This window comes from Melozone crissalis, unplaced genomic scaffold, assembly GCF_028551555.1.
Source record: "Melozone crissalis strain CALT ecotype California unplaced genomic scaffold, PUWL_Pcris_2 ptg000016l_1, whole genome shotgun sequence".
Taxonomy (NCBI): domain Eukaryota; kingdom Metazoa; phylum Chordata; class Aves; order Passeriformes; family Passerellidae; genus Melozone; species Melozone crissalis.
Window position 1 is genome coordinate 48,889,164 of NW_026535794.1, and position 144,179 is coordinate 49,033,342.

Genomic DNA, 144,179 nt, shown 5'->3' on the forward strand with positions numbered 1-144,179 from the left:
GATCTTGTGTAATATAGAGGGATTGACCCTCTATCAAACTCTTGTTCAAAAATATTTCCATGTGGCCCAAGGAAGGGATTGAGAATGGGGATAGTCCCAGTTTGTTCCTAGATCTTTGAGAAGGGGAAATCGGACAAACTCATTTGATGTTTTCATGCCTCTGCAAAATGGGGAAAGATACATTATTTAGAATGAATAAAGATAATTTGTTAATATATGAAAGCAGTTTAAGTTCTCTACATGCAAAGAGTGGTAGGACATGTAAGAAAAGTAGAAAAGAAACACTATTGCGCTTCAGTAAAATCTTTCTTTCACCCCTTCAATCAACTAACTTTGCTCTAAAATGCCTCTAACAACCTGAGTGAAATCTTTAAGTGGGCTAAGTCACCCTTGCAAATTGACCTGTGTTCTTTGGAACAGAATGGCCAGTGACAGACAGTGATGTGTGGTATGGAGTAATGGGTGCTTGGTGCCCTTGGGGAAAGGAAAGTTTCTTAGAATAGTCAAAAATGTTTTCTGGCTCATGGTTTCTCAGCTGGAAAGAATGGAAGTGAAACAGTGACAGGACTAGCACAGTACATCCCTGAACACATTCCTGCTTCCTAGCGTTATTCCTGGTCAGTTTTCACAGGCTTGACTAAATACTGAAAGATCCTGAGGAAAAAAGGGAAATGAATAAAGTCTCACTTCCCTCACATGCTCACAGCAGATGCTGAGTGTGTCTCTGTGCCTTGCAGAAGGGTGACAGATACAGCTCTCTCCCAACAGCTCTGCATGCACAAGTGCAGTGTATGTGCTTGGATACTCCCTGTCAGCAGCTCTGTAAATCATCCATGGGAGCATCACAGGGGCTGTGAACTGCCTTGCTGCTGCTGGAGGAAACAAGCAGGAACAGCACCTGGACAGTGCCCTGATTTACAAATATTTCCTCTCTAGGCCAAGGACACGTCCACCTCTACCTCTACCAGGAGCTGATTTCTCTTCTGTCTACCCCCTCTTGCCTGTACAAGTTCCAGTCATTGGTAGCTCTCATTGTTCAGCTCCTGAAATTTGTTGCCATCGCTGTGTTGATGCTGTGGACCTTTTCTACATATTCATGTCCTGAGCAAAGACAGAATGCACTGACACTTTCAGCTCAAGTTGTTCCTGCATCTGTACATGCTCACAGTGTTCTCTGTGACTCCTCACTCACATCTGTTCCAAAGCTAACAGGAATCACTGTGAAGTTATTCTTCAGTGAAGGGAAAGAATGGACTCGGTTTTCTCAATCTCGTCTTACTCAGCAGTGCAAAGAATAGAGCCCCAAACCTGCAAAATTATGGTATTAAGGGCACATCCCTACTAGGAGTGGCAGGTCCAGTGAAGGCAGGAAGTTATTCCTCCAAAGAGGATATTCCTGATGGCACAAACTTCTCTCCTTTGTGTCTTATGGTTTACATTTTTTCTTCATTTTCTCTAATGTGAGCCCATCTGACACACTGACACAGTGAGCATCTTTGCTTCTGAGTACATTTGCTCCCAGCCAAGGTCCAATGCAGGATAGTTGCATTTTTGAGTGTTTTCCATCAGGAATGGTTTCCCATTTTCACACTGGTGATTATATTGTGTGTATGGTCATGATATACCCTGTAGTCTGGTATGCAGGGAGTCTTTTTAATCTTTGCTTTGTGTCGGAAATGCAAATGAATGAAGTCATCTTCCATAAAAAAAAAGACTTTTGGAAAAATCCTCACACCATTTAAATCTACCTGAATGTGCAAATGCACTGCTAATCTGGTGCACACTGCCTGTATAGACAAGAAATTGTACTTTTGATGAGTTAGCTATACAGAGAATCTGCACATGCTCTGAGTAAAATGTCTCTTTTAATTCTGGTGAAATAAAGGGTACATAAAGAAGTAAGATTGTGCTGAGGATAAAATGATGCTAGATGGTGGCTAGATAAATCAGTGAAATATCAAACTTTGTGATCCTGTATTTCTTTTTTAAATGTGACCCTGACCATCTCCTGAGGGAATTTTTAGATTCAGGATATTGTGTTAGCTAGACTTTTGGTCTGACCCACTATCCTCACTCTTCTGTATTTAACAGCTTCAGCATAATTGTTTGCACTTCTTGTTTGAAGAAGACTTGCAGAGTGTGAGCAGTCTCAGGCAAACAAAACGTGTCTATTGCTCAAGAGCACAGTTGCATTGTTATGTTAAATCATCTCAAACAGGGTGGGTGAATTTTCTTCCTTCCCAAAGGTAAAAGGGAGGCACTTTTGAAGAACACTCTGGCAGAAATACATAAAAGGAGTGGCATGAATTCCATTATGGAGATGATTCTTTGTCAGCTATGGAGGGCAAGCAGACAGCTGCCTCAAAATAGCTGCCTAAATTTTAAATCATAAGACTTAGGAGAGAAGATTCTTTTTTTTTTTTTTTTTTTTTTTTTTTAGTGACATTTGTCAGCTACTCACTTTTAATGGCAGGGAAAGATCCAACACAGTTCCAAGATCTAAGCTGTACCATGTTATGGATACAAGATGAAGAGTATGCCACTCAAATCATGCTCATCCTGTGTGTATCTGGGAAGCATTTCTGGTTAGTTCTTGTGTTATGTCAAGTATTGCTCTTGCCCCAGTGCTGAAATTTGCTGAACTGGAGTAAAGTGTCCTTGGATATATCTCATCTGTAATGCCATCCAGTGAATGCCAGGGAGAGGCTGATGGTTGTTTATTACCCCCTGGGAAATTGCTCTGGCTAATTTATGTGTGGAGCTCTGCTAGATGGGTAAGAATGCAATCCCATCAGTCTCGGTGCGGAGGGGGAGGATTAAAAGACAGCCTCATCTGCCATGAGAAAACTTCTCTCTGACATCTGGGCCATTAAAGCAAATGACAGGTTTTACTGCAGTGTCCATCTCTTGGAGGGACATTGACAACTTGCTGTTTAAAACCCAAGTCACAGCAGAGCACTTAGGTGACAACTGAGACCTTGGCATCAACAGCCAATATTGATAATATACAGCACAAACTCAACAGGAAAGGTGCAAAATGGCACAAAGATGTGCCTTCTTGGAGTAGGTCAACAAATAATGCCTCCTGCTCTGTTGTGCTCAAGGGAGAGAACCTTTTTGCTCTGTGAGAGCTAAAGACAAGGAGGTAGAAGCCTTGCTTCTGTTTTTATTTATTCCTGACAAACAAGATTTATGAATTAGAACACTTGCTTCATTACTGAAAGGATCTATCTGCTCAGTGCCCTGACACAATGATTTCCTTCTAAGATTTTCTGCCCATGCATTTCCTAGCCCCATTTGTACACTGTCTTGTCAGACCAATAAATCATTACAGATAAGTAAATCCTTCTCTTAACCTTCTGGGTTGATAGCATTGCTAACATTTTCTGAACATATATTAGTCCCAGCCTTTCTAAAAGGAAAGACATGTTGCTTTGTTGTGCAGCACAATAAATACAAAAGCATACTTGTTCCCCTTTTGGGTCAAATTGGTAGTTTTTAACCCTTTGCATTGGTTGCACTCAAAGTCTTTTAAGTGCTCCATCAAAGCTTTGAAACTACTTCTGAAGTGCATGTGTGCATCATCATATCTGAGTGTTTTATCACTGAATACAAATATTGAACAGTGCATTAAGCTTCTTAGCAATTTCACAAACTGTAAAAAAAGAAAAGAAAAAGAAGTCTGTATTTTTAAAGCCTTTGAACTCCTCTTTCTACTAGCAGAGTAATTTGGTGTACAGTAACTTGACATTTGAATTGCTTTAGTTTTATCACAGTTCTTTTGCAAAAAAGCTACAGGTCTGCAACATGATTAAATTAATTTGACTTAGAACAAGAAAATAAAGCCTGGAGGTTAATGCAGTTTCATTCATATGGAATGAAAATGGAAGTCAAACTCAACTGCAGAAAAATTTCAGCAGAGACAAAAACATTCTGTTTGGGAAAAAAACCCCATGAAGCATCACATTGCCTAAATAACCTTTTCAATATTTCTCAAAAAAAATTTTTTGGGAGTTTCAAAGGATTTCTTCTCTTCCATAATGCTTGAGTGCTCAAACAGTGATAGGATTCTATTTTTCTAGCTCACTGAAAGGTAGGCACAACTTTCCTCCTCTGTCCAGAGAAAAGATAACTTGTTTTAATTTCTTTCCTATGACCTTTTAACAAATATGCAAGACAAATCTCCCTTGCCCACCTTTCACAGTGGTATCTCAGCCCCTCCCTTTGAAGTTTCATGTCTCCTTTGATGTCTGTGAGTAGCCAGCTAACCAAGCTGTGACATGAGTCTGTGACATGAATTTATTCATGGAGACAGGAAGAAGTCAGGAATACAGACATTCCCTTAAGCATTAGTGCTTTATCAGAAAGCCAACCATGAGTTTATCCCTGACAGTAAGTTGAAGTGAGGCCTTAGGTATGTTGATTACCTCTTCCTTTTTGCCAGGTATTCTTTTGCAGCTTCCTAGGCTCAGATGGCCCACACAGAGATGAGCTGCTGCAACAGTTTGCCTTTACAGCAGTTAGTGATTTCTACTGAAAATTTGGGGGGACAGAATGGCTGCATAGCTAACCAGGGGCCAGATTCTGAGACGCTTTGAAGGTGTGAGGACTTAGGCTGAGGTGATTTAATTAATTTCCCTGGCTTGCTCCAGTAACAAGGTACCACACACTGTGAGCACAGGTCACCCATAACGAGAGCAGTTGCTATAATTAGCTGTCATCATTCTGAAATACAAGCACTAAAAAAAGGTCTCCAGGCAGGATTTTTTTCCCCCTCTTTTCTCCCTTTTTTTGGCCTCACCCTTTCAGATGAATAGGTCTTCTCTGAAATACATCAAAAGACTGTCAAGCTATGTTCCACAAGGTAATGCAGCAGGTTTCTGATCATACTGGACTTTCCTAGCAGTGAATCTTTCAACCCAGTGCATTTTTTAAGGCTGAGACACATGACCTTATCTTTCCTCTTTCAAGGTATCTCATCCATATTTAATGTTTCCTGGGACTTCATCTGTATCCAATTTCCTCTGCACGTCTTGGCCTAAATAGTTGTCAGATAGCTGCCATTCACAGGACTTTTATTCTATTTTCTGGATTTTCCAGTGTGGGGTGTGCCAATGCTTACACTTTTGGAGCAAAACTTGTCCAATGGTGTCCACAGAGGTTGTAGAAATGATATTTGATATACTCCATCTATCTTAATCTAATTGGCTAGTGATGAGTGATGAACGTAAAACATGCAATGTTCACATCTTAGAGATAATTTGTAACGGAGGATGAGTATGCTTCAAAAAAAAAAAATAAAAAAGAAGTAAAAAGGTAGATACGTGATACCTCACTGCACAGGCATCAACATGTTCCAGAGCTTGTTGAACTCTGGGCAAGGAGCCTTAACAAGTGAAAGCTGCTCAGACTGTGGTGTTGCTCTTGCCTGTGATCTGTCTACAGGGAGGAAATAAGCATTGGGTGTTTGAGAGAAGTGTTAGTCTCCTGTGGGATGCTGTGGCTCCTGATTGTCAGACAGCTAGCTAGAGCAAAGAAGGTGCTTGACTCTGTGACCTGTAGCTTTGAGCAGTAAGCATGCATTTAACTTTCTGGCGGCAGAGGAGTGAACCTCCATTGAAAACACAGCTATTTACAAACCTTATTGAAATTGCAGCAGCCAAAATTCTGAAAGTAGAGTAAAAAGTGCTCTTTACAGGGAACAGCAATCCATTCTACCATTACCCATAGCTAATTATTGCTTGTATTTTTCCCTTTGAAAAGGAAAGATGAAATTAATGGCAAAGGGATCAGATTTTGTAAGCTCTAACGCATGAAAATATCTGCATGTGAGTCCTGCTGAATTTTACTGGAAAAAACCCAGAAGTTATATAAGGCAGAAGTAAATCTGGAGAAGCGTTAAATCAATGACATCCAATGAAAGTCACTGCATGCTACTTTCACCGCTCAAGGACAAATAAGAAATCGAGATCGGTTCTGCACTATCTGGGAAGGTCAAAGATGCACAAGACAGCAGTTGTGCCAGCCACAGCTGCAGACATTGCTTGCCAGTGATGTACAGGCATCTGGCAGGTGCCAGCAGAGTTAGAGAAGGGAATAGAGCTGCTCTGTGGAGGTAGGTACCCAGATGTTAGCCAGTGAGGCCTGGGTTGCCATCACAGCTAGAAGGAGAGAGGGTGAGAGGATGAGCTGGCAGAGCAAAATTCCTGGTGTACAATGTGCCTGACACTTGTGTGTTTTGGAATGTGGACTGTTTAACTGCCTGCTAGACACTCCACATCATTCCTCTGGATACCAAATGAGGTTAAGGTCTGGTTTGTACTGTCAAAGACTGGAGTAAGAAAATTTGATATTGGTACCAAGAAAAAGAAGGTTAAAAACATCTACCATTTAACATACAGTGATGTTTTTAGCTGGCATATTTTTTTGATGGTGGTAACTCAGATGTCTATCAAAAAGTGGAATATAATGCTCTCTAAAAATATGAAATACTCAACATTATCATACTCTCAGAATTGCATTACTAGTAGCACTCCACAGTAACATAATAATTGCCATGAAGCTGATCATACATGCACTTTAATAATTGTTATTGTGTCTGCTACTGCATCTATAGGCACACTAGGCTTATATTGGAGTTTTTAAATAAATTTGAAGAATATTTGAGTCATTCAATGCAGACATGTTGCACTAGCTGAGGAGGAATTTCTAATGAACTGTTTTGTGATGAAACTTGAAAGGTTCTAACAAGCAGAACATGACATTCACACTCTCTGACATAATTTTATAACTCCTCAAAACTTTTCTGTCATCTAGGCAATGCAGAGCACTGCTCTGTTAGTGTTTGTGTTCTTTATTCCTCTCCTAAGTGAATCTTCTTGTAGTCATTTAATTTTATTCCAATCTTTTTTTTTTTTAGTATTTGAACAGAACAGTCCAGTAAAGCCCCAGTGGTACCATCAGTAGTATTGTGAACTCCTTATGCTTTTCCATTAATGCATCCTAATTTACTGCTTGACTGACTTAAACTCCTCCTCTCCACCCTCTGTTGAGGTTGTCTGTAGGACTCTTCTTTAGAACTGTTTTATTATTATTAGTGGGCAAGGTCTAAAGTTGAAGATTCCCCTTTTTGTTTTGTAACAATAGTGAAAACCACTTGGGCTGTGGAATTAGAGGAGTATGTGACAGTGTGCAACAATCCAGAACCACCGAAGACATTGGTTGTTGCTCTAAGAACATATGAGACTGTCTTTCACCCTTCCAACCTGTGTGGTTTTACCAGAATTTCTATTTCACTTATTCCTACCAGAGACCCAAAGAATTTCTCTCAAATGCAAAACACTCAAAACCCTTGGAAGACCAAATCAGGGATGTAATTTGGACATTGATCAAAGGTCATCCAGAAGAACCGTCAAGTAACTATCTCCACAGAACTCCATGGAACAGATTCTCCACATTTCCTTTGTATGAGACCTAACTCAATGTCTTTCTACTTTTGTTAGCAAATTCTAGGTAAAGACAGAAAAAGAAAAAGTAATATGGGCATGGAAAAACTCCAAATTTCCCTCTGTTCCAATGGGTACTCAAGCCTATTTAAGACAAGGTTGTTTCCACAAATCCCTTATTTTACACTCCAATAATGGAGCAAATACAGCTGCATTAGGGCTGTCCTTTGCCGGGGTGAAATAGTTCCATCAAGATTAGTTTGGGATCATATAATTTCAGTTTTACTGAGCCTGGGATGAAGGTAGGAGATTGTTTCCATGCTGCTTCATTGCACTGTATGGCCTTTGAGTAGTGCTCTGTCCCTCAAGCTGTAGCAGCTTTAGTCTCTAATTTCCTTTTCTGCCCTTGCTTGACTAAAGCTTGGCCCTGATTTAAGGAAGGCCAAGTGCTGTCATTAATGCAGCTGCCTATTGATGTCCATGACATGGGTAGTTTATTCTGCAGATGGTATTCAGAGTGGCATTGACTTTTGGGTTGCTCTCAGCACCCCATCCATCAGCTGAGCACTGCATCAGCAATGCTCTGACACTTATTAAATTTAGAGGGTTTGGGATTTTTTAGACAGCTTTATCTGTCTTGGTAGCTTACAGAGAACATGTGTTTTTGTCCTACCAACAAAACAACTACTCTGTTTTTCTCTGCTTGGATGTCTTTGGGGAAGGAAAGGGCAGGAAAGGATTGCATTGTTAGGCAGAAGGACACAGGCCAGGTGAGTGAGACACAAATCAGATTAGTGGACCCTGTAGGACCCCTCTTTGTCTGTGCTGAGGCAACAGAATTGTGGGGTAAAACTTTTAGAAGGTCTGGTTATGTCTCTTGATGACTTGACTTCAAGGTGCAGAGATTTTTCTAAAACCTGAGGAATGGAAATATTTGGAACCAGGCTGTAGAGCTGTACTTTGCTAAGCAAGGAGCAGAGCAGGAGAGCCTTTCCTGTGATTTGAGAGGGAGCTGAGCTGGATCCTCTGTCTTAGGACAGAGCCTCCCAAGTTACTCAGTGACAGCTTTGCTCCAGAGATGCTTTTCTTTCCCTGCCTCTTTCCTCATGTGCTTCCCTTATTTCATTCAGAAATGACCAGAAGAACAACAGGAGGTCCAAGGCAAGTAAACCCTTGCACACATCTTTGTGCAGGGCAGTCCCGGCCCCCCAGCCTCGTGTGCTGCTCCAGGAGCTGCATCCACGCTGCTCCATCTGTTCAGCTGCCCTCTGACAGCCCATCTCTCTCATGCTCACCCTCCCTGCTGCTCAGTGGCCTCACAGCTGTGCTGTGCTGGTCCCACTCTCATCACCAGTCCCCCAACAGATGTTCCCTTTCCAGTTTGCTGTCTGAGGTGGGGAAAGGCCACTGGCACAGCAAAGCAGAGAGGGAGCCAAGTGATGTCATCTAAGACAGCCATTCCTGCCCCTCTTCTCTATGGGCTCTGGCCAGTGAGGACAACAGGGACACCTATGCCTATGGGATCAGGAAGCCAATCCATCTGACCCTTTTTCTGCCTTGAACATGGGTTGGCTGAGGTCTAGGAGGCAAATTGCTTTTGATGCAAGCACTGGGATTGCTGTGAACAAGGAGGATTGTGGATTTCCTTGCATGTGTCAAAGCAAATAACAGAATCATTGCTCATCCAGATTTCTCATCTTTTTTTCTGCCCCTTTATTCTATATTTTGTGGGTTCCCCAAGTGGCCAAGCTTTTTCAGGTGTCTAGGTTGATGGGGTGGCATCACAGTCTGGCTGCAAGTGCCTCCTGTCACAATTGCCCTCTTCAATTTAGTCTCTATGGAAATGAGCTGGTGTGAGCCTGCTCTCAGAGGATGTGTCCACCTACCTAAAAATTCTTTGCCAGCATCAGTCATATCTGACAGAGGTGTATTTGTCTCAAAGTGTCCTACAAGGCTTATGAAAGTGTCTTGAGCAGGAGAGGGGTGCATTCACAGAGGAGAGGCTTGTGCTACACTGGCACCAGAGGGTCACAAAAGTAAAGAGACACTGGAAACACTGTTCATGAGTTTTATTTCTAGTATTTCTAGAGTGGAATCATTGCCATTTAGGCAAGAGGGGAAATTTCCTAATGACTTGCCTACTTTTTTCTGCATCTATTCATAATATTGTTTACAGTAGTTATTTTTGTTTAGGTGTTACAGACTGGCAAAGATGAAAGCACATATTTTCAGTGCTGTTCAAAAACAAACACTAAAAGCAAAGCACTCACAGGCTAAAGTAATACAGGCCTTGCACAGCTCCCTGCAAAGGTGAGCTTGGTTTAATGGAGCACTCAAGCAGTGTTGGCTGTGTTTTATCTAAATGCAGGAGTTCTGCAAAGGAACCCACAGACTAAGGGATGTGTATCACTGGGATCTGCTTGAATTCAGAAGCTTGTGAATAGTCCCCTCTTGCATCTGTCATCTGACCATTCACAACTTTTATTTTTTTAACATTTAAGTTGATCTACTGCATTGTGGGTTAGTATCTCTTCTACCTTTCAGGTCATCAAAGACCTCTACCATCATCTTTGGATTCTGTAGATGAGCCAGGGAGCACATGAGGCTCCAGATGGCTGGTGCCACAGAGCAGTCTTGAATTAAATGGGAGATCAGTGGGGTTCCCATAATCTGTAACAACATGCAAGAATGTAAAACTGGCTTTCTCTGAGTGTTTTGTGCATTATGATCTGTTATCAATTTTTCCATCTGCCTGAGCTACCCTCATGGGACCTCCAGCTCCCCAGCTCCCCTCCCTGCTGTACTGCTCTCACTGACTGTCAGGGTGGGCCACGTGGGATCATGTCCACCATGAAATTCCAAGTGTTTGGGCCAGCAGCAGGGCAGGAAGGTGAGGACAGAGCAGGAGAGCAGGACAGAAGGTTGCATTTCACTCCTGGCACTAGTGCAGATGTGCTGTGCCTCCAATGACACATTTTCTCCCTTGCCTTGCTGGCACATGCTCAGCAGGGTCTCTGGGAAGGAAGATGTGGCTCTGGGGATGTCTGATCCAGCTGGGGCCCAGGATCCATGGGGAAAATGGGAGCAATGGGGAAATGAACTCCAACTCCAGCAGTGCTCAGAGAGCTCAAAAGCAGCAGATTTTCCTTTTCATGTGGCTGCAGATACAATGTGTGTCTTTCCTTTTGCTAATTGTAAAACAAACAGAGAAATAAACAAACATTGGGGATTTTCCTGATTCTCAGTTCAACAATTTACCATTTTCCAGCGGAAGCATATATAATTCCCAGAATTTGTAACCAGCTGTACCTATCTCTGCTATTTTCAATTTCCTTCCCATGATGTGGAGGTGCACCCTGCAGATGGGCTTTCATCTACTCCTTAAAGTAGGTGAGTATATCTCACTGTAAATTAGCCAGACTTTTTGCAATTTGTCTTTTGGAAATGATCTGTAGTCTTTTTATATGTGGCCCTTAGCTGCAAAACCCTCTTAAATCTCTGTCAAATAGGTAATAATGAAGAGAATACATTTTTATGCAGCATGGACCTTCTGGCTGCAGCACACAGTTATCTCTTACCCTCCAATGTTCCTGCAGTACAGTGAGCTGTCAATCATCAAATGACCTGATGAGAAAAAGGGAGACAAAGAAGCTGAGGAAAATTCCGGTACTTGAGTGAAAGTACATTTTGCCAAGAGAGATCTAATAAAGATTGCCACAAAATGTGCTTAATGGCAAACTAAATTAGCAGTATATGCTTAATTTGGATCTGCTAAAACTGATGTCTTCCAAAGATGCAGCCCTGCATGGAAAAATTCACATGCTGCAGAATGTCCCTTTTTTTAGCTGTCTGTGGAGGTGCACAGCTACACCCTTATCCATCTCACAACCTTGGTGTCCCCTTGGACATTATGGAGCCTGTGGAGAGCAGCCAGAGCACACGTGCTGTGCACATCTGCAGGGAGTCTGGGCACCTGTGTTGCCTTCACCCAAAGATGTTGCAGGTGGGAGAGGCTCCAAAGGGGATGTGCAGAAGTCAACAGCAATGAGAGCATTCACTGGTGTTGGCCAGCTGAGCTGGTGGCTGCTGAGGACTGCAGCTGCCAAAGTCAGCTGAGGGCTGCTACGGGTGGGTGGGTACTGGCAAAAGCATGAGGCACACAGATGCTGACAGAGATGATGAGAGCAAGCATAGATGTGCCTGTTCCTGATAGAACACAGATTTTTAGAGGTATTGCAACTGGGCTGAATCTCCAAGCACCAGACTCAAGACAGTCTTATCTCCAAGTTTTCCAAGAATGACTTTTGCAGGACTGATTTTGGCCAGTGAGTGAGGCAAGTGAGGGGTGTTGAAACCAGATCAGGCTGTTTGTTTTGGCTCAAGTTAAGGTGTCTTACTCTTAGTATGAAGGATCACCCCACACCTTTCAAATCCTATTGGGAATTTCACTGGAGAAGCTGTGTTTCTATGAAGATGAGCTGAGCACAGAGCACTTCAGACACTGTCTTGTGATGGATGCTCATTTTCTGAGTATCCTCAGGAGTCAAAGAAACTCTTCATGCCCCACACAAGTCCTGTGTTGGAATTGCCCTCTGTCATCCAAACCAGCCTGATTCTCTCTTGACAGGCTCCAGAAATAACTTGCAGTCCACATCTGGTCAGTGAAAAGGAAGATCAGTAGTTTCAGCTTCCAGATGTCTCAGCATCAGTGGGGCTTATTTTGCTGTTCTTAAAGTGTCATATAAAATGTTTCTCACTCACATGCAATATTTAATACATAACTCACTGCTTGTACATATGCCAGTAACCCTTTAGATTCCCAGAAATGAAATACATATTGTTTTTCTGACAATGTGTGCTGTTGTCAGTACTCTATTTTAGTATTGTAGGATCATTCTGAAGTCTCAGGTCTGTGGAAAATCTGATTTCTGTGCTTAAGAAATCACTGAAGCAAGTGATGAGAAAGTGCCCACAATATTTCATGGGCATGAAAACAGGGAGGGAAAATATTAGCTCACACTTTGAGCCTTGTAGAGCAGTCTGCCTGTGGTTTCCTTCTCTCTGCTCACCAACCTGACTCATCTGTAAGTACAAAGTTAATTACTGTCTTTATATGGACAAGCCTCAGATCAATCTCTCTGTTCCAGACCCATCTGCTTGTGTCCAAATGGAATTTCAGCCTGTCTGTCTGGCATTTCCTCTCAATGTGTCACCCCCGGCTCCAGTTCAAGAAAGCTAAAACTCAGCTGTTCATCTTTCATCACAACTCTTAGCTGTTATCAACAATCCCTTTTGGGGCAGCTCTGCTGTTTGGTAGGTTGCCCATGTCTTGTATTTTTCCAAATATTTTCAGTTTTCTGCTTGGTCTTTCCATCTTCACATTTAGAAGATACTTCTTAAGCATCCAGAAGAGTGATATTTAATCTTTTTGTTGAATCTCCCAATAAAACTCTCTTTTATTAGGACACCAAAAAGCCCTCAAAAAACCAAAAAAACAACAACAAAAAAAGTCAAGAACCTTATGAATAATTAAAATGACTTGTGTTTGTTTTCTTAAGCTGAGGCTCAAATAATTCAGATTATTTTTCTGAAATTTGCTAGTATTGCTATTTAAGCAAGAACTTGGCACTTGTAAAAACAGTGTGATTTGGAATGGAGAATAATTCTATGATTTTCACTATAAATTCAACAACTGTTTAGACAGAAAGAAATTTGATTCTTCCTTCAAAGGCCTCCTATGGCAAGAATCTGATGGCAACAAAAGCACAACATCAGAGTGGAGAAAACACCAGTCGCCCATCTGAAATCAGTCCTTCAGATCCCTGCACTTAGCTGTGATTTGGCATCCTTCTCTGGCCAGGGAAGGGAGCTCTGCAGTTGCATTGGATCTGTGTCGCGTGCCTCTGAATTTGTGTTTTTTCCTTGTATGGGGCTCTGTGGCTACAGCTACAATTTGCAAAGATCAGTGTTTTCTAATTCACTAATTTGCTTGTTGCTGTTTCCATGGTGCTCTTGTTTGGCAGGCAGGGAGCACTCCTAACAAGTGCGCTGAAGTCAAGCTGGAATTAATTTCTGCTTGTCTCTGTTTCCTTTCCTTGCCCCTCCAGTGGAGAGGTGTGGAAAGGGCCACCAGAATTATTTATTCCAGTTGGGTGGGAAGTAACTGAGGCTGGAACAGGGGCACTCCTGCCCTCAGCAATCCTGTCCTCCATTCTGCAGCAAGCATGTCCTGGGGCAAGAAGGAGGGTGAACCTTCCCACACGGACCTATCCCTGATGGAGGAACTCTGCTGATGGAGAGGGAAGGCACAGCAGAGGTGGCAAGAAACACCTCAGTGAGGCATGGCAGGGAGCTGTGATGTTGGCCTGGGAAACAAAGAGGTGCCCCTGTGAGTACAGAACCCAGGGCAGGAGGCAGACACAAGCCCCTGCCACCCAGGTGTCTCTGTGCATCTTCCAGGTCTGAGGTGGGCCCCCATGAGTCTGGAAAGGCAACTAGACAACCTGGTCAATAAACCTGTTTCATTCCCACTCTTGAGGTCAGGGTATTCACCCCTTGCAAAGGTTATTTTACTAAAATGTAAAGTAGACTGCAACAGATCTAAATCCTTGTGCTTTCTTTCTGACCAATATGTGTGTTTCTCCTCTAGTACTATTTGCTCTGTTTCCTCATCAACCTTTTTCCCTTTTTCCTAAACCTGCAAATACAATTTATTTTTTTCAATCAAACTTATAAATTCACTTCTGTGGTACTCTGGCACAGTGTCCTCACTCTCCAAACCTCAGATATGGGCAGAATCTGTCCGGAAAGCTGTCCAATGGAAAAGAACAGCAGAGCCAGGGCAGTGATCATTCCCTTGCACTCAACACTGGTGAGGCCTCACTTTGAATCCTGTATCCAGTTCTGGAGCCTCACAACAATAAAGATGCTGAAGTGCTGGAGCATGTCCAGAGAAGGGCAACAGAGATGGGGGCAAAAGAGATGGGGGAGAGTCTGGAGAAAAAGTCTAATAAAGAGAAAATGAGAGAGCTGGGGTTGTTTAGCCTGGAGAAAAGGAAACTCGGGGCAACCTAAAGGAGGCAGTAGCAAGGTGAGGTTCTGTCTCTTCTCCCAAGTAACAAGCAGCACAACAGCACAGGCAGCTTGAGGAAATGGCTCAAGTTGCTTTAGGTTAAGATTGGATGTTAGGATAAATTTCTTCACTGAGAAGGTGCTCAGACATTGGAACAAGCTGCCCAGGGAAGTGGTAGAATTGCTGTCCCTGAAAGTGTTCAGTGAATGTCTGTGGCACTTTGGGACACGGTTTATTCGTGGACCTGGCAGTGCTAGGTTAATGGGTGCCCTTGATGATCTCAGAGGTCCTTTGCAGCCCTAATGATTCCACAACTCTGTGATTCTCAGCTTCACGTGGCTGCTTGCTGTTGTCACCCAGAATTCACAGGCGCTTTGTCAAGTTTCTGTGCAGGTGACAGTGTTCACATCCAAAGCAATTTGATCTGACTTTAACAGTGAGATTTTGTGACATGGTATTAGATGCTTTGCAAAATCACTGCATATCATAGTTGCTCTTTTGCCATATTTCATACAATTTTTAAAATAATCCTTCGTATTGATTCTCTTCAGTATTCTGTTTGCCTGGTGTCTTCCCTTCCTTCCTTCCACTTTTTTGAGACCTGCCTTGTGGTTATTGGGAGTGTGGGATTCTCTGCCTGTCCCTTCTGCCTTCCTCACTTTTTAAACAAAAGTCAAATAATAATGATTACATGATGCTTCAACTTGGTTAATAAATATATTAAGAGAATTTATTAAATACGGAGAACATGTTGCTAAGTCAACTCCACATCTTGTAGCATAAGTCTTAATTATGTACACAATATAGTGTACACAAATAGTCCCTTTGGGTTCAACAGCAGTACATGGACAAGGGAGGATTTCTTATTAAAAATTCAAAATTGTGTCCAATGCACAACATAATGAGACTATATTATGGTAATGATGCCTGCCAAGGTAAAAATAGGAGAGGCAGATGGTAGAGGAGAGAAAAATGCTGAATATTTATCCCATTAACAGTGTGAACCAGTTTGAGTCTTAAAATGAGGGCAGGAAGAGGCAGTATTGTAAATCTTTTCCCTTGGGGGATCAGTTTCAGTTCTCTTGGTCATTAATGGTCATTAATTCCATTAGCAGCTGTATCTCCACTTCTATTATGAATAATGCCACATGAATTCTTACTGTACAGGTTCCTATTTTCAATTTAGTTCCTATGATCAGATCTATATTCCAATTCCATGTTTAAAAAAGTAAATGAACTGTGCAGGTAACTGAAGCCTCCCATTAAGAAGCTAGCAGTATAGCCCTTTCTCTTGTAAATTTGATTTTCTTGACAGCAATCTCCATTCTGCAGCTCCCTTCTTGGACAGAATTCTTTTGGGAGGTAGAGAAGAGTCATAGAATGGCAGGTCTCTTCAGAATTTTTGGTTTCAGATCTCCTTGAAATGGGATTTGTGAAGTTTTTGTGATCCTCAGTTGATTTTCTCGGTTTGTCAGTGTAACTCTGTGAGTAACATGGTCTGTCATCTAGCCAAGGTAATTAGCTCTCTGTACAGGGAGTAAATAGGAAACCTTGAAATCCAAGCTCTAAGCAGAGTGCAGGATCAGTGTGAAAAGGAGCAGTGGGGATATTTTATTTCACTGGACTGTATCACTTCAGACAGCATCAAATAAACCGATGGTGAAAAACACAAGACTGAAAATGGGATAACCTCATGGTATCCAGAGCTCAGATGGAGAAGGGCAAGAATCTTGCCTTGTTTTCTTTCATGTATTTGTGGCCACTCAAATTATTGGTTCTTCTCTCTGTTATCCCTTTTAAAGTGAGTCTTCTCCCACCCCTGTGGTTATTGAAGGACTGCATTGTCCTTCAGATGGGGAGGATCTAACCTTTTCTGGTTTCTGCCCACCATTCCTGGTCAGTTCTTCCCTTTCAACAAGCCAAGTGGCTGCACTGTGGCAGAAGCTCTGACAGAGCAACTTTCAAGTTTCCTTTTCCTATCGGACTGACTTGGTTGCCTCTACAAGAGTTTGCTTAAGGTCCAGCTGGTGTAAGACTTGTTAAAGACTGAGGATGTTCACGATGTTCAACAGTGTGCAGTGGTTTAAATCCAGCAGTCACAGTGCCTGAGAACAGTTGGAATGAAAATTTTACCAGGATTTTGTCTGAGATGAAGAGTGTTAAATTGAAGAGGAGGACAGTTAATAGGTGTTAGGAGAAATAATAATTAGAAATACTAGAAGCCCTGTGCAAAATAAATTAATTGACCTCATACCAAAGATTGCTTTTTAATCAAACTGCTTTTGATTAATTATATTTAAAAATATATTATATAGCAAAAGGTGTAGATCTGATAATTGTAAAAGTACCAAAAATAACTTTCAGTTCTTGGAAGCTGCTCAGTTTCCTTAAATGAAGTATTCCCATCTTATTTCAGGGAAATAAGGGTTCCCATTTATTTTTTGTCTCTTGCTTTGTAAGCTAGATTTTCTTCTCATTTGTGCAGATCAGTTCTACTGCAGTCAGAAAGGCTGCATTTTATTCAGAAGTATATAATAGTTGCATTAAATGCAACTATTACTTGATAGTAAAAGAAAGCTTCTATCATGCCCTGTTTCCATTAGCTTACACTCTCCTCTCCATGGTGCAATAGATTGATTTCTGCACATGGATTGTAAATATCAAATATATTCTGCACTAACTGAAATTATCAGGGATGTAGTTTTTTTCCAAAAGCATCTTAGGGAAAGCAAGGATGCAATTAGATGTAGAGATTTGTTGTGACTGAGTGACTTTACGTGGTCAAATTTTACAATACCAAATGTCTGTGCAAGGCAAATCACCCCTAAATCAGTCCTCCTCTGAGACCTCTCGTACCAAGTTTAGTCTTAGAGCAAGTTTTCATTTGTTCCTCATCATCTAAAAACTTATGTGCTTTCTCAGTAGAAGAGGCTGATAATGTTGTGGTCCACAGCAAGGCATGAAATTTGGCTCCCTGAAAGGATCTGGGAAATTGGAGACTTGGAAACCTTAAGGTGAATTGGTGGTTTAGAATGTTTTTCAATGCCTTGGTCATTTGAGACATCGCTTTATCTCCCTTGCTTTTTAAAAATTTCCTTTAGTCTCCCTCTCTTTCTCTTACATAAAAGCAAAGGAAAAGGGTCAACCAAGGGCTATGGCTCAATTTCTCTATGAGGCAGGTTGGATTAAATGGAGAAATGAAAGAGCTTTGTGCCTTGTTTATCCTTTTCATAAACAGCTGAAAATTAAATCACACGTATTCTTGGTTTTCAGTAGCCAAAGCTGAAATGATAGATTTCCATCAGGCTTAGTTTGTTTACTGGTGCACAGGCTGCAATATTTGGAGGTCATGTTGCAAACAGACTTTGCCTTGAAACCGATGCATATCTCACACTCCTGTTTCTTTACAGTGAAGAGATGGAAAATCAGCATTTGAATTGAAGAATGTCTTGTATTTCAAGTAACCCTACCCTGCAGAGAGTTTCTAGTCTGTATTTCAACAAGTAGCAGGGCTGATTATTATGACTGAAGGTTCCTGAGATAGTTGAGTGTTTGTGAGTGTGCTCCTGCTTGTCAGAATGAAAGAGGAGGACCATGTCCAGCTTCCATTTATCTAGGCTTGTACTGTGGCTCAGAGTGACCAGGATGTGACTGAGATATTTGGAATAATAAAATAAGAGGGTGTCAGCACAAAGTCATTGGAGGTGGGGGAGACTATGTTGGTGAGAGCTCTTATGAACAAATTCAAGCAAATGTTAAGATTTGAGGAGAGATGCAAATAGTACTCAAGAAGCATGTGTGACCTGTGGCATGAACTGAGCACATAAAGAAAATTCATGCTATAATTAAGATCCAAATTCACTGTTTACCTTCTACATGCCAGTGAGCTAAATGTTTATTTGTTATTTGTATGCAAACTTGTGATAGAACACACTGGTGGAAGCCCATTTGATCCTGGTCTAATTGATGTTAGTCCAGGGTCTCCAAGCCCTGTGAATAGAACAGGTTAAATAAAATTTCTGTTTAATTTTTTTGCTGCAATAGCCTCTAATATCATTAGGCTAATTTGTGCTATCTCCTATAATAGACAGTGAAGTGTATTTATGGGTGGAAAAGCAGTCCTAGTTGACTTCCCTTCCCTGAATGCAACATTCACTCTTCCTCCCTTTCAGGAGTGAAGAGCAAAGTGCTGTACAGCAGCTCCTTGGTGATATCAGAGTTCACAACAGTTATGTCTCCAGCCTAGTGAGGCAAGTTTTTGTCCCATTTGCACAAATGAAGATAAACCCCAGCTACTAAGGAAAGGCACAATAATGTTTTAATTATTTTTATTTTAAATTCAGAAACACCTCTGTTAATAGAAACATCAGAGTAGGTACTGCAAACTGAGCTAATGTGATAAGGGAGATACAAGACAAGATAAGCATGGTAACTCACAATGATCTTGTTTCCAGTCATGTTTCAAAGATTTCTGTCACTGTGAACCTGAAAAGAGACCTATCCTTTCAAAGGCTTTGGGTAAAGGTCTGGTCATGCTGTCAGAAACGTGTGGGTGTTTCAGGGAACCAACACAATTCAAAGGACAGACATTAAAACACATTTTTAGCTATGTAGGACCTGCTTCCCCATTCCCATATGTTTAGCAGATCAATATTAGCTCCTCTACAGTCAATAGAGCTCACTGATGTAAAACTGCTGTGTGCATGTTCTTAATGATTCATAGTTTTGAATCCTGGCCAGTTCTATAATTCAACCCTCACAAAGGCAAACAACCTCCTGCCAATCTGCCCTTTCTTCTCTCATCCTGTTATTTGTGAGGCATCTGTAGCCCATTAGCTGGCTTACTATGGTATTAATAAGTGATATAATTATTCATAGCCAGATCTGCTGATAAGAAATCGAATGCTCTGGTAAACAACTGACTCCTTTTTTTCCGTGACATCAACAACAAAGTCAAACAGGGTACTGGAAAAAGGATAATTCCCAGGACCATGCTAAAAGATTGCATAGTTATGTAGAAGAGGAGAAAAGCTGCTTTCAAAGCACTGATCAGGAATGTTCTGTGTCATTTCCAGCAGACACCTGCCACTATGTCTTCTGCTCCCACCAGGGACACAGGAACTCATATGGCTGATCACTCCATGCCAGGTCTGGCCCCCAAGGGAACCTGTCTGGTCCCACCATCTTTTCCTCCATAAAACCAGTGCCTCAGGGTATAGGACAGCACAAGTTAGATTATTGGATTAGTTTGTGGTACTTCCCTCCAATGCCAGTCCTACAAGTGCTTGCTGAGCCTCCCTGGCTAGGAGGGTGCTTTAGTGGGAAGCCCTTTGCATATCACAGGACCGGCTGGGCAGGTGTCTGTCAGCACCCAGGGCTGCTTCTCCCTGCTGCTGACTCATGTGCCAGTCATGTTGGCATGGGCACAATCCCCACAGTTAGAATATGGATGGTTTGCAATATGTGTGTGTTTTATATTAAGTGTGCTTTACATTATTGGGATTTCTCTGGCTTTGCTAGGGTTGCTCTGACACCCCATGGGGCATCAAACCCTTCCCCTGCTCCCCTTTCTCTCCTAGTGACTGCTTGACTATTCAGTGGTTTTGAGGCTGAGAATAACTGTGGTTAGAGAATTGAAAACTCTGGTTAATGCTGTAAACACTTGTGCAGCTTTTCTTGACAAAGTAAGTGCCATCTTTAGTGTTTAAAGTAATTTAAACTTGTTCTTTTTTGTTCTTAGAATACTCTGAATAGGAGTAGGGATACTTACAGGGAAACATCTCTCAGTGATTGAATACCATTTTATGTTTCAGGTTAATAAAAGTGATTTTCAATGGTAGTTCAGAGGTTAAGTTCTGACATGACCCTTATACTGTCTGTCACATTTCCTGTGTTACTCCTGGTCTTGCAGTGTTGCTACTTTTTTGAGACATTCTGTGCAGAATGAAGATAGTTTTCTAAGTCTTTATGTCAAAATCTATCATTCTTCTGGCATCTTGTCCAATCAGTCAGTTACCCTTGCAGCTCAAAACATTTCAGAAAAATCTGAATTTTTCTAATCTTTGTGGTCTTGGTGCTTTTTATGTCTTCTTTGGCTGAAAGAACTTGTCACTGGCCTTGGTCTTGCTCTCTGAAAGCAATAATATCAAGTGAAAAAACTCACTCAGAAACCATGTTTTTGATCAGTTTCTGAGTAACTGCCTTGCTGAAAGTAATTTTTGATGTGTCTGACATAATTTTTTATGCCTTTTCCAGCACTAGGTTTTTCAGCACCTAAATTGCAACTAGTTCTGTAGCTAGTATTCAACCTCTCTGTGTTGCCTGCACAGATAACACAATCTCCCTTACAGCGGGTCACATAGTAATTTTTAAAATGTGTTCTAGGATCTTTTATTAAATCCCTAGGGCTTCCTGCTGAAACTTCTTTTGTGCTGGGTGGGAAACCTGTGGAACTTACATTCTTTTCAGTGAGTTCCAGGATGTGACTGTCCTGATCTGAAGGTCTGTGGTATCTCTAAAGGTCTGTCTGGGAGAGATCTTGTGTCTGTGGGCTGTCAGAACACAGGGTATTTGAATGGGTCTGTTTACAGGTGATTCACCTCCTTGTAGTATCTCTTGTTTTGGCTTTCCAAAAAGATTAGAGCTGTATTTGCCTAGTGCTGAACTGGAACTTCAGCATCAACATTAGCAGTTCTGTGGGAGCCTTTCAAGACTCTCAAGTCATCAAGTGAAGCAAGATTAGGACCTGTTTGGTCTGAGCCATGAGCTTTTGACAGCTGAAACTTTTGCCTACACAAAACCCCAGTGGCACCTCTGGGACTTGACTCAATGGTGATGAAGGCCATCATATTGAAAGTAAGGATGGAGCACAAGTATTTTATTTATTCCTCTGTGATTCCACTCTTCTTTAAGATAATAGAGGCAATTGTCAGTGTTATTTTACTCCCAGTTGTTTCAAGGGTGGTCAAAGCTCAAGTGCTATGGGCACTGCTCAAAGAAAGACGTAACCTGCTCTGTTGGCTTTCCTGTGGAATTGATTTAACAAAAGATGTCTCTCAAGTGGGAGGGTGAGTGGGTGGGCCAACACAAGATGACTTTCCTGGGCACATACATCCTGGCATTTCTGAGGAGAGTTTTAGCAGTCAATTCTGAGGATGGAAAACAAGGCAGAACAAAAGGGCAGGTGGCATGCCCAGTGAAAGGCTAAGGATAACAAACAATACATGAGTTGCCTGGATTTAGGTTTCAGTGTTGTGGCAATTTGGGCATGAAAGCTTATCAGCTCTTACAATAACATCTGATTATGTTTTTTCTAGAAGGATGCTTATGTTCTGGAAAAGCCATTATGAAGTTATTGTTTTATTTTAATTTAATTTAAAACCATCCACCCTTTTATAACATCAGCTTCTGCATCTTGCTACAGAGTGATAGTCATTTGGGAAAAAAAAGAGGCCTGATAATTAACTTAGTTTTGTGTGTATATCTGCAGAGCCACTACAGCAGCAAGAGGTTAGAGAGGACTGTTCCTTCTCTTTGTTTGCCTTCCAGCTGCCAAACATGCCATCTCTTCTGTTCTCCAAAGGAAGAAGCAGAGGTGGTAACTCATGCTCTGCTCAGCTCATGCACTGTGCTCTGCATGTGTATTCCATTCAGTGTGAAATACTGCAAGTAAAAAAAAATCTTTTCCTTAAAAACTGGCAAAGTTTGTACAAATATTTATTAGTTGTAAGCAGTGCTTGAAGTCACACAATGCCATAAGAGACCCCACCTGACAAACACAAAGTTCATAGGAAGAACTTTGAAACAAATGTTCAAGTCAGATTATTCAAGAAAATACCCCAAACAAACATTAAAAAACCCATAAAAATAATTGTGGTGGTACTTGTAGCATAGAGATCTTTACTGTGGGGTAAAATCTGGACTGCAGTTTTTCCTCCCAAGGGAAGGTGTGTGGCTGTTCTTGGACCCACCATACCCAGAGCAAGCAGGAGGTTTGCTGTGTGGGAATGGGTTGCAGTGCTGATTCCTGAATCATTTTGCTGGGAGTTGCTGCGGGTGTTTGTCCTTGCAGGATGCAGGGGGGCGAGCTGGCTGGTAGTCTGGGATTGCTGATCAGAGGACTAAAGGCAAGAGGATGCTGGAAAAAAATACAAATGTTTGATCCTCAGGTACCAGCACACCTGCACTGGGTAGCAGGTGGCCTCATGCTGCACATACAGTTATGTGACTCTTCCCTTAGGATACTAGAAAGATAAAGTGTGTCCACAGCCCACTGCTGGGGTTGGATGACAGGCTGAAACTTATCCTGAGACATCTCATTTGTATGCTCCAGACATGTCTGTCTATTGAATTATTTATTCCTTTGGCTTTTCCACTTTAATTTCACTTTTCAGAAGCTCAATTTTCTCTAGCTATCATTCTGTATCATGAGTCATGCCCCATATACTGAGCAGTAATAGTGCATGCAAAAAGATTTGTACCAGCTAACACATCGGAAGAAAACATCGTTTTTGGAAAGTGGAATCTGCCATGTTGCAGCAGAGCTAGTTTCAAGTTCCCAATCTTAATGAAACTGCCACCTGAACTTTTTTCCCCCTAGATTTATTTGCAGTTCTTCGAGATTTTTTTCCAATTAATGAAAATGTGATTCATGTGATTACAGCAGCCTTAAAAGACATCACAGATCGTTGCAGAACAATTCCCCTCTGCAGCTAGCAGGGCTGTAATTAGTATAATGTCCACTAAATGACAGCCCAGTGTGTGAACCTCAATCACAGCTGCTTTGGGTGTTATCAGTCTTTCAAGACTTAGAATGAGCCAAGTCATGCATAAATGGTGTTTATCTTTGCATTGCAAATATGTCAGAGCTTATTATGAATGTCTCCAATTTCCTTAAGATTGATGCTCTAGATGAACCTGGCTCTGCATGCTTTAGCCTAGGAGCCGAACAGGATATTTATGCAAAAATGATTATTGCACCACATATTGAACTTTGAATAGAAGATCTATCAAATTGCTCTTTTATTCAACAGGAATTCAAAAGTCATGACTGGATTCTTCACACATGTAGCAGAGGAATCTCTTGTCAGCTCCAAGAGGTGGGTGGATGTCTTTTTATTAAGCCACCCATCCCAACTCAAAGGGGACTCTTTCAGTTGCCTTTTTTTTTTTAAAATGAGGGTGAACTTCATTACTAATTTAGTAATTCAATAGCAATTATTAATAGAGTAATTACTAATTTATCTGGAAACCACCACTCCAGGACCAAAGTCTGCTCCAAGAGGTAACTTCCTAGAGGATCTGACCTTTGATGGTTGCATGCCAGAATTCACTAAGAGGTGGACATTTGGGATGCAGAGAAGATGAAAACTGCTCTGCCCTAGTTTAAAGGCTGTGAGAGCATTCAGTAAGAGCATGGAGAGAAATTCTGAAAATATGACTGTCTCTGAAATAAAATCTTAGTCCTGTTTCCTCCTTTCTTCTAGATAAAAACACTTAGTAGTCAGCTGATGATATTTATGAATTTATAATTAATTTTTCTTCCTGGAAACTTTTCCCTTTCTCAAGTTCCTCTGAGACCAAAGGGTTTTTATGGCAGCTGTTCCAATGGCAAATTTGGATTGTGACAGCAGCATAGTGTGTTTTCCCTGTGTCGTACCAGACCTTGGCTGAAAACCCATAGTCTCAACAGGGAAGGACAGTAAAACCTGCAAACTGACACCACATAACCCTGTAGCCCCTACATTGTTTTTAAACATCTAAGTAAAAAAAAGAAACAGTATCCATTATCATGTTAAAATTTTTTTAATGCCATTTTCTTATAGAAATGGCAATTTGTTGTAGCTGAAGTTGGGATTTTTTGAGCTTCCAACTTAGAATATGCCATCAGGAAATTTTTCGCATTTTGCTTGGGTATGGTACACCAAATTTATTTAGTAGAGAATGTATTGAACTCAATGAAGAGGTGAAAGTAACCCATGTGAAAACTGATTGCAGTTAAATTATTGCATGCTGGTCAAATCTTATCTACCAATGACTTTTCTGAATGCAGCCTTTTTGTTGCTGATCACGGCAAAAAAGATTTCAGCCCCAGTTGTCCTTAACATAAGAATTTTCAGAGGAAAGGCTTCATAGGAATATTGTCAGTATTTTTAGATTGTGGGCAGGATTTATTGTGTTGTCCTGGCTCTTGAAGGCAGCCCATTGCCTCAGATTTTTGGCACCTCCTTCAGAAAGGACATAAAAGCAGGAGGTGTTGCAGTCATTTTGTCTGCCCAGTACAAACCCTCACTGGGAGTCTGCAGCAAACCTGGGAGAGGTGAGGGGTTGGCAGGAGCTTCCCAGGGAGACCTTTCCACAGAGGAAAGCTTGCATGAAGAGAAGGCTGGTGGAATTGTTGGCAGCTGTGCCAAAAGCACAGGATAAATAAAGCCACCGAAAGATAAAAAGAGAGATCATGCAACTCAGCAGCTGCAACATTCCAGGATATATACCTGCAGTTTCTCCAGAGTCTAACTGGGAGAGAAAACTTTGCCACAGATGTGCATAATGCAATCACTACCTGAAGTGTTCTTCTTTGGGAGCCTGAAAGGTGCTGCTGTCTGGCTCCCACTGCTCCATCTGTGTAGTACTGACACAGCTAACATAATAAGGAGGAAAAGCAGAGCCAGACGTTTCCAGCTGAATAATTTAAAACAATAAATAAACAGGGGTTATCACTATAAACTTTTTTCTCCATTCTTTAACCATTTTTTTCTTTTTACCTTATAACTAATTTTCTACTTTCCATCTTCATCAGCTAAGTTTCTTCACTCAATTTTTCTTAATAGCAGTCCAAATCTGTTGCCTATCACCTGCTACTTACTTTTAAATGAAGAATCTGTCCCCATTTTACTCATTTCAATTAATTGTCATGCTTAAATGATCTTCTCCAATCCTCTCTAACCCCAAGGCTACTCCTATATGCAGTCTTGATAGGTGATTAATGACTTTCCATTCCTGGAACCAATGTGAAAGACAAAAGAGAAATAAGACAACCAAGAAAAGACTCTCTTTTTTAACCTCTCTTTCACCTCAATCATTTCAGAAAGGAAGACAAGAAGGGTAATAAATGTTTCACTCTTCTTCAAGGAACATCAGCTCTGTTGGTGCCCGGTGTTAATTACCAGAAAAAATATTTAAATGAGGGTACACAACTTAAAAAGATTAAGTTCTTTTCTCTTGTCAAGTTGGAGGGGCAGCACAAAATAGATTTCTTCTGTGCCTGCTGACAGTGTTAACACCACCTTCCTTTAAGCTCTTATGTTGTTCCTCAAAATCTAGATAAGCTTAAGAACAAGAACAATGCTTTTTCTGTGTGTAACTTCAGAGTTAATCTAATTCAATCTACAGTGATTTATAGAGTACTAATTGCTGCCCAGTGTCTGTTTTGTGGTAACACTTTGGAATTAAGAGGTACAAGAGTCAAAGTGTTTTACGGTCTGAACTCACCTTGTCCCATGCTTAATGGGTTTTTTTTTTCTTGTCCACTTGTTCTTAGCTCTCAGTAGCAAAGATGAACAGAGAATACAATTGTTCACACAGAATACAATTGTTGTTGTGATATTCCATGCAGGAAACAGGGGATTAAATTGATTCATAAAGTCTTCTTTCTTCCCTTCATCTTTCTAGGGCAACACTGAGCACTCAAACATATCCTGCCTATTTGAGTGATGATCTGTCACGTTGGGCATTTTTTCAAGTGCTTGACTGTGATTTGACAATCACCTGTGGCTTTTGCATGCTTGAAGGCTCCTTGTGCCATTCCTTCCATGGTGAGAGCTGCCTCCATTCTTCAGTGCCACATAGTCTGACCAGGTAAACACCAGCTGGGCCCTCCTTCCTACAACAACCTCAAACCCATGGTTAACCAGATTATTCTCAGCCTGCAACTGGGTAGAGAGTCACCATTCCTCAGCAGCTCTGTGCAAAGCTGATGATTCTGGTTTGAGAATAAGGGACTTGTGGTGACATGAATGATTCACGACAGATTCCCAGGAAGCAGGAATGGCATATTTACTTAATTAAGAGTCTTTTATGTCCCTGTTTACAGTTCCTGTTGGGACTCCCACTGTTTAAGAGAACCCTTGAGTACGGCTTTGGTATCACCTGCAGTTATTTGGTTTGACTCAAACCAGTTCATTTAACAGCAGTCTGTATCTGGTGTGCCAAGGGGTGGATCACATAAGCTGGTTAGCAGGTGCCACTAATAAAGCAATGAACCCCAAAAGTAACATCTGTCTCATCCTACTCAGGCTCTCAGATGATAATTACATCACCTGCTACATTGCTCATTAGCACTGTCAGCTCTTCCTTCCTTGGCTCCCAAAATGGTTGGGGAAGGCAAGGCACATACCCCACCTGTGCTTGGATTTCCACTAAGCAGGTGTTGACTCTTCATCTTTTCATGGAGAGGCTCAGAGACTACAACACTACATTAGATGCTGCTCTGCCTACTTGTCAGGAATTTGCTTGACTGGTTGGTCTGAGACCAAGGCAACAGTGATTGACATTGCTTAAAAGAAGGTGAAATCTGACTTATAAAAGGGTGATATTTTTAAAAGCTGGCTAAGAAGGTAGTGTTACTCTGAGGGGCCAGAGGGTATCATCCTGATCTTTAAACATGCAAAGACCACTACCTGGTGATGATTGCCTTCAGAAAGGACTTTTAGGGGCTGATGATGCGCCTTAGTCTGGAGGTCGAACCTGGAACCCTCACAAAAGAATGAGAGCAAAAGTGACCATTGCTATTACCTTTACCACCCAATGCTACCCTGATCTGGCAGCAGAGGAGTTCTGAGCAGAGCACTGAAGACAAGAGGCTCCTTTGATGCCCCTGGCCTGCTGCAGATTGTTTCATTAATTGGTAGCATTAAATGTGACTAGTGAGCTAACTCTATGAGGGGCGTAATGGGAGCACTGAAGCAGGAAGACTTCTAAAAGAGCACTCAAAACTCAAGAAATTAAGGTGCTTCCATCTCAATTAGCAGATCTCGTGTAACTGAAGTCTGAGGGGTGAGTACAGTGCAGTCAGATGAAGAACTGTGTGTCTGCTCCAGCATCTGATCTCTCAGCTCATGTGTTATGGTGATTGGGTTTGTGTGCTGGGAGGTGCATTATGCAAAGAAGCAGACTGTATTTTCACAAACTTTACTAATGTCACATGCGCCAACTTAAAGGCCACAGGGATTTTTGAGAAACCACCAAGCTATAGCATCATGGCCTGTGAATACAAGATGGACAACCCTGGGCCGGTGCTGGACAAGCCTGGTTGTGCTTTCTACACAGCTAACATTGACCCTACACTCCAGCCCTGCTGCAGGGCAGGTGAGACCTAACCTAAGAAAAAGCTACATAGATACAGGTGTGCCCAGCCTGCCACCTTTTATTTGATCAAAATGCATGCAAGTGTGCAGATACAGAAGTTGTGCCCATTAATATTAATGCAGGCTTGCATGTCCCATTGCACTTCTTGGTGCTTGGGTGGAGGATCAGCACAGGCTCTTTGTGGTGTCTCTGGGGTCTTTAGAGAGCAGACCCTTGCAAGTGATGTGAAGGATAGCACTGCTCTTGGTCCTGTAGTCTTCAGGAAGAAATGTCTTCCAGTCTGGGTATGTGGGAGCTTTTGCACTCCTAAGGAAAGCGAAAGAAGTGCCTTAGCATCCAATGAAGATTTATGCAAAGGAATTAAACTCATTTCATGTTCTTTCCATAAAGAACCTGTGAGTTAGTTTCAGGATGTCAGTAAAGCAGATTTGCCTGCCAGTTGTACTAATAATACTGTACTTACAATAACCTCCAGAAGCCACAGGACTGTATGCATCTCTACAGAGAAAACTACAGCAGGCAGTTTAAAAGCTGCAGGTATAAGATGAGGGGTAATAATAGCTTACTCACTATTAATTTTGTCTTCACTATTTTTGTGCATTTACCATTTTATTTACATGGTAAAAGGATACAAACCATATAAATACCAATAACACAAATGGAAGTCTGATCACACTCAATTCCACAAGTCAAATAATTCAGCTTCCCAGTACTCATCTAGAGTCTACTTATGTTTAAGTGGTCCACCCTGGAATTTTAAAGAACCTACATGACCCTATGTGGCCTTGCAGCAGGATGAATTGCAAACCAGGTGGCTGTGCTGGCCATATTCAGCCCTGGCTGAGATAAAGGTGTATGTTGTTGGATAATATACACAGAAAGCATCACCTGTGGCAGGAAGGGAAAAGGCAGGGAGGGGAGACCTTTGCAAGACTGAGCTGAAAGACACAAGGCAACAACTGATTAGGATGTGGAGTGAATGAAAGAGAAAGCAAGAAAGGTTTGCATTCACTTTTCATTTCTTGAGCCCAAATGTGATGATACAAAGTATTAAAGAATGTGGACTGGCTGTAACCAGAAGCTGGTCTCCCATGTTTAGTATGACTCATGCAACACTTGGGCTTGGAGACACAGATTTGTTCCAAAGGCTTAAAATAAGATACTTTTCCCCCTTCCATACTTCATCGCATGGAAGTAGACCCTGCACTGGTGGGGATGGGGCTCACAGCAGACCCACACCCCTCTGAAAAAAGCTTTTTCAAGCAATTCATAAATGTCCATGTGGGAAGACTGTTGAGCCAGGGCCAACGCCAGATTTCCCTTTTTTGGGACAACTAGGTCAACGGCAAACATTTAGCAGAGCAGATGCTTTGGATAGGCCTGAAAGGTTTCTCCTGGCAGAACAGAGTGAAACTTAGTGGGTGTAAAATGAGGATAGCTTGTGAGAAAGATGCTGCAACCTGCCCAGACAGAGAAGGACCAGGAGCAGAACAGGTGAGTGATGCCTCTCAGGAAGGCAAAAAGAGCCACCATTTTTCACAGGAAAGCCAAACTCCAAGGTTTTGGGGACTGCTGCTTTGTTTGGCTGCTGTTTTCCTTGGGATCATCATCATCATCATCATCATTATTATTGTTATTATTGTTATTGTTATTGTTATTATTATTTTATTATTATTATTATTTTCTTCTCCTAGACACAAGGGCAAGCAGTTGGCAGCCAGAAGCTGAACTGGCATGACCCTTGAAATGAAGAATGGCTGGAAAGACAGTGGCTGAAATGAAAAGTGGCTGGCTCTGTTGGCATGGGGTGGGCAGCCTGGAAAGAGCCCAGAGCTCTGCTTCGCAATTGTGCCCATGTTCCTGCAGTGCTGCCCTTGGAAGAGAGCAAGGGGTGGGATCTGCTGCCTGGGCCTGCCAGGGAGAGAGGGTTACATGGAACAGACAACACAAATTGAAGGGTTTTCTTCAGTACCACTGCTGCACTGCTTCTGTTAAATGTTGAATTTTACTCACAGCTATGCCTCAGTTTTTCCTGTTTGTGATGCAAAGCTGAAACAACTCTCATAGTCTCTCAGTTTTGTGTTGTCAGCCTCTGACCCTGTCAGCTGGAAAACTGCTGGTAGCATAGTAATTATCCAGACACTGATTTACTTCATTCTAATGAAGGTATATTTAGGTGTGCTTCTCATGGTGTATGTGTGTGACTGATTAGCACATTTTAAAGCCTCCTGGCTTCCTCTCCTTCAGGTGTCCCAGGAGAAGTCATTCTTTATTTTCGATATCTCATTATTGTGAGTCACTGGGTCAAAGAAGTATGATCTACATGATGTTCTGACAATGTTTTCAGGCTGCCAATTTGTACATGGCATGCAGTCCTCTGTCTTTGCCTGATGAACGACGTGCACTTCAGAGCAGTGAGCATCTAGACTCTGCTCAATGTATTGCATTATTTCCAGTTCAACTGCTGCAACCCTGGCTTTATATATTATACACATTGTCTAATACACATAAAACTTCCAGACTTTGCCCATCTACCTGCCTGTCTCAGTACTTGCTGGGCACCATCCACTACTGTAACTTGGTGCTGAGAACAGTAAGATAAGGAAAAATTCAGTCATGACAGATTTTTTAAGGGTATGTACTCTTGCAATTGGATTGATGGTAATGTATATGAGATATACATACATATTTATGCATGTGTTGCTTGTAGGTACATGAATAAAATAAGAAATTAATTTAGGCTCATTTGATTGAAAAAATTACATTAACGTAGGCAAGTGCTGTGCAGAGTTTCTTGGGGCACTCAGGAGATGGATGTACATGCTGACCTGCAGCAGTCCTGCTAAAATTTTTCTGGGCCTCTTTTGTACCAACCCTGCCAAGTGTTCATTCTCCAGGCACATAACAGTTTTCTATATAAAGGATGGTTTTAAAAATAACTCCCATGTACCTCTTAGATCCAGATGCTCTTTTTAGCTATGGAAAACTCAACATTGTGATGACATATATTCCCACTGGGGAAAATATTTATTCTCCTTGCGTTGCAAAATGCAGTGAGCAAAATGTGGATGATAATTTGGGACTGCATTTATTATGAAATGCCTCAAACATGAAATGAAACACTTGTGTTGGTCTGATCCTATTTGTAGTAGAGCAAAGTACAGGAGTATGCATGGGAATATCATTCACACTCCTCCCTCCTTATATTTTATGTGTTCTATTTAGGAAGCGACCCTTACCCACCAGCCAGCAAAAGAAATTCTATAAAAAGAAAAAGGGGAAAAATGCATCTCTTTCCTCATTTCTAACAATAATCATGAGCAGTACCTTCAGAGTTACTGTAAAAAGTACAGGATATGTGGTAGTCAGGTGTCATCTGGTACAGATATAAATAGATCAGACGAATGACATCATTGGTTTTTGGGAGAAAAGTAACACTGACGAGCCTTTTGCAAAATAATGAACTTGAGTCCTTATGGCATTCAATGGTTCTTTTTTACTTTGGATTTAAATAGGATAAGATTGATATGGCATACTGCATTTATTCAGCATCCTTTACGGAAAGAAAGATGTCTTTTAAATGCTCAATAAATCAGACTTGTCTGCACATATTTAAAATAAATGAGTTGGGTTAATTTTACAAAGACATCTGTCTAGTTCCATTTTAGAAAACCTACATGGTCTCCTGTGGCTTCTTTAGAAGGTTGCAGCTCTTCCAAGTCTCCCATGACACTTTCTGCCAATCCTGTGCATGCTCCTCTAATGGCACTGAGTGCTATATTTAGTCAATCGAATCTTGACAAATAATTAGAAAAAAGGGCTGTAAGCATTTCTAAGGCATCCAAAGTTTGTAGGCATAATGTGGTAGTTCCACTGGGGCAATGAACCCACAGCTGAATGGTGTTGTGCTGCAGCACTCATCTCCAGATGGAGTCACTGAGTCCAAGTGCAGGAAGAGGTCATAGTAAACTGTGATAACGTGTTATTTGCTGAAGGGAGAAGATCACGATTTGGGCAGCTCAAACTCAATTCATGTTGTTCAGCTGTTCCCAGCACATAGGAAAATATTCTATAGGCAGTTTTATGCTGTGATGAGATGTTGAACGGCTAAAACTACTTTCTGATATGCCAGAAACAAGTGTTCAGGGTGGCCCCACCACAAAACTTCCTTCTGAATCCACACATTACACACATTGCAGAAATACGTTAGAAATGGTTTGTTAAATGTGGCAAGTGCAAGCGTTGTAAATTTTAAATGGAAATGCTCAGTAACATCTGTTGCTGATGGGTTTAGTGACTGTGCTTCAAGTTGGGTAACGAAAATTCCATAGTCTGATGCAAAAAAGCCAAGACACACACACTTCTACTCTCCTTCCAACCATCACATAGTCTTTATTAAGCAGAATATTAAATTAAATCTGAGCAGCATTTATCTCCTAAAATTCAGCTTTTCTTAACATATGTCGGATAAAATCCATTCCATCTTCTGTCTGATTTTTAACTGCTTGCTAACACAGTACCTATTGCAAACTGCATATGGTAGTAAAAAAAGTGATGAGATACTTGTCTGGATTAAGAGTAAGGCATCCAAAATAAATTTGAGTAAAATGACCTTAATTTAGCAAAGTACTTCAGCTTTAAGCATGGAAATAGCCAATGAATCACATGCTTAAAGTAAGACTCATGTATGATATGTGCTTCTTGCTAAATTAGGCATAAATTACATCTACATATTGAATGGCAGAAAAAGCCCAGTAAAAAGACAAAAGCAAGCAAGCAAGCAACCAAAATCACAAAGAAAACATAAACATGAAAGCTTTGGTTCAGAAGCAATAGTTTCTCAGATGTAATGCAGTCCACATAAGGCCTGTTTTGTTTTTACTCAGTCACTTTATTATTTATTGCTCAGTATCAAAAGGAATAAAACTGACATTGATTAAAGGCCATTGTGAATTGTAGGTAATATTCATATAATTCTTTGAATAGTATGATGCACATTGTAGGGATAAATCAGAGTCATAGAAGACTGAAAAAGGGGGAATCACAGTATGATGCAATAATGTAAACAATAGCACGTATGTATAGATTAATACAGATTTCCTTTTCTCCACTTGACAGGCCTGATCAAAAGTAGCAAAAATTTCAGTTGTAACAAACATTTGAGTTTTTCCTTTGAATGGGTGAATATATATATAAAAAATAATCTTATAAAGCAGACTGGATTAATATGTCTCTACTGCTTTTCCTCTTGATCCTTAAGGATTATCAGAATCCTCTCCCACTGAGTTTATTAGTTGTTTAAGAAAATGAGCTGAGCAAATGTTGTTTGAAGTGGAAAAGAAACCCCTGCTGATATTCCCACAGAAGGTATGAAATCGGATACCTTTGATCAGCCAGGAGTTTGTTGATAATCAGTATGGACTGGTTGCATTATAAAGGGCCATGTTTCAGCAGCTGGCAGCCCTCCAATTTCCTCTGCAATAAAGGGTGCATAACAGCAGCAAAATATGTCTCTAAGAGACTGAAGACCAATCTGCACTGAGAACTTCTGGTCAAGTGTAGCGTTCACCTGGATTTTATAAGGCTTTGAGCAAATTCAGCAATTCAAATAGGGCAACTCAGCTACTGAGACCTGGGCTATGCAACACAGCTTCAACCTGACTCAACACATGGGAACAGGATCAGCAGCTGCTGTTTTTAGAAAGAGCATCAACGTTGCAAAGGCCTATACTAGCCTGGCATGCAGCAGCAGGATTTAGGACACCAATTTGTGGTTAGTCACAGAAAAGACAGGCATTTAGTTTCAAGCTAGTCCAAGACAGCATGAATTCAGCAGGGAGCTTTAGGATAGGGCTTAATCTCTACGTCACAATGCATGCTAAGCTGTTTAAGTGTATTTGGTGCAATTACATCCAATTGAATACTTGGAAATTAGGTTTCCTGTCTTCAAATATCATAGGCCCCTGCTTTACAACAGAATTGGCACTGACTGACTTGTGTAATTTAGTCAAGGTCCCACAGACTGCTCCCTGAAAGGTTCCTGTGCCCAGAACACATTTGACGATGGAGGCTTATATGGACAAAACAGGGATGTCTGCACAGTCTCACCAGCATGGAAAAGACTCAAGGGATGATCACGGTGGTTTACACCAAGGAAAAATTTATGTTGGTGTATTTACTGCTGAATCTGCAAAACTTCTATTTAGCAAATGGAGAAGAGAGCGTTGGTGTGTGAGCACACCACCAAGACACTCAGTGCCTTTCTGTCACAAGTTCTGCATTTTGATAATTACAGACTTCAGTCCTGTGTGCAGCCTGTCTTTTCCTAACATTTTCAGCCTTCCAGTGGGTTATATAACTGTTTTATTTTTTTATAAATAGGATTAATATATAAAATGTTTTAAGTGCAATAAACACAGAAAAATATAAAATGTTTCAAGCCTGTGGCTGTCTCCCAGCGTTTTACCCATTTTCTGTATCACCAGATCAGGGTGAAGGAAACACAGAGCGATGCTTCCAAGCAGGCTTGTGAATCCAAGGCCCAGCTATTTTTGTGACCTATGAGAGCAGCCAACACACACCCAACATACGCTGAGAGCTTTTGTTCATATACAGAGAAAACAAAGGACACACAAATTCGCTACTCTTTCCTATGGGAAGATTGCACAGAAAGAGAAAGTTGCCAGCTTCCAGGGCACAGTGCATTTCTCGAACTGACATTCACACGGTGTCTCCAAACTGATTTGTTGTGAGACTAAACACCAGGACTAAACGCTGAAACTCGGGTGGTGTTGGGGACAAATCTGTAGAACCACAGCCACACTCTACTACAAGCATTGGACTGTAGTACGAGGACAGTTTGAACGGTATTTTTCCCCCATCCCCCAAAATACACACTTCAAACAAGAAAGCAGTCCAACAGTTTCCTAAGACACAAGAACAGGACGCTAGTTTAGTCCTTCAGAACAAGCTGTCTGTCTCCGTCAGGGTTGTAGCAGCCATCCTGCACCAGAAATCAGCCCAGGCTTTGTTCTTCTCCCTCCCTTACCTTATTCCTGTTACAATCCAAGGGCCTCTTATTTCCCTGGTGGTTTCTGACTACATTTTCTTTCAAACATTCAACTTTTCATAATTTTTGTGTTGCTGTGGCAGTCTAAATGTCTTTTTCTTCATGTTGTTGCAGTTTTCTCACAATTTCCCTGAACATCTGCAAGACAGCCCATCTGGGTTGACACAGTGTGAGATGAGGCAGACAGGCATTGCCAACAAAGGGCTCCCACTGCAGGGAGTGGGCTGTTGGAATCAGATGTTTTCCAAGACATCTATGGGGACAAAGCCTTTCTTCTTCCCGCTGTATACCTTGATAAAGCCATCGTGTTCCTTTTCGGAAGTCACACAAATCTGAATACAAAAAAGGTATCAAAATGTTAAACTCTTTGCCATGATCAAAGAGACAAATTATTCCAGGGTATATATCAGGCAGGCTAGACATCCTGCTAGTTATGTCTATAAGTAGAACAATCCCTGTTGGACTCTCACTGCTTTGATAAGAATCTCAGACTCACATATTTAGAGACTTACCTTTCCCCTATCTCCCTGAAGTGCCACATAAGCATGAGAGATATCAAAATTGTTAAGGACTTTGTGGTGGATAAAAGATTTTGAAACTCGAATGTTGACTTCAGCCTACTGTAATGATCATGCTGGAGTTGTCTGTGTATGAGAAAAATGGGTATTTCAGATCATGAGCTATCTGACTCCCTCAGCACCTAATGGTGAAAAGTAATCAGGGGTCCTGGTAGCAGCTGACCTGAATGCAAGCATATTCTCTTTTGCATGTTAAAGGAGCCTCAGTACTTCTGAGACAAGCAGTGGATTATGACATTTACTCAACCCTCCCACCTGCCTGTTTTGGATTCCAAAATGTGTGACCCAAATCCAGCTCTTTGACAGTGTTTCCACAGCACCTGCTCCACAGGGAAACAGTCATGAAACCATGTTGTCTTTTTAACAGCACAAATATTACACTCTGGTAAAGACTTTAATTTCCTCCTGACCTCTCTCTTCTCAGGCATTTCCACTTTAAGGCCCTTCTTGAAACATCTGGTAATGGCTGAACCATTTGAAAGCCTAGTGGCACAGGCACATTAGACTGGGCACAGCACCACACCAAATAAAGACTTGTTTTCAAATTTCTGTGCCAAAGAACTATATATTTCCTACTAGTCAAACAAGATTAAAATATAGCCGGAAAACTGACAGTCCTATTGAGACCACTCCGTACACTGATTTCTCATGATGTCAGTGCCAGCCCTCTATCTGGACTAACACTCATCTCTGTCTGATAAGTATTTACAATGTTTATTTACAATAATTCACAGGATATGAAACGAACAAAAATAGCTCTAATGTATTCCTGGATAAATCCATTTCAGCATTACTATTATGGGTGACACCTAAATACCATGTCTGAATTCTAGGCCAGCTTGTCCTGTTGCTGCATAAAATTTACTAGCAGCACTGATGCTGCCAGAAGGAAATGAAAAGTTATAAGAAGGTGGTGAAGCTGCTTCACATTTACCACTTCTAGTATTTGGAAATAGGTAGGTGGATCTCTGTACCTGCAGACAAAGTTTTGGAAAGAAAATGGACTCATTAATTTTCTTACTTATCCTGCCTACTCAACACTAATGGAATTGGATCCCTGGGGCAGAATGACTGAGCACACCAACGGAGCTGACATGCAATTAGAAAGAATAATGTATTGTTGTTTGGGCTAAATCATATGGAAAGCGTGGGAGAGGTCTAGAATTGATGCTGTCTAGTTTAGGTTCTGTTGCAAAACAGCCAAGCTCATTTATGTCATGAATTCCCAGCACAGCATCTGCTTCCTCTGCAGTCACATCACCATTCAAAACAGAGAGTGCAAAGCACATGGACAGTGAAAGGTGTTTCTGACTACTGCTTTCTGTTGGTCTCTGTCTCTAAGAAAGAAATGATGAGAGAAAAAGCCTGCAACGAAGCACAAGACTAAGGGTGGTTAAGTATGGAAGACTATCCAAGTGTGGGAAGGAGCATCAGTTGCAAAGTTCCCCTTTGCAGTTGATCCCCACTTCCATGAGTCTTTGCACCTTCTCCATAACTAAAGCTGGGTGGTTAAAAGGAGTGATTCACTACATCATTGCGTTTTTCTCCTAACTGAAGATGTCTGCAAGACTTCTAGCTTTTTGATAGGATCCCCAAAATTATCACATCTCCAGCAGGTCTACATTGCTCACTAAACCTGGGGCATTTTTTTGCTGAACCTCTCTGGTGCTGTGCAGAACATATTGCAAGAACAGAGTGGTTTCCCCTGTTGTCTTGTATTGTCAGCAGAATGATTTGTAGAGAAAAGAAAAATACTGCGTTTTCTGAACACTTTTTCTTTGTTTTTGGAGAGAAAAATATGGCAGATTTCTTCTATTTTCAGTGGAATGAGGTATTATTTTTTTTTGTTTTTGCTCATTTGAGTGCTCCTTAATATCAATGCGTCCTCTGCTACAGTGGTAACTTCAGATTTTCACGGGGCATGAGGTGTACAATGCCTTTATGTGAGAACTCTCATTCCACATACCAATACACTGATCTGAATTTTCCCAAATTCCAGCTGAAATTCTCTCATGCTAAGACACTAAGCCTTGCATGTGCCAGACCCCAGATGGCAGAGTTTTTTCTCACTACTTTCCAAGGAAGGTTAGAGTTCAGGGGCAGAATAAGTTTGGCCACAAAATGTCACACTTTCATAATCCTGTGCCACTCAGGAGGTCTCCTGGGTCTGTGACAGCTGCTGGAACTTTGCAAAGCCCTGGAGCTGCTCCAAATTCTGCACTTTTCAGAGAAGACTGAATAAAATACCATCTCTGGCCACTTTAGCTCTCATCCCCTTTTATGTATGCTGCCACAGATTCCACTCACAAGTTGTATCCTGGAGATTTGGCTCTTGCTTTTCTTACATAGGTGTAAATTCAGAGTAATCCCGATGAGGACATGGTAGCATCCAGAGTTTTGGATTTCACCTGATGGACCAGCTGTTGTTGAGGATTGGCCTTGATGAGAGATGGCAAAGATGATGGTTGTGAAGGAATGAGGTGCCACAGGTACCAACAAGTGGTTATGGTTTTCTGAATTAAGTTGGAAGCTGCTTCAGATGGCACTACTCAGGCTGGCATGTTTTGGGTGACAAGCTGCTGGCCTGACTACAAAAGTGAGCCACAGAAACCACTCTTCAGTGAATTTGGTTGGAACACAAAGGGGGACGGTTGGGATTTTCCCCCTGTACTCTGGCTCAAGAGATTAGTGGTGGAGTAAGCCACAGGGCAAGAAACCGCATCTCAGGCTGTTTCTCACTCAAAAAGTTATCTTCAGAATTATCTGAAAGTGGGATCCATTATTATAAAGTTACTTCCCCATTCTTTCATCTCATTAGCTTTAAAAAGTTTGTAAAAAAACCCCAAACATTCAGATTGTGACTGTTGTCTGAACTTGTCAACAGCTGCCCTGAGAATTCTTTATCTGTCAGTCAGCCCTGAGCAGGTGAGGGAGATGAGCAATTAGGAAACTGTCCTTTGACTGCATGGGCATTCCTGTTCTAAATCCTGTGCTTTGAATTTGGGTTTAAATGGCCAGTTCTCTTTGGGAGTAATTTTGAAATTGCTGTACCTTTTAGCAGCTCTTCTTTCTTCCACATAATTAACCCATGTGACAGCCACAGACCGGTTCTGATGAAGTAGGACTTTGGTTATGAGGGCAGTACAGTTTCAAGATCTATCTTGGAGCCCATAGAGAGTGCCAGGTCAAGAGGTCTGCAAGTTCAAGCCTTCTGTTTGCAAGAGTGACAGCACAGGGACACTGTGAGCTTCTGTATCTGCTGCTGCCAGGGCACCAAGGTCCTTGCCTGTGTGAGCCTTGGGATGGAAATGCTGAGCAGTTCACTTTCCATACCCATAGAGTCATAGTGCAAATGATGATGAAGGGTTTTATATCAGTTGTTTCACTAACTTTTGGACCGAGAACACGGTCTTGTTTTACCCATGTCACCTAAGGTTTTTAAAGAAGACCTGGACTAGACTGGATGATCTGTGCCCTTGTTTTGGACTCTTGCAAACCTTTTGTGCCACTCAGCATCCCTGAATGAATGGGGACACCCATCCCTTCTCATTGACTGATGTCCATGAAAATCAGAGAGAGCTGGAAAATGACCCTGCTCCCTTCCAGCGTAGCTGTGAGGTGCAGCACTTAGAGATGGGGAGCACACGAAGAGCTGCAACATTGCTTTCAGTGATGAGTTTGCCTTTTAAGTGTTCTAATTTGAATGCATAAGTCACTGTGATGAAACTGATTTTCAAAGGCAGCTGAGTCATGCTCTTAGAAGCTCAGCTTCTTATACAGCATCACAAAAATATGGGGAGATAAGTAACTCCTAGCAAATGAAGTGAAAAGCCAGGTAGGAACAAAGCATCCAGGCTAATCAGAAGACCTGAGAGAGGTGGATTTCCTGAGTTTGTAGACCTGATCTCCAATCCTGCCTTGTTATGCCCAGCCTTGTGGATATGAGACATTTGTAAAACACCCATCACAAAAAGTTGCACTGACTTCTATGTATATTCAAAGTGCACTCTGGATGAGGTAAAGAGCTTCTGATTCCCAGTTTCTTACAAATGTCATGATTTGGGGTAATTTCTGTTGTCCAAGATCACTTCCACAATTTAAAATCAATTGTGTTATTTAAATACAAAAAGCCCAGCTCTAAACTAATTTGTGTTAGTGTGACTGTTAGGTGTCAGAGACAGCCAGGAAAAGGTGTGAGTAGGATCTTTTTCAAACTAAAATCAGACATTCAAACAGCGGATTATTTTGAATTCTTTAAAAATAAGGATGATTAAATACCTTAAAGGCATTTTAAGAGATACTTTTCCAAATATTGATGATATATTAGATATTGTGATTTTTTTTTCTTTTGTGAACATAGGTCAAATCAGAGCCTGTTGTCATGCAAAGAAGTATTTTTATAATGTTTGGTAATGAATTTGGGTAGTCTAGGGCAGAAGTTACAGGCTGGGGAAAATATATATATACAAGTGATGATACAATCAGAGTTGGAAATTATGCAGTTCATATTGTTTGTGAGAACAGCTTGAAAGTGTGGAAATCCACTGAAATTGGTCAGATTTGGTTTCCTTATTGATAATCTTGATTTACTGATGTCAGGAGCTATGCCTGCCTACATCCTACAGATCCCTGATCGAGCCTGGTGGTGCCCAGTCATTTTCTGAACTGGTTTGAAACTTAAAAATCAGCCAGCGAACCTTAAATTCCAAGATGCTGGCATCTCTGAAGCAGTACACTTTTTATCCTCCAGCCTGGGTTTCGTATTGTGTAGTGAAATTTTCAAGAGATCCTTTGTGAAGATTAGCTTGTGCATACTGCTCAAGGTGGGTGAACAAACTGTGGTTATTCTTCAGCCCTCTCCCTGAATATTGGCTTTGCCAGAAAGGGTGCATGAAGCTGAAACTTCAAATGTTATTTCCATGGCATGAAACCAAATGATTGAAGAAAAAGTATCACTCACTGTGCCTCAGACTTTGAAAGTATCTCTGCTTGTATCTTAAAGTGACTTTTTCTAGGATAGCCATGTAGGTTTGTTGATATGAATTTATTGCCTTTTGCCTTACAAGAGTAGACTCTTTACCCAGAAAAATTCATATATGGCATGAGAGGACAGAGACCTGAAGAATAAACCATGGGAGGTATCAAGCAATATAAAGAAAATTCATATTATTCTCACTGGATCAGTTTTTCTGTTAGTGCGTCATCCTTGCTTTCATTGTCAGAATGGTTCTGTGCTCTTTTTAGACCACATGGAAAGGGACTCAGTGAAGTAACTTTGCCATCCTAGAGTCACAGGGATTTATTAGACCAGTTAATGAGTTTTTCTAGCTAAAGTGAGACTTGACAGGAATAAGTAGTGATGAATAATCTCCCCTGCATGCTAATCTGGAAGAAGTCAGTGCTTTGCACATAGTACACGTATTGCATTCACAGCAGTCTGAACACTGTGCCTGGAGACAGGTAACATGGCTGATGACATTCCACAGAAATTCCCAACAGACCAAAAGACAAACAAAAAAAATTGTGCCTAAGTTTTCCCAGAAGTCCCATTCAGATAACTTTGTTTTTGCCATGCCTTCCCCTATTGCACCTCTCTCTCTGCTTCATGTGTAAAACAGTGGAGAAATAAAGGCCAGAAAATAAGAGAAATGGCTGAAGAAAGAAGAAAGGAAACTTGACTTTGGAAATATAAAATACATTTTTAAAGTAAAAAATTCTCAATAACAATTAATTTTTTTTTACAATAAGAGTTTTTCCACAGTGAAGGCAGAGTTGTTTTTTATAAAAAAATATAAAAAATTGTGCCCAGTGTGGAGGGTAGCAGGAAGCAGATAAGTGTCCATGGCCTCACTGGTGCTGTCCCACTTGGAAATTACTCAAAATGACCTTCAAGCTACTTAGATGATCCCCTTTTGCATAATTCGTGTGAGAGAGGAGCAGGATCTGTTTGCTATGCTCCTTTCCTCTCATGTCTCTGCATTCATGTGTTTGTGCAGTCTGGTCTCTGCCCCCTGTTTCACAACAAATATTTATTTATTTCTTCCTCTGAAGCCTCTCCCACATGGAGCAAGCAGCAGACAGCATTGATATTCAGCCTCAGCATTTGTGTGGGCTTGAGATAGAGCTGAAAAAGTTTTTTAAGGAAAGGAGGCAGTAGGGGTACAGGATCTATTCATCCCTTTCTTTACCTCCTGCCTTGCCAGAGAGGATGAGGCACCCTGACTCTGAGATCCCTTTGTGATGCCATTATGAAATAGGGACAACAGGATGGTCCTTGTGTTTAGATGAAGCTGCCAGAGCTGCCCACTTGGAAACTGAGGTTTTGTGAGAACTGAGGGAAGCAACTGGGCTCTCACTGCTTGCAGCAGCAGCCACGCTGACAGAGATGATCTGGGACACCCACTAATGAGAAGTGACACACGTCTTGACCATTCCCTCATGCTGGCATGCCATGTTCCAACACTACCATTTCCTACCTTTGCCCTTGTGTATTGCTTATTTTAGAACATAAAGCCTCCAAAAGCTCTTGTTCTGCTCTGGTAATATTTCTTTTTTTCTGTGTGTACAGAGAGAAAAAATTTATAAGAGATGTTGGGTAAAAAGAATGTAAGAACTTTCTTTCTGGAAACTACAGAGCTGCCCAATGTACTATGTGTACAGGGGCAGCTAAAATACATTCTGGGCACTGTATTTCTGTGCCTTCCTTTGAAAGTTGTGTGCACCCAAGGATTGTTTGCACTTTTATGTTTTGCTATGCCCACAAATCAGCAGCAGCCAAGCTGTAAGTTAATCTTATCCACCAGTGAAGCATTAAAGAAGTTCTGTATGGAAAAATCTACAGCCCTCAAGTCCACACTGGTTCTGACTTCTTCTCTGCTTTATTAAAATCAGTGGCTGTTCAGGTTTTAAGGCAAACCATTTCTGGTGATGTGACACAGTTGCCACAGGAAAGCACTTTGCAAGGTGCAGTGAGAAAATCCACCTTTCTATTGCATCCAGATTTCAGAGAACTCAAGCTGTGTGTATGTCATCGTAATTAGATGAGCATATGCCACAAACCTGTCCCTTAATGCAGGTTTTGGGTCATGGCTTATGCCTAGTGAACCTATCTAAAGGACACAAAATAGAAGGAGCTGCTGAAAATACACCTGGGTGAATGGACCCTGCAAGTCCTCACCAAATGTAGTACTTAAGCTCACAGGAGCACTTAAAGCTTAAAATAAATTACAGCCTGTAGAAAGGGTATTTAAGTGGTGACAGACACAAAAAAAGGATTAAATACACCTTGCAACTGGAGAACAAGTGTCACATTTAGGATTTACAGCTTTGTGTCATGCTCTCTTAACTCTCTTCCTGTTGAAGCAAAGACAATGGGCTGTGTTTAGATCTTTAGGTAAGTTAGCATCTGGAGAGGGAGGCATTATCTTTTATTAGATTAGCTCTAATAGTGGGGAGAAAACCAGATCATTTTTCTGGCACTCAAGGTCTACTGCTAAGACTCTGTGTTCATCTCTCTGAAGTCAGTAAGAGAATGAGAAATATATAAAGTAACACTATGAATGTCTGTGAAACTGAAAAAATTCAGGCTATGTTAGGCATCAAGTATGTGTTTGCACAAGGCAAACACTGCACTTAACTGGCTACTAGACACTGTTACCATTCAAATAATAAACCTTCCAGAATTGCAGTAAAAACATCTGCCTGTCCTCATGTTGCATAATTTTCCCTTCAGTCCTTGGTAAGACTGCTGGATGCTCTAGTGAGTCCAGTGAGCGTCCAGCACAGAGGATCTTACCTGGTTCTCTTTCAGAGTTATCTGTCCCTGTTCCTTGCAGCCAATGAATGTCCTGATACACCTGTAAATCTTCTCATTTTGTTGCACTCTCTGAACAAAGTTAGCAGGAAAATATCCAGTTCTGTCATCAATTCTCCCCTATGAAGGAAGCATATTGATAGAAGAAGATTGTTAACAGTAGAAGCTTTAATACAATTTCAGTATTGAAAACAATATATTTTTCATTTTGGAAAGAAAACAGACATAAAGTGATTATCACATACCTTCCACCAGTCTTCATTAGAGTCTTCCAGAAGTGTGATCATATCTCCTGGCCTGTGATTAGAAGAGGAATAGGATGTAAGATGACTTACATAATTGTCATATTGAATCAGCTTTCACAATTTCCTTCTAATAGGAAGGTGGTCCTCACATGGTTATTTTGTTTGAGTGTTCACTGAAGGTAGACCCAATAAGGTGGCAAGGTTTTCTTCAGTCACACATATTAATGTAGAAAGGCAGTCTCTGTATCTTGGGGCTAGATCTTTATTTTGAGACATCTATGAACTGGAAGTTTTGCTTCCTGTTTTTTAAGGAACTGTTTAAAATACAGAACCTCTTTATTAAACACATTATTGCTTTATTTTAAGACATTTCACACTGTTGGGACACACTACTTCATCATCTGTGTTTTCAAGCTGTGATTGCAGAAGGAAGGCGACAGGAAAATAGTTCTATTTTACTGACAAAGGCAATTAGTCAGCAGGGATATAATTCTGCCCAAGAATGTCTTTTTGATTTGAATGGGACATATTTACCTTTCTAATGTGTGGTGCTGAGTTGTAATTGCTAAGTATCAGCATCCAGCTGACTAGTTCCAAAGCAGAGCTAGGAGAATAATTTGGCTGGAAACACTAATAGCAAAATTTGCTAAGCTGATTTTGTGCAGGTAGTTGAACAGTTATTTGACATTTCCCCCCCTACTGGTGGCACTTCATCAACATTCCTACATACTTATAATGGTGGTATGTTGTAGAAATTAAGTGGGAGACCATTTCCAAAGGGATTAACTCCAGAAAGCTCTGTTTGCTGGATAAGAGACATTTTGTGATCCTAATAAAATTAATTGTTGACCTCTAATTATTCAACCTTCCCTGTTAGGCTCAGTGTATTGTTGAGGTATCAGCACAAGAGCCTGTAAACACATCTGGAGCATCTGTTATGGTGGATAACAGGTCCAATTCAACAGGCTTTTTCAGAGCATGCATAGAAAATGTGGATCTGTCCAGTATGCAGCTGGAGGTGTGGTCAGTGGTGGGCATCCTTGGTCCACTTTCCAAGTGGTTATCATTGCTGCTGACAACTGGAGAAACAGGCATTTAGTCTTCTAACTGTGCAATCTGAAACAGGATTTTTTTCAAGCCCTCCTCAAGAACCTGCTTCAATGTGTTTGGAATAATAAAATGTTACTGAGGTGAGGAAGGAAGCTAGAGAAAATGGACAATTTGGTATCCCAGTGGAAAAAGATTTTTTTTTCAATGGGAAAGAATATATGAATCCTTTACTACAGTTAATATTTAGTATAAACACTCAAATAGGTAACAGCCATTGGAGCTGTTACACTTAAAGGAAAAACACTTTCAACAAGAAGGATTTAGGGATCCTTGTCCAACCCATACTCTTCAGCCTGGTTGTCAGAAAATAACCCAGAAAATATAAATTTATTTGGCTGTCAGAGAAAGATGGCAACTGAACCTAAAGTCTCTCCTCGTCACTTGCCTGAGCACAGAGAATTTTAGGTTGAAAGCATGTTGATTTTGTTGATTTTCTTTTTCCTAGAAGAGAGCTAATATAAATGTCTTTAATCTCCAAAAAGGACTCAAAATAGAAATCCCATCTGGACCTGTTATTCTTGCACCCTAGATTTAGGCTGCTAATCTCTGATAGGAGGTAACCCACTTGGTTCTTACTACTAGTTGAAATCAGTCAGATCTCATTTTTTCTTCTGTAAATCACAGCTTTGGATAAGTCGTCTGCTCTACCTCAGTGATACAGGTTTCAGGAGGTGACAAGGTGGCAAGTCCCTACAGGGACTCCTGTAGGTCCCTTCCAACTATTCTATTCTATTCTATTCTATTCTATTCTATTCTATTCTATTCTATTCTATTCTACTCTATTCTCTGCAGTGTCTGAAACATGGTGTTGCTTGTCTTCAGGATTCTCTCTGGTAATGTAAGGCCATCTCTTAGAACAAGTGTAGTACTCCAATGTCCTACTTTAATTATGCCAGAGCACTGGAAAATCCAACTGACTGCTCCTGCTGTTAGGGAAGAAATCCAGGCTGTGGTAAATTCAAATTTCAGCTGAAATCAGGGCTACACATCTTCACTGCAGTAATCTGCCACTCACTGTATCCTCTCAGAGATGAGCTGGGAACTCCAGAAATCTGCCCTAACTCTTCCTTTCAGCTCAGGTCCTTCCCCTGCTACTTGCCTTTGGTATGATGGAGCTGATCAATGCCTGGCTGCTTCCCAACTTGGGTTCCCAGGACACTGCTTGACAACATTTCTCTACTGAACCCACCTCTAGCTAAATGGGAATTCATGCAACAGAGTTGGATCCTGCCTGGCTCTGCAGTAACAAAGCAACATTACCAGCTATTGGACATCCCTTATGGAACAATGTTAACACAAATATTACTGAATTTGTGACCAAGGGACAAACAGCACTGCTGTGATCGAGTACCACTAGTCTAAATCCTAGCTGGTATCCCTGGAAAGAGCCTGGTGTTCCCCGAAAGAGAACGTTTCAGACCACAGGCTGCTTTTTCTCCTAAAATGTGGAAGAGGAGGATTTTGAAGGTTGATGTGTTTTCTGGATTTCTGTGTCTGGATGAGGATGGTAGTCCAGTGCAGGCTTGTCTGAGAGATTTTCTATGTCATGGAAGAAATGCACAAGATGGAATACATTCCTAAAGAGCAGGATGCAAAGTGGAATCTTTCAAGCAGAATAGCTGGCAAGTTGCACTAAAGGTTGCCATGTCCTGTGGTTATTTCCTGAAGAGACATTCCTAAATTAATGATCAGGAAATGCTATTAAAGCAGAATGATAGGAAAACTTGTAATTTCTGCATTACATCCCCCCCCCACTTTTAGTTCCAGAGCAATGAGAAGGCACAGCTGGGAACAGGAAGAAGGCTTTCAGTGTTGGAGATGCTGAGGAGAGGGACATTTCTCTATCAATTCCCTAAATTCTGTGGCACATGCATGATTATTTTGATATAGGGATGCCTTGAAGACAGGTGACATGTTTCAAAGTAAGAACTCCAGCAAGACCATGCAAAATGTGAGCAGCATGAACAAAATAATTTCAGTGAAAGAAAAGCTGTCCTTTTGCTTCACTGGGCTTGGATTGGACCTTTTAATGCAAGCAACTGATGCAGAACTGAGGAAGTAAGTGCTAAAAATAGCAATTAACAAGGTTATTTTGCAAAATTCTCACTGAAAACTCTGCCATCCAGCAGCTGGACACCATTCTCTTTTTTCAGACACAACTGAATAAGAGGGAGGATCAAAGAGGACTGGTAAAGTTTATAGTATTAACATAAGAAGGGGTGGAGAATTCCTAGCTGAAAACTTCTGATTGAAAAACAAAGCAGCTGAGAACATTTTCTAGCTGAAAGGCATCTTGCTCCTAAAGTGATACAAGTGTTTTTGAAACTTTTAATCTATTGTATCCTTGCTAAAGGAATTGGTCATCTGCTCATTTTAACTGTAAGAACATCTTTGTATCTTGATGGCTTCATCTATAAAAGTGTATATTAAAAATGTCAGAAGAAAACCTCCTTTCCCTAAAGTCATATATGACCATTACTGCAAATGTGTAAAATCAACTAATATTTTGGAGTTTACCTCATCTCCAAGTCTTCATTTTCTTGTGGTACAAATTTGTACAAGGCAACATAGGTGTTCATTTGTAACGTGCTTTTATAAAATGGTCCCTTTAAAAAAAAAAAAAAGAGAAAGAGAAAATTTAAATATCTGCTCTGTAAAAGAATTTGGTTCACTTTGTTACAGACAGAGGAACCAGAACCTGATCTTACAATAAATTATCCAGAATCATCTCTCTGCTCTCACAGCTTGGAGGTCTATGGCCCAGGTACATTGCAAGCCATTAATGCAGTAACTACCTTAATTTAGAAAGAAGATTATTTGAACTTGAAGATCAAATTCCAGGCTTCCAAAGAACGCAAGCAGAAATTTGCACTGGCTGCTCTTTGGGACAAGATCTCAAAAATGAGTGTGTATTTTTTCTCTCAGTAGTACATATGGTAGCTCTTACAAGCCCAGTAGTGTAGTATTGGCATTATGTAAGGTGTCTAGTCTACAGTTCTCATTATGGATGGAGCTAGAATTGTACAGTGCACAGGCCCAAATTCAGAGCAGGAAAATAACTTTTTAAAGTGAATTTAATATGTGAAAGCTTTTTGCATTGGGTTTTCAACAGAGAAGACTGGCTTCTCTCTCTTCTCACTTTTTCCACTGTTAATCTGGGGGAAAAGCAAGAAAAAAAGGCAGCTAAAGCAAACACTAAATAATTTTCAAAATCAAATCTGTGATTTTTACATGATGGGAGTTCTATTGTAATTACATGGCCTGCACACTGGATCTTTTGCAATTCCAAATCAATTTGCAATAAGCAGAAAAACATAAGGTGATTACAAAGGATAAACCAAACAGCCATCCAGTAACATGTATTGCTTCCAGCTGTGGCCAGTGGCCCAGAAATGGTGTAAGAACATGACTGTCAGATATCAGTGACCTATCAGACCTAGTCAAGGTCCTCAGACAGCCATAAAAACAAATGTTTTACATGACTTCCCATTACCATTGCATCAGCACAAAATTTATGCTCATACCGGGGAATGTATACTTTTTGGTTCTTCTCCAAAGTGTTCTGTGCCATTTTCAGAGTATGTAAACACTGAAATAAAGAAAACACATGACATTTTAGGAGTAGTTTAAGACCCTTCACCTGAACAGGATCACCTGGACTTGTTAATCTCTTCCCTTTCTCCCTTATTTTCTTTGAGTCCTTGTGGTCTCCTCTGAGCCCTTCTACACTCCCAACAAAACCTCAGATGTCATTGGCAAATGACACAATCTCTGTCCTGCAGAATTTACAAGTGTAACAAACAAACCATTTTGATCAGATGAATGCACACAAGTACAGCACTACGAACAGAACCCAGGTACTGTAAATGCATTACTATTTAAAGCCCAGCAGGCTTTTTCTCACGTTCAGTACTGGATTGTCATGTGTAGGATAAGCAGTATTACCATTTTAAAGCACCTGCAAAAGCTGATGATCATATATGAGAAATACTGAGAAAGTTTGTACACAAAACCTCTTCCTTCCCCTCTTTGATCTCTAACTCCGAGCGTTTGATAGCCTTCTTTGGCCCCTCTCTCCACTAGTCCATGGAGTACACTGGATACACTACTTCTCTCTCTGAATTTACAGGAGGTAACTGAATTGTTTTCAAATCAGGGTAGGTAAACTCAGACACAGGCCTGTAGATGTAAAAACTTGCTTTTAAGTCACTAAATCAGAAATTCATAGAATAAGACAACAGTCACAGCACCTAATATACTTGATAAGTAATCAGTTACCCTCCATTGCAATTAATTCATGAGCTGACTGGTACTCGTCCTCAGTTATCTCCCTAGAAAAAACACAGTGTCTTTATCCTTTTGACTGAATTCCCCCTTCACATTTTAAGAATTGCCCTTGTGTTTCTTGCTTCTTGATAAAGTCTGAATATGATTTTTTTAATAGCTGGAATCTTTGAGCAGTTAGAACCATCAATGTGTTCTGTTGCCATTTACTTCTGTAAGTGTTTTGAGGAGAAGCTGGACTTTATAGCCTCTAAATTTGGCAATCTCCAAAGTGGTAGTATCAGGTCACTTGGGGGTATTTTCTTTTTGTTTCTCTGGCATACAGTTACATGTATTTAGGGGAAAAAAGGACCAGAGAACACCAATCCTCTGAATTTTTCTCCTGTTTTTTCACTTGCTTGTCCTTTACTTCATTTACACATATTTCTTGGACTAGTCTACATGGTAGGTGACAACCTACCAGAGTCTGTGGAGAAGCTTTATGAAGGAAATAGTAAGGTTCTTTGATAGTAGAGAGTTGTACTTGGATATTGAAAAACATGACAGTGCTCTTGTAACAGATAAAAGACAAGTGAAACGGCAGCCACAACATGCATGAGAAAGATTTGGTACAAAGTGACAGGCATTCATGAGCACACACATCTTCTCTGACAAAATGTAAGGCAATGTTGTAGTCATGAAGTTCAATCTGTGAATGTGAAGGGAGCATGTGAGCTGATACCTGCCACGCTTAAGGTGAAAATGTCAACACAAGTTGTGTCTGGCTGTCCTGACCGCAGTGGACCTGAGGCCCCAATATGCTCCTCACCAAGTCCTGCTGCAAAGGGACTCTGACCCTGCAGACTATCATAGATATGAGAATGAAAAGCTTAGAAATAAACCTAATTTACTGCATCATTAATATAGGGGTATATACATGTCTGGCATCTGTATGAAGGGGTTTAAAGTGCTGTTATTACAGATTGGCAGGGTTTAAGTCCTACTCAAATCACTATGCTTTGCTTTTCATGTTCAGAGGAACAGGAGTTAGGAGGCAAATTGAAGATGTTCTGGTGAGAACTGAGTTGGGTAATCAGGAGCCTTTTGGACTTGCAAAAAGTCATTCACCAGAGAAACTAAAAGTATTTCAGCTTCCTGTCTGGAGCAATTTCTGTTTGGTGACAGAAAATAAAGCAAGTGACTAATGTACAGCCTCGTGAACTGTGGAGCTGACCCAGCACACAGAGAGGCGGCTGAAATGTGTCCTTGTGTTGGCTGAGAAGCGCTCTTCAAAACTGGGCTTGCAGGGAGGATATCCCATATTTGATTCAAGGGGAAAGTGCTCAAATCACTGTTGATAACAGGCTCACAGATGTCACCTGAAGTACATTTTGGCTATTGGGACAGATAGTAGGTCACAGCATGAAAGAGTCTAACTGGCTTAGAGGAGGCTGAAGGGCTGGAAATTAAGTATGCCATCTCACAGTTGTAAACTGGGAAGCTTTGCTCCATGGGATTTGTGCCAGGGCCTGAATGAAAGAGTCTCCCCTTGAAGTTGTTGTCATAGGAGTTCTACGGGGAAAATTACATGGCCATGCATGTGCTGTGTCCTTTTACCCTTCTTCAGGCTGTCTTTTCTGCTGTTTCCCTTTACCAAAGAGCATCAAATATACATTTTCCCAAATACTTATTTGTAGAACAGTATTTTAATAGGAAAAAAAATAACAACACAAACTTAACTGGAATGGACCTGAGTCATTGAGGCATTAATGTGCAATTTCTTGATAAAGAAGCAGTGGACAACTGAAGAAAAAGGAGTCATGAGTCACTTTGTAAAAACATTTTGAATGTACTTATATTTTTAATCTATGTTTAGTTTGTGGTGTCTGGATGTTAATAGGAGGCAATTGAATCTGAAAGCCATAGAGGTATGTTGTTCATATCTCCATACAACAGAAATCCATCTATTAAAAAAGGAAAAAAAGAAAGGAAAAAACCAGGGATTTTTACATTCTGAAAAAGATTTTACCATTTCCATAGCTTGTGCAAACAGTGCAGGCAGTTTATTAAAAATCTACCAAGAAGAAATTTTTGGAGTGACTGATGCATAATTTATACTCTGAGCCCCTAAAGGATGGATTGTAAAAAAGCCAGTGCTGATCAAAGGAATCGTTAATGTGCCGAGGAAGTTATTTGGAGGTTTGACACATGCTGAGTTTTTAAACTAATCTCTTTAAGTAAGTTCCTTGAATGCTTTTCTGTGCATTCAGTGAATACAGATTTCAGAGAAAAAAAGTTTCTTTGGGTTTCAGAAATGAAACTATTGACTTGCAAAAAAATAAAAAGTCATCTGAACATTCAAACAGGGTCAATTCAATCTCAAGTGGCCAGGATTAAACAATGTAGTGCAGACTGAATTCTCTATCTTTAACCAGGTCAGGTCAACTTGCACTTGCAAGACAGAAAACTTAATAAAAATTTCAGGAGAAATCAGGTAATATGGATGAGATATTCACAAAACAAGAGGAAGGAAATGACAGAACACCATGAGGAGAGGTGATAGGACCAAGAGGGGAGGAAAGGAGTAAGGAGGTGGCATAATATAGGAACAGACAGCTAAAGCTGGCCTTTCACCTACATGAATTAGTAGCAGCATGTAAGGAGCACTGGGGGTACCACAAAGAAAAAAAATTATGCTCAGTGTGGTTTGTTTTTGTTCTATACATCTTGTGAGATTCAGCAAAACAGATTTCAGGTGCTGTTAGAGAAGTTGCCATGATGGTTTGGGCCTGAGTTTGTGCTGAGCAACAACTCCTTCTGTGCATGACTTCTACTGCCATGGCTGAATTCAAGAACGTGGTCACAAACACCAACTCTTGGTGGCTGAGATTTCATTACTAAACCCTTGATGCTATGATGGTTTTCAAATCCCATCAAACCAAAGCTGCAAAAAGATTACTTTTGTACTGCAAATCAAACAAAGGAATTGGGCCGTTAATATTACTGGGTGCATACTACAGTTGTACTGAGAAGATGCAATTATAATCAAAATTCACTGTGTTGTGTATTTTACAGACACAAAGATCTTTCATGATTAGTTTTTTGTCCCAAAGAGGTTATGATATACAAAATCATGTGGAAAAATCAAACATATGGAAAAGAAAGTATTTTTTTGGTTCCACTTTGCCAATGTGGAAGTGAAGCATGTTAAGTCTACAGTCATGATCATGAAGTAAATATAGGAGACAGGGAATAGACCTGAACCTTGTCCAGTTGCACTTTTGGACACACCACATTAAGGAAGGTAGTGGCTTCCATTTCATCTGAATGGCAAAAAAGCATTCCCCAGATTTTTTGCACCAACTCACCCCCTGCTTTGGAAACCAGAACACTGCTAAAACCTGTCCATGCCATAACCTCTGCTCTGAAACAGGCTGTACATGGGCCTTTTCACCCAAGGGGGCTGTCCTGGCCTGGGGGCACTCACCACTGTTGCTGCGTTTTCTGCTTAGGTCGAGGGTGCCTGCAGAGCTATTGCCTTCCTCAGGAACTTCTACCAAGTCAGCTGTCTGCAGGGACAGAAACAGCACATGAGACAGGATAAATCAGAAAAAGGGACCAATGAAGTGAAATAAAACCACAGCAAGGACCTTTGGGAAACGCAGTACTTGAGTGGTGAGAGAGCAGAGCAGAGTCAGCCTAGCGGGATGGGAGGAAACATTGGATCTGATGATGCACAGCACATACCTACGGCACAGGGAGCAGTGGAAGCCCTGACAAAAAATTCCAGACCAAGTTTGGAGTCTGGAGCACAAAAGATTTCTGCAGTATAAAATAAAGTGAAAGTTAAGGAACAAAGGATTATGTTGAGCAATGTGCTTCTCTGAACAAAACAGAATGGGCACGAGGGGATTTGCAGATTCTGCAGGTATACCAAATAGCTATCATCCAGGGAGACTGAACACTAGTTGAAACTACTGAATTTTAATATGCCAGTCCCAAATACATTATTCAGTAAAGTAACTGTAATGTAAGGGTCATTTTAATTCTGTTAAAATGCTGTAAAAGAAAGAGCTAGAGTGCAATGAAGTGGATGAAGTCAGTCTTTAAATATCTGCCCTCACTTTCTTTTTAAACAGTCATCTGGCCAGTATGGTTAGGGAAATTGAAACCTAAGTGTTGCTTTTAGAATTACTATGATTTCTTTTCTGTACCATATTAATGTCAGTCATGATTAGGGACCCAGTGTTCCAGGGCATAGGAAAACGTGGGATGACATAATCTCAAGCCTCAGAAGTATACTCTGCATACAGATTCCTTGGTTGGGTAGTCAGCTTCTCCTTGTATAGCCCAACAGGAATTAGGAGCTGCTCCAAACAACTCTGTGCAAGTCTGACCTTAACAAAACTAGAGAGTTCAGTTGTTGAACTCTCTACATCTTTGATAACCAGAAAAAATCCAAAGATTGAACTTGAGTCAGGTGCTTTCTCTAATCTGAATAAATGTAAATTTATTCCAAATCATCTTTCCCAAGATTAACTTTTTTTCCAGCTCACAGATTTTAAGACACAAGAAGGATTTAATGTTATTGTATGACACTTTACGATTGTACTGTACACACAGTTTGCTCTATTGCTTTGCAGTCCTGTGCCTGTATCACAGGAACATTTCTGTTTTTGTTCAGGGAGCAGAATCTGACTTGTTTTATAGATTTTACATGTTGTTTTGTTCCCCTTTTACTAGTGTTGACAGCAAAGCTTTTTTTAGAAAGTGCTTTCACAATTTTCTTTCTCCTATCCAGTACTTTCCTAGCTATTTCTCCACGAAGGAAACCAATGAACAAAGGGGTTGAAACCAGATTTGTGCCACAGGTGTCTTGTGGCTATCTTGTTTCCCTTGCTATCTGAAGAATATATACTTTACTTTGCTGCTCTGTTGCTCCTTGTTTTTAGACTCAGCCTTTTGCAGCAGGTCATGTTTGTCTTGCATCTTGCCCAAATAGGCCACCCGGGGATGAGGACGTATTGCAATAGCAAAGTTTACACAGATCCAGTGCAGAGCATATCTATGGATTCTGGTTGCTGGATGGAGAAGAGAAAGACTGGCTTTGTTGAAAGACTACATCCCAGAGATTTTTCAGCTCATTGCTACAATATGTTCCTCAGTTTTCACAGATTAGCTTCATTATTGCTGATTACCAATTAATATTATTTTGTTAAGTTCTAGTGCATATGGGATGTGTAGTGACTGTCTCTTCAGTATTTACTTCATCCAAAACCTTCTGAGGCAACCTCATTTACCCTTAATGATTTTTCACTGAATGACTACGTGACAAATGGTCTAATAGAAATGATAGAGGTGCAAAGCTGCTTTTGAGAGGATCTGCTCCACAAAAAACTAACAAGAACTAGATTCACATTTGCATCACCTCAAGTGCCTTTTTGTATAAATGTGGGTTGCAGAAGCACAGTTTTGAAGCAAGCAGTAGGTAGTAAATCTGGAGCATATGGCCACTTTCTTTTATGGGAAATGCAGAATCCGGGCGGAAAAATCAATGAGTACGTCCACACAGCTCAGTCATGTTAAAAATACTTTGGCTAGTTTAGAGGAAGGTGGCTGTCTCTGCAGAGAGTAGAGGCTGTCTACATGAACTACATGCAGTATGGCAGTTTCGTGGCTGTAGGGGCAAGGTACAGCTCCTAAGCCAGTCACCTTTGCTTTTCATCACCTTCAGCAGGAGCACCTCTGTTGTGCTGACCCACAGCAAGGCCTTGGACAGCTTGGACACCACCTGCAAGGTGAAGTACGGGTGTCCCCACGTCCCTGGTGTCCCTAGTTTGGTGACATGGCAGAACCTTGAAGCACATCCCATCTCCCAGGGCGGGGAGTCAGCACAGCCTCACAGCTGCATTGCTGCTTCTGCTTGCAGAGGAGCAGAGCAGCCCAGAAGTGAGGATCACTGGGGAAAGGTCGTAGTCCCTCTGACCCCTATTAACTACACATGCTTCTAAGGGATCTGTGCCACATCCTTGTACAGCCACTGGTCAGTATCTAGTCCCAGGTCACACACCAGTTTTAAAGGTCCTCAGCTCCATCATTTCGTTCAGGGTTGTGTCTACCCTGTTTTTTTATCCTTGTCTTGATCCACAAGCTTGTGCTGGCAAAATTTATGGTTTCTCAGGTCTGCTTATTCAATTCTCTAATGTGCTCTATTTCCTGTATGCTGACACATGTTACATTCTCTCTCAGCTTCAATACCCTGGAGAAATTCCTGTAATGAGCTTGCGTTCCCAATTCTACGCCCACACCCCACCTAGTTATGATCTGCTCCCTAGAGTAAGCTGACACAGCATTAGTGATTTCTGTGCTCGAGTTTTCATTTATAATTCAACATAAACTTTATTGATTTAGAAAGCAATAATTACATTTGTAGAAATTTTGTTTCAAAGGAAATTAAATAATTGAAAGAAAGAAATGTAATAATGCGACAGAAGGTAGAGTCACTTTGGGTTTAAAAAAAAAGGGAATTAGCAAATTCCTTTTAAGGCACAAATGGGGGTGGATAGAGGACATGTCCTTTAATAAATCTCTTGCAGACTTCATTTAGTTCTTGCTTAAGTGAGTTTGTTTTCTTTCCCATCTGACATAAATTGGTGTCTGTTTAGAGTCCACCTATATCACCTGAGACTACAGGTGAGCCATGTGAATGAGCATGCATTTAAATGCCAGGGAAATGTTGTAACAAATATATACAGATATTAGCATGACTTGATATTAAGCATATAAATATTTGCTTTGAGACCTGGAGACCAACTCTCATCATGTCTCTATGCCCAGTGATTTTTCTTATGAGTGTGAGCAGAAGAGGTTGTCAGATAATGTGTGCCTGATTTTTAGAGATGACAATCAGCTTTAGCCTCCAGTGGATTCAGGCGTGGTTTTCTTTTTATGGTTATTTTTTTGAGGGAGGGGGAGGGATGGCATGGGGAGGATCTCTTGGGAATAGAAGAGAACCTCAAACATAGGTGTGAGTGCCTGCTTATGAAGGCTGAGAAGGTAGGAAATGTTCTTTCAACGCCATGAAGGAGCTTCTGATCTTGTGGATCCCAATACTAGGATAAGGAAGAAATTGGCAATTTTTTACTGTTGAACAAGGCATGGATATAGCAAAGGCAAGGCCACGGGAACTATCACTTTCCTTGTTCTCTACCTCTTCTGCCACAGTCCTTAAGACAGTGACTTTTATGATTGGAGGGAGTGAATGACAAACATTACGCTAAAACCTCCCTGTCTGGATAGAACAGTCTTATCACACCTGTCTGCGTTTGGGGTTTGGAGAGAGAAGCCCCGGTCTGTAATGCCTCCCTCACAATTCTGCACTGGAAAACGGTGGAGGTCCCAGTCCCTTGCTTTGCTGCAGTAGCAGTGTCTTAATATTTTCTGGGCTTGTACTGGGAAAATGTACTTTTAAATCTAGGTTCTGAGGACTCCAACTCATCGTTATCACTTGTATGAAGGGCAAACGGCCACCATCAACAATGGGCACTATGCATCTGCTCCAGCCTGACAGTTCAATATCTCAGTTACCCTTCTAAATGGATATGCAAAATAAAAAGATGAATATTTCCTTTTCCAATCTGATAAAAACAGTTTACTAATTTAATTAGCATTTTTCTCTTTTTCTCAAAAGTAATCTAAAAGATGCATAAAACTTGAATTTGCAAAGCTAACAAATTTTCTGGTCCCTATATGAAGCTGAGAGTAAGATTTTAGGGTTTTTTTACGGTTTGAAATACAAGTTTTGTGAACTCTGACACAATCTCACGTGAATGATTATCTGTTGCTCCTCCAGAAAGAAAATGGAAGAAAGATGTGGGATACTTACAGAGTTTCTGTTGGGAGAGTCAGACCCACTTCCAGAACTTCCCTTTTTGGTTTTCTGGGCTAAGGAAGTCCCAAAGCGAAGAGTTTCATACACAGGGTCAACCTTATTTCCACAGGCTGCAACAGAAGGAGCAAAACATGCATCAGTCAATCAATACCTTGAGGATATCTTCCTGCTTAACTTGGAGCAACACATGCCTCTACCAAGAGGTTGAGCTGTATGCTTAGAAACTATTTGAGAGACCATGCTGGTAAAAAGTGAGTGTTGAACTTAATGGAATTGCTATCAATTTTCTGCTGCCTCTCTACTCCCATAAAGATCATCCTCCTCTCACCCTGGCTCTTCCATTCTCGGCCATTGCCTTGTCTCTCTTCACCCGCCATTCTCCTCCCCTAACCATCACTGGTGCCACCTATGTGGTGATAAAGAAGACAGATCACCAGGAGGTTCTAATCCATGTTTGTCTCTACCAGTGACTTCTTGGATTGCTCTCAACAGTGGCTTTCCCTCGTAGCTAGCCACAAAAATAATCTCCCATGGAAGAGAAATGGATGTCTTTGCTGGAAACAAGAAAATCCAGTTCAAACTCTCTTCTACATCATGCATTCTTAGACCTCAACTTCCCTTGTGACACAAGGCTGTGGGCATGTAGAAAATGGTACATTTGTAGAGCTATGCACAAAGAGGGAAATTTTAGCCAAAGTACCGAGAAAGTGCAACAGATTTTGGATTTTGATTGGAGGAAAGCACACGTCATTTTTTAGCCAGAGTTTATTTGAAATGTTTCTATTACTTCTGATAAAAATGATGGGTGTTTTTGAGAAAGAGAAACTTAGATGAAATCATTGTAATTAAGTTTTTTTTTAAACTGATGACATGCAAGTGTCATCAGACAAGTAGTTTTAAGCGGACTGCTCAGTTTTAGCTTTGATTTTTTTGCACTTCCAGGTCTGCCTGGTTAGAGTACTGGTGGGGAAAAATATTTTCCAGAATAAACTTAACTTCTCCATTTCAAAATGTTTCTTTTCAGAAATTTGGTATTACAGTGAGGAGCAAGTAGTCTTTCAAGTACTCAGACAATGTGTAGACATGATCAATAAGGAAAAATATGAGGAAAGTAAGAAATATGGATGAAAAAGGACAGGAACCTAGCAGCTCCCTCAAAAGCTGGACCAGTGATTTGAATGCCCCCTGCTATTTTGATCTCCCTGTCTTTTATCCATTTTTTCCCAGCTCAGACCCTCATTTCAATATTTCAGCGCTCCTTCACTTCTAAGTTCCTACCTTGATCTCAGGTACTTGTTCTGATAAGCAGGGTAAGTGCTAAGAGGTATGCACACAGGGTTTTGAGTGAAACACACAATGAACACACCCTCTCCTCTTCCAGCTTTGTATCTTTGAAGTGATCCTTTCCTGAGGTGGCAGAAGGGCATCCAGTCACCGAAAGGAGCTGGACGGCTGCTGAGGGTAAAGACCATGGCTGGAATTCTGCTGCTGCTGCTGCAGAGCATTGCCAAGGGAAGACTGAATGGAAAAGCAGTCAAAACCTACCAATAGGCATCACTTCTTTGATGCAGCCAAACTGTTCGTGAATGAGTAGTGGCGAGCTGTAGTACCGGCGAAATCCCTTTGGCTGGAGGGAGAAAAAACAAAAATGATTGAAGTGCATTGCTTGCCTTGAGTGATGAAATAGAAATAGCCTCAGCTCTTTGGTTAATGGTGGAACATTGTGGTGAGGTTGGAAATTTGCCTCCTGTTGTTCAGTCACTGTGAGGTTTAGAGATCAGATGTTTATTTGATTTTTTTTGCCTAGAAAAAACCCAATTTCCTATATTTATGTGGAAGGAGGGGCTAATTTTCAGCTCTCTTTTTTCTTTTGTCTTACACAAAAGCAAAACTAATTAATTGCAGCAGAAGTGCTGAATCATTAGAGATTCTGGGAAGTTTCTCGCTCCCTATCTTCTTATATAATGTGAATTTGCATTGTATTGTATTTGTTAAACATGTGACTATCCTTCCCCACCCTAACTCCAAATCCTCATGCTCCCACATACACATATGTGAAACCCAAGAAATTTAGAACCTTCCTACAGGTTTTTCTAAGGTTTTCTGCTGACTGACTGCACCTTCCACTCCTTTTTTTTTTTTGTTTTTTGTGTCTTGTAAGGTCAAGAAGCTCTCTAAACTGTTATCAGATATTCCCATAGTGCCGATGTGTAGAAAAATGCACCATAAAAACTCAAGCTATATCATTAAAGAGTGCCATAATATGGCAAATAATGTTGCCTATACTGCTCTAAAAAATGTATCTCAATTCAGGCAAAATTTAGTACTCAAAATGAATGCCTTCAAGACATTGGAATTTCACAAATGCTCTCTCCAATTTCTAATGTCTGCAGGCTGTGAGAACTTCTAGTCACAGTGAGACGTGAGGAATATTTGAAGAGATGTGTGTATTTTCCATATCCTCTGTTCAGCGTCCATCAAAACCTGATAGACAACTAGTTCTTCAGGTAATGAGCTGCAGAAAGGACTGAAAAAGACTGAGGTGACTGGTAGTCTTGGAGTCTTAGAGGAATAAATTCCAGATTCCTCAGCCTTTGTCTGCACCCAAGCTAGATTCAGAGCATCAGCATGAGCTCACAAAACTCCTGTGACTCTGCTGACAACTTCCTGATGTAAATATGGTCTCTCTTTTTTTGTTTTTGTAAACTAGTAACCACAAGAGCTGAGGCTGGAGTCAAGACATGCACGAATCAATTAACATGGGACAATATTTGCCTTGTCCAGGGCTTGTCATTCAGCTCTTCACAGACCAACTTCCTATACCGGAATGCCTCATACTAGAATTATGATTATGGTTTAGATACACGAAGACTTGGGGATGTAAACAACAATAGCTTTCAGTGAGCCCTCTTGGACAGAAAAGATCTTTCCAGTGAAAGGTGAGGTTTGTAGCACTTTTGAAGTCAGTGCTTGCATTTTCCCATCACTTAACACAGTAAAACTGTTTGGTTTTAGCTCAGTAGTCTCAAGTGTCTACAAGTCACAACAAATCTGAGAACATCTGAAACATGAATCTATGTATCATTCACTTTTCATATTCCAATTGGTATTATTCCAAGTTCTTTTTCCAAAAGTAACCAGAAGGAACCATAGTCCCGTAATAGTCAACAAGGTGGGTTAGAATTGTCTCAGACATAGTCTACTGCCATTGCCAACCACAAGATTTTGCTGCTTAGAAGGCAATCCAGGCACTAAAGTGCTGTGTCCTTACAGGGACAGGCTCTCCCAGCCCCTCCTGCTGAGACATTGCTTCAAACTCTGCTGTGTCTTACTGCAAAATATCCCTTGGTTTTCTTTTTAAGGTAAATTATGTTTTTTTATTCAAGCCCTAACTGTGGAGGAAACAATAAAACATAATTTGGAGGATTTTTCATTTTTTAAATCCTACTGAAATACTATGATTAATTTATAGCATTCTTTGAGAGGTTTACACTACAGCAAGCACTGTTGAAATCAAAGTAATTAATTTTGTTAGCTAGCTAAATTTGTATTCTGTAACTGTATTTTCACATCCACAAAGCAGACTGGATTTGTGCCTTGGTTTTGTTTGCATCCTTGTGCAGCAGCAATCGCCAAAACTGACAGCAGGGCACCACCTGGCTTCGCTTTTCCCGCCTCAGTAAAGCGACCTGGTATGGGTTCTGTTAATGCAGCAGCTAAATGCACACCTGGGGTTCAGGCACACAAAAATAGCTCCAGCACAAGCTGCCCTGGGCTGCTCACTTACCAGCTTGCCCATGCACCGCTGCTGCCCAATACTGTCGGCACACTTGTGGTGGATGCTCATCTTGCACGCCTTACAGCGCAGTCCGTGCTTAGCGTTCGTCCCTAGGAAACACACAGCAAAGATTGAATTAGACAAAATCAATAGTTTCCATCCATTTAAACAAGTGACCTGAAAGAGCTGATGGGGTCAGTTGTGGTAGAGCAAATACTGGCAGCATTCATTGCCTTACCTGCTTTTAAAAATGCACATTCGTACACCCGTTTTCCTTACAGCCTCTCCATTTTAGACATTTGTCCCCCAGGCTCTTTCCCTTTCCCTGTTGCTGCCTTTAGATTTATATCAGATTATGCTCTGCTATACAATAATCTGACCAATAGTGTCTCTGCCTCATGAACACCAAGAAAAACCCCTCTGTTATTTTGAAAGGTCTTGGCATGGCTGTGCATGGCTGAGGGAGCCACTGAAGGAGCATCCAGGCTCTGGAGCAGCTCTGGGGAGCTGGGCCATCAGTGGAGGCCCAGGTTTTGTGGATGAAGTTAGCTCCAGGCATATGTGAACGGGTTAACCCATCTCTTAACCCATCTCCTTTGCCATTTCCCACTCACAGGCAAGCACATCCCTGTTTGTGTGGTTTCTTTTTCCTGCGTGGCTGCTCTGGATTAGTGTGCTGTGAGGATTTTTTCAGTTATAGTTTCTTTTCAATTACACATGCTCAAAACAATACTGACAATTGCTCCCAGGGACTGCTGCTCTCACCATCCTAGGCCAGTGCTCAGAGGGTGCAGGAAGGGCTCCTTGCATGTCCCTGAGTGGGGCAGCGAGGGTGCCACAAATTTGACCATACTCTCCTCCCTTGTCAGTAGAAAAGTTACGTGTCACAGGTAGGGGAGCTACAGCAGAAATTTGGCTTTAAAGAAGCAGAATTCTCCCACTAGGCCAAATGTAGTTCTGTATTAGCTTCAGAGAGGACCTACTCTTAAATGACAGACCCAAGTCTGCTTGCTTCCAGGCAGGAACAGTCACTTTTATTCATACAACCATAACACTTCCTAAACTATGAAGAAGCAGCAATGCTGCAGCAACTCTTTTATCCCTTACAGGACTGTGTAAATGGAATGAGTAAACAACATATCTGTTCATTATATCTACTGTGAGAATTAGTATGAAATGAGGTTAATAAAAAATCCTAAAAACTCTTGACATTTTAACCAGCCCTCATTAGTCAGGCATGATAAATATTAGTCAGAAGGATCCTGCATCTGAAAGTACTCATTGAGCTCACTGGTTATGTACATGCTGTCAGTTTCATTCAGTGAAGTGCTACCTCAGAAAGAAGCACTTCAGGGAAGGTTTCATCAAGTTGTTGCCAAAACCCAAGCCTTGTGTTTCACTTTCAGAGGAAGAGGTGTCTGAAGTGGCCACTTGCAAGCCAGGTAAGGCAGGCTGAGGCAGCCATGGGTTGTTGCAGTGAGCCAGGCTCAGATGTTTTACCTGTGTGCTTCCTTTAGGACAGGGAACCAAGATCCTCCCCACTTCCCTATATAGACTGCTGGAGTGATAGAGACTGAATGGGGTTGAGTGTGGGGTGTGCCCCAGGGTCTTCAAGGGAATGGGGTCAGTGCCTGCTCCCCACTTTTAGCAACAGTGAGTGCAGACATGCTTTCTATCCTCTTTTTCTGAGGTCTTTTTTCCTAGCAAACACAAGATTTCTTAGAAGAACACATGTCTGTTTATTTGTTTCTTTTTCCTGCATGGTTGTACTTGGATTAGTGCGCTGAGAGGATTTTTTCAGTTATAGTTTCTTTCCAATTACACATGCCCAAACCAATATTGACTTCTGTGGCTTTGTGCTTTTATTACTGATGATGAAATGCTGAATCACCCTTCCTGGTGATCAACAATTGGCACTGAAAAAAGAGTAGTTCCCTCACAGTTTTTCATTGTATTTATAGGGCAGAATGAGAAAAGGAAAATGACATCACAGTTGGCCTATGCAACACGTCAGTGCTTACACCAGGTCTAATTCTCCTCTCATGCTGCTCTGTACCAAGGTACTCCTAAGATTTAGCTGTGAAGAGGCGGACAGGCTCACAGGCAGACAGTCCTTCCTGCTGGCTATGTTAGGCTTTTCCAGCCATTTTAATGCTAACTTAACAAGGTGGATGTTGGTCCTTACATGTTAAAAGCGTGTGATCACAGAAGATACACATTTGTCAAAACAATTGTGCACCCAAATGATGTGCAAAATGAATGTGAAGCCTCAGAGTTGCTTTCAAAAATCAAACCCCCAACTCTTTCAGAATAGGAGTCTGTGGTCATGTGAAAATGAGTAAGACAATTACAAAAGAGCAACACTGTATTTCCATTGCTGAGTGCCATATTTTTATATCTGAGTAGCTAAGTAGTGGCTTCAAAGAGGGGAGAAGTATTTCTGTCACACACTTGAGTCTACAAGAAGGCTTTGTAAATCAAAATGAAACCCCTGTAACTACCAAAAGCTCCAATCTTCAACCCATTTTCAGTTCTAACTACTTGGTTTACAGTGGGGCTAGCTTGGAAAAACTTCCCTGCATCTCCCTGCCTCCCACTGAGGAATAACTACAGAGCTTGAAGAAGAATCTTTTATGCTGTATTTATGCTTAACCACCTTATCTCAAGCTCATTACACTAAGTCACTCAGAGAACTATGGCTAAGCTGTTTCAAAACTAGTGCATGCCAGGAATGAGATAACTACATACTGGCAATGTACCTGACCCAAAAGTTTCTGAGATTCAGAAATAAGGCACAATCACAGCTCACATCACAGATAAGAGATTGCATTCAGTACAGGTGTAAATGAGACCAGGGTTTGACTCATTGCATCAATTTCTGGCCTCCTATTTATGCACACTTATTGACCATGCAGATGCCTGAATGGGGCAGGTTTTAGGAGATATCTGGTAGTTTAAAATCGTGAAAAAGCAGGAAGAACACAGATCTTGAAAGGATGTTATTTAAAGCTGAATGAGTACAGTGACAGTTCCACAGTCATGCACTGGTATAAGAGAGTTATTTCATTATGCCTAAAGTAGTGGCACAGGATATAGCAATGTGTTGAAACATCATTTCCCAATAAATTCCCCTGGAAATCATAAGAAAGTTAGGAAATTGGTCTGAACAAACATTAAATACTAGAAAATAAGTGGTATTAATGACTCATAAAAGTAAAAAAAAAAATAAATTACAGTGACAAAGATAGTAACAATAATAGCAATAGCTACAACAACACAATAGAGACTATTTGAGGATAATTTTCCTTTGTTGCCAGAGGGTACCAGGCCTTGTTTGAAGCTGTAAGCCTTTCTGTGGCGTGCTTACTCCCACTGGGTTAATCTTTTTGTGGATTGAAGCATAGGGCAGGGGAAGGGTAAGGAGAGGGTTCACACATGAGCTGGTTAAAGCACTGTCTGGAAGGTGCAGTGTTCCAATTAGTGAAATCTCAGACACTAACACAGTCTCCTCTGGGACATGTGCTGAGCACACACTGATGATCTGCAAGCCTGACCATCGCTGTCTAGGTTGATTTCTGTCCCCTTAAATAGCTGATGGTTTGATTGCAGCCCACTGTGTATTCCCACCAGCAGATATTCCCCTATACGAACCTTAAAGCAAAGCTGGAAGCTACTGATGCTCACATGCAGTAGTCACTGCTTATCTTAGTCCACCTGGAATAATTTCAGTCAGTGGTGGATCAGAAATATGGGAACTGAAGGCTTTACAATTAAGCTTCACTTGGAGTAACCTAACTACCTTTTTCTCTGGTTTTCACTCAAAGGGGGGAGTAAACTAACAGCTTTGATAGCTTTGCTATTACCTTTAAAAAGTAATCATCCCTCCTACCTTCTGCTCCAAAAACCCTTACTAAGGTTACTTAAACTGGTTGGTAAATACTGAGCAGGACAGAACAAAGTTCTGCTCAGTTGCTTTTTGGTTGCTGTCTGGGGATGTGATTTTCACTATTTTTATTCAAGGCACACTACTTCTTCATTCACCAAACAGAGCAGACAGTGTTTGATGAATGGGCAGTTCTATTTAACATTTATTTTCTACTTTCCTCAGTCAGTGTGTGTCTTAAGCATCATCTCTTGAGTCCCATGTTACCTTATTCCAAATACAAAGTGATTAACGGTCTCATGAGTTTTCTTATGGGCTCACTGTCTTTGTCCCTTGCCAAAACTTGTATGAGATGTCTCTCATTTAGGGGAATAAGGGGTAAAACTGTCAGAGGTTGCACTAATATTATTTTGGCCCAGATGCTGGTTTTTAAGTTATAAAAATTGAAAATTCGAAAAGTGGGAATTTAGAATGGAAATTACTGGACATGTTTAGCTGACTTATAGCGTTCATGATCACTTAACGCGTCCTCTTTGGTCAATGAAGTAGTGTCTCTGTGGTCATGAAATTCACACAGAGAAAAAAACCACACAGACATTAGAATAAATGTCCTCTGCGTCCTAGTCATTAATGTATCAACTATCTCCAAGTCTGTAGAGGCTGGTATTCCTTTTTCAAACAGTAAAAAAGGCAAAACTGACAAAAGAAACAGTATTTCACTGGAAAAAAAAGAGGACATTTCAGGCCAGAATACTGAGTAGGTCTTAAATAAACTTACAAATGAGGTTCTGCCCAGTAATTTTCTTCAGCTATCAGCTAATGTATCCAGGCACCTAGGTCTGGAAGGATGCATTGTTTTGAGAAGCAGGTCATGTTTAATAACACCTCACTAGAAATACTCTGTGACTGGGTCAGCTCCCATTTGAATATCTAAACCAGAGGCTAGGTTTTCCAGAACAGTCATGGAAAATTGAATCTTAAACTGTTCTGATAATATGACCTTAAATACCACTAAAAGGACACAGTGCATCACTTTTATAAATTTAAATCTTTTTTGGAGGAAGCCTAAATGGAAACAGAACACCTCAATATAGGTGAACGGAAATATTTGTAGGCAGAGAAAGACAGAGGGAACAGGGCAGAATTTGATTCCAACTCTTTTTTTCCTGTGTTTCCTTACAAAAGCAGTTTAGTAACTACTGTGCATTTCAGGAAAGTCACATTTTTCCTAAGGAACGCAAATGAGAATCTGCTTGTTACAGACACACAAAGGGAGGAACCTGTGTCATCCCCTCTATGGCCACAGCACTGCTGGCTGATGCTTTTTGCCTGTTGTTCCAAGTCTCAGCATAAGACTAATAACCGGAGAGGGAGAACGAGCCCTACAGCCTGGAGAAATTTCAAAGAAAACTGCAGATGTTGGTAACAACATGATGTTATACTGGCTGTATAAACATAACTATATTAGGCACTTATGCCAAAGTGGGGAAAAAAACAGAAAGGAGAGCATAATAATGTTCAGGTCTATAAAAGACAGAAAGAGGAAGGGAAAGAGACACAGAGAGACTGTCACCTCCAGCTAATCTACCTATGGCCCAACCACTATTTTTTTATTATTCCAGCTGAGAGGAACATACCACTCAGAAATTGTTTTGATTTAAAATTTCAAAAAGAAATATATTAAAAATTACATGATGTCCATAGAACTTCAACTTCTGCTGTGGGAGGCTGATAAAAATAATGAGTGTCTTGCCCCTTTCTCCCTAAATGCATTTACGGTTGTCACCAGAAAGCTTCATCCATGCCAAAGTTTATGGGAAATGGAGAATTTTAAGCAAACTGGGCCAGTATTGCAGCAGTGAAGGGTTTAGGATGTCACCTTAAAAAGAGGAAATCCCCAAAACGGGACTGGTGCCTCTGCAGTTGTATCTAAATCTTTGTGCACTCTACTCTCATGCCCTCTTCTTAGATTTTAATTAATTGGTTTTACATAAAAGCTCTGATGCTGAAAGAGATGACCATTTGTAAAAATTCCTCTGTAGCAGCTTCCTGCCCCTGTGCCTGGCTACTGCTGGACAAGCACTTCTCCTTCTCATGCTCTATCTCAAACAAGAGCTGTGAGAAGATCAGAAAATAACATTTTCTACATGAGATATCCAGATCTTTAAAAACCTTGAGCATAATTCATCCAAACCACCAGACTGGTTTGTAAGAATGAGCTGGGAAGTCCTTTTCTCACCCTTCCTCAGCCTCAGCTTCCCTGAGTGCCTCCTGCCACCTTGGGAACTACATTCTCTCCTAATGCCTGGCACACTTCTGATTATATTTTTTTAACTGATGCTGCCCCATCACTTTCCCACGCTGGCATTTTGGAGAGTACAGAGGCTCAGATCCTCACCTGTTCATCAGGTGAGCCACAGATCAAAGCCTGAACATAGATTTCCCCAGCCACCCTAGAGGCCTGAACACTGGAAGTCATTGCTGCCAGATACCTGATTGAGAATTTAAATTGATGGACCCAGAGTTATTCTTTAGTAATGATATTTTTTTCTTTATTCAGTGGTGGGTTGGATTTTTTTTTGCAGTTAAATCTGCCAGCTCAAAAAGTACAGAGCTTTGGGCCCGTTAAACTTATAATTTCTTGGGATGAGGCACATTGTACAGGGATGTCCAACCACATGAGAGGAGGAACCTCTGAACCTGGGAGCAAGCTGCCAGGTCTTGACTGCCTGAAGTGTCCTGTTCCCATGAATTTACCTTGTGCCACTCTAAACCAAACAGGGTGTGTAGAGAAGCTGGAGCTTGTATATTTCTGTTCTGTAGAGTAGGACTTGATATCCAATCATGGTACCTATCCTTTCAAATGAATAAATTTTAGATTATATCTCATTGAGAGGTGTGGGTCCATTTGAGTGCTACCCCAGTTTCTCCATAACAATATCCAATGTTTAAACAGCAAGAAAAGTTGCCTTATGTGTAGGCAGGCTACATAACAGTGCATAAAATTAGAATTGACTTCCTAGTGGCATAGTTTTCTTTAGAAATGACATGCTGAGAAAAAAATGAGGCAGTAATAGGCAGGTTTTTTGCAAGACGGTTATAGAGGTGAAAAATATCCCTGCTAAAATAAAAACTTTTAAAAATTTGGCCATAAGAATTTTTTTCAAAATGCATTTTTCACATATTCAGCAGCTTTGCTATAAAAGTCTATCCCTGAAAGGAAATATCCGCCTCCGCACTTCTTAAAATATCATCTCAGGTTTTTGATCATCTAAATGTTAATTAGGATGCTGGAACACCATGGTAAATAAACCAACAGCTATTATTGAAAGAAAAAGTCCCTGTCCCCTAAACACTAAACATGCTAAATCATGTCTAACATTCCGTGCTTTGAAAAAACTGGCACTGATTTATTGTTGCCTACTCTTCTGGATAATTTTCAAGATTGATGAACCTGTGCTTATAGGTCCTTGAACTGGGCTGCTTTGCTGAAAAGGAAAACATTCCAGAGAGGACAGGCATAAACTTGACTATGTGAGGGGATGGTGGCAGAACTAAAAAGGACAAGGGAACATGGAGAAATTAAGCTTGGTGTGTTTTTTCAAATGAGGACAAGCAGAGATGAATGGCTGATCTTGGTCTCAGTAGTATTAGTAAACATAGCATCTTAAGTAACTCTTGCTGAGGTGAAGATGATGAAAGTCAGATTTCAAACAAGATTTCCACTTTGACAGGCTCAGGTTATTTACACCTGTGTTGAAATGAAAAGTCATTAGTTGCAGCCTTTTTTTTCCCCTGTGTTTTGAATGCTTTGAAAAAGCAGCTGAATTTTGTAAGGCTGCTCACATGTGCCAAAACCTTTATCTTCCAAGGGTCTTGTATCATTACAGAGGAGCTGGAAAACAGAAATCAGAAATCTGAACAAAAAACTATGATGTGAAATGAAGACCAGGACCATGAGCTTGCTGAAAATGTGGGAAAAGAATTACAGAACAAAAGAACAGTATGTCCTTAGCAAAGGGATTTGATGTCCTCTCTTCTCTGCAAAGGGATTTTTGACATAAGCTTGCTGCTTATGTGGCTCCATCGTCATCAGTGAAAATGAGAAACTGCTATTTGCCAGAAGATCAGAAAAATCAATTAGAACTATAGGACGGTTAGTTCCCATTATATATATATATATATACATATATACATATATACATATACATATATATATATATATATATATATATATGTGGTTGTTCACTGGCCTTCTGCTGTTTCAGATTTACTGAGGGGTTGGGCCCTTTCCTCCTGCACTAAAACCATTCCCTCACCAGTGCAAGCTCCCAGTGTTGTTGCAAGTCTGTGTTGGCACAAACTGACTGGCAGTGCCTGCTGCAGCAATGGGCCTTGCATGCAAAGTACTGAAGTGTGACTTAACAGGACAACAATTCATCTTCCTCCCTCTTTTTTCCATTTTACAGTAGCTAGTGATACAGATGGGAAGTGGAGTAAGACAAGATAACAGAAGATAAGGTAAGATGTGACACCATGTGACTAAAATCTAGTGCTTGGTCAGGATTTGGCCACAGGCACAGATTTCTGTTCCAAAGCCATTTCTTCCCTTGGATCACACATAGCTAAGGAGGATCTCATCAGAAGCTACAGGTGCATTGGCAGCATGATTTGCTTGGACTAGAGGGAATTCAGGGCACCACCATAAGTAACTGGCTAGTTACACCATTTTGGTGGGATCAGTTTTCAGGGAAGTTATTTCTACAGTAAGTCACAATGTGCTTCTACATTTAAGAATTTTACAACCACATTTTATAGCAAAATGTGTTTCAGTTTCTTTTCCACATGAAGAATATAAAATCACAGAATCAACTAGTTTGGGAAAGACCTCTGAGGTCAGCAATCCAACCTATGACCTAACATCACCCTGTCAACCAGACCATGGCACTGAAAGCTACATCCATTCTTTCCTTAATCACTTCCAGGAACAGTGACACCACCACTTGGCTCAGCAGCCCCTTCCAATATCTGTTCCTGTTTTCTGTGAATTCTTTCTGATTTCCAAGCAATGGAAAAACATTCAAGTGAAACCTTTCACACCAAGTGCAGGCTGGGGGAGAGTGAGGTGAGGCAGGGTGTTGGTAATTTTTTCCAGAAATAGCTACTGATTTCAGTGAAATCACACAGGCTGGGCAGTAAAAACATTTCATTTACAAATGTCAAAGAGGCAATCTCAGCCTTCTACTCTTATAACCTGAAAGAATTCATTACTTGACACATAGCCGTACTGGCCTAAAGCACACCTACAGGTACACTTCCATAAGGCACCAATTAATAATTAAATGAATATGAAAAACTTCTGTCAAGTGATTTTACAGAAGTTTATGTAGCTCAGCAAAGTAAAAAGAACATTACCTGCCCAAGGGTCAATCTGGACAGTGAAAAAAATGGGGACATTAAGCTGAATTTTCACTCTATTGCTAAATAATTAAATCATTAATCAAAATCACCAAAGATCTGCTTTTTAAGATTTTGTCAATCAACATGAATAATCCAATGCACCACTCATAAGCTGTCCATACTTAGACAGTATTTGCCCTACCTGAATTCACCCTGGCTTCCAGTAGCAACAAGCCAAGCCAACACAAGCCATAGATTTTTCTCATCTACATATGGTTTGGACCAGCATGGCTGTGTGGTCTGTTGTTCAAAAAACCTTAATTAATATTGACCATAATTGTGCTACCACTATCAGGGTAGTGAAATCCAGAGGGACAGCAAAAGGCTCAGCAGGCATTATGTCTGTTGTACAGTTGTATAGTGTACAAAGCTGTAACATATAACAAAAGTCCAGCAAAGAGCAGATCAATGTGTCAGAAGGTACTGGCACAGAACTGAATGTCAATACAGGTATTGAGATTTAGGAGCTGTCACTGGCAAAGAACAGGTGAAATTGTGAACAGAACAGGCAGCAGGTAACTGCTGTGTAAGTGCATGAAACTGAACCCCTGAACTCTCAGACAAGAGGCTGCTACTTGCAAGATGCAACCACTATTAGCTGCTGGAAATGTTGATAACACTGTGACTAAACAAAAGCAGTGTATCCCAAATCCTGCAATTAATAAAGAGACAGGAGACCAGAGCACTAGTTAAAAGGCTGATTATGCGCTGTACTTATGCACAAACATTATTTACACTGGAGGAACTGTGAGCTTGGTTTCCAGAAAGAATATTTGGTGCCAAAAGTTCCTGAAAGAAAGAAGTGTTCTCAGAAAGAAGAAGGGGGCCAAAGGTGAAGATCCTGACCTGGGTAGGGATCTGGGAAATGCAGGAAGATCCCGAAGATGAAGAAGTCATGGACATCAATGTTGTACATCAGTGACGGACATCAAAGCCAGGGGATGCCCGGGAACTGTGCCTGAGATGGGCAACTTCAAGCAGCATCACAGCAGGAATAAAAAATGACTTTCTGTCCCAATGTCACTAGTAGTGACCCCTCCATGCAGGGAAGGGGAGACTTAGGGAATGAAAGGCTGGTGGGGAGGGAGGAAGCTAGTGTAAGAAAAAATAAATAGGGTAAAATCTGTAATGTCATTGTTTCTTCAATAAAACCTGGTACCCAGATGCTCTCCGCATTGGAATTTTTAACAGTGTATTAAACACTGCAAGAAAGGCAATATCTCACCTTGCTGCTGTAAACAGATATTATAACCTGAGAGAATTCATTATTTGACACATAGCAGTACTGGCCCAGAGCACACCTACATGTGGCACCAATTACTATTTAAACAAATAAGAAAAACCTCTCTCAAATGATGGACATAGCTAACTCCATGCATGTTCTAAAGTAAACTACAGTGAAGCCACAATTTTCAACCACATGTCATTTTTAACTGAGCCTGTCTTCAGAATTAAAAGCCAGGACTCATGTGTTTGCACCATCCTTCAGTGTACAAGATAAACTTATGTCAAGGGGGAAAACAGCTCTGTATACCTGGAAAACTGAAATTTCAGCAGATCAGAGAAGAGCATTGGTGAAGTTGCAGTAACTTTCACTCCTATTACCAAAGCAGGAAAACATGCGATGATCCATGTGAGCCGCAAGGATCACTGCTCCCTGAGACATCCTTCTATATTAAGGACAGCAACAAGCAAATGTGGGTAGGCATTTTACTCTACATGATGGCAGTGTGCTATTTCTTGCAGAAGCATTTCTGTTAAGTGCCTCATTTTAAGATTTCTGCAACTCGGAGTAAGGTAAAGCTTCTAATAATTTTGCTTCTGGATAATGCTTTTGCCAGCTATTCAGCATTGTAATTATCCACATAACAGTCACACTCTGGTAGATAAGGACTCTAAAGAGAAAAATAACGTTTTTACAAGAAGGTCAGCTTGAAAGAAGATGCACTTAATTTGCTTATCTGTAAACACCCAATATCCCATGTGAGCTCTGGAAAAGTACATAGCAGGACATAAAAACTGCACTTGCATTCTGCTTCATCCCTTGGCCTTTAAAAAACCTTGAGCTTGCCATTATGTTCTTCACTAGAGCTGATACCAGGAGCAATGGTACCAGGAGCCTACTCACTACTGAATAGGGTGTTTGGTGGTTTTAATGTATTTTTTGGTTTAAAATCACCATGGCTAACATAATATTAAAATATTAATTGTAGATGTGCTAGAAATGCTTGTTGTTCTCCATCTAATTCAACAGCAAATGTTGGTCAACATTTTTTAAAGTCTCTTTTGACTGAGGGATTAACTGCAGTTTCATATTAATAGCAATTTCCCCCAAATTAAAGTGAGCTTGAAAATTATCTTGTAACAAATGTGAAACATGTCTGATGCTGTTCAAGGACAAATTAGAATTTATAATATATTTCCACCCTCTTTTCTCAGCTAAGCAGTTCCTGATTATCCAATTTACTGATAACATTCTTGCCTCATCTCAGAGGAGGAAGCCCTCCCAGAGGATAAACAAACTAAATATTTTCTTTTCAATATTTGCTTGAGAGCATGTTTTAACTCTTTGTTAACAAAGAAAAGTAATGATTTGATGCAGGGATAATGTGTGGCTCTCTGTAGCTTTTCTACAAATGTGGGACTTCATGAATTGGATATTTTTGTCACATTTATCAAAAAATAGGAGTAGAAGTAGATGGGGCATATCTATACTGCACATACCATATGTGTTTCTACATCTTCACTTCTCTTTATTCCCACTTTATTTATTCTAACAGACAGAATATCAACTGTTGGGAAATTTTGGAGAGTCCAGATGATATTACCTTTACCTGACTGGTCTATAACTAACAGTTAAATGCACGCTGTACAGTTTGGGTAAATTAGTACTTCATATTTCCAGAAGGCCTTTGTTTGGCCCTTCTTACAGGGCTCCACTCAGAAGTGGAGAGGTCTGTGCTTATGGAGACATATTAACTCAAGAAAGAGACTGCAGGATAAGCCAGGTTCAATTTCACTCTAATAGGGTAAAATTATTATTTTACACCAATTTTTAGCAGATGTGTGTTAAAAAAATAGAAATTTTCTGTTTCCCATAAACCTTAGGACAGCAGAGGGAGATGACTTAAACAATAGTCACTCACACTGACTCTCAAAAGTGCTAGAAGTTATAAGCACCCAGAGCCATTCATTGTCATCAACTGAAATGGAGTGTCCTAAATCCAGGAATAAATTTAGTGGGAGGAAGGAGGAGGTAGAGGCAGGGATTGTAGATCACTTAGTAATATATGGGATGGCACCTAGTACCAGTTACTGAAAAGGTTACACAATGGCCCTTTTTCAATGAATCACAGAGTGACTGCGTTTGGAAATGTCATCTGGAGATCATTTAGTCCAATCTCCTGCTGAATCAGGTTCTATTAGAGCAGGTTGCACAGGATAATGGCCCAGTGGGCCTTGAATATCTCTGTAACATGAAACCTCACAACTTCTCTGGACAACCTGGTCCAGAGTTCCGTAACTCTCACAGTAAATAAGTTCTTCCTCATTTTCAGATGGATCTTCCTGTTTCAGTTTGGGCCTGTTGTCCCTTGTCCTCTCCCAGAGCACTGCTGAGCCTGGCTTCATCCTCTTTCAAACCTCCCTTCAGGTACTTATAGATATTGATGGCATCCCCTCTCAGCTGTCTTTACTCCAGGCTGAACAACCAGCTCCTTTAGCCTGTCCTCTAAGTGAGGTGCTCCAGGCCCCCAATCATCTTTTCAGCCATCCGCTGGACCTGCTCCAGGAGCTCCATGTACTTCCTGCCCCGGGAGCCCAGAACTGGACACAGCACTCCAGATGAGGCCTCACCAGGGCAGGATCACCTCCCTCAGCCTGCTGGCAAAGCTCTTCCTAATGCACTCCAGGATACCATTGGCCTTCTTGGTCACAAGGACACTGCTGGCTTTTGGACAGCTTGGGACTGTTGTCCACTGGGACCTGCAGAGCTGCTTTCCAGCAGGTCAGCTCCCAGCCTGCATTGATGCCTGGGATTATTCCTCCCCAGGTGCAGGACCCTGTGTTTGCCTCTGTTGAATTTCTGGATCTTTCCATCCATACAGCTCTCCAAGCTGTCCAGGTCTCACTGAGTGTCAGCACAGGACTCTGGGGTATCGGCCACTCCTCCTGGTTTTGGAACGTCAGTGAATTTGCTGAGGATGCATCCGTCCCTTCATCCAAGTCATGGATGAATGCGTTGTACAAGGCTGGACCTGGTCCCACCACTAGTAATGAGCCTCCAACTAGACTCTCTGTCTCTACCATTCAACCAGTTCCCAATCCATAGTAACATCCACTCATCCAACACTTCCTGAGCTTGCCTACAAGGATGTTATGTGAGACAGTGTCAAAAGCCTTGCTGAAGTCAAGGTCGTCAATATCCATCACTCTCCCCTCACCTACCCAGCCAGTCATGCCATCATGGAAGGCTGTCAGATTGGTCAGGCAGCATTTTATGATTTTTCCTCACAAATAAATAAAAAAAAAAGATTCAGCAGCTTTTGAAAGTTTCTTTCAATAGGGAAACTCTTAATAATAAACAAAACAAATTTATGCTGTAGTAGTAATAATGTCTCTGGAGGATAGATGTGGGAAGGCTTGGCTGTGACTACACAAGCCCTGCTCCAAGGGTATGTCCCTCTTGCTGGAAGATCTTTACCCTTCTCTATAGGGGACAACTCTGTTCTGATGAAGTGGCAACACAAATTTCTTCCCTCAAGGTCATCTGTGTTGGGATGCCAGAGAGACTAGGAAGAGTGGAGGGCAGGACTGAATGAATAACATTATTTTTATCATTCATCCTGCAAGATAAATAAAAATGTCTTTTTATGTTTTTTCCAAGATGTCTGTCCAAAGTGCCTTCCAAACTACCATAGCCTTGGAAAAAGCCAGTTACAGTCGTGCTTCCAGGAGTACTTCTACTTTGTCTTGCTGCCAAAAAGTGGTGATCAATCTGTGACCATTTACTGCACCTTTGTCTACCTGGGTAAAGCTGGATATAGGCAGGTTTGGACCAAACCAGAATTCCTACTTCATGAAATGAGGCAGCAAGCTTAAAAAAAGTCAAGCACATTTTTTAGGAGAGAGCTGATCAGACTGGAGGCAGAAAGCACTGTGTCATAGTTCCTGTGAAATTTTTCTATATTTAATAAACATCCACATAAATTACAGTTATATAAACACTTCCTCTAACCATGGAGTTTTTCCAATACTTATTAGTCGCAGTTACTGATAGTCTAAGAGAAGAAGTTCAAATGCAGAATCTAACAGAAAAAGGCTTCATAGCTTCAATCTAGACCTCTTTCTTTCCTTTCTTCCTGCATTTGAAAAGCTTGCCCATTTAATCAACTTTGACCCTAACTTTCTGGAGGATTTTACAATACAGCTTTGGGGATAAAAGTGGTTGAAATTTCTAGCGGCCACAACTGCACAGTGAAATAAAGAAATATGGGCTGCTTCTAAAAGATGAAGTGAGAAAGAATTATTCATGGTACTTTTTTGGCTGACTGAACCTCCAGAATGACTGGCTAAACCAGAACAGACGGAGGTAGGAGTGAGAAAATTCTGAAGGGATAACACAACTTCACTGCTTAAGCGCTACTGATTAATAGACTCAAAGGACGCTATGCTACAGCCATGTCTTGGTTTTATCTTTTTTACTTGCTTATTTGTTTTCTACAGGTTTCTCTAACTGCAATCTGGTTAGCTCCCCAAGAGGACAGATACTGAGTTATTTACCACCAGAGTTGCAAAGGCTCAGAAAATCTACATCCAAACCAGAAACTCAGTTGCCTTGAGAACACCTATAAATGCATATATGTCAGGGGTGGCATGACCCAGAAGGACCTGGTTTTGACTTACTGGACATTGCAAACCACAATTTTTTCTGCCCTTCCTGCAAGTTTGTTCCAGGCAAACATGCTCTAACAGGTATGCCAAAAAAACCCAGGTGTTTGATTAAAATTTTGTGCCATAGTTAAGGTTAAGAATGGAGTGAAACAGTTACACATACTTTGGAAACACAAAGAAAGATACAATAAAAACAGGGATATATTTCTTTAAAACACAGCTTTGAAAGATTGACTACAAAGTAATATATTTTTAAAAGCAAAGCACTTTCTCTTTTTGCTTCATTACTTCTATTTGACTTTGATGGGAATACATTAATTGCATGTAATATGCTTGGAATATATGGAAAATAACATTTTTTCCATGTGAATCAGCACAGGAAATGATCTGCAAATGAGTAAAACGTTGAGAATTCTACAGATGGAGGTTTTTCTTAGAAAATGCACAATGTTTTACAACTCTAGAGTACTGACATCATGTTTTCTTCAACAGTAAATTGTCACAGAGATGATTGATGACACACCAGAGACTGAAGAAAAGCAAGAACTTGCTTCTGATCATAAGACCATAAGACATAATAAGATAAGACATAGGACCATAATCCGAAGCAACATTAATTTTACAGTATCTATCTTCGCTGGTGCTAGGTGCTTTTGCCTCCCTTAATTTGCCATTGCCAAAGCTTACCACATTCTTGTTAATCACAGAAAATGGTAGATAAGAAGGTATCTGAGGTATCTGACATGGTTTTCTTTTAACTGTGATGTAAAGTAAAAACCCCATAAAACCAGTGTCTCCTAAATGATGATCTAGTAATACATTCCACAAGACACTTTGATTTTCAAAATTTTCCCTTGCTGGGGTTAGATATTAAAATAGTAATAAATACTACTACTAAAACCAGCAAATTAATGGTTTTCTAAGAGACATACTGCGAGAGGATGTTCAAGGGTGGATATGTTTAGGAAAATATGTAGCCCTCCATGCAGCTGAAACCCCAGTCCTAAACTAACCGATGCCAGGCACTCACAGCAGCAAAACAGTGAGTGGGAGAAAGGAGTGCAGAGTCTGCTCCAACACACTATTGATTTGCTCTGAAATTATGTGAATTGTTACTGTTGAATTCATTATTAGGAATGATGATTTTATTGGAGAATTAGATGCTATAAGAAGGCCCCATTAATGTAAAATGGATTCGGCATGCACTCTTCAAAGCTCCCTCAAATGTGAAATTTCCTCCATTATTTCATTTGACAGAAAATTACTGCCTCTGTATCAAATTTTTCTTCTGTTTACTGAGGTGGAACTGGAGTCTCAGTCTAGTACAATTAATAGGAACAGTCCTCCAACTCCTGCCTTCAAAGCGCGGTATGAAGCACACTATTAATACTCTTTTTTCTTTTTTGAAATCACATCAATAAACAGATTCTCTTTTGAATATGTTGCATTGTACTCTGGGCTGCATGAAAAACATTTGAAAGAGTAAATTTACTCATATATATATATATATACATATATATATATATATATATTGATTGCACTGCATCCCAAGGGCAGTATTTGGCTCCTAGTGCCCAGGGATCAAAGAGAGATGATGCGCGTATTTTTTTCTAGTAAATGAATGTTTCAAGTTCTTTAATTTTGCTGTGAAAAGAGCAGCACAGGGAACCTGCTGCCTCTGCTCCATGTGTCCTGCTCACTCTGAAGCTACAGACGGATTCTGCCACATGAGTGAGACTGAAGCAGTCGCTGCACATTCATGCTGTGCGCTGCTCTTTACGCTGCCGTGTACCAAAAAGAGCTGCTTAGTTCATGGATCAGAGTGCCATTTAAGGTGAGCCTGGAATCATTCTTGGTGGCAAAATTAAAGCCATCTAAAGTCAAGAAACAATTTTCCTGGAGTCCTTCCTCCAGCCTTGAAAACATGTATCTGTCTTTGCCTTTATTCTCATCAATGAGGAATTTAAAGTCATAGACTCATTACTCTTCAATGTCACTGCCTGTGAAAAACGCAAATAGAGAGAACAAATCGGCTCCACGTTTCAAGCAGTCAGAGTCCCTGAACAGAAATGAGACTTTTTCAGTCTGTCTTTGGGAGCAGGCTTGACAGGGCTTTCTGAAAGCTGCCTGTTTTGCTTTTCTATTCCTATAACCCACAGTTGCACAACCTATATGGATTAATTGAACAGCAAACAGTTAACATCGAGATTTACCATGCTACTTAAATAACAATACAGCAAAACCAGGCACAAATGCAGTAAGGACCAAAAAGAGAAGATGGCAGGAATAGAGAAGATGTTTGTCTATGAAAATCAGGGTATCTACAGTCTAAGGCATCTTAAGGTAAAACTCCCAACATCTTCTCTGCCTTACCTCCAAGCAAAGATGAGCTGGAGGAGGTCAGAGCAATTCACCTGACTCAGACTGCTACCAGACAAAATAGGTCACATTAGTTTCTTCAGCAATTATAAGAGGCTTCTTCAGCTAATGAAGTGGCTAAGACACAGAACAGAAAAACAAAGCCCTCAGCAGAGAGAACAGAAAAAAATTCAGAAAGCACAGGGGGTTAAAGCTGATGTTTTGAAGCCTAGAGCTGTGCTTCAGGACTTTCCTATTCCAGGCGGACACAGATTGCCCAGCAAAGGAGAAGGGCAGGAATGTTTATGAACTGGATTTACTCTCTGCAAAGTTTGCTGCCAGCAATAATCCGTCATGAGCAGCACTATTTTGAAACACTAGTGCTGAGTCATGCAGATTTGTGATGATATTTATCTCCATACAACTTCACAAGAAGCTGCCAGAAATTCAAGGAACTTATATTTGCAGTATATATTTGTGAAAATAAGCTTTGATAGAATATCCATCCACATTACTGAAGGAGACAACTTCTGGGCCTTTCCCATATATAAAGTTATTTCAATTAACTACTTTTCCAGACTTCCTGTCAAGTTCTGGACTGTGAACTTCCCTGATACTGATACTTTACTGCTTCTCTCTTTAATTTATTTTACCACTTCAAGTAGAAAACAACCTTAAAAGACTGGAAAAATGACACCAAAAAAAAGTGATTAAAATTCCTTAGTTTCCTTGGATTCAGTACAGCTGTGGTGAAGTGAGAATATAAGTTAATTTGTGGAAGCAAGATTGTCTTGCATCAATTTTAATGTTCTGTAGACAGCTGCCTTTTCCAAAGACCACAAATTCCTCACAGAAGTGGGGAACGCTGAGCACCCTCATTTGAAAAATGTTGATTAGTCCTATCAGCATCTTTCAAGAGCCTACCATACTGTTACCTAAAAGGCAGTGACTTCCATGCCAGGGGATGTAAGTTCCTGACAGTAAGTTATACAAATTTCAGACAATATTTTGTACTCAAAGACCCTTACTACTTCTACATGAAGCTAAATCATTAGCACATTTAGCTCCCTGTCCTGCCTAAAAGCTTGGAAGTTGTGTCACTCACTTTCACATTGGTAAACTGCCACTGAATTTACTCCTGCTCTACTGTGCTGGGACAAGGAGATGGTAAGTAAGCAGGAAGACCAAATCATGTGCACAGCACAAGCCATGAGCATGTGAATTTCCAGGATCAGACTGCTGAATAGCAACTCCTGCAGCTTCCCACTGTGGTAGCCATGCAGGTTCTACACCTCCAGGCACTTGCACTTCTCTTTTGACCTCTCCTTACATAGCCCCATGGATGATCTGCATGAAGGCTGGCTTTTTAGGTCTTCACACTGCACTGAAAATTACCTTACAAGCAGGGCTCAGCAGGGAGGTTTTTTCTGCACACTAGAGACAATAGCAAAATTTTCTCCTGTCTGTCAGTCAGTCAGTCCCTGGCTGGAACTTACATACTCATGGACCACTTCAGAGAGCAAATAGGCCTATCTTTCAAAGGTATAAAGTTAGTGTGAGGTTTTGTGCATAGGAGGGATCAGGTAGAATAATCCCAAGAAATTCTGCAATGTAAATTCAGTTGTTATATTTGGTTTTTGACCTGGTCTCCCAAAATATTCATCCTAGACAGCCAACAACCACACCCACACAAGCAGATAAGAGCCTACCACCCAGCAGATGCTACTTCTTGTCCCTTAAGTGACATGTGGGACAGCTGGGGGAGGTAGGTATGGTCACCACAGTGAAAGGGAACTGGGGGTGATGCAGTGCGTGAGGACAGACGTGAGGAGGAAGAAAGTTAAAATTACTGCTGTAGGAAAAAGGGAGGATAGTGCACACCCTTGCAATATGGATTTCTGCTGCTTCTAGTGCAGCATACAACTTGTGCTTGGTGCTCAGTATAACCTGGATGACAGAAGAGTTTGATTCCAGCTGAATCCCTCACCTGTAATTTGTGATTACAGTACGTGTCTACAAGGCAAGACATCTGCCAGTAAATGTTAGTCTGTGGCAGATATGACACAAATCCAGAACCTCTTTGCATGAATATTCCCAAGGAGACTTCTGGAGTCACAGAAATTAGAGAAAGGTCATCCTGTAGCTTCTAGCAGGGACACACATGAGATTTTAAACAAAATGCTTCTTACCAACAATCATATGGTTGCAGACATCACAGAAGGTTGGTTTTTTGAAGATGTGCTCCTGGAAGATGTGAGTCTTGCTGTTTTCTGGCAGCTGTTGGGCTCTGGTGGGTGAAGATGCCTGGCTGTCTGAGTTGGGGAGCTGCCCAGTGCTTGTGCTCACCTCAGGCATCAAGTCTACTTGCAGTTTCACATCACTATTAGTCCTCTGGAAGAAATTGTCTGCACTTTTACTCCGCAAGCTTTTAGTCTTGAAGGAGAGGGATCGCTTCAGTTTCTGCAGCTGCAACAAATAAACCAATTATAATTACTATCTTTTCTACTCTAAAAGCAATGCAAGGCTCCTGGTTTTGGGGTGTGCTGTTACCAAATGAACTTGGGAGATGCTGTTAGACCTTAAACCACCTAAACAATAAAACTGACCTTAAAATTTAACCAGCAATTTCTGAGCAAAGAAAGCAGATCCTGATCAGAAACAACCTACCCTACATATGCTTTCTGATGGACAATAAACTTGATAGTCTTAAAAAATGCTTCTCTTGGTCTTTATTTGCAGGTACAGCAGCAAAGAAGTATTGCTGAAAGTTGTGGGCATGGGAGAATACACCCTTTGTATTCAAGCGTGAGGGAACTTAGAGCATTATTCATCCTCTAAGAGTACTTAATCAGTCTGTAAAGCCATTACAGGAATAGCTGTTAAATGGTGGTACATGACAAGTGAATTCAGTGAATATATTTGATATACTTAAAGTTCTTGAATTTGGCAGAAACAAAGATTATATGCATTTTTTATTATGTACATTTAAGATTATATGCATTTGATTAGCTTTGACTAAGAAATTCTACTTTATTTTTTTAAGGACAGAAGTCTTAACAGCAGTAAGAGTGTAATTAGTTGGCCAATTGATAGTTAATGCATTAATTAACACTAGTAAACACACATTCACATATGTTCTTGTATGTTGTATTATATTGATTGTCAGATTATCAAGCACCACAATAAGGCATTACTTAATTGGAGTTGTTAACTCAAATTCTTTATCTGTAAATTCTCTTGTGCCATATCAGCCATCCTCTCATTTTTCATGCTCTTCCCCAGTTATGTATAAGGCTGAGAGGGGTTCTGGATGAGTCACTGACATGATTAGGAAATTACACACACGAATTTGTAGGTTTGTCAGCTCCAACATCCTACAAGGAGGGGCCAGGTAAAAGGAAAGGCAGCTCTGAGTCTGCTTTGTGTTTGCCCTCTGTGAAGTGCAATAATTCTGTATCACCTTTCACTCAGCATTATTCAAACCACTGCAAAATAATTTCAATCACCACTGCTATTCTCTGGGTGACTGTGATGTAACAACTGAAATTTTCCATGCTGCTCGGGCTGTCTGTGGTAACCAGCAGGAATGGTTTATATTAGAAACTGTTTATGTTGGAAGCAATGATTATTTGGAATCATAATTCACACTAATATAAAGGGAGGGAGTTTACATGCTTTCCCAAAAAAAGCATGGAGCTGGTACGTCACACTGACATAGCGGCCTCAGAGTGCTTGCTCTCCCTAGATTCTGTTCCTTATCCATCCATTTTCTTTATGATGTGGCTGACAGCACACTGTTGGAGAGTCCAGACACTCTGGGGGAAAGCATCTCCTCCACCTTCAGAAGCAAGCAGCGTGTTCCTGGAGAGGGAGACACCAGCTCTCTACCCAGTGTTTCCCAATAAAACCCCAGAGTCAAATAAATGGACAAGGAGCTGCTGTTGGCTCCAGTTAACAGTGTATGGGTTTGCTACATGGGAGCAAACTGCATTCTACTTCCTGAGCTGTTCCTTCACAATGGCTTTGGGAGTAGGGAGGCATCAGAACCTGGGGCCCATCTCAGATGCACCTCTCTGCACCCACAACTCACTTGGGTTCAGAGGAGGAGCCCTGGATCCAAAGGAAGGAAATACCTATTTGCAAGAAACTCTCACTCTGTAGGGGAATGTAAAAATAAGAGCAATTAAGTAATTAAATGCCAACTATGAGGTAAGTGCTGTTTATGGTTTCTGATGCTTTTTCATCTGAAGCTTAAGCCATGGACTGACTGAGCCTAAAATTCACTGTAAACTGCACCATGAGAATGTGAGATCTTCCCTTTTCCTCTTGGATGTTAAGATACTAGCTCCTGAAGTCACTGAGGTTAGTCAGTTCTGAGATTACTTCATCTCCCCAGTGACAGCCAGGAACTCAACAATAATTCACCTCCTTGCTCCTGAAACATTTCTCACTGAAGGCAGACCTAATTAGTGTAGCAAAACACAGAGAATTACAACACCACAAGGTGACTGGAATGGCATCCGTTATTGATTTGCCATCCATTTCTACAGTGCCACATGAAGCTAATTAAATTTCAAAATGCTGTTCCTGCCAGAGAAGGAAACCTAAGCTGTGCAATACAGTATTTGTTTTATCATGAAACAACAGTCCTGCTAGTTTGGATAATGAATGCAGTACATTTTAAGAAGCTTTGCATTTACTATCCTTATCCCATTATCCTGTGCACAGCCATTTACCAGTTGAGGGATCTACCAGCAGCTTTTCCTCCCCCAAGCAGAAAAGTCAAGTTTTCAAAAAAGAATAGTCCAGCATTCAGGCTATACCTGCCCAAACTTATGGGTAAACACTAAAGGGCATGAAACTGTGGATTCTGTGCATTCCCTCCCAGAATGTTCAGAGGACACATCCCCAAGAATGAGTTGAGCAAGTTACCTTCACATATTTGGGAGGCACCTCTGCAGTTCTGCAAGCTGATAGTCCTTTCTGAAACTCACTGAGAACCATCCTGGGTTCCTGTGGTTAAATAATTCCCAGACAAGATAAGCATCCCTTTCTTTAGCTAAAACACAGATTTCATGCCCACTTGCATTCAGACTGGAAGACACCTGCATGTGTGGCTTCTGTTGCATACCTAAAACACCAGTGGAAGTCTGGGACTATTACATCCACAATAGGTTATATGTGTGGAGAAGTGACTTGGAGAAAATGAAGAATATTGGCAAAATGTAGCATTTTGCACAGCTAATTACACACCTCTATTGTTAAAAATACCTCTCAGATCAGGTTTTATTCTCTTCATGCATAGGAGGGAATATACAGGGCCACAGAAGATTGGCATCAGGTTTTAAGATCAGATCCAACTTTCCTTTCTCATATTAGGCTCATGAGAGAATTTGAAATAGGGCAATGGTATGTGATTGTTTACTTAGCAAAAGTTGGCCCAGGCAAGGGCAAGAGCTGGTTGTTATACTTATTGTATAAACTACAAAACCATAAAAGCTTAAGTAATTATTAGACTACACTTGAGTAAGCATTGCTTCCCTTACTTAAATATCACCATCTCCTCATTTTGAAATTTGCTGTGGATTATCCCTATTCTCAGATTTCAAATGTAATTAAATACAGGTAATATGTAATATATGTCTGGTTTTGGTCTGCTGTAAACTGAGTTAAAGCACTTGTGATGCTACAGCTGCTATAACATTCCCCTGAGGTGGGAATCAAATCTTTCAACAGAGAGAAGCGTATGCAAATTTTAATATTTACACTTTATTTCTGCAGAGTGAATGAATCCAAAGTTAAACCTTATGAAGACACATTACAAAACGTTGTGAAAAAGCCCTGCAGCTGGGTTTGTCCTACACTCAATACTTCAACTTTTCAGTGAAAAATCATGTATTGAGACTGAAACAACCCCTAAACCAAGCACAAGAAGGCTTTAAGAAACGTATTTTAAATAAATCTCCTAAGACTTTCACATTTTCTCCATTGTGAACAAGGCTGCAATTTGCTTTCATTTAAATAAAAATAACATTCTCAAAAGCACAGGAGGTTTTCTAGACTCATGGTAGCATCATGAGACTTCACAATGTTGATACTTCAGGAACATGAGCCCTTGATATTAAAGCCAGGATGTTCCTGTGGTTTGAAATTAGAATAAGGGAAAAATTTTTGTTTCTGGTTAAAAGCCTTTTATCAGCCACACAAATTCACAGTGGCTGCACATACTAACCCTACAGGCAAGGTAGAGATAAGTGCAATAGCTCAACCTCAGAGCTTGATTAACCTTTTTTTCCCTGTATCTTGCTGCACAATCTCAATTTTCCTCCAAGTCACTGAATGTTCAAGCTTCAAGGGATCAGGAAGCTCTGTTATCAGCACTCCTCCATTCCTAATTCCCCTATACTACAACTCTTTAGCTGCTGTAAGCAGAAAACAGAAGGCAGTAAAAGAACAGCTATTCAAATTCATTGCTAGTGTTAGCTACGTGCCACTGCTTTTGCTCTGAATGGGAATTGCACCTGCCCTCACCAGGACTCTATTTGATGCAATTGTTGGAAGCACCCAATGCTTTTCTACAATTTTCATTTAAGAAGTTCCCACAAAAATCGTAAAGATGTGATTTGAGCTGTTTCACAATCCCTAGCTTTGCAATTACAAAGATATGCATCCACCCCACAGAGTACTTTATTCAGGCTCCTAAATGCTCCCTGACATCTAGGAACAATTTTCCCCTTGATTCTCCAGCCTGCCTACATTAGCACTTAGCTCAGTAGAAGAGCCTGGGAAGGATGGAGCAGGGGCTGCTGAGCACCCAGTGTGCACACATCAGGTGAATCAGGTGGTTTCCCAACAGGCTTGGTCTTGTTGTCCTCTCTGTCACTGCCAGCCAACCCTGCCAGCAGCAGAGGCTCCTGGGCAGTGTGGGGCCTTGTTTGTACATTTCCACTCTTAACTATTTTCCAGCATAAATTAATAAATGAGTCCTACTTATCAACCCGAATTCACTGACTCACCATATAACCAAGCCCTTATTTTCAGACATCAGCTGTTTGCTATGTTGCTACTGGACTAGCAATAAATAAAAAAAATATTGCTTGCTGTTCTCTATCCCCTTCTTTACACTGGTGTAACAGTGTCATTAGATCCACTACAAGTAATTCAGGGTATTAACAGAGCTGGAATGAGCCATCAAGCCAGCTTGAATCCTGCAAGCCTTATAAAATGTAGCTATTTTGTTTAGTATGCAGACTAAAAATGCTCTGTCAACAGATTTCACTCTGCTGCGAGATAAACATCCACCTTCTGTAAGGAGCCATTTTTTCTTCCTTGCAGCTTCTTAGAGCAAATTTCCAAATTATTTGACTCTCACATTGGTTTAAAAGAAGGACTTCAACAGACACGGTTCAGATGATGTTGTGTAGATTTGCTAGAGACAATGTCAGGTACAGGGGCTATGACCAAAAGGGACTCAGACCAAAAGTGTTTCAAATAAGGGAGAAACAAAGCCTTGATGAATGGCATCTCCTCTACTGAGTACAGTCCATTTTCTGGGTCAAGGAACATTCAATTTGTATTAGCAACTCTCAGGACATACTTCAGTTGTTTACTTGCATTGTTGAAGGACTGGATGTTACCAGGGTCTAAGCTACCCTGGCGGCATTTCTGGGCCCCAGCTAGCTGCGCTGATCTGGAGCCAACAGGGAACCAGCTCAAATAGGAGTGCTTACTTTTTGTGAGCAGGAAGGCTAATGATTTTCTTCTTAAAACCGAGAGATACAAAAGCAAGTGATTTTTGAGGACAGACAAGAGCGGGGTTTTTTACATATTTTGAGTTGAAAATGCTCTGCCTTGACATTTTAATGAGCAAAAATAAGATTATAACATGCCTAAAGGCAGTATGCAATTTCATAAACAATATGTGTGTTTGCTGCTGATGAGAGGAGTATCATGTCTTATAACATTAACAAGATAAAAGGATATTTCTAATACTTAAGGGGCTGTATTGTTTATTGGCAAAGCACCCGTGATAAAACTTGTAAGCAAAGCTGATTTCTTTTCTACTATCTTCTTTCTAAATAATAAATAGTCAAAGTACTCTGCTAGTACAATTAGCTAAACTGACTTCAATTGCAGATGATTTATACAGTCTGAGAATCTGGCCCTATCATGCAGATGTGTTTGCTCTAGCCAGCTTTCTTGGAAGCTGTATCCTTTTATTCTGCTACAGACAAAGAGGGAGTGTTCATTATTGCAGAATCTGCTATGTATTATATTTGTGCATTTTCCCAAACAGGTTGCTTAGCTGTTGTTAGAACAAATATGTTTGTTGGTGTTCTAAAAAGTAAATAATTCAATCTTTCTGCTTGAATATTGTATTGAAATAGTCAAAGAGGAGCCATTTTTCATAATACCTACCAATAGTATTATTAGTGATTCATTGTGTACCTTCAGCTACTCTGTTTGGCTCTCGCAGCTCTGATCATCGTCCTCAGATTCTCCTCCCTGTCTTATATTACTTTTTAAATGTGCTCACGGATTCTCAGACCTATTAAGAATATAAACCTTTCTAGGCAGGGCTTTTTCTGTGATTTTTTTTTCACACATAGAGTCCTAAACTACAATGAAATGCTCTGATTGGCATGACAGAGCGTAGCGGCAAAAATCCTTGAAAGAGCCTCAGGGTTTGAAAGCATGAAATCTGAAGGGATGCCCAGGTGTCACTACCCTCACAAATGTCTGTGTGAATCCCATGTCCTCAGCCCTCTCCTGATGTACTGCATCCTTGCCAGCTGGGCATTTGCATCCCTAGTTAGCAGACCTCTGTATTATCCAGAGGTCAGCCTGCACATGTAGCCACACAGGCACTTTGCTTAGCAGAGCTGTTCATTCTCTACGACTCTGGTTTGGTTTAAACCAAGCTAAAAATTCACCTGGTTCTCAACAATTGCTCCTCAACCAACAATTGCATTTGGTTTGAACTTGTCCTACATTTTAATGTGCGTTGTCTTATAACTCTTCAAGGAACCGTGATTGGCAAATATATGAGGTAAACATGAGATAAAGTACATGAAGTTTTAAGGCCTGAAAATACGAAAAGTGTCCTATGTGATCTGATTTCCTTTATATGTCTTCAAAATTCAGCTTTACATATGACAGAATAAGGTAATGCAGTCCAGTGAGTGATAGATTTGAGAAAACACAATTTATTAAGTGTATCAACTGACTTCAAATCTCAGGGAAATTCTTTTCTCTATTATGTTCAGAACTGTCTACTTAGTCCTAAGACATATAAAGGGTAGACACTCTATTAGATTGTCTGTAATTGTGACTTACCCTGAGCTCACAATACCTTCCCTGCTAAATTATATTTTCATCGTAACTTCAACAGACTCACAGTCATTTAAAAAGTTTCAAATAGTTTATAAAAAGGAGGAAACATATGCAAAATAAATACTTGTATGAATTAAAATGAATAAAAATGCAAGGCTTTTCTTTAATTAAAAACTGAGTAAAATCCACACCCAAACTCCCAAATTTTATATCTGACATAATTTTTGCTTTTATGTTTTTCAACAGCTCTATTTTGATGTATTCCTTGGATTTCTTTTAACCAAACTGTATTAGACAGAGTAATCTAGAAAGAAAGGAGTGCATATTACATTATCTCAATGAGGTCTAGTGTCTATCAGTATTTCTTCAAACTTCTCAACAGATTTTATTCAAGTTTATTTTTTGTAGGGAAAATACTTGTAATAACCCTCAGCCATGGTTTGCATTCAGCCTGCTTCTAGCAGAGAATCTTTCTCAAATTTGCAGTATTTCAAGATAGCAAGTCACAGTATCTTTCAGAGAATCTGTACTGTAGCTTTCTGAAGTTTGTAATCCAATTGACAAACATCAGATTATCAGTCCCCAAAAAAGATCTGCTGAGCTCACAGATCATCACTTCTCCCTCCTTTGTCAACATGTGCATAAAGCAAAACACTTTGCAAATCAAACTAAAGAACACTTCAGTCATTATCAAATATCAGGGTTGCAAAATATTTTGTCTCTTTGATCTCCCCTGCTGCCTCACCTAACAAAAGACAGGCTGCTTCTCTCAGGAGCAAAGACTACAAATCCTGCAGCTATATCCAGGATTCTATTCTCCCTGCTGCTAAATAACTGTTTCCACATAGGTGGCAACAGCTGCAGGACATCCTTTATAATTCAGTATACGAAAGGTGTCTGGTGCAGACTTTTATGTAGCTCCCTTTCATAGTCTGACAATAGAACTGTCTCAATTTTTTCCTCCTGAAACCAAAATAAAAGCTCATGAAGAAAGCAAGAGATGGTTAGGAACAGTCCTTCCATAAAAATAATAAAAAAAATCAGCCTGTACTTTCAATTTCAAGAAAGCTAAGTGTTTACAACATCTTGTTTCATACTTTGGGGCCCACCTCAGGCACCTGGTTGCTAAGCAGCCAGTCATCTTCATACTTTGTCTCTATCAGGATGTTGTTATCTCTTGCCTCTGGATGTAGAAGGCATTTGGACTGTTATCTCTGAGTCCCTTCTGGGAATCCCATATTTTGTATCTCTTTTTGGATAGCTCTCTTCCATTTCAGCTTCTAAATGGAACATTTAGAACCCTTTGGTAACTCCTGATTCAGTCATTCATTAATCTTCACTGTGGTGGATGTGGCACAATGAAATTTAAGAGATTAAAAGGCTGGGTTTCAGAGTGATGTAAATCCAGGCAGCCCTGCTGAGGTGAAAGAAGCTACACTGGTAACTACCTGCTGAGAGTCTTCCAGATTGATAATAATAGGACCTGAGTTTTGTTTCTTTTCCTTCTCATGAATAATCTGGAACAAATGTAATTGTGAATGTAAGATTAATCATCCTTGACTGTATCTCATCTTGTCTGTACCTCTATGAAATGTGCATTTTCCCTGCTGATCTGTCTCAGTATGACACCCTTGGACCTCAAAAAAAAAACCAACCCAAAAGACAACAGTGTTCTGCTAAAAAATGCTGGGCTACCTACAGCAATAGTCTCCACTAATATGCTTATATGTTTTATAAATCAATTTTCTTTTCTTTTTTTTTATTTATTTTTTGTTAACAGAGATGTTTTATAATACTTTAAATAGTAGTTTATCTCTTGAAGCAAATATGGAAATACATCTTGCAGAGACGCTGATACTAAGGGCAACTTAACATGAACACCACAACCCACATACTGAATTTTCACATTTGTGTCATCTTAAAACAAAAAAGGAGTCCGAGACCTGCTGGGAGTTGTTACAGTTAATACTCTGTCAGTGTTTCCACTCTTACTTCTGGGGCTCAAAACTTACACTGTTAAAATTGCTTTGCAATGAAAACATTCAAGTTCTCAGCTCTACGACAAAATAATTGTCATTGGGCCAAATCCTAAAGGTCTTTGCTTACTGCTAACTCCCACTGACTTCAGTGAGCATGTATCCTCAGTAAAGGCTCAGGGTTTGGATGGTTTACTGCAGTTGTTTTTGTTGTTTGTATGTTTTGAAATAAAAATGTATTTTTTAAGGTTTTATACTGTGTTTTATACTTTAAAATAAAGGATTGATGCAGGCAGCATAAAAAAACACCTGGCCACATCTGACATTCTGTTACCTGGCTGACTTTATCTAACTTTTCAGTTCCATCCTCTTTTTCTTAAACTACTCCTTTCTAAACTGTGCTGCTCTGAAACCAATTATAGCTAGATCCAGGGGACATTATGCTTCTGCTTCTCCTGTCCTTCCTGGGCAATTGTATCAATTCATACTTTGTGTGAATATATCTTGTCTAATTCTTGTCTAGCTACTGTGCTTTAACTTTGAGATTATATTATTTTGTTTTTCAGTCAAAGAAAGAGCTAGAACATGAGAAATGCAAGAATTTGAGTGCTGTATAAACTATTGGCTTAAAAGAACCCCACAGGCCAATATTTTGTCTTACACGATCCCACAGGTTTCTTCAGTCCTTTCTTTGTTGCCTGTTCACAAACAGGGATTCAGATCCAAATTTTACAATTTGTTTTCATGTTTCCATTTCAAACACAACTCCATGAGAGATGGCATAGGAACTTATATCTTACAGAATATTAGCAGTGTTTGTTGGTTCCCTTCCAATTTTACTTTTTCATGGTTCCCTTCCTCTTCTTGCACATAGTTTTGCAATATGGTACCAAATTTGCTGCCTTCTATCTTCCTTTTGCCCCTCCTGAAGACTAACAATGTCTCATTGTGTGAACACTGCTTCTTGCCAGCCAGGGCATTTGGCCACCCTGGCAGTGCTGGTTCAGGCACCACAAATCTGACAGGATCCATATGGTCCTGGTGCACTTTGCTGCCCTGAAACCACTCTGGCATGAAGTCCTGGATCTGGAGGCAGAGCTGGTAGCACACAAGAAGCAAAGCTAGTTAGTCCTCTGGGTTTCCTCATGCTTTACCTGGGAACCCACAGGGTGTCCTCCATCTCATATTTTCAGTTATTAAGTCCGACAGCAGCTACCACATACATAACAAATGCTGTGTCAACTAGAATTTTTTTCTACCTTGATAACATTTTCCTTGTCATTTGTTCTGCATCCAGTTATCTTACTGTCCACCAGGACAAAAATATGTTTATTTTCAGATCCAGTCTAGATTTGGTACATTTTCCATTAAAGCTCTTCTCAAAGTGCGACTTACAGTATGCATTTATTCCTTTAAACAAATCTACTCTAGTAGCTCTCTAATTTTCAAAAAGCATTTCAAAAATTTTTTGGGTAAAATTATGCTTGTAGTACCAGTTTCCAATGAGTCTTTTACTGCTACAGAAAGTTTCTGTCTAACTCTGTCTTTTGTCTTTTTGTTATGACTTTTTAGTCATGCCAAGCAAAAACTGCATTCAATGTCCTACATAAAGAATAGGCCAATTCTCCACATGGAAAATCTGTTTAACTCGGTGATGATATTGTCATGCAGATGACACACAGTTACTTGGCGCTTCTTGGAGACATCTGAAGGCCTAAACACTGCTTGAAGAAGTTGACAATGTAAACACGTATATTTGGAGATGTTAGTTAGCAAGAGTTGTTAAGTATGAGATTTATGATCTATCTTTGACTACTTTTGCCTCAGGCTAATCCATTTCTTTTATATTTTTTCCTAAACCTCCAAGCTGCTGAACAAATCTTCAGCCAGCTACTGTTTCAAGATCAACCCTGCAAAACAAAACCATTTTATTTTTATCCTCACCAGCTGCACAATTTTCCTTCTCAAATTACCTCTATCAAAATTTCAAGATTATAATGACTGAACTGTAAAAATGTGGTTTCATACTGAGATAGCTGGTTTTGTGTAAAAAGATGGTTACATACAGGATACCATATGTAGAAAAGAGAATATAAGACTGTAACTCTTTCCGAAGACCTAAATTTTTTCTGACTATTAAGACTTTTTTAAAGTTCCGCAAAACTCTCTAAATTTAAACTGCTGCTAATGCAATTCTGCACAAAAAACATCTAATAATTGTAATAATGTTTTGGAAAACAAAAAAATTGTAATACTGTCACAATGTTGTATTCACCTAATAAATGAAGCTTCATAATTTTGGTATTGCAAGAGAAAAGAGCTGTTGTCATCAACATAAGTTATCAATTGTTTAATTTAATAAGAGTTACGGCTTTGATAGGAAAGTCGGGGATCTTAAAACTGTGAAGCCTTGTCTGACAAAAATACTATCTGTGACTTCAAGAGGAGCAGCATATTGCATGGGGCTGCATGAGGGATTCAGACAGGCAGGAAACAAGGGATATAAAAGGAAGAAGAAACAAAAGTCACGTTAACAGAAAGAGTTTTAAAGAATGTGAATATGAAACCTATAAAAGTGGGGGGGTTTTCCATGAAAAGATTCCCTTTGTCTCATCTATTCTACTGTTAGAGTAGGTGCAGTTCTTGAACTCTTGATATTATCTGAGTAACACTGAGTTATAAGGCATGTGAAATATTACAGTAGAAATACAGCTACTGTCTACTGCTGAACTAAAGAGCAAGTGCAGTGCTAAATTCTGAGATTTATATCAATTTTCTCCCATCAGTTCCTTTTTTTAATATGCAGCAGAGGCTATGTGTGGGACTGTACTGGTGAGGTATTAACTCATGGAAAGGAGATTTTTCCTTTTCTAGAATTCAGCAGCTGGTAGTAAAGACAAAATGGCATTACCTCTATTGCTACTTTGGGAATATTGTATTTATTACAGTGTGTTCCCTACAATGCCAGAAAAAAAATAGGCTAGCTTTCTCATCTTGTTTAAAAAAGAACTGATGCTTTTTTGACTGGACTGAGTGGCTACTTCTTATGGCAGCATCTAGTCATAGGTGCATTCTCCTCTGAGGAAAATCACTCTATTCAGATATTTTTTCATTTAAGGTTTGAATGTCATTTTTTGGACCTTTATGAAATGTTTTTAATTTTTCTACATTCTAGCAGGATGCTAGGTAGGTCTATTACAGCTGTTGGCATTCATGTTAGCTTTGATAATCTCTAAGGAAGATGGCCAGAGCATTTTTCTTGGATGCCAGGCAGGTACTGTTTAAAAAAGCCAGTGGTGTTGACAGCAGAATTGCAGCCTGAAGAAGTCTGTGGGATCCTAAGCTTCTGAGGAAGGCAGGAGCTCAAAAGATTTTTCAGCAGCAGTGCACTTGAAAAGGGCTGTTTTGAGGAGCACTGGTCCTCAGTTACCTACCCCAAAAGGAGGGGAAAAGATGGGGAAACTAGGAAAAGGGCTTTATTTCTTCTCCATAAGGAATGTTTTGTACTATCTCATTTTTCAGTGTATAAATGCGTGTATAGTTTCCTGCATGGACATATAAAACCACAATGAGTTTACATCAAGGGATAAATATGTATCCACACACGAGGAACAGGCCATGTAAAACTAGTATATGTGAGAAAGTTAAATGCAACAGAAGGCATTCCTCTGTGAATAATGCAAGTACAGCTTGAGTATGGGTGAAAGGGAAAGTACAAACTGTGAGGTTTGCTTTTTTTCCAAGAGTACTTATGGCCTGAGTGTCAGCATCCACACACTGCTTATGAAAGGTCCTTTTCCCTAACACAAGAACCACTGTCCATTTTCTTAACAGAAATATCTAAACTTGGCTATGCCTGGGAACGTGGAAGTTTTTCCTGTAAAGACTTATTATATCAGAGAGCCTGGTCATGGTTTAAAGCATTAGTGTGAGAATAGGAGCAGAGAAGGAAGAAAGAATCATTGAAAGGCAGAGTGTGAGTGGGCGAGGTAGCACAAAAGTTAACTGGATCTTTAATGGTCAGGAGGATGAAATCCATTTGTCATTATAACCAGCTCCAGGAGGTAGATCTAACTGCTGTGAACCTGCCAAAGACTCCTGTGTGCCCATAGTTCGTGAAACTGGTACATGATTCATCTCGTGGCTACAGCTCAACAGCAGCACTTCAACCCTCTGAAGCCTGGACAGGCTCACACTTTGCTCTCTTTTTCTCAGAGGTGCATAACTTTCTATTACAGGGCTGTCTGCAAACAGCAGTTTTGCTTAGCAAAAATTTTCAAAGTTTGAATGATTTTGTTCTGCTTTGGCATAAAAAAAACCCAACAAGTGCAGCTTTTCAGAATGTCTTTGAGAGACCTGTGGGCAGGGGAGGGGAAAGCCAGACAGACTAGCCATGCAGGGGGACAGACAGCTGACCAGTCTTTGTAGGCAAGGTTCAAGACCTCACTCTGACAGAATCTCAGTGGTGCTCACCTCACTTAAATTTGAGCTTTTAACTCAGCTGTAGCTGCCTACTCTGGTCGATGGAAAAAAGATTTCTGCTCAGAGAGGCTAATTTAGATCACACAAAGCAGGCTCTTCCTCTAAGTCACCTTTGATAAAACAGTTTTGGTCTGTGTTCCATTTATAACAGAGGAGGACTGAACTACTAACTTACCTGCCTGTAGTTGGTCTCTAATTACAGGTGAGGCTGTACAATGTAACCTGGGATGCAATTTTCCCCTCCTCTTTTGTCTGGAAATTTCACTTGCAATCAGGGAAAGCACCTTAGCAAAAGTTTACACAATTAAGAAACTGAAAAAATCCTCAGGACCAGATGTTTTGACATTGAAAAATAAGCAGTAAGTGCTTTTTTTTAAAGCACTCCAGAAGCATTTCATTGAAATGCTCGTTATCAGAAATATTTGGCAAATCATTATAAGTCACCTTATGTTTATTTGTAAATTATTCCTTAATTAGATAATTTAAATTAAAAGATGTTGTGTGAACATAAGTGAGAAATTATCTAATACCACTTATAAATAATAAGTACACTAAGAGATACAACAAAAAATTTATATGCCAGGTCCTTGAGTTGACTAATACTAGCTGATAAGAGCAAGTGCTTTTTAAAAATGGATTTGAGCCTGAAACCTCTTAATAACTGGATTCTCAATTGAACTGCACAGCAGTCAGGGACACTGACAAGTTTACCATTATGAATGTTTTGTTCACTCATGAGCATAGAGATGCCCAGTCCAGGGCTGTTTCTCACTGTATGCACAAAGGCAAGAGAGGCTGGGTCAGGGCTTTTAGACTCTCATTTCAGTCACAAGATATTTTGATTTTGGGAACCACAGAATTTAAACTGGCAGGGAAAACACTGGCAAATCAATGACAAATAGTACACATATATAAGTAACAGTTTAGAATGTGACTTGTTTGCATTGTGCTAGAAATCTGACCCTTCCCTTGGCTGACAAAAGCTGATGTCTCCCTTCACTATGAACACTATGAATGAGTAATTTTTGCAAAAAAAACCAAAAAAAACCAAAAAAAACCCAAAAAAAAACCAAAAAAGAGAGAAGATGAACAAGTTGAATACTGAGGTAGTGGGCATTTGTCTGTAAGACCATATATAACAGTATTTGCTATACCAATCTGTCAGGTTGACTCTGCCCTCTCACCTGCAGCTGTGCCTCCAAAGCATACATTCTTTGTCTTACTGTGATGAATAAGTGAAAAAAAATTCTAAATGCATATTTTAATAGCTCTGTGAACACCAGTTTATAGTAATTTTTCTCCTTTCTTAGTTAAGCCTAATCATCAGTTACTGTAGGTCAGCTTCATTTTCCTTTTCTGTTCAGAATCCTAGACTGCTAAAATGATCTTTATTAATAAAGCAATACATGTGTGGCATTTTAAAAAAGCTTTTAAATGGCACTCAGAGATGGAGTATATTATGTCTACAAAAAAGAAAAGCATTAAAATTGTTGCTGTTACTTGCCTAAAGGACTGCAATTCCATATTGAACTTGCAGCCTCCTGTGGCTGGGAAATACCTCTGTCTCACAATTATTCATGCTATGGTAGTTTCAACACCACTACAGACCCTAAACAGTAACACTTCCATTTGACAGTACTTAGCAAACCACTCTCATCACTTAAAAACTGGTCAGCTAAGAAATGCTGACCTGTCAGGGAGAAAAATTCCATGAGCCTCTAGTAATGTGAGACTACAGACATGAAACTCATTTTATTTTAATAAATAAGAAGATGGGCAAGCCATTTGTCACATTTAACTGCTGATGTCAGAGACACAAGAAATCTGTTTTTCAGACATCCATTGCAAATATATTTTACAGGGTTCCTGAGTTAAATTCCCTGACAAGTAGCATTTACTCTTTCCATTGGTTTACTGAATCAAAGGGAGTTTCCTCCAACAGAGGCATATGTCAAAGGAAAATAAATTCAAATTATTTCAGTCACTCACACATAGATTTCTCATTTTCACAGCTGGTCCTCTTTGCTAATGAACATGCAAGGTTTGCTCATGCTTCAGCACTTTCCTGGGAAGTGCTTATTTAACACTGAATGACTGCTTGCCTGTGCAACTGGAAGTTGTGCAGGACTGAGTACTGCGTTAAGAATATTCAACTCACGCTCACATCCATAAGCCTAGTCCTCTGCCTGACAAACATGAGTATAAATTTATCAAATATGCAATCTTATACCCATCAGGAGTATGCAGCAATGGGTCCTAGGCAGTAGGCAAAATCCTTGTCCTACAAAGAATTGCAGTTTTCTATCAAATGGTTAGGACTTACTTGCATTTAAATTAAATAAAGTGCACAGGAAAAATGAACCTCTAAGCCATGTTTTGGATTTCAAAATTCCAAAAACTGATGTGCTCCATTACCCTGAAGAAATTTCAGGCCTTCAGCACTCTCAGATACTTAGAGGCATATTTTAGACCGTATCACTCTTTGGAGTGTGACACAGAAGGACCCAAACTTTTAACAGCAGAGCTGCCTTGAATGTGCTTGGATGTGTAAGATACATATAATTTCTCCAAAGCTGTTACTACTAATACTAATGCTATGAAATGAAGATAAATAAAAGACTCTGTGAATGTGTGCTCTTGGAAAACTGCATGAAAATAGTTATCTCAAAAAGGAAATTTGGACTAAGAAAAAAGTCTACAAAGAAGGTGGGGAAGGGAACAAGAAAACAAAAAAAGTAAAACAAATGCCGTGGAAATAAAACTGGATCTTTCAAGCACAGTTGCTGAGGTCCAAAGATATTAATTGTCAAGAAAAGCTGATTCCTTTGAAAATGTATTTTAGGAGATGTCAATGGAAGCTTTGGACTAGGGAAAGAAAAAAAGAGAAAAAGGCTGTGGTACAGTAAGGACAGGATAAAAGGCTGGTTTGGACCTTCAGCAAGCACTTCAGCTTACCTTCTTCCCAGAACCATGACCCTGGGGAAAAACAACTGGAACATTGGAAAGAGATTACAGAAATTTATGGCACACCATTAAAAAAGCAGTTCAATGTGTCTGTTGAGGTGAAAGGGAGAAAAGAAACTAGTTAAGCTCTGTTATTAAATTTTACTTTGAAAGTCTAGAAACAAGTTTCCTTAACATGCTTTATCAAGACAGAAATGATGTAAAGTGAAATGGAGGTCTCTGTTAAGAGGCAGGAAATGTGATCACAGCAAATACAGATTTGTAGATCTGACCTCAACAGAATTTGACAAAACCAAATCAAAATGAAACAATAAAAAAAGAGAAATCTTCCTAGATCAGTTGTAATAAACAAGATGAACAATTTTCTAGACAATTTTCTAGAAAATGTATTACGTCAAAGGTAGACTGTGTCTACTTGGGTTTCATTTAAATTATTGAATATGTTGCTGAAAGGGAATCTATTAGCCAAGACAAAAAAGGAGGAAAGTTGTAAATAAGTTTTGTGGAAAGTTCAGTGGGAGATGGATTCTGTTGAAAGGAGAGGTTGAGGGCTGGTCATTGGTGGAGTTCTTCAAAGAACAGCACTGCAATACTTTTAGGGTCAATATTGCTCTCTCTACTTTTATTACTGGATTTTTGCAAAGATTACGCAGGTCATAAGGCCATTTCCCTCTGGCATTGTTGAGGAATGCATTAAGCACAGGCAGCTCTGTGTGTGCAGCTGCAGACTGAGCTCTGGGTGGCAGGACCCCAGGCAGGACTGTGAACTGATGCCCTTTGCATAACAAAGGGTATGGGGACCTGTGACACAGCCTGGTGACCAGACACAGAGACACCGCAGGGCTGAGGACTCCAGGCTTTCCCAGGCTTACCTGTAAAGGTGTAAACCCCCAGGGTTTCCTTGGTTTGGGGTCCCATCTTGGAGGCAACCACCTCAAGCTGTTATTTTGCTATTGCACCGTGATTAAATTTTTTAAGGGTTGAAACATCTAAGAATGGGCTATGGGAAATCTGGGGTCAGGAGGGTAAGGAAACCTGGTGTGACTGTGTGAGTGTGGGATGTGAAGCTGGGAAGAAGCCTTGGTCCCAGCTTGGGTGATCCAAGAGGGACTGTGCCAGAGCAACTCCTGGATGGTAGGACAGTGCAGCTTCTTTAACATGAGGTGGGAAGCATTGTCACATATGGGGAGGCCTGGATCTTGAGGGATGGAGTCAGAGAAATGTGATGAAGTTCAGCCCAGGAAATGCCAACTTCGGTGCCTGAGACCTGATTCAAACCGCTGCAGATGAGGACAGACAAATGTATCCTGCCTGGATCCCCTGGAAATTCCAGAAAAATAGAATGGAGACCTCTGGTTCACCAAGGGGTGACTAGGAGACACAAAGGTTAGAAGCAAGGTTTCTGGGAATTAATGATACTGTGCAAGCTCTCAGAAAATACCATACACAAACTCAGTCACTCTTTTTCAAGAAAGATTATTCAATACTGAAATGGAAGCACCCCTCTGCTACCAGAATGAGATGAAGAATGGAGAGTTCATTTTATGTCAGCCCAGGTTATTTAGTATAAAAATTAAAGGTTGGTAAGAGATATGAAAGTCTATTATGTGATGGAAACCTGCACCAAGAATGGAAAGGAGATGCTGAAACTAAAGCAATATTATTAAAACTACAATGTCACACAAGCTGGCAAAAAATAAATGTATACTGGAATTAGAAGAGGATGAAGCATAGAGGATAGCCATTTTTAGACCATACAGGTGTTGGCAAAGTATTTTAAAAGTGGTGGTAAAAGCTGAATTCAACAGAATTACTTTATGAAGAGGAATACAGTGTAAGAGACTGAGATAGTGGACTGAACTCTCTTCCAGCTGTGTAAATAATTTGTTTTGTTTCAGTGAAAATTTGCACTATTTTAAAAATCCATTTGTTTTTTTCTTACCACACCAGATTTCAGTCGAGTCATTTTCAGTTGTAGCAATGTAATAGATGTCTTCTCCATTTTGACACCATTGAAAGTGTGAATAGAATGAACTGATCACATTTCTACTTTGTCTTAGATATCTCAAAGTACCTAGAAACTCATCTGACATATATATCAAAGTAAAAACAATACCAGAGAGTTTCAATCAGAATAAGAAGAAGAAAGAAAAGTCAAAATAAGTGTAAACACAAGAATGAGTCTGCTGAGGAGACATTGATTGGTTAGAGTATTACTTTCCTGCTTTAATGAAACTTTCCTTTACATAATTTGTTGCAAAACATGTAAAAATACTTAAACTAATTTCTTTTCCTTAGTCTTACCGTCACAGCATGTACTCACCATTTGAAACAGAGGCATGGAAGTAACACTGAGAAGGAAAACTGTTCTTTCTTCCTCTTTCATGGGATGTTTTTAAGCTGTTTGGTATTCCTTTGAAGACTAGAGCACCAGTTTACATGCTGGGTATTTATCACTGGTGTGGAGGGTGAAACACTAACTGCACACCATACTCCCTGCCCTTTTAAAATATTGATGAGTAACCATCTATGCAGCCTCATAAAGTATTAACTCTTTAAGTGGGGAAGATCTCTGCTTAACAGCATGGCACAAGCTCTATGTGATTTAAATGCCACACAACCCAAAGAGTTTCAAGCTGCTTATGTTAGTTCAATATCCAATATTAACACCTGGTTTTGAACTTCAAGTAACCAATATTGCTCTATTGATCCAGCAGGACAGGTATGTAAGTTCAGTCTTCATGACTGATGTGGGGATATTCATGAATGAAGTTCACAGCTTGAACTTCAATGCTTAATCCTTTTATTGGCTTCCTACTCTTTTCAGCTTCCATTTTATGTACTGCTTATCAGGTTTCCTCGTGTTGGAACAACAGTTGCATCTCCTGAATTGCCACACCTGAATTTGAAGATAATGGGCTGCATTTCCCTGAATATTGTCCACTAGGAAGTCAGTGTGTGAAAGTGTCAGATTGAGGCTGACTCATTTATTTTTTTAAATACATACTCCAGATACCATATATATTTGGAGACTTAATTTATCTTTTTCCTTCAATTTTTTTAGCTGCTCAAATTACCAAGCTGACCTGAATGTGAGCAATTTCTTTGACCTATGAATTCGTGGTTCAGAGGAAAATTTTGAATACTTCCAATCATGTGTGATTACAGAACAACACAATTATAGCTGTATTTTAGCAAATACAGTAGACAGAAATGGGAAAATTGTGGGGAAAAAAATTGATCTTCAAAGAAATCCATCAATATTTTCAAACAAGTAACTTTTACTGACAGATGGCCTGCTGTGATAGGGGTAGGACTTGATAAACCCTTCTGAAGTATATGAGAAATCCTGAAAGACTTCTAACATATTGACATGGAACTCTAATAGCTTGAAGATCAGCAGTGCTAATCTACCTTAGTGGCACTAGCTCAAACATTGTAGATGCTCATGTGTCTTCTAAAACTTGAATTGCTAAAGGAATTTTCAAAGATAATCCTATTTCCTAGGAATACCCCAGCCATTGCTCACAGAAGATGGATAACAACTTGATTCATAACTAAAGAAATGAGCAGAAGTGGGTTCTTTCCTCTTCATATACAAATGCCAGTAAGATAAAACAAGAATAAAGTTAATAATAAAGAATTATGTGCCAGCTACACTAAAACACAAAGAAATCATGCCATGTGTAGGATTCCTTTCTTTGGACACATATTTATTCAAATTTTAGTTTTCTTTACAAAATTCCAAGGTACATTTAGATAAAACAAATCAGGAATATGATCTCTACTTCCACTAGATTTCTGCTTATATTGCTAAGTTAGTGGTTAAATAAATATGCAATATGTCTTTAATTGCTACCACCCAGAAGAAATTTTCCCTCAGGATTCATTAACTAATGAATTCCTCCCTTGCTCAGTTGTAAATTTACAAAAGGTTTTGGCAAACTAGTAATTTGCTCTCTTGGAAACCAGACGTAAATGTCCCAAACAGGTGGGAGCCAGAACTACAACTACATAAATGTAAAAAATTTAGCAATTGCAATTGTGTGCTACCCTCCTAAAGTCATTCTCCTGGTAAACTTTAAAGTATCCGCTCGAGTCATACTGAGGTGTGAAGTAAATGCTTTCAAGAGCCAATAAATTAGTTTAATAAATTAATTATTAGTTCTGCAAGATTCTTAGCCACTCAGGCTCTAGGGTTTTTAGCACAGTAGCAGTACATGCAGTACCACAGGATGGTTCTTTGAACAGCCAGGGCGTGCTCACCTGCAGCTATGCTCCTAACCCACAGGAAAAGGTGGTGGGAGGCTTTAGCATGTGTTTAAGAGTGAGCTGCTTGCCTGCAACAGAGGTGTGTGACTAACACAAGAGTCATCCTTCCAAATTTCAGCTACTTGGCGGCAGCCTGAAGCTCTGACTCTCAAACTCAGCTCTAGTCAGAAGTTGCTGTACCTGCTCTCTGTCATCTTCTAAGTGCACTCTGGAGGGTGAGAGATGAAACTCATTTCTGGACTTTAATATGAGCAGGGATTATGTGCCACCAATGTCTATGATTACACTGGACTAGATGAAGCTTGCAGCTATTAGTTCTACATCATTTTTTTCAAAATTGCTTTTCTGCTGAAGTGTTTTCAAAGGCATTTTGAAGGTTGCTATCCTCCATGTTGGTTCTGTTTGTATATTTGGAGTTCATAATAGGTGGAGAATTTTGCCAGAGAAAAAAAATGTCAAGTTTGAAGTGTTTTGCCACAGAAAAAAGTTGTTGTGGGCTAATTAGATACTGCACAAACAGTTTTGCAGTAAATGCAGCAGACATGAACTTGTTAACATGTTAACATTAACTTGTTAGGAGTTATCTTAGAAAATAAAAAAACAACCCCAAGCATAAACAGTATCTTTATGAAATCACAGAATTTTTTCCATCCTCCTGTTTTCTTGGACCAAAAAAGAAAGCTTATTACCCCAGTAATCAGAAGGCTCTTTTGACTCTATCTATTGCAATGACAATACATCATGCTATCTGATCATATTTGCAGCTCTAAAATGTGAATACACAGATTATTTGTTTGCTAAGAATATCTCTATCTGAGTAATGGAATCAACTGCATGGTCATAGCTTTTGCATATTCCAGTGTATTTCTTCAGATGCTCAAAAGACTGAAAAAAATTGGTGATGATAATGTTTGATCATAAACTAGTTTGCAGCCTATTTGTTCTCCTGCCAGATGTGCCCAATTCCTGCTGTCATCCTTGGAAGCACACGGGTGCACAAACAGCGAGAGGGAACCCTCTGAGCAGCTCTCCACTTTCTCAGAGTTTTGGATCCATGCCAGCCTGTTTTGGGAACAGCATTTGCGACCCAGCGGGAGAGTCCCTCAAGCACCATTGTCACCAAGTGGCACATGGAGCTCCTGAGCCACTCTGGCACAGGGTGAGGATCCCAGCTGGGATCACGGGGAGCACACAGCCCACCAGGCCCCGTGCACAGCCCACAACACTCGAGCAGCTGGTGCTGGCAGGGCAGTGAAGCCTGCAGCTACTTTTGGGACCTCACTAGGGGCAAAGCTTTCCACTGCCCATATAACACTTCAGTAATTCCAGAGAAATGGACTTGGGGGGGGGGGGGGGGGGGAATTTAGGTACCATATCCTTTTAGAGCCTAGGCTTATACCAATAATCCATTTACTTTTCATTTTCCATGAACCAGGGAAACTCCAGTAGCGCTAAATGGGTACAGTGAATATTGTATGCTCTATTACTGGAAAAGCTCCTCTCTTTTAAAGAGGTTGTATCACACAGGGCATACCTCAACTCTCCTCCTTGGAGTACAGCTTCTAAAAAAACATATAAAATAAAGAAGTCCAAAGCCCGCGTCAAAACTCTACCCACACAGACAGATAATTTGAACTCTCCGGAAAGTGGAAAGCTGTAACTGCAGAATAATGTAGCAATCTTTCTACATTAGACCCAGGCAGCCACTGCCTTTAAACTCAGGCCATCACAAGAGCTTCCCTGTCAAGCAGCTGTTTTGCTCACACCTCTTGAGGCTTTACCCACCTGTAAGCTCCTAGTGACAAGAACCTCCCTATTTTTACATGTGTACACAGCATCACTATGAAGCTCACAGAAAGATCCGTCAGGTGCTATCATGGTATCAATCATAAGTGACAGAGGATCAGTGAAAGCATATTATCCAAGTCAGCTGCAAGGAACTTTGATTATGTAAGCTTACTACTTTGCCTTTTGCCTCTCTGTCTTCCAAGTAACAGCCTGGAAGTCAGAAAAACTTTTCACATGCAAGTCAATTAAAAATTCAGAGGCCATGCCATTTGAGCTGAAAGTTGATTTTCCGTAAGGTAAATTGAACCACATTGAAAAACTCACAAACAGAAAAAAGGCTGTGAAAACAAAAATCCTTTTCTTTGTAATGTACACGCGTTTTGATAAAGCTATGACTTATCTCCTGTTTTAAGAGACTCATTAAACAGTGAAAGTTCACTGATGAGTCTGCCAGAGAAGTAACACCAGGTGAAATACCCCAAGCCTCCAGACAAAATTATTTTCTCTGAACCTTTGAGGAAAATGAATTTTTCCAACAAAAACCCTTTAAGTGATCTGATACTTGGTGTGAAAATAGCTAACAATGCCCGTTGACAGCGATCCCCTCCCTGAGCCCCGTCACTAGCCCAGGATGTCACCGTAACAAGGAGAAGAAAACAGGCAAAAATCCAGCAACCCAAACATGTCAGAAGGCAGGTATTTTCCCAGCTCAGACTCCTGAGGTGACAGGCAGAATTCAGAAGCAGGAGTGTCGGAGCAGGCACCGCAGTCAGAGGTGGCTCATTGCACTCTGCCGCTGCTCCTGGCACAGGGCTCCGAATGAAAATCAAAGCAATACATCTCTTTTCAAAACAAAGAAAGAGGGGAAAAATAAATCTCATTCTCTGAGTACCTTTGATTCCTGGCTGGTAGTGGATGCTGGAGAGGGGGGCTGCTCCGTGCTCTCCACTTCATTCTCTTTCTCCACACTGTCCACGCTGACTTCAGCCGTGCTGCTCGGAGGAATCATTTTACCTCTAAAACACCGCTACTATCAGGGAAAAAAAAAAAAAAAAAAGCTACAGATGGTTCTTGCTCTTTTTCATTTAGCGTCCTCTTTCTTCTCCGCTCTTCTAGAGCAAATTAACTCCGACCGCTTGGTTTCACTATATTTGCCAGACTAGAATTCTCTGGATTTTCTTTTTTTTTCCCCCCCTTCTCCTCCTCCTCCTTCCCCTCCTTCCTCCCTCCCCTTTCCTATGCGATTGTGCTGCGAGGGAGTAAGTTATCGATGGTTCTGTAGGTCAGTTGTGTGCCTGCTTTCCCCCGGCACTCCTCCCCTCCATATGAAGCCGGGAGGTGTGGAGCAGCGTCGTGACCGCCAGCCCCACAATCAGAGGGGAGTGAGCTGAAGCAGCGAGCCCGAGCCACGCACACACAGACAGACACACAGACAGACACACAGACACACACACGCGCACGGCACTGGAGGGAGGAGTTGTGTTTCTAATGCTGTGAATAGCTCTGGAGGAGCATGTGCTGTCATAGTAGAAAGAAAGTAACGCGTGCATGCACATGCACACACACACACACACACAGAGGCAGGCAGTGTGTATGAAATTTGGAAATATTTTACCTTTTAACAGACTGGTGAAGACAGAGTTGAAGGGTACCCTTATATTCTTTCATGTCTTTTACTGAAGAAAAAGAAGCCCAGCAAAAGGGTTCTAGAAAAAGAAGGGGAAAATTAATCTTTTAACTTGTCCCAGAAAAGATTATTTTAAATCCTAGCTATTCAGTGTCTCTAAGGCTCCCACCTTGCCCACATACCACACTTGCTAGCAAATGACAAGACAGAGTCAGGGGAGAGTTACCTGTGGATCCACGTGTTCCTTGCTCCCCTCCCAGGCAGGGAAGCCCTGCTCTGAGGCATGCACACGCAATCTGGGTCATCTGGAGCTCCCACTATAATGCACATACTATACCTGTAGGTTGTCATAGTGACAACACTCCATCAGGCAGCAGCAGAGCAGAGGCAGCCATTGGGAAGAGCCTGTTGGCTTCCCCCATGCCGTCATTCCTGAGGATGCAGCACCTGAAGTCACGCTTGGGTCTGCAGTACTGCTGGCAGAAGGTCAGCGTGACTTTGCTGTCTGCCTCAAATTGCTTTATATTGCTTGAGGTTTGGCCTCTGATTTAAATCTGCTGCAAAGGTGCTTGTCAGCTCTCTTCCCTGCTGAATTGAGGTCTGTATTGTGAAGGGTTGAATGGATCTGCTTCCCACCAGATACGCTTTGCTGAGCGGGTGCCACTCCATATGGCTGGTGGAGATGACTCTTTCATTTAAAGAAAACAGAAAAAAGCAACCCAAATATGCTTCCAATAGCAAAACTTACATCCTGGAAAGTGAGAAAAAACCCAGTTGTTCAGTGGATCAGTACAGGTGTTTGGAGGTGATTTGATGGGGTCTAAGTCAGAGATGTGCCTTGTGGCTCTGGGAGAGGACACCAGATTCCCCTCTGGACCCATCCCTTAGAAACACAATTGCTACTTGGAGCTGCCTTGCAGGCCCCCTTCACCTCAAATAATCAGTGTGTGGAAGTTAAAGCAAGTTTACAAGATAGTAGGGGTTTTACAGATGAAAGCCAGAGCAGAAATTGCCCTGCAGCCTCTGTATTCTTAATAACTATGCAGAAGTCAGGAAAAAAAAAATAAAAATCAGCTTCTCTTTGAATCCCCAGTGAATCTTTAGGACTAGAACTTAGATGGGGAAAAGGTCTTTATGTTTTTGAAATAGAGCATATAAGATACCAAAATCCTTAGCAGACAATAAAGATGAAATGCTGCAATGCTATTTGTACAGCTGCTTCAGAGCAAAAGAGTGTCTTAAGGGTCTGCCAGTAGAACCCATTATTTGGCCTGTAGTCACTAACACGATTACAGGGATCAAAAAGAGAATACTGTTTGCTCTTGAGGCAGTGGCAGTAACAACAGAGATTGAAGCAAGGAAATACACAGCTCAGAGGGGCAGATTTGGCAGGTAAGTAGAAGAATTTATTTCCAAGGGCTTGCTTTCTAAAATGCAGCAGTGTCTTAGACCATCCCCTTCAGTGCTGGAGGATTTCTCCAGGTGCAAAGGTAATTTCTTCACTCAGCAAATAAGATTTGGGCTTTGCTGTAAAATCATCCTCTTAGCAATGAGCAGTGACTCATTAGAGCCACAGTTTTGGAGAATTAGGGCAGCTGTGGGCAACAGAGATCTTGGCAGAGCAACAGCAATTGAAGGCTCCAGCCCTGGCAGTACATCCTTCCCTAATGGTCCAGCCTAGAACAGCCCAGCCATGGCCAGCACATGGGGTTGCCCCCTGCAAGGACTGTTCTGAGTGCCCAGCAACCTGACAGGTGAGAATCAGAAAACTGAATTCTGCCTGGTTCCCCACAAGTGTTGTGATCTGCTCTTTCCTGCTAAGAGGCTCAAAAACATCTTATGGTGAACTTGCAGGTTGCCTTTGAAATGGGTGTGGAGTGGCTGGTTAATAGTTAATTCTCTGAGTGTTGTAAAATCCTGCACACATTTTGTATGAAGAGCTTGTAACGTCATGATTGTGTAAGTGACTATCATACCACTCTTTACTTTAATTGTTTTACCAAATTAGTACTAACACCTGCTGCACTCCTTCTCTTCCCCCAATTACTCACTTGTCAACCACGATGGATTTGTCAGTTTCTTGACAATTAGCTTGGGAAGGATGAGTCAAACCTAAAATTTTACCAAAAATGCAAAAAGGAAAGGAAACTGGATTTGTTACATTTTTATATCCTTCCACGGGAGCTGGCTAGGGAAGATCTAATATACAGTATAACAAAACAGACTGATCAAGTTAGAGGAACCAACATCTCTCACCCACATTTCACTCCTGAGAAGTTGGACTTGTGATTACTGCCGATCAGTCTCTATGTGGAGGGGCTCAGAGGAAATGGGAGCACTGCAGCTCTGTGCTAAACAAGAGGAAATTGAACAGCTTCTCTAGTGTAGAGAGGAGTGTAGATTTCTGGAGTGGGGAAAAGCAATTTGGATGAATAAAACATGAGCGCCAGTTCCCAGTCCCCAGCTGAAGTTTGGCTGTGTAAAGGCTGTTGTGTGTTGCCTGGAGTCCCTGCCAAGCATTCCTGATGCTGGCTGCATGGCTGCCGTGGTCTGACGTTGGCTGCATGGGTGCCATGTCTTGTCTGCCTTCACTCTCTGGTCCCACACACAAAGGTGACAGGGTGTGGTGTGGCACAGCCCTCTGTGCTGGGCAGCAGTTCTTCCTAAGCTCTGGCTGAAGCCAGCCTGATAAGAGCATCCCTAAGATTCCTGATTCCAGGAATACATACACATTTCCTGTTCTGCCAAGTCCTACCTGCTGGAGACCTCCAAAGTGACAAGATTAGGCTGGTGGGATCTGGCCCATGCCAGGGTTTTTGCCTCCCTTTTTTTTTTTTTTTTTTTTTCTTTGCTTTTTGGGTATGGACATTCCGTTGAAATATTTGAACACCTCTCTGCCAGTGATATGCATGCACAGTGCTGTATTTCACTAAAGGAATGATAAGAAATGAGTACTTACCAAATATTTTATTTCTGTTTAGACTCCCATGTTAGTAGAGAAAAGATAACAAGGAAAAAGGAAAGAGGGAGATATAATTGTCACTATTCAGAGCTTGGTGCATGAACCATCCCATGCTTCTGAGCTAAGAGGTCTAAGGGAGCACATAGAGATGATACTGCTTGTAGGTGGCACTGGTTCAAATTACTATGTACCACTCTCTAGAAGTTTACAAAGCTTTACAAGTGAGGAATCAGTCAGGTTGCTGCAGTCTGGATTCCTCTAAAGCAGACTCTTGAAAGAAATCAGAATCAAGTCTACAGAATCCAGCTTCCAAGAGGATGCAGACTGAGAGCCGCAGAAACCGTCAGACACAAAAAGAAATGTTGTCCTAGTAGCACTTGAAGTGAAACTTGATCAGCCTCACCTCAAGCCCCTCAGTCCAATTTGTGAGCATTCCAGGTGAGAAATAGTTTTCTTTCTTGAGTATTCCAGATGAGAAGTAGTTGTTTTTCTTTGTCAAATAGAAACTGACGACAGGATACTCTGTGCCATCTCTGATGCAAATTTTACTTTTGGCATGGTGCTTTTGGCCAGGTGTACTGGTTGATATCTTTACTGGACCCTTCTCTCAAACATCTGCTTCACCCACAGCTGGCTACTAGACTGCAAGGACCATTGCTCAGAGTATCCTTCTGTGTTTCCAAGTGACAGGCTAGCGGGCTCTCCTCCCCAGCAAACACTGTATCTGCAAAGAAAACAAGATTAAAATAGTATCACGTGGCTGGGTTTTTTTGTTTATAATCACTCATCCCTTGTTTGCTTACTATACAATCTTGGCAGTTCACTGAGCAGCTAACATACTAAAAAATCCCTGTGGATTCTGCTTATCTAAATGCCATCTGAGGGCTACAATCATCAGCTCATCAAGCTGGAAGCAAAAGCTGGTCAATGCTCTGAAAGCATTCCCAGTACTAATGGAACACTGGTGGCCTGCATTTTGACTAAATAATCTCAAAGTATTTTTTAGAGGTAAAGTATTAAGCCTCCCACTGCTCCAGGGAGTGGAGCAAATGAGTAACTGTGGAGGAAGCCAAACCAACAGATTTGTGCTTGTACTTAAGCGGGAAAAAACCCAGAACCTCTGCCTGAGTATTAATTCCAAAGCCCTCTTTCTCTCCATCCACAACAATGCCACAGGGAGTGATGAAGAGATCATGCTGCATCTTGGGCAACATGAATATTTCTTTCAGGGAGGTCATTATGAGATTGAAACACTGCTACACAGACATCTAGACCAGGAAAACGAAGAGCGCTGCATCCTCTTGTGACAGCGAGAAATGTTTGAGAAGGGGAGAAGAGGATGTAATTATAAAAGGTGGAATTTAGCCAAGATACAGCATGTAATATGTTCAGTCTTACAAAAAGCATGGCAATACCTTTAAATAACCAGCGACAGTCCCGACCTGATTTTACATCTCTGCTGGCAATAAGATTCCTTCTCACTTTTTATAGGAATGCGATATAAAAAGAAGAATCAGTAGCAACATTTCCTGCAACGCACAGATGCTCCTAGAAATTCCTGCCTTTTAATAGCCATTTACTGATTTGGTCCAATATGACTGTTAACAGGAATGACCTGAACCAATTCAATGGGTTGCTGAAGTGCTGATTTAGCCATGTACTAAATCCTTTCAGGCTATGTCACCAAAAAAAAAAAAAAATTAAGGGATAAAGAATTATGATAAATAACATAATCTCCTCTATTCTTTTGAGACTGTGCTTCACTTCTACTTCCTTGGATAGTCATTAAGACTCTTCCAGGTAACTCTCAGTAGCAGTCATAATGGCCTCACATAATTATACCATCTCAGCCAGGTCTGTGTCTCTTTTATCCCCAGCATTTTCCAGGATATGGTGGGAGGAAGGATCAACAGGGTAACCATGCTGGATCTCAATCTTTTTTTTTTCTTTTTAGAAAAGTTTTTGATAGAATGGGGCTTCAATCACTTCTTTCTTCCCTTGACCTTTCTTGACCTGAATTGCTCCTTAAATTCCTTTGTCTGGTTGTTAGCTTTTCCAGGCATGAGCTGGGTATTACAGCTTGCAGAGCTTTACTGGATTTGTTTCAGGTTCCTGTTCTTTCCATTTACTCTGGTGCTGAATACCGTCATCATGAGCTATTTCTTAACTAATGTCAGTGAAAATGCATTGAGAGCGATGTTTTGCTTAGACTGTAAATAGAATCCAAAATAAGATCTGGCAAACATTCCCAGCATAACCCATGCTGAACACAAGGATGTGTTCCATATATATGGTTTGCTTTTTTTTTTTTTTTGGAGATATCTTACGGGTATGCACCAATTTTTAACAGGCTGTGCATGCACAGTATTTCCTGTCTTAGGTAGTTACAGCATGCTTGTCACTGTAATATTTAGGCACAAACATGCATGCTGAATGCAAAATGAACCTCACTGTTGACTGCAAACCTGCAACTGCTGTACTAATGTATTTTGCTTTGGAAGAAAAAAATATTTTTCATTGTTCTAATGACCTTGGTCAGGAAAAGGGGCTTTTCTACAGGGTTTGTAGAACTCAGTAGTGCACAGCAAATCTTTTAAATGCCTTTGGACATTAAAGAATGAAAAGCTTTGTAGAAATAGAAGAAATTATTATCAAGATTAACATTTCACTCTATCAGATTAGTGCATGTGTCAACTGGAATAGAAGTGTGTATGATGAGGGTTGCCTGCAATTATGTAATTCAGTATAAAGATCTATCACAGCTCTCAAACAAGAATCAAGAAAGTAATTGTTCAGCCCTTTATAAATTGGATGAAAAAGTGAACATCTTGAAGACCAAATATATTCAGTTTATTCCTTGATCATTGATAAGATGTAAAATTTAAAAGATATTGCTGGTAGCTGGGTTGTTAGGTCTCCACATATTTACCAATTCAAAAGAGAAATGGAAATAAAATTTTAATTGAGCAAAAAGTAAACTTAAAAAACACAGCAAGAAGTCATCTATAATGATTTGTATTGTTTTGAAACAATAAAAATTCTTAGTGCTCATTGAAAAATTATAATAGGAAGGTAAGTTTGTCTTCTTAATAAAGACAGGATTATCACAATCCTATGAGCCTATGAAATATACCATTTTATAGTATTCAGGTTAATTTACATAGAAAAAATCAGATCTTACTATTAAGGATACAAGCAGTATTTAAACCACTAAGCATTGCAGCTGAGAACTTTTAAAACCAGGTTTCTTCATAGAAATAACACCTACTTTTATTGTGCTTCATTTCATACACTTGTTTTATCTGTGATGACTGATGTCCATTTGAAATCTCAACACAGAGCAGCCTGGATTCACTGCTTCTTTTGAGAGTTACAGATCACAGCCTCTTATTCAAAGGGGTTAAGCTCAGCTACAAGAGCAAATGATTTTACTAGCAAAGATATTCAAGATTTTCAGAGTGCAGAGAGAAATAAAAGAAAAATGAGGAGGAAATTGGCCAAAGTATGAGTGCCTTTACCTTCCTCATTCATAACTATTTTTTTTTTCATTGGAATCAAGAAAGAATCACTCAAGGTTTCCTTATAAAGTTTCCTTATAAACATAAGGTTTCCTTATAAACATGTTAGTCATACCACCTGCTGTAAAACCACTCAATAATTGTCATTCTGATGTCTCAGAATCTGTCTGAATTCTTCAGGCAGAATGGGACTGCGCACTGGACACAGTAAGAGCTGGATCTTTCCTGCTGTTTCCATGGAAAGAGGTGTCTCAAATTCACATGGCTAATCACTGAGATCTATTATTTCAGACTTTGAATAAGCTGGGTACTAAAGTATGCTGGAGATTTATCCATATAATTGGTCAAAATGATTTTTTTAAGATAACTGAGATAGCTAAAGTTAATTAATAATGATTCAGGTAATATATCTCTATAATTCCAAAATTCTGTTTTCATTTTGTAGTCCATAACACATATGTGTCTTATCAGCCTCTTTACCTGGACCATGAGGAAAGAAAAGACTACTGAGCAATGAGCATCAGGATGGTTGAAATTTAGCCAATTTCAACCAAAAAGCAGAACAATACCAAAAAGCAGAACAAGCAGAACTGAGTGCTGGTGGTTGGACATATGTAAACACAGTAGTCCAAAAATTAAAGAAAGCAGAAGTTTATAGCAGAAGGGATACTCATCATCTCCTAGTGTAAGGGATTATTTCAAACTAGGGCATTTCTCTGGAATGCCAGATACAAGGAAATCCAGGTAACTCTGAAGTCAACATTCAAAATTCAAGAGATAAGACATTAGGAAAAGATCATTTCTGTCAGAAAGAGACATTGATTCACAGGAAAATATGAAAAGTTCTAGTGATCAAACTGGGATAGAAAGGAGGTTCTCTTCACAAAGGGATGTGATCGGCCCTCCAATATGAACTTCTGCAAACATAGAAAATTAGTATGTAAATTGTAAGCTCTTCAAGATAGGTATTGTTCTAATTTGAGCATGTACAGAAACTAGCAGATAGTTGGGGATTCTGTCTGGTCTTAAATATTGCAGGAAAATATGGATCTTTTAAAAATGGATATGTTCAATCCCAGTGGAACTGTAAATCTAAATTGTGCAATAAAATGATTGTGTTCATAAATTTTATCACCAAAAATTTTCCTTTTGCAGCTCCCCTCCTCTCAGTTTAAACAGAGTGTTGTTCTGCACTGACTACTAGAAACTGGAGGAAGAAGTATAAAACCATTTTTCTTTTTAGAAAAAAAAAGCAGGGCTGTTTTCAAACCTGATACCTTAAGCAAAGACATTGAAATAAAAAAGGTGGAATCTAAACAGTAACTATATAGACACACACTTCCACATATGTCCACATGCTGCACACTTGGCACAGTAGTGGCTTCATGTATTGTGGACATGTTGAAAGATAAGGAATTATGGTCAGGAGAGATGGGGGAAAAACTCACTGCACTAGGAACTCCATACATCAAAAGAAGTACTGTAGAGGATTATCTGACTTAAAAAAAATTCTGCTCTGTATTTTTTGACCCTCTAATGTGAGCTTTGTGTAGGAAATCTGTTTTTGTTTTCCACATAAAAAGCAAAGAATATGGGGTAATGTGAATGATAGGCTTTAACTGCAGAGTTGGTAAAGGTTTTGAGTTCTCTGTGATCTGTTTTTTTTAATCTATTGCACCTAGTGGAATATAAGGATACTTGGAATGTGTCTTAACAGTCATTTCTCCATGAACTGTAATACACTGTTGTAAGATCATCCTGGGATTTTTCAAAAATGCTTAATGGACCTTTCTCTTATGCCACAGAAGTGAAACCTGCTTCCTGTGGCCTAGACCGAAAAGCTGGACCATAGTCAAGCACTTAGCTGAAAATCCTAACACCACTTTGGTCCAAAACACTTTCAGCCTATTTTTCAGGCTTTTATTATTATGATATAGTTTTCTTTGGTTTTGTTTTTTTTTTTTGTTTTTCTTTTTTTGTTTGGTTGGTTGGTTGGTTTTTTTCTTGGTTTTTTTTAATTACAATTATTAGTCACCTAAAAATTCTCCCTGAACTCCATGCTCAGAAGCAAAAATAAAAAGTAATATGCTGCTGGCTCCACTCACCTCATAGCCATATTTTTTTTGGTGCATTTGGTGCACACTCCTTAAAAAATGAGGAGAAGAAGTTTTATTTTAGTGAACCAAAACTTGATCTAAATGCAGAAAATTGTAAGTAGCATAAAAGACATGGTAACAAGCAGCTGAAAACATTTTTTTCCAGTCCTTTATTGTCAGGTGGTGTTTATTTAGCAGTTGGTAAATAGGCTATTAAAAAGTCTTGGGGACAATTTTGCAAAAGACGTGAATGACACTCAAGTCCTGAACTTTGGTTAACAACAGACAGATAAAGCTAATATTTTAGTTTAAAGAGAACACATCTCTCTCCCACCCAGAGAGGCACATTTTGAAAATTACCGTAAAAGCATCTGTGACAGTTCTAAGAAACGTCTCCGAGCAATACAGCTTTGCACATGAAGTTTCAGCCCTATTATTCTATTGACATAGGGGAGTCATTCGGATTCAACTATACATATAAAAAAAAAGTTGAAAAACTATTATCTTAAAAGGAAACGTTGAGGATGCATGCAAAATCTTGAGGCCACTGAAATCAGTAAAAGGTCCCAGGATTTCATCCTTTCAAACAAATTGAAGTGGTTCCTGTTAGGCATGTCTGCTGCTATCTGTGGGAATAAATTGGTTCCAAAAAAACAGGTCATAACAGTTATCTGGCAAACAGATCAGACAGTGCTATTATAGCCAGCATGCAAGCCATTTTCCCTGTTAATTATATGCGTCTAATGTCAGAGATCTAATTATCCAAGAAAAATTAAAATTCCTAAAAGAGCACAGAACTGAAAGAAACTGGAATACAGCCAAACATCCCTGAAGTTTTAACTCATTGAAATGTTAGCCAGAGAGATCAACATCAATTCTGATAATGCTTTAACTATGATGTGGGTTTTTTCCAAATGGAACAAAAAATAGAAAAAAAAAACCCCTTGGATTTATCACTCTCTAGGGCTTACTTCTTCTTAGTGCCTTTTGTACCATCTGATTGTACCAAATTATGCCAATTACTTTTTTCTTTCTATCATTGTGAGAGAAGCATTTCCTGAAACATACAAATTTATTTTGTGAAACAGTTTTACACCAGTGTTCATTTTATCTCTGAGAAGACCACTCAAAAATTCCCAAAGGCATGGAAGAATACAAATAACTGCTCTGTGGAAAAGTTAAGGTCGTCAATTTTGATTACTATTTAAATAGAAATTAAAATTTAGGTGAAATTTCTTCCTGAAAGCATAAGTTTTCTCTGAATAGATATCCAGCTTGTTTTGTGAAATGAGTTAGATATTCTGATGATGAGTATTAATTATTCCCATCTTCTGCCTGGAGGCTGCCTGGGCCAAGGACCAGCCCCCTTGGGAAGCACTATCCATGTGAACAGCACGTTTGCATTTGGCAACTTTGTCCCACTGCCTCCAGCTGAAATACCTCATCCTCCTTTTTAGTGAAGATGTAGGACTGTGCTCTTCACACAGAAAATGGAAAAAAATGAATGGAAGGAGAGGTAAAACTCTGTGAAATGTCCAGGCATTGGGTTGGCCCCCCGCAGGAAAGAGGAGAGCCATAACCCAACTTGCTTTTGAAGACATATGTGGAAGTTTCATTTCTTTAGATCTTATAATTTTTTTTAGCTCAAGCCTAAAGCCTCTGTTCCCAAGTTCAACTCCTCTTCTAGCAGAGGGTATAACACAAGCTGAGGGCAAGTTTGTAAAAGAATTCACCAAAAGGAGGAACAAGTATTAACTTGACATTACAGAAACTATATTAACTACATCACCTGGGACCACAGATGAGACACAAATTAATGGAATCACTGCTCTCATTTTGTAAGAATCTATCCACAAGGGAACAACTTGAAAAAATATCATTCACTGTTTTAAATGACAAAGCCAAACCAATTTGTTTTAGCTGTCAGACATTCCAATGGAGAAAGGGCAGTCTCTGTTTTTAGCACACACATTCCTATTTTCTGTATTTTTCTGCATAGTCTATCTTACAAAGAAGTGTAACTATTTCAATGCATTTCAGCACAGTTTAAAAGCCATGTCCCTATTTCAGCCTCAGGGGTTCCTATTAATTCCATTCAAATGTTATATGTTAATTCAGGAAGCAAAGGTTTTCTGCTTTAATTAGTCACCTTATCAGCTCCTGTTTCACTATCTGTCCTGGACATGTAAATGTTTTATATATTCCCCACAACTGTAGCTTTGATACTGGGGGTCTTATCTAACAAATGGCTTGCCAGGTCTTTCCAACAAATTTAACCTACTATTTTTTCACTCAGATTATACTACAACACTATAATCCCTATTGGGATTTATTGGCCAATGTGAAGAAGCATGGTTGTCAGCTTAGGTAGCATTGTAACCAGCTGGATAAGTTTTCCCAATGCAGAGGAGGTGAATTACTGCTCAGCAAGAGCATGGTCTATGTTCTGGCCCTTGTTAAAGACTCACTGGAGATCTGGAAGAAATCCATGAGCTGTAAGCCTTCTTGGGGGACTTTTTCTAAAGGCATGTGAGCATTTGATCTGCTGCTTGAGGATTTTCCCTCTTTTCCCAGGTAGGGAAGGAAAGACCATGGAGTTATAGAGTGATTTGTCTGTCAATGTGTTTGGTAGAGCCTGTGTTCACACCACGTGGACTCAGGAAGAGAATGAAAGCAGATTTCAAAACAAGTTTAGGAGAAAGCTAGGGTTTGGTCAGTGATTAGCTGATGGAGGTGAGAGGAAAAACTGCTTCCTGTTTATTTAAAGTAAACACCTACGCACCATAGACTCATTGGCTGTTTCAGCTTGATGCTAGCATGAAGGTCTGTTATTCAAACTGAAAAGAAAGAGGTGGTCTCTTATTCCTTGAAATTCTAATTCAACAACGTAAAGTATCCTATCAAAGACTGTTGAGCCTTCCCTAAGCTCAGCTTTACAGCTGTAATGCCTTAAGCCTTGTAGGCATGAAGACTAACACCTATAATACTTACTGAGACACCAAACACAGCTCCTAGCTCTCTCACTCTTACACCAGTGCAAGCTGCCCTCTCCCACCCACACTCTGCCTTGGCCGTTGACTGCAATACTTGTGCACAGTTTATCTCATCTCTTCAGACAAATCTCTCCACTGTTTAACATTTATGATGTGGACAAAGCCTTTCAAACCTGTGAGTAAATACAGCCTGGTCCAAGCCATGCGGGCGCATGAAAGGAGGAGGGAGTGTGCTTGTGGAAACACTTAGATTTCTTATCTGTCATGTGTCTGAAGTAAGACCTTTTCTAGACAACTACTCATGAACAGTGGTCTTTCTATAAAAGGAGGTAATGCACTGTGCATACTGTGTGCAAATGAGCTTTTAATTCTGAATGCAAAATTCTTTGTGGATGTCAGCTGTACATAACAATGTATATTTGAAACGGAAAATGGATCAAATGTTGCACAGCGCTGAAGCTGTAACATCTTCCTTCTCCTCCAAAATGAAACAATTTGATTTTTTTTTGATTCCTTAAGAATAAACAAAGGTAAAAGAGCAGAATATTAAGAACTCCGTTTCTAAAAAGGAATGTGGGGTTTAGTTTTGCTGAGTCAGATACGTGGATGGTGGATTTACTGCAGTGCTTCCAAAGCTAATGGCAGCACTCTAAATTTGCACAGCAGAACATCAGATTATGAAACACTCTCACATGCAATCAAATGAAACTGCAAAAAGTGTCTCTGATTTTGATGTAAATCTGTCAGGTGGTTCATCTCTTTTAGAGGAATGATTTCTGCAAATTTTGATGCACTTGACATTAACTGTTACTTAACCGTAGCAGAACTTGGAGCCAGTAGAGCACTTGATAGTTTAAGGTTTAGAGATATTTAGAGACATTTTCATTACAAGGTTCAACAAAAAGGAACATTTGCCCATATTAAATTCACAGCCCATATTAAACAGCACAGCATTCCTGTGACTGCTCGTCAAAGTCAGTGGATAACTTGAAGGCTGTAATGTAAGAGTGTTGGTTTGTCTGAGAATAGAGCAATTGCACATTTAGGAGAGTTCAAAATCCAGTTTGACATATACATACATATATATATTCTGCAAATGCTGCAAGTGCTTTTCTAGGCACGGTGTGCTGAAATAATTCCTTTGAGTACAAAAATTACAGCCAACAGCGAATTAGCTCCTGGGCCACCACCATGGAGTGAATAAATCTCATTAATCTAAACATCTCTAAGTTTTGGATGTAAAAGATGAACTAATGCCTGAATTCTGCTTCACACCATGCAGCCTCCTTCTCTCCCCCCGTTTCCCTCTTGGTCTTGCAGCACAAAAGTCAGGCAGCTCATTCCTGGCACAGCCCTGTCTCATCCTTCTACTTGCTCCAGCGTAACCCATCATCAACCTCCTCATGTGTTTTTATGATACTTGTGCTAGAAAAATCTATTTCTTTTGCAACACTGGAAGCTGAGTTTCTGAGGCCCTTGGAGGAGAATTGAATGGGATCACTGCGTTATGAAAGGGTTGCAAGAATTGCAGCCTGAAATTATATCAGCTGTAAGCTCACAACCCTGGAAACAAGTACAGTGGGCTTTTTGTTTATACCTTCTACACAACAGATTTAAAGCAATCTGGCATGGCCAAACTACCTTTAAATGGAAAATTAGTTTAATCAGCCTGCACTAATCTCTATAGATTAGATCCCTGTTTCATGAATGTCTATCCAAATCCTTAATCTTTGAACTCCATGGCTGGTTTTTTTTTCTATGTAGCCACAACTTTAAAACTTTAAAACTAAGACCTCAGTGTATTTGTAGTGCAGCTCGCCCACAGCAAGTGAGAAGGATAGGTTTTATTTCTTCAGCATTACACCAGTCACGCATCTTTGCTTCAAGCTGGCAGAGTGGCTCACAAAGGGCCTCAGCAAGGTTCATTTAACACACAAAAAAACAGTTAGAAATAAGGAGACTGAGCCAAGCACACCTCTCAATCAGGTTGGCTCAGCACCGTGAACCAATCAGCCTAATTAGATAGATGTGATGAGGGGCTACAGACCTTTCTAGAAAGACCCAGCTGTGCACAGAGATGGCAACAGTAATCAGCCTTGTTGGAAGAAACAAAACACTAGCACCACAATTGCCTTGGACTGACACTCAGGTACAAAACCTTTGTGTGTGTGGCACTGGGGCATTTTTAGGTTGTGGCAAAACTCTGCCCCAGTACCTAGACTTACAGAGAAAAAAAGAGTTAGAAGAATGAAGGATGTATATTAAGTTCTAGTGGAAATAATTGAAAACTGTCAAAACTGTGAGATGTTGGAAAAAAAAAAACTTCCAAAAGAGGCAATTATATACCTGCAGTTTTGTGAAGTTATTTCTGTGTTGATTCAAAAAGAATCGAACAAAACTTATTTTAAAATGTTGAAATGAGACAGAATTTCTTTTCATGCTGTTGTATCTGCACACTTTTTTGAAAAATTACAGTTTCCAGTCCTTATGATTATGACTATAATTTAGAAAACATTAATTGGAGCACTATACAGAGTAGAAGTGTCTGCAGTTACTGCCTGAAACAATAGCTTGGTGGATATGAATTAGCTCATCTTAGAATATATTAACTCTGAAGACATATGAGAACAATACAATTACCATTTTACTACTATTCATTTAATTTGAAATACCTAGCTAAAGCACATATCTCAAAAACTGAAAGCATAAAACCAAGAATTTTCTCTATGCATAAACCCTCCTGACTATATTATGTGTAATCAAGCATGAACATATGTTTTTCTTCTAACCTGTTGGTTTTTTGGAGTTCTTCTGACAGAAATGTTTTGTTAGGCAAATAGTTCATTTCAGTGCCTTTAAAGGGTCCGTTTTAAACAAAATATGAACTTCGAATAAAGCTGAAACATTTTTTCTGGAGCTAAAGTTGACAAAGCCTGAATTTAAAGAGGCAGTTCCTTTCATATTTGGGTTACATTCCTTGCCTGAGACTCCAAGGACCTAGAAAGCTGTGGGTCATATTTTCAAAATAGGTTTTATTTAAGCTTTGCTTTAAATGGTCTTTAAGTTCCTTCAGGATCTGGTTAACCTAGTTACAAGCTGCACCGTCTTAGACAAAAGACAGAAAACAGAAATGCCAGAAAAATTTTCACAATTTTTTTTCTCCTGGTAAAAGAAGGAATCAAAGTGGAAGACTGTTTTCTTCCAGTGTAATTCCTCTTACATCTCATCTACTAACTATTGTTATTTTTCCCCCCGACTTATATTTGCTTTCAGATGCAGATCTGGAGAGTAGTCCCGTTTCTAAATTTGTGTCACAGGCACAATGAGCCAGTGGGAGATGAAGGCAGCGGAATTCCACAGGCCCCCCACGGACTCCAATTAAAATGAGGGCCAGAAAGCAATTACTCTGTGAAAGTATATATATCTGCAGCCACCCAGGAGGGGTTACTTAATAAAGACTTTTAATGCTGTTGCCTAATTAGCGGGATGAGAGCTAAGGTTAGCAGTTTTGCATGCTGCAGTGGTTCAAAAAATGACAAGGAAGAGTGAGAAATAGTACTTCTAAGGTAAAGAAGGCTTCACTTTCAAGCTCAAACCAACTCTTCTTTCATCTGACAGCTGTATGACAGATGGATTGAAAGAGTCTAAGAATAACACAATTTTCTAGGTTGGGAAAGACCCCTAAGATCATCTAGTGCAACCGTTCAGAGTGTGTTACAGATTCTGGAAAGCTGCATCTTTAAGAAAAAGGAAACTCACCCCTATTATTCCTATTAGGAAACGACTCAATTAATGTATTTCTTTTGAACCTCACTGTTTCCCATAATATTCTTCCTCCCTCCTCATGTCTCATATTTGGGCAACTGCCAGCTTAGTGAGGATGACTCTTCGGACTCTGGATGTTCTTTAAATTTTCCAGTGCTTTTGTTCCTTTCATAATTACGTAGCAAGAAGTTCAGGGGCTGAAACATCTATGTTAATCTTATCTGGACCACTGTAAATTAATTAAAAGGGACCATCCTACTCTTGACACTCAGCTCTCCCTCCTTGCACTCACAGAGTGAACTCGATTGGTGTCCTGCCAGGCAGGTTGGCTTCATTCTCCATCCCCTCCTCTCAGTGACACCTGTATGAAAAGCCAGACCCTCACCTCTTCTCAAGGAGGGCTAGAAACCAGCTGTTCAGCCAAACTGAGCTGTGGTACAGGGTTTATCAGAAACTTTTCCTAAGGGTGCTGCACTGCCTCCTCTGGCGAACTAGACTGCCTTTTGCTGTGTGACAAGCTGGTCTGTACCAGTTTGTCAACACAGCCAAGTTCACTGGATCATGTTCAGTCTGGCTGGAAGAAGAGCTTGAGATAGACATTACTGCAATCATCCTTACTAGAATGGATAGAAAACTCCACTCTCATGGCAGGACGTATGAGAACGTGCTCTGCCTGCTGTTTTTCAGAGCCTTTGCTTTGAGTGTTATTAATCTGGCAGGGCATCCAGAGGGAGAGAGTCCCCCACAGCTAATTTGATCATTGGTGAATTTGAGGTAGAAGCACAAATATAGAATCATCTCTTCCTCCAAGGTTCCAGATTTCCAACCACTTAACACCCACCCTTACCCTATCTGTATTTATAGAATTTTTGAGGCCATGGCCCCAGGGACTATTTGTGCTGCCTCTGCATACAGATCCAATAGGTTTATGTTGGGCAAACTGGCACTGTAGGCTGTTTATTAACAGAAATAATTGCTTCTTATGTGCTAATTATTTACTTTGCTACTGGGAAACATGCCACCCTAATAGCAACATAGAGCAGACAGCACATAACATTTACACTGAACTTTGAGTCACTTCAGGTACTGCCAGAACATTTAAGAATGGGAATCTTAGAAACAGCTGCTACTGTAATATATTTAGAGAATGGCCAGAACAAGTTCAATTGCTCTAAAATGCTAGGATCTCCTTATATATGGTCAGCAGGGTTAAAGGTGATAAAGGTAGATGTGTGTATACATTTTTTTCCTCCTTTGCTGCACAATTAAAACAATGTATGCACACATTACAGTAAGACTGTACAAGTCGAAAGCCCCAGGGCTAATATCAATCAGAAAGATAACAGCTCAAGTGCTATAATCCTTCTGTACTACCAACTAAAAGAAGAAAAAACACCTCATCTGCCTTTCTGACATCTCTAATTGCACAGTTTTCCTCCCTGCAACCAGCCAGCTGGGGAGGTCAGAGAAGAGAAATCCCTATATTGTAGGTCATTCAGAAGCTATTCTTTCACTGTTAGTGTCACGAAGGGAAAGCAGAAATCTTACAAGAAGTCTGGAGAAGTGACAGGGCTTTCTTCCCTTTTCACCACCCACACAACAGGTCCACACACAGGAGAAGAAGATGCTTCTGACGGAGATTAAAAGCTTGCTCTCCTACTGCCTGTGGGGAATTAGACACCAGGGCACTGGCCTAAAAGCCACCATCCAGTTCACAGGCTCCTAAGTGCATGCCAGGATTCCTGTTGTTATGAAAAATCCTCTTATTAATTTCAGCTGGAGCACAGCATGTTTTACCTCTGCTACCTGGCTGGGTACTCTGGACAAAACTCCTATAGCCAATAGTTTGGGTTAAAAACAAAGAGGGGACAGAAAGAAAACAGTGTGACTTTAAAATAAATAAAAAAAAAAAAAACCAACCTTATTTAAGTCAGAAAGATAGTGAGTCTATAGAATGTGAGCATATCGAATGGTGAGTCATTCTGAGTGGCTTTCTATTATGTGGACCTGGATGATACTTGGGGAGCCCTGAGTCAGTGCAGGGTGTCAATCAGCCATGAGATAGTAGAGAATGGTAGTGCTGAGTAGCTCATGCTTCTTTTTTTTTTTTTTTTTTTTTTTTTTACATTACACTATGAAGTGTGGAAGATGAAATAAGAATGCTACATCTACTCAGCCAGATGCTTCATTACAGCTTTGACTCCATTTTGAAATGCTTGCCTTCCATGCTGTGCTCACTGCTTGATAATTGTCTCCTGAGCAGCAGACTCAGTGAGGATGTCACTGCAGAAGCACTCCTGACAAATGGCTGTTAATGTCACCTAAAAGAATGAAAGGCAGGGGTCCTGAATGTGCCAGAGCCTACGGAGAAACAGAACAGTTTCTAAAAGGGCATGTAATACAAACTGATTCTTATGGGGAAAAGGAATTAGGGATTTCAAAATTATCTCTTTAATTTGCTGAAAAGAGAAAAAATGGTGCTCAGTTCTGTTTTTAAATCTCCTAATTCAATTTTTGTACATTTCTTCTCCATTTTTCCAGTCCTCATTCTTTCCCAGCTGCATACAGGACGTTTTAGATGCTTGATGGAAACCTTTTCTTAATGCTCCCATTTTGTGGAAATAATACATTTCCTCAATACACAACTGAAACCTTCCCCTCTGTAAGTGGAATTGAAGAACCATTCTCTCAATTTTTATCTTAAAGTTGGCATAATACCCACGGGTCTCTCAGGAACTGCTGCAAACCACATTAGACTATGATGCATCATGCTTGGGAAGAAGTGAGTCATTATCTGCAGCCAGCATCAGTACCTGCACAGTTTCCCTTGCCCCTATAGCCCACTACCAGGACCCTTTTGGCCTATGATCCCAAGTGCAAACTTAATCCAGTCCCTTGGGCATGGCTTAAGCTAAAGCCCTGCCTTTAAAGGGATGAGTTAGAGATCCACACCACCTTTTAGGCCAGCCTCACTTTTTCTGTATCCCCTGAGAACCAGCAACTATTTAGCACAATGCAGAGTATTTGCTGAGAGAAGGGGACTTTGAAGAGTAAATGAAAAGACTGGAAGCAGAAGGGGGTGGCTTGGTTACACAACAGTATTGATTGTTGCTCATTACCAATAGGTTATACAGGTCCTTTATGTAGCTTTATAATAGAATAACAAGCCCTGGAAAAAGCTGTCTGTGCCTTTACTTACAAATAAAAGACATCACAAATCACTGGAACCTCAAGGAATTGAAAAAGCCATCAAACAACTCCAACCAGACACGCTGGCCTCCAATTAAGCTAGAAGTGAAAATGTACTTGCCTGAACATTGTTTTGGATTGAAAAACAAGTTTTACTCAAATTCTGAAAAGTAAAAGCTAAAAAACTTGGTAACAAAGGTAGATGAATTTTCTCTGCTGGCAGAATACACAAGACTCACAATTCTCTATTAGTGACAGGAAGAATTGGGTTTTCACCAAATATATTGAACAATCAATCCATGAGTATTTGCAGTTTTTGCCATTTCCAGGAATTAATGTCTGCAAACATAGGATGATTTTTCAAATTCTCTCTTCTCTTATCAAGACAAATAACTTTTTTTTTTTTGGTATGTTGTTTTGAAAACTAGAAAACTCTCAACATCTTGCTGCTCTGTCATTCTTGGTGGAATTTTAAGTGTCTACACAGTCCAGCTTCTTGAGCTCTTTTGAAAATCCAGCCTCTTAGCCTGGTGCCTAAATACTTAGTGTGAATTAAACTAATTTGCAGAATCTGGCCTGGAATATGAGGACCACCTAATTTGTGTTCAGATTAGATTCACAAACATCTAAAGAACCACTAAAGCAGGCAAGAGACACAAGCACTCTAAAAACTAATTAATCTGTCATTAAACCAATAAAAGGAAAAAAACCCCAAAAACAGTTTAGCCAAAGAGAGGCTGCTTGCATATCAGGGAAGACCATAATGATTAATTATTTCTGTAGCTCTTTGCCAGAAGCAAAGCTGTTTGAAACTATTACAGCTCTGTGGTTTGGGGTCTGCTGATGAGGATGAGAAGGGCAAGGTTCAGGTATCCCATGTGGATGTGTCATGTTCCTTTTGTGGGGAGGGCAGCAGGAAAGGTGCCTGCAGAAGGCTCAGCTCTAGCAGAAAGTGGCTGGTGCTGTCACAGTCCCAGGGCTGCCCAGTAAGGCAAAGGGTGGTCCAGGGACATGGTTGGTGCTTCATGGCTCTGCTCCAGGAGTGCACGGCCCCAGGAGGGGGGAGGATCACAAATCATGGAATAATCTGTGCTGGAAGGGACCCACAAGAAATGGAAACGGGACTTCTGTTTTCAGCCATGCTGATCTCACCAGCTCCTATTGCCAGCACAACAGAGGCAGATACACCAAAAATGTCCTCTGTGGACTGCCAGCATGCCACATGGTGATGTGCTTGCATGACAGAATTGCCAGAATTTCACAACAGGAAGATAGGTGAGGCCCTTGGCCTTGAACATGCTGCTGGGGACGTCTTCTCAGGGCTATGTAGACACCAACCAGGGCTATGTTACTACCATGAAATGTCAAAGCAATTTTCACTTCTGCAGTTCACTACCACAAGATTAAACAGCTAAGTCCCAGATACTCTTTTCTACTCTTTTCTCTTTTCTACTCTTTTATAACTCTCAGAACTCTTTTCTAAACTCTTTTTTTTTTTTTTAACAGCACGTTGGGTTTTTTCTGTTGGTTGGTTGGAGTTTGTTTGTTTGTGGTTTGTTTTTGTTTTCTGTGGTTTTGTTTTGTTAGTTTGTTTTGTTTTTAATCTGACAGCTGATTTCTGGATAGGCTGACAAGGAAATTATATGATGAACTCCTGTTATTGATTTTTTTCTCTCTCTTCAGTAGCCAAAACAACACATTTAGAGAAAACAGGAAAGGAAGATTAAAGAAACAGACTTCCTATTATAGCAATTTTTATCACTTCAGAAATGAGAATCAAGAAAACTTTCAAAAATGGCTTCTCTTTTCCTGAGGAACGTGATAAAACACATAAAATAATTAACCTGAACATCCTGCCAAAAAAGCCCCAACATAAAACAACCTAACACTTTATATTTTTCCCTACAGCTGATTCTTCTTGGAAGAGATAGACAGGAGGAGATTCTTTTGACTTAAATGAAGCAGGTTCAAAGGTGGCAGAATCTTAATGGTTGGGAAACTCAGGAATCAGTTAGGGTAGGATGAGCCTTTTGAATACTTCTCTGAAGGTCTTGCAATGTTTTGGGTTTGGGGTGAGTGGGTTTTTTTGTGTGTTTTTTTTGGGGGGGGAGGGGTTGGTTTTGGGGTTTTTTAAAAATTTTCGGCAATTTCGACAAGTTCTCCTCTGTGTCCAGTAAAAACAGGTCATCTCACATGAGCTTCTTAGATACATCCTTCTAATTCCATACTTAAAAGCAAGGCATTAGGCTTTTCTCCTTCTATTTTCCAAATTCTGTATGAACACTGAACACTGAAGTCCATAGTTGTACGAATAATTAATGACAGTCTTACATGTGTTAAACTATTTTTCATCATAGCTCTTGGAAACATGGAATTTCAGAAATAATTGATTATTTTGGGCTAGTAACTAAAACCATAAACTAACCAGCAACAAATAAAATGTAGTTTGCATAAGGTGCTATCCTCCTCCAACTCATCACTAAATTAAAGAAAAAGCATAACCATTTTTGTTTTAGAATTTAAAGCTACACTTTTCTATTAGTGCTGGTATCCCTTTCTTAAATTTTAATTTTGTTTATCATGATCTAAAATGAGGATTTGAAGAAGAAATATTTTCACTTTGAAAATCCTGCAAGAAATATGAAAAAGAATATTATAAGAGCCTCATTTTTCCTGAAGGAATTATTTTTTTCTGAATGTAGTTCCCCACTGGGAGATTGTTTAGGTCATGCAAAAATTGATTTTCCATCTAGTGAACAATGTGACTGAAAAGTTTTGCTTTAATCTAATATTCCATCCAGTTTTATCTCAAACAGTTCAGCGATCCTAACCTCATTTCATAGGTTACTTTGCAGATCCCCTAACATTTACTTAAAGATAGATAAAATCAGGTAAACCATTCAATCAAGTAGTAATTGCACATTCAACTAAATCATATGTTTTTCAGTAACCACGCATTTTTATCAAGTATATTAAAAGCTTTGGTCTTTTCTTATTGCACATATGCTCCTTATATGCTCCCTATCATCCCCAAGGAGTTAACACACTGGGTCCCTCTAAGTGTAATCATATTACATTTAATATATTTTCATATATGAAAAATGTACAATCATGGAAGAAAAAAACATTTCTCCACGCACAGTAATGTATTTAAAAAATATGCTTACAGACTGATGCCCACACTTAGCATTCTGTGCTCTTTAAATGTGTGGTGATGTCAGTAAGGGACATTTTAAGAAGAATACCAGGACGCAAAAAAATATTTGCATCTACAAAAGTGCAGGGCTGGAAAAGATTAAAAACTACCTGTATGGAACAATGTACAAAAATGCAGCTGGTTAATAAAAAAATTAGGAACATGGTAGATAGTCCCACTATGGCTGGGAGAGGAGGAAAACACATTAGGAAGACAAAATGGAGAAATAATTTGTAAGAATATATTTTGGGGGGTCTAAAGAAGAGAGGATAAAGGGATTATAAAACTTTATGTCCTGGCTCTGAGCTCTATGGTAGGTACACCATAATATGTTTCTCCTGAGAAAAACACCTACACATATAAACAGATAATTAAATAGGATGACATTTCCCTGCCTTTACCTGAAACTCACTGATGAAGCAGAAGAACAATGGTGTGTAGCAGAAATTCAAATGCTCTACCATAGTCTTGGGGCCTATTGAGCTTTTTTGATGTAAATCACAGCAGTTTCTGTAGCCAGGAGAGCTACTTTGTTCTATTTGTCCATTTGAAGGTGTCAACAATCTCATTAAAACTGACAAGGTTGTGGCTGATATTACCAGCTCATGGAGGCAGTGCAAAAGAATCTTGTTTGGAGAGGCCATTTCTTATTTGCCCTAATTGTGACAACTTGCATGCTGCAGATATATCAGGCAATGCAAGAGAAGATACCAATGAGACCATGCCTGAAACACACACCCAGGCCGTGGCCATCAGCAGCAGGGCTGGCTGCATCTGCTGGGAATTAAAAAAGATCTGAATGCCTCCCAGGAGATGTGAGTGTCCCATCCTTGCTCTGCTGTACCCTGGGAGGCAGAGAAGGCTGAGGGCTTGCCTTTCCTAGGAGCAGCACAGGGGAGCTTTGCAACTCAGCACCCCAATCCACAGCCAACAGCTTCAGCTGCTTGAAGAGGAGCTGCTCAGAGGCAGCTCTTGTCCTCGCTCTCCATCTTGGGTTTGGAGTATTTAGCCAAATTAGAATTCTGTTTCTACAAGCCTTGGGTTTATAGCTTTTGAGCCGTAAATTTAACTGTGACTGGGCCTATTGTTTTCCCTTTGTAGCACATCTCAGTGATTCATCGTTTGAAATGATTCATTTACAAACTCAGGGACATGCACAAGGAATTATTTTTGGAAATGGCCAAATATCCAAGCATTGCAATAGCATCCTGAGGAGTTACTTACCCAAAGGCAGAGGAGATGGCTGGCTGAGGGATCATAAGCAGCCAGTATGAGGAAGTGCTCCTGTTTGTATGTCCATTTATCTGCTAATAAGAAACTGAATAAGGTGGTAAGCAAAGCAGTGACATGAGTCATTAAGGCCACCAAATTGAGTCATTAAGGCCACCAAATTGTTTTCTTCACCACCTCAATATTTCCCCATTATATTTTCAACATTATTTTTTTTATTTTGTGACTAAAATTTAAAGAAAAAGATAAAGAGCGTTAGAGAAGAGACATGGCTTTTTGATTTGAAAGGATTTTTGATTGTGTTTCCCTCAAGGTAAATAATTCTTTCGAACTGTTCCCTAACTGGCAACTCACATAAAACCCACTAGTGATCCATGCTGTTGGACTTGGAAGAAAAGCCCTGTCAGTAGAGAGGGAAAAAGCCCTGTCAGTGGAGAGGGAGCAACCTTTTTATTTCAAAGGGGTACAACTCAACAGCCCTCCCTGGGTGCAATGGATCAGTGCAGTGGAGTATGTTCAATGCAACACCATCCCACTCAGCCTCAGGCAGAAAATTCTGCATTTAATGAGGGGCACGAGCTTCTTGCCCAATTCCCCACAGTATGAAAAAATGAATGGGGACAGCAGTAAGTGTAGGAGTAGTCCTGGTCTCTCTGTCTTGTCATTAGAAGAGAAATAGCTATTGGCAGCAGAAAAGGGAAGAACACCAGTTTGTGAAGCAACCACCCTCTCTCTAGACTGAAAGGAAGTTTCTCACCCTCATAACTTGGTTTTAGAGCCCTCTCGATAGGTTTTTTTACCCCTGGGATAAAGCTGTGCAAAGTTACAGTACTTTCTTCACAGGCTGCTTTGCAATCAAAAGGACAATGCCTCCCCACAAAACTCTCCTCAAGTAACCTACCTGAGCATTACTATAACTCTGAGTGTGAGCCAACACCAACTAAGGACATGCAGGAGTCAGCTCAAACTAGGAAAACCTCATGAAGACTAATTCTTGCTCTGAAGAGGAGGAAGAATAAAATAGGATGAATTTGCTCTATGTTTCCTGGTAATAAGCAAACACATGTCAAGTGAGAAAAGTTTGAAAGGCTCATGAATACAATCTGGCTCTCTTTATAAAAACAGTTTTGAAGTGGAGTGGTTTTTGTTTAGATTCAGTTTCTGCAGTTAATCTTTTGAATCTTGGATTCTCAAAAAGTTGTATTTTCTCATAATCTCATTTTTCTATACACATCTACCTTCTGTGTAGGACATCCATTCTCACGTGGAAGGGCACATCCTTCTGCCTACATTAGGAGCTCCTGTAAGTGAATAACGTGTCTTTCTGAAAATGGATTCTTTCTGGTTTCTTTCTTTCTGGCATGGGTCAGGACTCTTTTGACGTTAGCAATTATAAAATTTGCTATAGCAAAATAGCAGTTTTATATTTCTGGTGATTATAATTCTCTCACACTGAGTTTAGGAGTTTGTGACTCTCATGCAGTCTGTCCACTCTCTATATTTAGACTCATAAAACTAATATTCTTCTCTCAGGAAATATCACATTCAGATCTGTCCTTTCATCCTCTGAGAATTTCACCACGCTGCAATCATAAAAAAAAAAGACAGAAAGGCTTGGTTTTCCCCTATATTTAGTCATGGGACAATATCATAGTCTGAGCTGTCTTTTTTTTCCTAAAAATTACAGCTTTCAGTAAGTGACTCAGCTGCTTTGCCCCAATCCCACTGGAAATTCTGCTGCTGATTTTAGTACAGGAAGAACATTTCAACTTGTTACATCTAAATTTGATCAAACATGAATTATCTTTAGGATACCACAGTGGTACCATAGTGATATTAACTTTATGCCATTATCTTTTTTTCCACCACTGGTCAGTAGTTTGATGTAAAGAAAGACAAAAATTATTATTATTATGGCTTTTGAAAAATGTCTTTCTAAGGTCTGAATTTTAGAGCCTTCATGGCATATTGATATTTATCTAATGCAACTGAGCATTCTTGTTATCAGCTGAGATGGAACATCAATAATAAGTAGCATTAATTTGCAGTGATGAGATTGTATTTTCATTCTGGAGAAGAGTGTAGCATTACTCTCCACTAATTGTTTCCTGGGGTGCATACACACTTGCTGGAAGCTTCAATCAGAACCTAATAGAGTATCACCTAGGGTTAAATGAGAGTACAGATAATTAAGTGCAACATTTATTTTCCTGGTTTTAAGTACCAGTTTATTTGGTGATTTCATGTTTTTTTCACCAGACTGGCTGCTTAGCATAGGACAAAGCATGGAATATACTCTCTAAACACAGGTACCAAAGATAATCACAGGAAATGAAAGTCAGAGACACTCAGCTGTAATATAATTTGAGACAGCTATACATCATGCCTGGAAGAGAAAACTTATCTTACCAAAAGAAAGGAGGAAGATGATCAAGGAAAAGAGATATTTAATTTGAAAGATACTCATTAAAATCAGATCTAGGATAATATCCAAGGCATGGATTACAAAAGCTACCTGCAAAAGAGAGAGATGTGTTATATGAGGGTTCTTTCTTAGCCAAATGAGAAGGTTATTTATGGATAACTTTTATGCATAGTGTATGCACATAACCTATTTTTACACATGCACACAGCTGGAAAAGTACCTGAAGTAAAATGAGCAAGAGATTTCTGCTCATCACGTACTTCATGTGACTCAGGTGGTTCTTCCAAACCTAACTTTTCATGGGAAGAGTGCATGCTGGAAACTCAAGTGTGCACTCAAATAAAGAGTCTTCTATAACTTGGGAGCCTTGGCAGAAATCACTGAATATTCACAAATTGCAAATCTCCATGCCCAAAGAGGACAATACTCTGATTTCCTGTTTACGTCACTGTAGACCAAGATTACTAATTTAAATGGATGAAAGCTCACAAGAGAAAAGGCAAGGCTGGATATTGAAGGTGAAATATTGAAAAGGTTTCTGGGAAAACTGAAAGTGGAACATAAAAAGATACAACATTAAAACCTTATCTCTACAAGAACCAAACTGAAGCACAATTTCCAATGCATTCTCAGTCTGTCCCAGTTGTGATCTTTTCAGTCCAAAAGGGTAGCAATCCTTTTGCACATCTGGAAAAGGACCGTACCCAGAGAGATGTATTTGAATGGTTTCATACATGAAGGTAGAACTGCATTTTTATTTGATGCACTTACCAAGAACATTTGGATTTGCTATGCCTATACTAAGAAAGAAATATTTCCCACACCTGTAGTAAATGAACAATCACAAAACATGTGTTTGAAGGAAGTGTTAAGTCCCTAAGCAGTTGGCAGCAAGGAAAGATCACAAAGAAAATAAACACATTTAAGCTGAGAACTCTGAACACAGCAGTAGGGAAACAAGAATTATTAGACTACTTTGAAAACAGTGAGCTGCATTCATCTGGTATTTTACTCTGAGTTTAATCTGAAATATGATCACACACACACAAAAAGTTGCAATAAAAGTGAGCAAAAAATGGACTGGTAATTGCTCTGCCATACCTCACCTATTGAGACCTGATTTCTAGCAGATCTGCATCTGAAGTGTGTTAAATGGGGTAACAGAGTGCAAGTTCACCACCTCTACCAGAGTGACACAATCTTGAGCCTCCCTCTCTCACTCAGCTTGTTGGCATGAAAAGAAGTTCCAGGTTTCTGGCAGGTTTGCTTAAGACTGGCTAATGGTATCACAGATAAGTGAAGGAGAGGATTGGTAGTCAGAATTTTTTTTCAACACTTTCTTGACCTAGGAAATACAGAAAAAAAAATCCCAAAAAAGAACTCTGAGAAATTGTAAATTGTTCTCCAACACCATTTAATGGAGTTAAGCATTAAGTTTAGCATTACTGGGGCTGTGTTTATCCTTTGGACCAGAGTGATGGCAGAGAGGAGTTTGCTACAGCTCTAAATAAGGATTCAATAGCAGTATCACAGGCCATTAGACATCTTGGTCCAATCCTGCCTGCTTAGCCAACACAGGAACTCTCACACCAGCAGAAATTATTTTGGAAGAAGTTCTGTCAGCTCTACTATCTCATTGTTAACTCTCTGTTGGTAAGTAACAATACCTGTCAAGTAAGCACTAGATGAGAAAATAGGGCAGAAACTGGATAAGTAAGCAAATGCATAATAAAGAAAGTGTGGTTTTTCAGCAAAGTGGAATTACAGAGAGGGCATCTCAGAGAATAACAGCGGCAGAGTCAAGTGTTTTGCAAGTATGTTTGAGACCCCACTATCAACTTTAATTACAGTGCTTCTTCAAAGCACTGTATAAGGCATTTGACTGTTCAGAATTAGGCAGACATAAGAAAGTAAGATGTGTTTTTCTAGGCGAATAGAAGTGAGGAAAAAAACCCCTAATCCACAGAAATATTTTGATGTCTCTGTCTCCATGTCCTTATAGGTCCAAATATAACAAAGTAGGACAATTTAAATCCTAAATGCCTAACCACGAATCAGTTTTATTGGAACATTCCTGTCTTCCTATGAAATTATTTGGTAAAAAATCTCAATTAAAATGCAGATCCTTGAACTGTAATTATAAAAATTTCTTTCAATATTTTCCCCTTGCTGACATGTAGGAGGCTGTAAACTAATATTTATAAAACATACTGTTCCTGTAATTAAAGAGATCACAGTGTTGGTAGTGAGAGGGCTGAATGGGTTTACATCAAAGTGTTCCTCTCAGAGCCCTTATTAATTTAGGAGGTTAAGCTGTTCATATACTTTTTCTAAGTTTTTGAGCAAATCTTTAAACACTAGGAAATAAGAGGAAAGGCTCTTTCTTTCCCCTAAGCCTAAAATGCTGTAAATGCAAAAGTTTTAATTAGTTCAGTTAACAATTAATATGAGTTATAATAACCATTATTTCCAGCCAAGGGTTTAAGTAACCCTTTTATGTGCTTCATCTTTGGTGTGAAACTTTGGTTCTTTTAGCTCTGCCCAAAACCTGGCAATTTATTTGTTCCTTAAGCATTGAAAAGCTGCCTAAGGAAACCTCCCCCTTTTTGTGCCCAGGTAGAGAGCTTTGATTTTGAACTTTGGTCCTGAATAAAGACAGAAGATTTTTGCAATGCAAAATGGTCACCCCTTGTTTACCACTACACAGGGCACAAAGGATCACTTAGACCTGTGTTGGAGATATTCCAAACCCATACTTTTTCCTACAGAATGTAGGTGACAATGATAGCAGGGGTTTCTTACATGTTGTGTAACAGTCTTTAAATGCCATACAAATGTGCTCAAGAGCTCTATTGGCTACTTGAATGCAGTAAGTTAAACTAAACATCTCATCAGCCTCTCAGACTAAATGTCCCATTCCCAGGCTGCCTCGCCTTTGAAATCTGCATGAGAAAATATCCCTAAGCAGGAGAGCCAGTGAATATAAAATATGTGGGAGAACACCACCCACGACAAAAATGCCAACTTACAGTACCCACATAGACTCGAGAAACCTTGTTGTGCACTATGAAGATAAGGAAGATTGCCTTAAAATTCTCAGCAACATCCACATACTGCATGGAGAGGGTGCCAAGGGTTTGCCCTGCTTCTGTGTAGAATGCAAGCTGAGGCTAGAAACTTGCAGATAAACTGTGTGAGTCACTTCCCAAAGCTGAGAACTCAACCTGGTGGCATTTTAACTTTAGACAAGAAGAAGATATTTTTCTGTCTTCCATCCCCTTGCTGAGCTTTCCACAGAAATGGGAGCTGGGCATGTGGGTCACAGCCAGACTGCAGAGCACCAGTCCCTCCCTTGTCAAATAGCCACAGCCCAAGTGCTGAGCCTTCCTTTTCTGTATCACATTCACCCCAGCCTGACAGAGCTGAGCTGCAGCTGCAGCACTGTGCTATGCAAATCGAATGAGAAATTGCTTTAATATTCCCTTTTCACGGGCTCCTTTAAGTACTGAGGTCCCATTTTCCCAGTTTCAGGAAATGTGCTGCTTGGGTTTTTGTTTTTCAGGCTCAGTGTTATGTGTTGTCCGCAAGTGAAAAAACAACTGGTCTTTTCTTTTTCGTCTGCCTTTTCCTTAATGTGACACGAGAAAGAAAAATTAAGAAAAATCAACATTTTGACTGACTTACTTGAGACTTGTTCTTTACAGCCTGATACAATGTTGAAATGAGTTCATTTTAGTTCATTACCATTTTAGGGGCATTATGAGCTGTAGCACCATCTCTCCTCTTAAAATGGAGCACACTCTCTGGATCTGGCTAAGACACCACAAACACCACTTCATTTAATGTGTCCATTTTATTTATTATTTATATTACTTAATAAGAACCAGTGGGGAAATTTTGACTTGAATAATTTTTTGTCAGGAATTTTAGCAGGAGGGGAATCAAGGGTTTTTCCAATATGACAAAAAGTCATTTTACATTCAGAAAAGAAACTATTGAGGCTTGTGGCTGTTCAACTAAGAATATTTCAGTTTATCCAGTTCATCAAGAAGCATTAAGCACATATAATATTTGATAAAACACTATGCTGTTCCTCATACTACAGCTCAGACTTGAGAAAAATGAGTGTAAGGTCTGATTTTTTCCCCATGGTGGTGCATTTCCTGGAAGTGTAATTCTTTCAGGGAAAGGTTATATTGTACTTTTCCTTCTACAGCAAAAATGATAGAAGATATTCCAAATCTGCCTGTTTCTGTCCTCCACCTCCAATGCCATCCACTCAGAGATCACACTCTAACCTTGGTCATTGGACTGGGTAAGACTTTGTACTGGAGCCCTGTTCTTAATTTGATTTACAATGTGGCCCCCAAAATCTTCCCAAACACAGAGGTATGGAAAGAGGAGATGAATGCCAGAACATCTTAGTCTGGCTTTAGTCCTAAGTGCAGCACACCCTCAGGCTGTTCCTGTGCAATGCCCCTGCAGCCATCCCTCTAGCTCCTGATTCATGAACATAAGGGTCATGAATCAGAAGGTGGGATTGTAGAAGATGCATCCCATGATAAGGATGCTCTGTTTGGAGGGAGATGCTGAAAGAGGAAAAATTCAAAGGGTTTTTTTTTTCCTTTTTTTTTTTAAATTCACACTGATGAGGAAAATGTACTTTGGTAAGTTACTCCAAAGTATTATGTGATTTCAAAGGAATCATCCTTTGAGAATTTTAATTGGAACAGCTGAAACATTCCTAAATTGAATGACTTTTGAGAATCTCTACCTCAAAGCTATTCTGATTTTACCACTTTCACCAACTGACAAAACATCCTGTACTTTTCTATGAGATAGGAAACCTTTGGATGTTTATTTCAATATCATCAGATGTCATATAGAGAAATACCTTATAAACCTTTGTGTATTTTTTTAAAGTTAGATAAATACTCAAGGAGTATAACAATATAAGCTGCAACTGAAATAATTTAAAGCAATTTATCGCATTCAAGAGTTGGACTCAACACTTCAGTTCTGTTTTGATTATTTAGACCTTTCCAATGTTTTAGGGGGTATAGAAAGATCTCTAGCAAGCAAAGACATTAAAAAATAATCTCAGATTTCATCAAAGTTAATTGTTTTCAAAATGTTAGTCCCAGAAAAATATATTTAATGTGAGGCACTATCAGTTTGGAAAATGTCACTCCAAGAAGCCTCAAACAAAAGATTTAAATCTCATTTTGCTTTTCTTAGCAGTTCAGCAAAATAAACAGGTTTGGAAAATGAATTTGGTCAAGTCAAAAGTACTAATTTTTTGGGGTGTAAAATAATAGAGGGCTTTTTTTCCCCTTTTCTACTCCAGCTACTATTTGGCCATCAGTGCACATGGCTGATGCATCCAGTCCCAAGCACAGATGATGATGATTCAACAGCAAAAATGAAAGATAGAAATGGAAAACACTTGCCATACTCAGGGATGCTGGATAATTGTCCCTAGTTCATACTATTGCAAGACATTAATCTCATATTGGCAGAGGAATAAGTTTAGATTCCTGCTGGGGATGTTGGAAGGATTATAGTTCTAGTCCTTCCTTTCTTCACTATGTCGGTATAGAGGAGGAGTAAGCTTGACTATAAATCATCCTTTGCATATATAAGCTTAGAAAACTCATCAGGTTTTGACATGGTGTGTCCCTAGGCATTAAAAGAAAATTTCAGAGAGAAATGACTATATTGCATTAGGAAAACTAATTACCTAAAGCACAATCCAATTAAGATAGGGCATTTAGGGGACAGGATCCCAAAGCAAGGATTGCTTGGGGACTGTTAGTAAAACACTGAACAGGGAGCTTCTGTGAAGCACCATATCTCCTCTATACCCCACATTAAACCAGTGCCGTTTGCTACCAATACTCCTGAGAAATCTCTTCTCTGCTTGAGGTCTTATATGCTATGCAATTTCATTGTATAACATAATGGCTCTAAAATATGTGTATTAAGCATAATGTAGGGGTTTCCATTTCTACATCCTGAGGACCTATGTCCTTCTATTCAAGGTAATATGAGCCAGACATGAGCATGGATATAATACAAATAGTCTGTACAAAGCCAGTCTGGGTATGTAAATAATGATACTTTGCAATTACGCTTTAACAGCCTTCATAGAACCAGCTCAGACTTGGTAAAAAAATTTAAAAAATGAGCCATTTTTCACACCTAATTTGCAACACTTTATAAAAATCTTGGACATACAGCCTTTCCAAAACCTACTGCTCTCTATGGTCTCCTGCTAGATGCCCAAGTCAACAAAAATCTCACTCTTTATAAATAACCATACATCGAAATTGCACTTGACATAAATTGAAAGAAGGGAGCAATAAATCTCTCAATATTATCTTTTTTTTCACTTGAGTGTTCATGAGAAAAAGGTGAGAAGACTTGTTGAAAATCTCAAAGAACATTTCTGGAAAGTGGACTTTGTGTCTAATTTCAATACTATGCCTTTAGCCATTGAACTACCCCTCCTGATGGCCTCAATACATGAAAAACCACCATGCATGCTGGTCATCAAGCTGTGGTGTCTCACTGAATAGGTGGCTCAAAAAGTTAGCAGAAATTAATATATTTAAATGATAAAGGGTAGAGGGCACTTGCAAGAAGATATACTTAATTAATTATTGAAAAAATTATTAAGAAATGACATTTTTCTTAATGACTAAACCAAGAAATTTCCCAAGGATAGCTATTTCACTAGTCATTTACAATGTAGCTTAGAGATTAAAAAAAAGAAAAAAAGAAAAATTGCCAGAAATGTTAAAAAACCCCATAAAACGTAAAGTGTCCATAAAGCAGTGATTGAAAAAGACATGATCAGAATATTTCTCCTGGTTTTCCCAGGGTTTGGTGGTTTGATTGTATAGGTTCTTTGGGACTGATTTACTGTGTGTCTGGACTTTGAATATGCTGAGCATGGGCAGATGGATATGAGAGGAACACTGTATCCATCCCTGCATCCCTGTCAAATTTTTTAATGCATATTTTGGACAGAAAGTTTTAGAAAAGTCTTGAAGTTGGCCTATGCTGTGGCAAGGTCAGTCTCTAGCCAAGAAGAGAATTACAGAGCTGTCAGCAAATTCTCTGTTGCTTTTGTATTTGTTGACAGAGGATATTTGGGTCATGCCAGAGGAACTGACTCAAGTAATTAAAGAACAAAAAAAAAACCCAAACACACCCAAACCACCAAACAATTGTAGAGGGGAAGTTGTGGTGAGAAAATGAAGAAAGAGGGAAGAAATGTACCTGGAGACTGATTTCATTATTTAAAATAGTTTACAGATTAAAAATCTATTATGCATCAGATACTTTAACAGTAAAACTGTAATACAAATCAGACTGCACAGGTTACTTAAATAATGGTGTAAATTAATAGATAAACAAAAATATTTCAGGCTTATGCCATCAATGTAGAATAAGCCATAGCAGTCAAGGAGAACACTATTGATTTTTTAAAAAGTAATTGTCCTGATGTAGCTAATACATCCCTAAACCTTATCCTGAGATACTCTTCCCTAGGGTCACACATAGTGCCTTATGTAATTCCTTTAATTGTATCTCAAACTCTTACTGCCCACACTAAGTGCCACTCTTAAAGACTGCAGTTTGTTCCTGCATGTTAATACAATATATGCACTGGAGAAACTACAGCAAAAGAGCTCTGAATGGGCATCTGTATACTGGAAATCATTATGTTTTCTGAGGAAATATGGAATATAAATGTTATTTTGCACACTAATGAGATTTTGCTGAAGTTTCAAGATATGAGATTTATTATCAAGATGACCTAGCTGCTACCTAGTTTCCATGACATTTTTCTAAGTGGGCTGAACTGAAAATTTTGTGTGTAAGCAAGAGAGCTTATTTTTAGGAAATAATAAAATAAAAGCCAAGTTTTATTATAGGGTAGAGACACACATTTATTCTACTTCAAATTAACTCTACTTAGAGTAATAGACTGTTAGGAAATGACATTCCTGCTGCCAGAACAAAGCCCCAAAATCATGATCAGTTAAGTTGGCAATTCAAATATCCACATTGCTTGCCCAGAGAAGAAAAATCTTGATTGTTCCTAGTGAGAATACCCAAATAATGCCTTTATTTTTTTCCCTAGCTTATTTATTTTACTTTGTCATCTTCTCTGTCTTTGTGATACTCCATTATGGTTTGTCTTGAGACAACTGGAAATATAATTTCTCCTATATTCAGTCAGCTCTTTCCCAGCTTATGCCTGCACAGGCCTTTATCTAAAATTTTATACAAGAAGAAAGATTTAACTTAGCCTGCATTGCTGGTTTTCACTGCTCCCCTGGTAAATATGAAAATGATTTTACTGTGTGATTTTTGCTATTTTACATCTGAGGGTTGGGGAAGAGCAACCTATTAATAACTGCAGTATTACATTCTTATCTACATCCACTGACTTCCCTAAAACTCTTACTTCAAAGGTTACAAAAAGGCATCTATTCCTCTCCTGTTTCCTACAAATTCACAACTAATCTTGACAATTAGATCACAGATATGTTAAATGCACTCATCATCATCCAAGTATTTCTTTGCATTTTTAAAATTGTCTTTATCTGTCTTGCTTTTCTATTCTAAATTCCAGGGGGGGAAAAAATCTTTCTAACTATTTATATAGCATACAAAATAAGGTGAGCCTAAACCATATCTTGAGATTCTAGCCACTGAGTTATAAGTAATGTCCTCTGACCATGAAATCTCTTCCTACACTTAAAATAGCAACAACTGCAACAACTTCTTTTACACAGTGCTTAAAGCATTTGAAATCTGGGCTTTCCATGTATTTCACAGCTATTCAACAGCATCCTACATAACGAAAAAATGGCAAAACACAAAAGCTAATAAGTGTACCTGTTATAGCAAAAGTGATAAAGTATGAGATTATACCGTGGGGGATTGTTGGTGACAAGTTGCTGTTAACTCCTTCAGCTTGCTCCCACACTAACTCATGGATACCTCTGGGAGATACTCTTTGTGAACAGAAGTCAGCCATGCATCTTCTCTCAGTTAAAGATTTCCCGTTTTAATTTCAATACTGAAGTGAAACACATGCAGATTTTGTTAATTCTTTATGATACTTTGCAAAATTGATCACCTGAATTGGAAATATTTTAGTAGAAATAACTGGGGATGAATTTCTTCAAGGTTTTAGTGTTCATTTAGAAAAGATGGCAAGCTTTTCAAGTGAGTTTATCATGGTGGATACTGAATCAGCCTAGAAGCATAGCCCTTATTTATAGATGTGAATAAAAAATTCTTTGGAAAAGCTTGCTGTGAACACTTTAGAACAGTTTACATTTAAGATGGGGGCATTCACAAGTTCTCAAAAACTGAGGCTATGGTACAATGTTGCTGCAGCTAGCCCAGACTGATAGAGAATGAATATAGGAGTAGCAGAATAGTGAAAAAGTAGCAAATACACAGAGAAGTCATAAAAACTGTTCTTTCTCAATGGTTATTGTCATCCATAATGATGTTACAACATTATTACATCATCATTAAAGGATCAAACACAAGACATGAGTTTTCTTTAAAATAATTACTTCCAGCAATTAGCAGAAGTGGTTAAGATTAAAAAAAGAAGGAGGTAACTTTAAAATCATAAAACTATTTTTATGAGCTAAAACTCTCCTTGAAGCTGCTGTAAGAATGCACTGAAATAATGAACCCAGGAATAGGAACCTCTAAAAATTTCTGCTTCTATGGAGAGCAAATTTGGAAGCAAAATTGTCAAAATTCTTCAGTCATTAACTTTACTTAGCTTAAGGGAAGCAAAAGAGCAATTAAAGGGTCAGCTTTTTACTGACATCCATCTTCACAGACAAGTATAATAACAGTGAAACACTTGATATTTTCACCACAGCTACAATAAGAGTTTTCTTATGAAAGTTTTCTTTGGGATCCAAACTTGCAGAAAGGTCAGAGAAGATAACATGCAAGAGAAAGAACCACCTCTCCCATACCTGGAATAAAACTGAGGGAAAGAGATTTCAGAGTAGCTCAACCCAGAGGAACACCCAAGGTAGCTGTTCTAATAGTTCCTTGGCACTATGCAAAACCGTGTTGATTGTCAGCCATGGCTCTTCCACAGACTTGGTGCTTGAAAATAAGCATTGCTACAGCTTCAAAATCAAAGGCTAGACCATATTTTAACCATGCATATGGTGAAAAATATGGAACTATTTTCCTTAGAGAGTCCCACTTTTGACTTAAAAATAACCATATTTCTTCATGAAAAGATAGCAGCATGGTGGCCATGAAAACAAACCAGCCCCTAACTCAATATGTAACCAAAGGGCCTAAAAGCCTTTGCAAAAATGCTAATTGTTTTTATACCTTGAGTACTGTAAGGAAATGAGACATCTAAGAAAAGGATGCATCTGAATTGACAAGCAGTGAATGGTTGCAAACATGAGCATTTCTTGTTTCAAGTATTTGTCATATCAATAATTTTTCTAATGAATGTCTTTCCCAGAGGACATTCCAGTATGTTTTTGCAAAATTCTTTGGATTTATTAAAATAAATAAATCAGAATTAAGAACTGCAACAAATCACCAGTTCAGTGGGAATTTGTTTGTTTGTTTGTTCAGGTTCTTTTTGCAATATTATAACTAAAGCCTGTTAAAACACCTCAAATTTTCTCATAAAAGATGGATGATAATTTCTCCTTCTTTGCAGTGTACACAGACACAAACACACACACACACACACACACACACACACACACACACTCTTATGGTGTCAGACAACATTTCACATCTCATCTCCAGAAAGAAGATACATATTTACAAGGACATCTAGGGACAGCATTGCCCTGTTTGCATCATTCATTTCCATTTTGAAAACTTCAAGAAATTGTCCCTGTGGTCTAATTCAAGTTTTAGTAACAAATTAAGAAAGGACCAGCATGATAGGTCAAATGGAACAAGAAGGGAACTATACATACTTGAAATCATATTAAAACATAAAAATTTTATCCCTGTGTTTGCTCCTAGGTCTTTATACCAGTTGACAAATATTCAAACACTTGACTGCTGTTCAATGTGTAGGTTCAAAGAATTAAATAAGAACTAATAAAAATTTTTGTACAATATTATCTGCTGTGTGATGCATGTGCTCTTTACCAAATTTTTAAGAGCGTTTGAACAATAGGGTAAGTCTCTTGCAAAACTACAATACTATGAGACACAGATAAACTAATATTAATTTTAAGGCTACCTTTTTAGTTTAAAGAATTCAAATGCTTTGCAGTGTATAGTTGAATTCTCATCTATATATCAATTGCATTAATGAGTTCAGGATCAGAGGAGCCTATGTAAACCGCATGAATTTTCAATTCTAGACCTAATTTTCTCCTTTCTTCCCAGGGTTTACTACACACCACATATTGCACCACAACATCCTCAGTCTCAGAGGCATCTTTCTGCATCTAACATGAGCAAGCTCTTGTTTTGCAACAGGTGCCACCAGTTCAAAAGTGGTTCTTCACCACTCTGTATTTGGGTTGATTTTCTTCCCTTCATAAGCAAATAAGCTGAAGACAAGATTTAGTGTCTTGATCCAGCTTTCTGTAGATTCAGTACAGAGATCAAGTCCAACATTTTGCTGCAACTTATTACCAAAGTGCAGCAAGAACCAGTGGTGAAATCCCCATGAGTGAAGACTTGCTTTGTGTTACAGCATCCAAGGAAGAAAAGGGAGAAATATCAGCAGTTGACTGAGTAAGGGGACACGGTCTCAGAGTTCATATTCACTCCTGAAAGTTTCTGGAGCATTTTAGTTTTCATGTTCTACCTTTTTTTAAAAAATTGCTTTTCATTCGCAAAGCAAGTTAAAATGTTGTGAAAAGAAGATAGTGAGTGCTTTAGATAAAATGGCCAGAAAATATATTTATAAATTAAAACTCTTGATCAAAAAGAACAAGCTCTTTTTGTTATAGTTGCTGTCATTTCAGTCCTGCCAAAATATTTAAAATTCTCTGTTGGAAGGCACACTGACATAATTCCTTGTGTCCAGCTCAGTGCAACTAGCAATGCTGTGAATGCAGGTGAGCATTTGTCTGCCAACACAACTGCATACGTTCCTTTCATTTCATTTTCCACCAGCAAGAGAGGAGAAGCTTTTGCCTTTTAATATTTTTAAAGTGGTAAGAACCCTTGATGAGATAAATGCAGTGTTTTTCAGGGGGAAGAACAGTTTAATCTTCATGAGATTACTCTAATTGCTTGGCAGTACTTTATTAGGGCTGGATTTTGTCACTGTGAGTCAGGAAATGGATTGTTGGAATACCAAGCACAAGATTTTGGATGCTCTGACTTTTTCATTTGAATACTTATAAAAAACTCAACAGGTTTATTATGTTTTCACTTTCATTTCCTTCCCCATGAATTAATCAACAGGCTGCAGAGTAGTCTGGAAATTGAAAAGACTTTTGACATTAAAGCCATTGCAAATGGCTCAGCTTCTGTAAACAAGACCCTAAAAAAATCAGGGCTATTTGGACCTGGTTCTCAATTTCTTATCATTCAATCAAACTGCACGATATTTTCCAGTTTTCATTCTGGATTCAAAGCATGCTGCTGAGGCAGAATACATTTTCAGAAGAGGTCTGTAAGCATTCAGGAAACAGCTAGCAGGGAAAACACTAGGAACAAAGGAAACCTGTATCAGAGACTCCCTCTGCTCTTCCCACTGGATGACCTGCATCAGGCTCAGTGTTGCAGAGGATTTCATCGCATCTGCACCTGCACCAAGATCAACTGGGTCTGTGTCTCCACAGCATGAATTAATACAAACTAGGAGCAGCTTTGAATCCTCTGGGAGCCAGGGCTGGCCTTGACATAACTTTCTAAAATTTCTCTCTCTTTCTCCTCTTCCCTGAGCCAGGGATGGAGCAGTGCAACCCCTTCCTGGGCTGCTGGTTTAATTAGGCAGTGCCAAAGTTAAAGCTGGGAAGAGTAGGGGGTGCAAGACATTGTGAATGACAAAGCTGCACCACAAAAAGGACCCATCAAATTGCACATGAGCTACAACTCAGAACTTTCTAAATCTAACTAAGGAGAGAAAAATAAAGTGACTGAGGTCTAAAGTTAGGCTGCTACCTTGACCTGCAATAAAGCACTCTTTTCTATTTTTTTTTCTTTGTCCTCCATTTAAAACTGGCACAAGAAGCCAGTAGTAAAATTATTAAGGGATTACTTCCGAGTTTCTGACTTAAGAAGATTTTTTTCTCAACAAATACCATGGGTGTTGGGAGAAAGTAATGGGAAAATTTTTAACAATTAATAGAAACATGAGTGAGCAAACACTGTTTGCAGCTCCCTGCTGGTATCACTGGATGCTTGTGCACAAATGTGATGTTTTGTCAAGTAAGGTGCTATGTACTGCAGATTCAAGTTATCAAATAAAAATAGCAGAGATAATTTCAGCTCCATCCACAGCACTGGGAGCTGGGGAGGGGAGGAAAGTAGAGGTGGGAAGGAATATTTGTGGAGTGAAAAAATTCTGAATTTTTGGGGGGGTGAGAAAAGAGGAGGAAAAATTTATATAAAAGCTCTGGAAAAAGTGCTGGAAGAAGAAACCACATTTAATCCAGGTCTGGTCCACATGCAGCTTTGTGAGAGTCTGCCAGTCTATACACACAATGCTGTGTGCCACACATCATCAATATAATTCTGTAATATAATTCTTGTGCCATAGGCCTTTGCAAATATATCCTCTTCAGACAGCCTGGTCAGAATACATGACAGAATTAGTAGGCCTGTGAGAACTTAGAATTGGAAGAGACCAGAAAGCAACTACATGGAGAGCTCAGGCAGCAGGATTTTGAGGTACACAAACAGCAGCTACGGGCTCAGCCAGCAAAAACAATGCAAACAATTAGCACAAACTCCTAGATGGGAAAAAAAAAATCTTAGACATCAGAGTTAATCTATGTTAGGACATTCAGGAAAGTTCATCTGGAGTGTTTCTTAATTGATTGGCCATACAATCTTAAAACCAGTAGGTGAACATTTACACAGCATAAGAGCAGTTGACATTCAGCTTCCCTTAAAAAAGAATAAAATGAAACAGGCTT

At 39.9% G+C, this 144,179-nt stretch overlaps 1 protein-coding gene across 2 annotated transcripts; it reads right to left on the reverse strand.

The window, feature by feature from the left end:
• Positions 1–33,963: 33,963 nt before the first annotated feature.
• On the reverse strand, positions 33,964–105,019 carry STAC (SH3 and cysteine rich domain). 2 transcript variants are annotated; one of them, XM_054274132.1, is made up of 13 exons: positions 105,002–105,019; positions 104,653–104,743; positions 103,930–104,067; positions 80,412–80,688; positions 60,639–60,739; positions 58,397–58,478; positions 56,846–56,961; positions 52,448–52,529; positions 48,222–48,286; positions 47,215–47,303; positions 43,588–43,639; positions 43,325–43,462; positions 33,964–35,283 (listed from the first exon to the last, which is right to left on the reverse strand). In XM_054274132.1, exons 3-13 carry the CDS (start codon positions 104,044–104,046, stop codon positions 35,185–35,187), a joined length of 1,218 nt encoding a protein of 405 aa, XP_054130107.1. In that variant the 5' UTR covers positions 104,047–104,067; positions 104,653–104,743; positions 105,002–105,019; the 3' UTR covers positions 33,964–35,184. The 2 variants fall into 2 exon arrangements, with proteins under 2 accessions (XP_054130107.1, XP_054130106.1); XM_054274131.1 differs by lacking the exons at positions 104,653–104,743; positions 105,002–105,019 and having other exon boundaries at positions 103,930–104,224.
• Between the last annotated feature and the right edge of the window lie 39,160 nt (positions 105,020–144,179).

Coding starts and splice junctions, on each gene's coding strand:
- STAC (XM_054274132.1), bottom strand. CDS start 104,046: ATGATTCCTCCGAGCAGCACGGCTGAAGTCAGCGTGGACAGTGTGGAG. Junction 48,287..52,447: donor CAGAAAACGCAGCAACAGTG/GTGAGTGCCCCC, acceptor TCTTTATTTCAG/TGTTTACATACTCTGAAAAT. Junction 35,284..43,324: donor TAACTCTGAAAGAGAACCAG/GTAAGATCCTCT, acceptor TTTTGTATTCAG/ATTTGTGTGACTTCCGAAAA.